The 136,736-nt window shown below is 49.6% G+C and overlaps 11 protein-coding genes and 4 long non-coding RNA genes across 27 annotated transcripts in view; 4 read left to right on the forward strand and 11 right to left on the reverse strand.

Moving 5' to 3' along the window:
* Positions 1-29,332: 29,332 nt before the first annotated feature.
* Positions 29,333-32,117, reverse strand: HOXA1 (homeobox A1). 2 transcript variants are annotated; one of them, XM_059171427.1, is made up of 3 exons: positions 31,598-32,117; positions 31,300-31,394; positions 30,699-30,830 (listed from the first exon to the last, which is right to left on the reverse strand). In XM_059171427.1, the coding sequence occupies exons 1-2, from the start codon at positions 31,940-31,942 to the stop codon at positions 31,335-31,337; spliced, it is 405 nt and encodes a 134-aa protein (XP_059027410.1). In that variant the 5' UTR covers positions 31,943-32,117; the 3' UTR covers positions 30,699-30,830; positions 31,300-31,334. The 2 variants fall into 2 exon arrangements, with proteins under 2 accessions (XP_059027409.1, XP_059027410.1); XM_059171426.1 differs by having other exon boundaries at positions 29,333-30,830; positions 31,300-32,117.
* Positions 32,118-32,180: 63 nt separating this feature from the next.
* Positions 32,181-35,873, forward strand: LOC131829542 (uncharacterized). Its single transcript, XR_009352902.1, has 2 exons — positions 32,181-32,409; positions 35,738-35,873. It is a non-coding gene; the product is annotated as an uncharacterized LOC131829542 (long non-coding RNA).
* Positions 35,417-42,968, reverse strand: HOXA2 (homeobox A2). Its single transcript, XM_059171423.1, has 2 exons — positions 38,080-42,968; positions 35,417-37,434 (listed from the first exon to the last, which is right to left on the reverse strand). The coding sequence occupies exons 1-2, from the start codon at positions 38,579-38,581 to the stop codon at positions 36,695-36,697; spliced, it is 1,242 nt and encodes a 413-aa protein (XP_059027406.1). The 5' UTR covers positions 38,582-42,968; the 3' UTR covers positions 35,417-36,694.
* Positions 42,969-43,103: 135 nt separating this feature from the next.
* Positions 43,104-88,879, reverse strand: HOXA3 (homeobox A3). Of its 10 annotated transcripts, none has more exons than XM_059171417.1 (5): positions 88,741-88,879; positions 76,321-76,424; positions 58,209-58,705; positions 46,536-47,181; positions 43,104-44,845 (listed from the first exon to the last, which is right to left on the reverse strand). In XM_059171417.1, exons 4-5 carry the CDS (start codon positions 47,059-47,061, stop codon positions 44,040-44,042), a joined length of 1,332 nt encoding a protein of 443 aa, XP_059027400.1. In that variant the 5' UTR covers positions 47,062-47,181; positions 58,209-58,705; positions 76,321-76,424; positions 88,741-88,879; the 3' UTR covers positions 43,104-44,039. The 10 variants fall into 10 exon arrangements, with proteins under 10 accessions (XP_059027400.1, XP_059027402.1, XP_059027399.1 ...); XM_059171419.1 differs by lacking the exon at positions 88,741-88,879 and adding an exon at positions 86,744-87,882 and having other exon boundaries at positions 58,623-58,705; XM_059171416.1 differs by lacking the exon at positions 88,741-88,879 and adding an exon at positions 86,744-87,882.
* Positions 56,950-58,944, forward strand: LOC131829543 (uncharacterized). The gene is made up of 2 exons (XR_009352903.1): positions 56,950-57,887; positions 57,988-58,944. It is a non-coding gene; the product is annotated as an uncharacterized LOC131829543 (long non-coding RNA).
* HOXA4 (homeobox A4) lies at positions 64,641-67,002 on the reverse strand. Its single transcript, XM_059171428.1, has 2 exons — positions 66,252-67,002; positions 64,641-65,699 (listed from the first exon to the last, which is right to left on the reverse strand). Exons 1-2 carry the CDS (start codon positions 66,877-66,879, stop codon positions 65,353-65,355), a joined length of 975 nt encoding a protein of 324 aa, XP_059027411.1. The 5' UTR covers positions 66,880-67,002; the 3' UTR covers positions 64,641-65,352.
* Positions 77,332-81,918, reverse strand: HOXA5 (homeobox A5). Its single transcript, XM_059171425.1, has 2 exons — positions 79,357-81,918; positions 77,332-78,371 (listed from the first exon to the last, which is right to left on the reverse strand). The coding sequence occupies exons 1-2, from the start codon at positions 80,249-80,251 to the stop codon at positions 78,121-78,123; spliced, it is 1,146 nt and encodes a 381-aa protein (XP_059027408.1). The 5' UTR covers positions 80,252-81,918; the 3' UTR covers positions 77,332-78,120.
* Positions 81,951-89,094, reverse strand: HOXA6 (homeobox A6). 3 transcript variants are annotated; one of them, XM_059171430.1, is made up of 3 exons: positions 88,741-89,094; positions 83,653-83,767; positions 81,951-82,210 (listed from the first exon to the last, which is right to left on the reverse strand). In XM_059171430.1, exons 1-3 carry the CDS (start codon positions 89,092-89,094, stop codon positions 81,951-81,953), a joined length of 729 nt encoding a protein of 242 aa, XP_059027413.1. The 3 variants fall into 3 exon arrangements, with proteins under 3 accessions (XP_059027413.1, XP_059027412.1, XP_059027414.1); XM_059171429.1 differs by having other exon boundaries at positions 83,653-83,914; XM_059171431.1 differs by lacking the exon at positions 88,741-89,094 and having other exon boundaries at positions 83,653-84,326.
* Positions 83,837-88,856, forward strand: LOC131829544 (uncharacterized). The gene is made up of 3 exons (XR_009352904.1): positions 83,837-83,931; positions 88,003-88,109; positions 88,747-88,856. It is a non-coding gene; the product is annotated as an uncharacterized LOC131829544 (long non-coding RNA).
* A 2,271-nt stretch (positions 89,095-91,365) lies between the features above and the next one.
* On the reverse strand, positions 91,366-93,634 carry HOXA7 (homeobox A7). Its single transcript, XM_059171432.1, has 2 exons — positions 92,766-93,634; positions 91,366-91,802 (listed from the first exon to the last, which is right to left on the reverse strand). The coding sequence occupies exons 1-2, from the start codon at positions 93,142-93,144 to the stop codon at positions 91,480-91,482; spliced, it is 702 nt and encodes a 233-aa protein (XP_059027415.1). The 5' UTR covers positions 93,145-93,634; the 3' UTR covers positions 91,366-91,479.
* Positions 93,635-99,095: 5,461 nt separating this feature from the next.
* On the reverse strand, positions 99,096-103,727 carry HOXA9 (homeobox A9). Its single transcript, XM_059171435.1, has 2 exons — positions 101,617-103,727; positions 99,096-100,537 (listed from the first exon to the last, which is right to left on the reverse strand). The coding sequence occupies exons 1-2, from the start codon at positions 102,191-102,193 to the stop codon at positions 100,299-100,301; spliced, it is 816 nt and encodes a 271-aa protein (XP_059027418.1). The 5' UTR covers positions 102,194-103,727; the 3' UTR covers positions 99,096-100,298.
* A 1,480-nt stretch (positions 103,728-105,207) lies between these two features.
* LOC131829547 (uncharacterized) lies at positions 105,208-107,764 on the forward strand. The gene is made up of 3 exons (XR_009352905.1): positions 105,208-105,875; positions 105,978-106,586; positions 107,674-107,764. It is a non-coding gene; the product is annotated as an uncharacterized LOC131829547 (long non-coding RNA).
* HOXA10 (homeobox A10) lies at positions 107,426-111,253 on the reverse strand. Its single transcript, XM_059171433.1, has 2 exons — positions 110,244-111,253; positions 107,426-109,024 (listed from the first exon to the last, which is right to left on the reverse strand). The coding sequence occupies exons 1-2, from the start codon at positions 111,208-111,210 to the stop codon at positions 108,750-108,752; spliced, it is 1,242 nt and encodes a 413-aa protein (XP_059027416.1). The 5' UTR covers positions 111,211-111,253; the 3' UTR covers positions 107,426-108,749.
* A 6,977-nt stretch (positions 111,254-118,230) lies between these two features.
* On the reverse strand, positions 118,231-122,284 carry HOXA11 (homeobox A11). The gene is made up of 2 exons (XM_059171436.1): positions 121,495-122,284; positions 118,231-120,051 (listed from the first exon to the last, which is right to left on the reverse strand). The coding sequence occupies exons 1-2, from the start codon at positions 122,228-122,230 to the stop codon at positions 119,819-119,821; spliced, it is 969 nt and encodes a 322-aa protein (XP_059027419.1). The 5' UTR covers positions 122,231-122,284; the 3' UTR covers positions 118,231-119,818.
* Positions 122,285-133,354: 11,070 nt separating this feature from the next.
* Positions 133,355-136,736, reverse strand: part of HOXA13 (homeobox A13) — a 4,032-nt gene continuing 650 nt past the window's right edge. Inside the window, exons 1-2 of the mRNA XM_059172663.1 lie at positions 136,377-136,736; positions 133,355-135,658 (exon numbers count right to left, since the gene is read on the reverse strand). The exon at positions 136,377-136,736 is cut by the window's right edge and continues 650 nt beyond it. Of these exons, the coding sequence (XP_059028646.1) occupies positions 135,414-135,658; positions 136,377-136,736 (605 nt within the window). The 3' untranslated portion in view covers positions 133,355-135,413. The remainder of the gene's footprint in view (positions 135,659-136,376) is intronic.

Raw genomic sequence — 136,736 nt, forward strand, 5'->3', positions numbered from 1 at the left:
GCGGCTTAACCCACTGAGCCACCCAGGCGCTCTCAAAAATTCCATTTAAAATGAAAACCCAGGGCGCCTGGGTGGCTCAGTGGGTTAAGCCACTGCCTTTGGCTCAGGTCATGATCTCAGGGTCCTGGGATCGAGTCCCGCATCGGGCTCTCTGCTCAGCAGGGAGCCTGCTTCCTCCTCTCTCTCTCTCTCTGCCTCTCTGCCTACTTGTGATTTCTCTCTGTCAAATAAATAAATAAAATCTTTAAAAATAAATTAATTAATTAATTAATTAAAATGAAAACCCAAACTCCTTACCCTGGCTTCAGTGACCTGGTATGATCTTTTCCCTGCCTGTCAACATTTCTCCTGATAAGTTCCTTGCAAACATGCCAGATTTATTACTACCTACAGGGCTTTCCATTAACTGTGCCTTCCACTAGATACACTCTTCTACCAGTCCTTTATTTCTCTGGTTCTTTCTCATCATAGAAATCTACTCTGTGTTCTTTTTTTTTTTTTTTTTTTCAAGATTTTATTTATTTATTTGAGAGAGAGAGCATGAGAGAACATGGGGTGGGGGGTGGTAAGGGCAGAGGGAGAAACAGGCTCCCCACCAAGCAGGGATCCCTACACAGGGCTTGATCCCAGGAACCCAGGATCATGACCTGAGTTGAAGGCAGATGCTTAACTGACTGAGTTACCCAGGTGCCCCTCTATTCTCTGTTCTTAGAAATTCTTTCCTGACCTACTATATAAAGTAACCACTCCCTCGACAATTTCTATCACCTCCCATTGTCTTATTTCCTTTATGGAATTTTCCTCTATCAAACGTTAATTTTCTTAATTTATTTTTATATTTTAAAGGTTTTATTTGTTTATTTATTTACTTGAGAGTGTGTGTGTGTGTGTGTGTGTGTGAGCAGAGAGAGAAGCAGAGGGAGAGAGACAAGCAGATTCCATGCTGAGCACAGAGCCCAACTTGAGCTCAGTCCCACAACCCTGAGATCATGCCCTGAACTGAAATCAAGAGTCAGAAGCTCAACCAACTGAGCCACCCAGATACCCCAAAAGTTAACTTTCTTGTTTATTATGTACTTATTTATTGTCTGTTTCCACCCAACCATTCCCCATACCTTCACACGAGATTGAAAATTCTTTTTTTTTTCTAAGATTTTATTTATCTGACACAGAGATCACAAGTAGGCAGAGAGGCAGGCAGAGAGAGAGGGAGGGGGAAGCAGGCTCACCGCCAAGCAGAGAACCTGGTGCGGGGTTCAATCCCAGGACCCTGGGATCATGACCTGAGCTGATGGCAGAGGCTTTAACCCACTGAGCCACCCAGGTGCCCCCACTGTCCCATTTTTTTAAAAATCTCTTTATTTTTTAGAGAGAGAGAGTGGTTGGAAGGGACAAAGGGAAAGGGAGAGAGAATCCCAAGCATACTCCATTCCAAGTGAACCCGGAGCCTGATGTGGGACTAGATCTCATGACCCCAAGATTACAACCCAAGCCAAAACCAAGAGGCAGATACTCAACAAACTGGGCCCACCTAGGCACCCCTTCACTGTCCCATTTTTTTTTTTAAAGATTTTATTTATTTATTTGACAGAGAGAGATCACAACTAGGCAGAGAGGCAGGCAGGGAGAGAGAGGAAGGGAAGCAGGCTCCCTGCTGAGCAGAGAGCCCCATGCGGGGCTCGATCCCAGGACCCTGAGACCATGACCTGAGCCGAAGGCAGAGGCTTAACCCACTGAGCCACCCAGGCACCCCATGCACTGTCCCATTTTTGAAGGCACTGGTTTTATTTTGTTTTTTGTTTTGTTTTGTTTTGTTTTGTTTTAAGATTTTCTTGATTAGAGAGAGAGAGAAAGAGATCAAGAGACAGCAAGAGCAGAGGGAGAGGGAGAAGCAGGCTCAGCGCCATGCGGGGCTCAATCCAAGGACACCGGGATTATGACCTGAGCCTAAGGCAAGCGCTTAACCAGCTGAGCCACCCAGTCAGCCCACTGTTGATTTTAAATCATTGCACTGGCTTTTTTCTGTAACTTACTCCTGCTTTTGTCCAGATCAGCTGTGTTTCCTAATGCCAGCAATTTTTGAATGTACCAAAAAACGGAATGTGAAAATCACACACTATCTTACTGTAGCTTATTGAGATTTGGGATTGATAAATTATGATTATTCATCCTGTTGTATTATATTCAATCATGGCATTGGCACTTTTCTAGAATGACTTTCATTTCATTGTCTTAAGACTAGAAAAAACCTTAACTGCTGTAAATTTATGTATTAAATATATACTATATATTATATATAACCATATATTTATAATTTTATAATTTATATATAATATATAACATATTTATTATGTAATATATTAAGTATACATAACCTTATATATTAAAACTTTGTTAATTTCATTTCCTTTCAACATAAGATGCTTGAAAGTTTAAATTTTTTTTAATTTTAAAGTCAGTATACCTTATGGAAGGTTCCATTTCTAATTAGGTAAAGAACTTTAGTGTGGAAAATACTTAAAATTCATAAATAAATTTTATAGAGAAAAGAATCTATTCCATAAAGTAAGGTTCAGCTAAATGGCTCATATAAGAAACAGAATAAGAAAAATATCAAACAAGATATATTCAAGAGCAAATGTATTATCATGTGATATCTATTACTGTTTACTACCCTATAACATAAGATTCAACTATTTTTTTTTTCAGTCGCTTATTACATTTAGATACTCTTAGAACACACACCTCAATCCTGTTAAAATGATTATGGAGGGCACTCCATATAAGTACCTGGCTGGTCTATGCACTGGAATTCACATTTTATCCTAGGAGCAATGCAGTGTCATTGAAAAGTACCTAAGCAAGAAGAAATGTTATCATATTGGAGCTGTGGAAATTTCACTCTGCAGGATGAAGACTGGAATGGAGGAGAAGAGAGCTAAAGGCAGTGAGAACTATCAGTGTGGAACTGGATAGTGAACATGAGGAAAAACAGATTCAAGAGAGACTTAAGGAGATAAAACAGAACATACTCGTTGCTATTTATATATCTTATTTACACTTTTTGTGCATTTTACATATGAGGATGGGGCTCAAGGTTTATGAATTAAAGCTATTTCATATTAAACACTGCTAGAAGCAACAGCTTGCTCCCTATTCATCCCCAAATCCTAGAGGGGTTATGGAAGCAAAGCGACAACACGTTCACAGAATACAGATAAGGTGAAGAATTAGAATATTTGAGAAGTACTTTCTTTTGTCCCTTTTACAATTAGTAATAAATAACTTGTACATATAGACATATAGTGACAAACAGCAATACTATTTGTCTGCATGCATGAAGGACGATGGCAGTAGCCTCTAAGGCTCTTCTGTACAAGATACAATGATTTGGAATAGTCTGAGAGCCTTTATTTTCTTTACTGACCATGTCTACATGTCCAGATTCAAATTATAATCTCCAGCTCATTTCATCTACCATCTCTCCATGCAGCTGTCTCAGATCCCAGAATTTAAAAGGAACAAATCTTTTCCTCTTCAGAAGCCCCATACTCATCTTATGATACTTCACGTTCTACTTTGTGTAAAGGTCTTACCTCCAGGAGACTATAAAAGCCTTGTAACCAAGGTCCTTGTCATTTCTTCTTTAATTTATCTACAGTACCTGGGCGCCTGGGTGGCTCAGTGGGTTAAGCCGCTGCCTTCGACTCAGGTCATGATCTCAGGGTCCTGGGATCGAGTCCCGCATCGGGCTCTCTGCTCAGCAGGGGGCCTACTTACCTTCCTTTCTCTCTGCCTGCCTCTCTGCCTTCTTGTGATCTCTCTCTGTCAAATAAATAAATAAAATCTTTTAAAAAAAATTGTATGTTTAAATTTATCTACAGTACCTAAAACAGTGCACAGCACATTAACAGAAACTCCATAAATATGTGTCAAATAAATAAATAAACCTCTATTTCCAGCTACTCTTTCCGCTCCTGCCTTGTTTCACCTAGATCAGTAAGAATGGCAAAGCTGCCAGAGATCAAAGGCTCAGGAGACCTTCTAGCTTATATATTCAAAAAACAAGGTTCACTGGAAACTTTGTAAAAACAATACCAAGTATTTTACTTAAATAGATACTGCTAAACCACATACCTAAACTTTGATTTATAATCTCCCTGGCAACAATCCAATCGAATTTTTTAACGTAAAAATCTTAACCACGAGTTTCTTTTAGAACTCAGTTATCCCTGCATATCAAGGTCTATTTTCTTATATAAGTGCCTGGCTGGCTCAGTCGGGTAAGCCTCTGCTTCGGGTCAGGTCATAATCCCAGGGTCCTGGAATCAAACCCCATATCAGACTCTCTGCTCAGTGGGGAACCTGCTTCTCCCTCTGTCTCTGCCTGCCATTCCCCCTGCTTGTGCTCTTTCTGTCAGACAAGTAAATAAAATCTTGGGGGAAAAAAAAATGTCCCGGAGCACCTGGGTGGCTCAGTGGGTTAAAGCCTCTGCCTTCGGCTCAGGTCATGATCCCAGGGTCCTAGAATCGAGCCCCACATCTCAGCAGGGAACATGCTTCCTCCTCTCTCTCCCTGCCTGCCTCTCTGACTACTTGTAATCTCTGTCTATCAAATAAATAAATAAAAATCTTAAAAAAAAAAAATGTCCCAAGGGACACCCAAACAGTTCAGTCATTTAGGCACCCACTCTTGGTTTCAGTTTAGGTCATGGTTTTGTGGTTGTGGGTTGAGCATCATGTTGGGCTCTGCACTCAAAATCTGCTTCAGATTCTCTTTTCCTCTACTTCTCAGTCTCTCTCTCTCTCTCTCTCTCTCTCTCTCAAATCAATAAATAAAATCTTAAAAAATGAAAGAAAGAAAAAGAAAATATCTCAAGCTAACCAGATTGGGGTGCTTGCATTGAAACCCAAGATAGTGTTAATAACCTTAAAATAAACATTGAGCTTCACACTCGTTTTTTAAGTAATTTTCTAGAGAGATCAATTTCCAGAAAAGAAAACAATCATGTTGAAATCTTGAAGAAGAAAATATTAACTCCCTAATAAAAGGACAACTCTTAAAAATGATCAGATCCACCCACTTGGCAGCCATGGACCTTACAAATATCTGAACTGCTTCAACAGAGAACCAGCCAACGTTCTGTCCACATAGGTACAGAACACACCTATCTTTTTAATTGCTTTCATATTGTCTGGAATGCTGCAATCTTTTCAGTATTGTGAATAGTCAGTAGGCCTCGTACTGAGTCAGTGGTATATTTAGCATCTATGGTTTTTTAGTTTAAGCTCCCAAATGCCCTCAGAATATTTGGGTTTCTGGCTGAATCATTCCCAATTATAGTAAACATAGTAAATATAGTAAATAAAGGCTATTTCTTACATTTCATTTTACATTTTACATCTCATACTGGGAAATGTAAGGGTAACATGGAATGATATCTGAGATACACTTTAGAATATTTCAGCAAAGTAGGAAAAAGATGATATATGAAGAAGATGACAAAATCTAGCAATTTAATTTGGGTAGCGAGTAGATGGGGGACCATCTGTCTATATTTGTGCACACTTGAGGGTTTTTTTTTTTTCTAAGTGTTACATTATTGCAAAAACAATTTCAAATTAAAAACAGAAATCCAGACAAATAGTTCCCAGAGTCCTAAATCATTCTTGAGAATTGCAGGGTGCCTCATAGTCCACCCTTCTCAGTTCTACTCTAGACTCACGTCCTTCAAGCTAGTTCTCAATTTTTATTTCATTTGTTTTATGGAAGGGGGGGAAATGCTTTAAGATTATCAAATGGACCTATGGCCCAGAAAACTGACAAAAAGCCAGAAATTTCAGGATGGTTCTTGATTTCATATCTCTTAAGCTTCTAGAAACATAGTATCTTCCTGGTACAGGCAACTTGCTTTCTGCTTGTGGTAGACATGTGTTGCTTTCTGCTGTCTGACATCTACCCTGCTTCCTGTAATAACAACACTTCCATTTTCATTGAGGGATCTGTTACAGCCCCATTTTGAAGAAGGAGACTCTAACTCTGGATTTGAGAATAGAGTTTAAGCCCAAAACTAAATCAATCAGATTATCCAATTCCCCCAGCCACTGATTGGTTCCTAAAAGGCACATGACCTAAATCAGGCCAATCCTGCTAAGAAGGTTCAGGTCTTAGATTTCTGTTTGTGCTTTGGAAAAGTGAACTCTTTTTGCCACTGAATTTGTAATTGGATTGATGTGTTCTTGCAGTTGCTTAAACCCATCTTACACAGCTTGACAATGAATTGAATATAGCAGAATGTAGCCATATATCCATTGGAGGTGAAAGGAAGACAGATTCAGGGCACCTGAGCAGCTCAGTTGCTTATCGTCCGCCTTTGGCCCAGGTCATGATCTGAGGGTCCTGAGATTGAGCCCCACATCCGGCTCCCCGCTCAGCGAGGAGTTTGCCTCTCCCTCTCCCTGTGCCTATCGCTGACACTGCTTGCACGTGTATGCTTGCTCTCTCCCTCTCAAATAAACGAATTAAATTCTAAAAAAATGTTTAAGACTTAAAAAAAAAAAAAAGGAAGACAGTTCTAATGACACCACGTGAGCTCTGACCAGGTGTCCCTGGCCTTTCAATTGTGAGTCAAGAAGTTACCTGAAGAGCTCTGACTAACACATAGCATAATCGCTCTCTTTTGTAATTAAACCACACTGTATAATCAGATGGCTTGACAGCATAGGACCTTGTAAACTCTATTCTCCAAAGGAAGATGCATAAACTTAAAGCATAATTCTTACTTACCAAAATACAGAAACGAGTTCCAAAAATATGACATCATGGCCATCAAATTCTATGATTAATTCAACCAACATTGCATAGTCTATCACTATGCTAGGAGTCAATTCCAGCAGGATCAGGGCAGCTCAGGAATAGGAAATAAGTGCAGTCCCTAAATGTTTCTATTTACTCAACGACATATTTAGTTCTGTTTGAGATTTTTATAACAAAAAAAATTAAGAGCATTTTAGTACAAAACTGTTCCTGGTCCAACTCCCTCCTGGATGATTGGGGGTCCAAATGACACATCCAAACTGGGGTTAGAAGAACAGAAATGGGTACTTGCTTAAGGCTTCCTCTGGCCCCTGAGCCTAGAACAAGGAAGAGCCTAACAACAGCTTCCAGAAAGAAAGTTGAGGCCAAAAAACTCATCCCACTAAAGCAATAATGTGAGGGAAATGGGCAGAGTGAGACAAAAACAAGTGGGTGCCAACACGGAGATCATGAGCAACTGGCTAGAACACAAGTAGAAGACAGAATCTCTGAGACCCAGATTACTACATATTCAATCAATACCTGGGAAAGGGTTATAAAGTTACAAAGCTATTTTAGACAAATTGTAAAAAAGTACAGTAGAACCATCATTATTCTCATTATTTTTTGTGGAAAAAATTCACTTGTCTAAATGAAAATCAAAGGTTATCAGGAAGAGAAAAAGAACCCATGAATTTTCCATCCTGTTACACATTTTTGCTTGTTTAGGCTACGAGATGGTAATGGTTCAACAATCAATAGTCATGCACCTTCCTGAGTGTGTCTTCCAGTACTGCAGAGTCTAGAAAGCCAAAAAAAAAAAAAAAAAAAAAAATTCCCTTCATTCCCTGGCAGCAAGTGTTTTGGAATCAGGACCCACTAAGTAGATGCTATCACATGAGATCTGGGAGGTAGAAAGGAGGTAGGAGGGTAGGAGGAGCAATTGCCCTGCTGTTCTTTCCCTTGCTGGGGGCAAGTCGGGCTGGTAAGGGGACATATCAGATTTTTCTGCAGTGAAGTTCCAGCATCCAGTCTCTAGTTTTGTGAGGCTATTGCGGTAAGCTTTTCAATTCCACTGTTCCATGACAGCGTCCTGATTACCCACCTTCCTGACTAAGTAACAGCTAAAATTTCAGACTAGTTCAGCAGTACAGTTCTGGGAATCCTTTCTGTAGACCCAACATTGAGCTCACAACTCCGACTGCACAAGGACAAAATTCTCTATATGTAAATCTCCTCTTAAAAGAGCTAGAATGGTCTCTGCTTCCTAAAACTGAACCATGAAACATTCTACTTCCTAAAGCATTAAAGATTTGTGACGATAAACAAGTCAAGCCAAAGATGAATCCCATTCACAGAGAAGTATCATCTGGACACAAAAGGTAGTCGTTACAAAATAAACAGCACGGGGTGTATACAAATGAGCAGAGCTGCTGAAACATATAAATCTCTGCAGCAGCCAATAGCAAGATGGTGTCTGACCATATTTGTCCTCAGGTAGAAGGGTTTCCATGGGGCAAACCTCTTTAATGCCAAGCCATCCGTTTAGCAGTATTAGCCAAGTTAATGAGGTCACCAGTACTCACTTGTTGTCATTTCCCCATTGTAGGCACTTAGGTCCAATGTGAAACATTTATAAATTGAATAGGTCACCAAGTACAGTGTTCTGGTCAAGATGGAGCTGTTTGTAAAAGGTTAAGAATCAGATTAAAATCCTCATTTGTCACAGAGCCAGGAAATAATACTCTTCCCTGAGCTGCAAATTCCTCTATACTTTTCACAGAACTATTATATAAACCCGGATTACAATATTATTAGAAAGCATTACCAGAGATGCCTGGGTGGCTGAATCATTAAGTGTCTGCCTTCAGCTCAGGTCATGATCCCAGGGTCCTGGGATGGAGCCCTGCATCAGGCTTCCTCCTCAGCAGGAAGCCTGCTTCTCCCTCTCCCACTCCCCCTGCTTGTGTTCCCTCTCTCCCTGTATCTCTCTCTGTCAAATAAATAAATAAAATCTTAAAAAGAAAGAAAGGAAGGAAGGAAGGAAAGAAGGAAGGAAGGAAGCATGCATTACCATTTAGAGTATGCACATCACTACCTGTTTCTCTCATTAAAAGCACAGCAAGGACTAATAACCATGAAATGTTATCCTGGGAAAAGGCAAGGGTTTGAGAGTAAATGCAGCAGTTGAATTTGGCATCCTGTATTGACCCTGGAGGGGAGGGGATTCAGCTAAAATTTAGCTGATGATTGTGTACAAGTATAGATTTAGCTGTACTTGTGAAGATCTGATTCAAAAATTCTATCTTTCAGCACTGCAATTAGGAGGCTGAGGGTCCGCACCTCAACCCTGCTCCCAGGCAAAAGAGTCAGGATAGGAGCTCCAGCTCTGCTCTTGTGTTTGGCACTGCCTCAGGGTCATGGACCCGCAAAGACCTGAGAGTGAAGCTGCTGCCGTGCTGCCTGAGGAACTTCCAAAGTGATTCTGGCAAATTCCAAATGCAGGATCTACTTATAAGCTGCAGTGGTCTTTGAAAAACTGAAAATTGGAAAAAGTTAAGGAAACAGAGGATTATGATGATTGTTTATTGTTTGTGAATAATTTTTCAAATGCATTTTACTGGTGGAGGAAAATATATATCTATCATCCCAGATGCATTTTCCCTGATTGATAGGTAAACATTTTAGTCATCATGTATATGCTAATAACACAAATAATTTAATTTCTTTCTTTTTTTTTAAGGTAAGTGTATCTACTTTCATTCATGAGAATTCTAGGAAAAGAAGTGTTATGGAAGAGAAACTCTCCACTGTAGTCACTGAAAGCTAATGAAGTAGTCTGCGTTCCTACTCCTTAGCTCCTCCAAATGTCTATCCCCTTATTAACAATTTGGCTTTATTACAATAACTGTTTCATGTAGCATTTCTGTAATATGGCAATTGAGCCTAAATCCATATTCTGCAGATCTCTATGTGTGTTTCCCCAAAAACTATCATTTCTGACCAAGTTATAAAGATTTAAGCAAGAAATTGAAAATGTAAGCAAAACAAAGGGTATATTTTATCATAAAATGCCATGGGTGATTTTAAGCACTTTAGGATATTTTGTTCCATTGCTATAAAATTGGTTCTCCATGAATGTATGTACGAAATGTATATACACACAGTACCATTATGTGCAGGCATACATGGTCTAATTAGAATATTTTAAATAATATAAAAACCCGATAATTGTTCTTTTATGAATCTTAAAAGTCAACAAAGTTGGAAGCAGCTATAACAAACATTAAACATGCATAATTCTGTGTATTTTGAAGAAAGAGCATGGAGTTGGCATCAGTTTGTCACCTATCTGTGTATCAGACCTTGCAAGTGATTCTGCAGTTGCCACACAGTGGGGGCCTCTAGGCCTGTTAGATATCTGATTCCTGTGCTCTGCAACATATCTAACTCCTGCACCCAGCAGAGCTCAGGGTCATTCTTAGGTCATGGTGGTTAAAGATGGCTGTCAATTCACTGCTTGGTCTAGGTTTCAAAACTCCTTTATCTCTGTTATATTGATGATTCCTAGTGATAGGTTAGGAAATTAGCCACACCATCAATATGCATCTTAATGGTGTGTTGTGTAGCACCAAAGTGACTGTATTAAAAGCTCAGTGTGTTGTATTTGAAAGAGTCTGTCACCCTTTGAAAGCTAAGAACTGGAACAAATATACTTTTATCTGAATAAACAGTTATGGCTCTATGTTGCCTTGCAAATTTTAAAAAGGGGGTTGTAATAAAACAAGTTGAAACTAGCGGATCCTGCCTTTTCTCAGTGCAAAAGTGATTATTATTCAGTCAAAAAATATGCAGTGAAAAAGTGTAATTGCTTAAGAAGATAATATAATCCTGAAACTATCCACCTGGTGTTTTTATTTTAATGAATACCCTTTTGGATCCCTATGCCTGTGCAACTTAATGTTTGTCACAATTCTTTGTGGCTAAGGAGAAAGACAAGCCTTAATTGTAAATTTGCACATGGTTTATTGCCAATGCAATGGCATGAACACATTTAACAGGACTGCCATTCCATTTAATTACTCTGATTTTGACATGGACCTACCACAGATAAAATTGATGGCATGAATTACGAGCACCATAAAAAATCACTGCTTTCTCTTTAAGTGGTGAGTGTTAAGGTACCCTTCCATATTTCCTATAGCTATCTGCATTAGGTGAAGAAAAAATAAAGCATGGTAATAGGAGAGCCATCCTCAAATCCCTTCCTTCTAAGCTGAGTTACGCTGGTGACATGACAATGATGCGTGATCATTTTTTTTTTTTAAGCTTACCTGGGTAAGATCTATGACATCTAAAGAAAAACAAACAAATAAATAACTAGGCAAGTGGACAAAAATAGAGAAAAACCCTCTGTCAAATTAATGTGTTTCATCTCTTACTACATTTGCTATTTCTTCACCCTTTCTCAGTGACATTTGATGGTACTCATTACACTTTTGCTTGAGATAAGTGAAAAAAAAAAAGCTCAGGAACAGAAGAGTAAGCTCAAGATCTGTACGGATGGACAGGGGGTATGGCAGGGCTATGGTAATATTCTTTGCCAGAAATCTAAAACTGGCAGTAAGAGGAAGTTGGCAGCTAGTTCCATTCAAGTGAAAGAGTGGTAATGTGCACCCAGTGTCCCCGCATGTGGAACCAAATGGAAAGGTGCCAGTTATTGGCTAGATGACCACAAGTATTGGCTTTCTTTTCCAGAAGTTGAGGGGAGAACTTGAGCAGCACAACATCAATGCTTTATGTAGTCACATTAAACTCTCTGCCACTTGAGTTCATTTTCTACATTCTTGTTTATGATTCACTAAAAAAAGAAGCTAGTATTTCCTTTAAAGGTTTCCAGAAGCCTCCCTCTCCTCTCCATGGAAAAAAATCTAGATTTCTAAATACATCTATAAATCGATTACCCACATAGATGATGAATCAAAGCATCTCATTTTTTGTCTTTTAAACTTGAAACTGTCACTGAAATAAGTTCATATCTATTTAGCTATTGATCAAGTAAAAATCTTCAATAAAAATATTCTGACATGTGGTTTCATCCAAGCTTCCTTTGTCTTTCAATTAAGAAATGGTTTTATGCTATACAAATAGGGTGAGATATTCAGAGGATTAAATCAATAGACTATAAATTATGAGTAAAAGAAAACATCAGGTCACTGCCCTGACACAACAGATTTATTATTAAAGTAGGTAACTCCAAGGCAATTCACTACATTAGTTTTTATAAAGTAAGAGACAGGGAGAGATCAATGATAACTTTGGCTCACTGTTGCTTTTAATGGTTCATTTATAATAGCTACTTATCTCCTATTATTTTAGCTTGCTATAATAATGTCAAGCCAAGAAAAAAAGATAATCACCATTATGGGAATATATATTTAATTCAGGTCTGACTGACTATTCTTTAATCTGATTCATGTATTTGTAGAGTGGCCAGAAATATTCTAAAATGCACAGTGATTCTTAGGTACATATAAAACTCCATTATACAGTCTACATTATAAGAATACAAAAAAAACTGACAGTTTTAGCTATACTTTCATAGGTTTATCAGATGAACAACCCCATTGCTAGGCCCACCCATAGCCCACCAACTCAAATCTGCCTGATGTTATCAATATCAAGAATAACAGCTGAATCCTAAATGAACCCGTTAGCCACACTGTGTTTCCCAGAAACTATCTTTGCAAATATGAAGCATATTCTTGTTCCAGACACACCCTATTCACGGATGCTCTGCAAGTAACTTGCCGTTCTAGAATATATATTACCCAGATTTCAGTGGAGGTTTGATACTGGCTTCCAAAGGCCATCTCTAACAAAAATTAAAAACTCACCTGTTTCTTTTGATAAGGCCAAAGTGGGGGTTCCTCACCAACTATCTCCCTACATATTTCCTTCCAGGGAAACTGGAATTACATTAATGTTAAAGGGGATGTGGGGTGATTGAATCAGGGGGGGAGTCTCCCCACCACCATCACCACTACTCTTAGTGATAAAGGCATGATATATCTTTTTTAAACTTGGGTCTTTTGGGTAACAAAAGGTGGCTCTATCACTGCTTGCCCCATTGGTTGTCTTATCAATAATCACTTCTGATTCCCCACACCTCTGAATTGCACTGTTGGTGTTGCATATGCAATTTTACTCCAGTTAAAAGTAGTGTTTATTAATATCCAGAATATAAAGAGAACTCTTAACACTCAAAAACAACAGCAAAACCAAAGAGCCCAGTTTAAAAATAGGCAAAGGACTTCAATAGACATTTCTCTAAAAAGATAAATAAATGGCCAATAAACACATGAAAAGATGCTCAATATCATTAATCATCAGGCAAATGCATATCAAAACTACAATGGGATACCACCTCATACCCATTAGGATGGCTACTATCGAAAACAAAAACAAAAAGCAAAACAAAAATAACAAACTTTCGCAGGATATGGAGAAACTGGAACTTTTGTGTGTTACTGGCAGGAATATAAAATGGTATAACAATCATTGAAAACAGTAAGGTGGTTCCTCAAAAAATTAAAAATATAAATACCATATAATCCAGCGAATCCATTTCTGATATATACCCAAAATAAGTGAAAATAGGGTCTCAAAGAGATAGTTGTATATCCATGTTCATAACAACATTATTCATAGTAGTTAAAACACAAAAGGAACCCAAGTGTCTGCTACTGAATGAGTGGATAAGCAAGATGTGAATATTATTTAGCCTTAAAAAGGAAGTAAAATATGCAACCATGCTACAACATGGATGAACCTTGAGAATATTATGCTAAGTGAAGTAAGCCAATCACAAAAAGACAACTACCATATGATTCCACTTACATGAGGTACTTACGGTAGTCAAATCCATAAAGACAGAAAGTAGAATGATGGTTGCCAGGGGCTGGAAAAAAGGGGAAAGGGGACTTACTTGTTTAATGAATATAGAGTTTCAGTTTAAAAGATGAAAAATTTTAGAGATGGATGTCTGCACAACATTATGAATGTATTTAATACCACTGAACTGTATACTTATAAGTGGTTATGATAATAAATTTCATGTGTGTGTATTTTACCACAATAAAAAAGTGGAAAAAATAGTGGTAATTCAACAACTATCCATAAAGGATAAAATATGACTGGCAATACCAAGTATTGACAAGGCTGTAGGGTAACTAGGACTCTCATGCATTGGTGGTGAGAGGATAAACTGATACAACCACTTCAAAAAACCATTTGGCGACTAAAGCTAAACATATACTTTGGTATTAAAGTATATGTTTGGTACATACTGCCTATGGTCCAGCAATTCCACTCTTGGTAATATATCCAAGAGATATGAACGCATATTCTTAAAAGCATATTGTCAGGGCGCCTGGGTGGTTCAGTGGGTTAGAGCCTCTACCTTCAGCTCAGGTCATGATCTCAGGGTTCTGGAATCAAGCCCCGCATCGGGCTCTCTGCTCAGTGGGGAGCCTGCTTCCTCCTCTCTGTCTGCTGGCCTCTCTGTCTACTTGTGATCTCTATCTCTATCAAATAAATAAATAAAATCTTTAGGGAAAAAAAAAACATATTATCTAAATATATCAACAAGAATGTTCATAAAAGCTTTACTCAAAAGAGTCAAATATTAGGAACAACCCAAATTCTATCAGTAGAATGGATAAATGAAATGTGGTGTATCCATACAATAGAATGTCTCATAGTGATTTTTTAAAAGAATAAACTTTTATTCCTAGCTATTACATGAAGGAATCTTAGGTGATATTCTAGATATTACATGAAGGGGAAAAGAGCCATATAGAACCTATGATTCTATTTATCTGAAACACAAAATAGATAAGACTAATGCAATCGTAGAAGTCAGAAGGGTGGGAGGAGCTTATTGACTAGAAAAGGACAGTAAAGAGTATTTTAGGTGCCAGAAAAGTACTACATCTTGATCTAGGTGGCAAGTATATGGGTATGTGATGAATCTTAGAAGACTATGGGGGAAAATTCAGACATATAAAACTATATATGGGGGCTCCTGGGTAGCTTAGTCGTTGGACGTCTGCCTTCGGCTCAGGTCATGATCCCAGAGGCCTGGGATCGAGCCCCACACTGGGCTCCCTGCTCAGCTTCTCCATCTCCCACTTGTCCTGCTTGTGTTCCCTCTCTTGCTATGTTTTTCTCTGTCAAATTAAATCTTAAAAAAAAATAAAAAATAAAAAGGTTGAATCTTATGATAGCTCAATTACAACTTAATACCTACTTTTAAACTACTCAGCAATCTGTATGCTTAAGATCAGTGTACTTTATACACTCACCATGTGTATGCTATATTTCGATAAAGAAGTTTAAAAAGTAAAATAAAACAAACGTAGAAGTTAAATGGGTTTTAAGACATGTGTTCCAGTCCAAACTCTGCTACTGGTTTGCTATGCCAAATGCTCTAATTATTATAATGCCATACTAAGGGAGAATGCCTTAGGTCTAGAATGAATTCTAAGGTTCAGAGAGTCTCACCTCCACCCAGAAAGAAGTGATCTGTGATATGTTACATAGCTACTCAGGGTGGAGCCAGAAACAAACCTAGGACATCTGACTCACAAACTAATACTCTAGCACTCTAGTTCATTTCCAGATCATGGAAGATTTAAAAAGGAGAAGGAAGAAAAGAAGAAGAAGGAGAAGGAGAAGGATAAAGAGATGGAGAGGGGGAGGAGGAGGAGTCAGACTAATAATCTAGCATTGCATCAACACCAAATTTTAAACCAATTGTGTAGCACTAGACCTCTGTTAGCACGTATTTGCTCTCTGCTTCCAAAGGTTCTGAGAGAACTAACTGGGAGTTTGCAAAATGCCTTGAGCTATTTAAGCAGCTCTATCTGTAAAATCTGAGGTATCAGAGATCCTGTGATAACATGAAACATAGATTCCGACAGTCCCCATTCCAGGCTCCAACTCAAAATTAAATCTTGGCAATAACTTCTAACCTTTCCTGTCCAGACCCATCTCCACTATCACCTAGTCAGTCATGCAATGTACCCAAACTGTTCAACTACCAGCAGAGATATCTTAGGGTACAATCTAGGTTATATAACCCTTAATTAACTCCTCTGAAAATGTAGTTCCTCTGCAACAAAGTCAAGGATTTTTAAGTGCATACATGCATAACACCAAATCATAATGAATCCTCTATAGTAGTGCTTGTGAACCATATAGTTCTCAACACTCCTCACAAAATTGCAAATATGGGCACATTGTGCCATACTTCTCCCTAAAATGGAGACATCGAGGAAGTGCTACATCAGTGGCCCCTAGTTCCCCTTTCTATTCTCTTTTTCTACCTCCATGACCCTTTGAACTCCCATCCTCTACTACCCCCACTAAGACCCAAGTGCCAACTTTTCTCTGACCTCCACCCCCCCTGTCAAAACAAAAAGGACTCTAAGTATCTGTTATTTACACTTTTTGATTGACTGCTTGGTTACCCTTTAAGTTTCACTGAGCTTTAGTCAGTATGATAATTCAAACAACATTTACATTTAAACCATTTTATTCCTCATTACATAATGAAAGGTCAATTCTCCTTAAAGAATTTTGAACTTTAACATCAGCAAGCAAGTAGAACAAAAAAACAAAAAACCCACAACATTTTGGAAGAACTTGGAATCACACTTTGTGTTCCTAAGCCTTGGGAATCATGAGCATATCAGAATAGCTGAGAAGCTACAGAAAGAACCCAAAGAATTGCTCCCTCACTCACTCACTCATGCATTCGACAAACATTTATCAACTGCCTATCATGTGCCAGGTATTGTACAAGGCAGAGGGAATCAATGATTAATAAGATGTGGTGTCTATCCTGTAGAAGTTTACAAAGAGGTACCAACAGAAGAATTTCAGCTCCAAAAGCAGAAGTACTCTGACAAGCAGAAAATGCTATGGGAGAACAGCAGAGCTGGGATTCACTTTTCTTGCAGCAGGTTTCACAGAGGACAGACCCATGGCTCAGCTCACGGAGTTTAAGAGGGCAAAAGCCAGAGAGAGGGACAAAATGAGTTTCCTCATCTTTTGGCCAAATATAAGAGGAAATGGGAGGGGAATGGTTAGCTTTTTCGTGCTGACGGAATTTAAGGAAGGTGGAGCTAATGCCCAGCTCAGTGTCTCTTGCAGCCACAGACATGAGGACAACTTCGGCTGTGGCAGCAGATGGGCCCCCTCCTCTCAGCTTCACTGATGTGGTAAGGCCAGCTGATGACAGATAAGCCTTGCCAAGATGTTCACAGCCCCTCAAAGGGGAGGGCAGGTGCCAGCATTGTCACAGAACTCTATACTCAGCCTACACTCATTAAAATGGTATTTTTGCACAGGGTATACCAGCAGAAAATAAATCTTATCCACAACCTTTAAAATAGCTACTATGTGGTTTGGCTCTGGTTTTGGCCTAAAATTTCAAAGTCTTTGTTAGTGTCAAATTTGGGATAATAAAGAAAAAAGGGCAGTAGTCAAGTAATATCTTTGTCTCAAAAGAGCTTCCTCCCTGCCACTGAAGGATTGGAGGGAAGATAGCCTTATTAGCTAAGGGCTTATTTCTGGAAGCTTGCTGAAGGCAGAGATTTTATACCCAAATTCTAACAAAGCCAGGTGTGTAGTCACAGTACCCAGAGCTGCCCTGTACCTGCTTTGCTCAATTTCTTGATCCTTAACCCTTCCTTGCCCCAAATTTGCAGGTGAACAGGTTGTATCATTGAGCATATTTGATGCTATCTTAGTCGGTGTCTAATATTTTTTATCACATCCTTATTTTCTGAAGTTCTGGAATAGAACCCTCAAACCCCTATATTATTCCAACCCCTGATAATACAAAGAATGAATATTCATTCTTTCAACAAGCATGGACCCAACAATAGGGCAGATGGTTAGTTAATACCCAGTTTCCATTGTCTCCTTTTTCCATTTTGGATGGCTCATGGCCACCCACACAGAGACTACATTTGCTGCTATTCGTTACAGGTAGGTGTGTCCATATGACTAAGTCTGTCACAACAAAATGGGTATGGAAGTGAGGTGTGTTATTTACGTGTCACTTGCTTTATAGGAAATTGCTTGCTTTCCACTTTCATTCTATACTCTTCCTATGAACAGAATGGGAATGTAGAGGTGGCCCAGATTTGCCCATGCAGACAAGACCTAAGGAATATTAGAGCAGCACAGTAGAAGAAACTCAGATTGTGAATGACGTCATGGTGCTAAGACACCCCACCAGTCTGGGCTCGCACCTTCATCTGAAATTTTACATACAAGAGAATTAAACTTCAGCCATATTTAAATCATTGTATTTATTTTAATTTTAGAAAGATAGAGAGAGAGGGTGAAGGGAACAGGGAGAGGGAGGGAGAGACTCTTAAGCAGGTTCTGTGCATAGTGTGGAGCCCCAGGGAGATCTCACTACCCTGAGATCATGACCTGAACCGAAATCAAGAGCTGGATGCTTAAGTGACTAAGCCACCCAGGCACCCCTAAGCAACTGCATTTTTAGATTTCTTTGTTATAGCAGCCTATCCAGAACCTCACTAATATAAACATTCGATGTCTATTTAACAATTTCCAACATAACTGTATGGGGGGGTGGGCAAAAAGTCTTGAATAGACAGAAAAGCTCTCAGGATATAGGTTGAGAAGGAGAGACAAAAAATAAAAAACTACATTTACAAACTGTGGTAAGTGTGTAAAGGAAACAAAGAAGGTACTAAGTTAAGGCCTGTCTGGAGGAAGCATCATGTAGCTAAGGCCTCAAGGGCTTAGGGAAAAAACAGAGAGGGGGGATTCGTGTGGGGTTGCAAACTCCCTGGGGAAAAAGAGTATGGTTCTTTGAAGGGACTTCAAGAAGGCGGGTGAACAATGTGAGCAGTGTGGCATCAGGAGGAAAGGCTCTTCCTAAAGAGACATATATGCATGTGCATGTAAAATTTCACAGACATATTAAATTATGAGCAAGTTATCTTTTCTTTTACAGTAGTTCCTAACTGTTTTCCTTTCTAAAACTAAGCCAAAGTTTGTTTGTCTGTTTGTTTGTTTTTTTGTTTTAATTTCTTCACCTCTCACATGTTCCAGCACTAGATCTAGAAAAACTGATCACTTGAAATCATAAGAACTCTTTCTGACTTGGTAGCATCCTTAGATTCCATCTACAGAATTTACCCCAAACTAGATTCCCTTTGTCCTAAACATACAATCTCCCCAGGGTCATTTCCATCTACCTTATCCTTCTTTTTCAGACACAAATACTTGAAAAGTCCCAAGTTTCTATAATTCTTATTCTCTTCTCTTTCCATTCCCTTGCCTTTCACACTCAAGCTGGGAGCATGTAATTTATGTTAACATTTACCAGACACCTTGTCTTCTCCCACAAATGTCATCATAAAACCTTAGCATTGGACCCAAATCACATATTGATCACTGCCCCAACCAGAACTAAAGGCTTATTCTCAAGTTACACATTTTGGAGAGAAAGGAATGTCCCCTCCAATTGTTCTATAGGACTTTTTAAAATTTTTTATCTATTTATTTTAAGTAATATCTCCACCCAATGCGGATCTCAAACTCATTACCCCGAGATCCAGAGTTACATGCTTTTCTGACTGAGCTAGCTAGGTGCCCCCATTCTATAGGATTTTCATAATAAAATCTTAAAAGCTTATAAATGCCTAACTAAATTCTAATAAAAATATTAATACATAATGTAGTATAACATAAATTAGGTAATAGGTCATTTGCTTCATAATGCTTTATAAACTCCTTGAAAGGGGGTAGTACCTTCTCTTTGTAAAATTTTACATCATCCCTGAATAAATGTCTTAATTAACGAAGGAGAAAAGTCATGAGACAGGATTCAAATAATAAGACACCAAGAAAAACTGCAATAGGAGATCAGAACAGAAGTTCCACGTGGCAGGGAGGGATAGTGGAGGTCAGGAAAAGGTGAAGCCAGAAGGAATTCGTAGGGCCAGAGGAGTAAACCTATAGATGTCTCTCAACTGCACCTGCTGCTGATAGATAGGGAACCAGTCACCTTGCAGAGTTAAAGATGCTCAGTTAGGGACTAGACTGGATGCTTTCAAGTCATTCTCAATTACGAAAGAAAAAACCAGGGAGAGAAAGAGAATGAGAAAGACAAAAGGTAAGAGAAAGAAAAGTTAGGGGCTCCTGGGTGGCTCAGTCAGTTAACTGTCTGCCTTAGGCTCCCGTCATGACCTGAAGGTCCTGGAATAGAGCCCTGCGCTGGGCTCCCTGCTGAGTCCCTCTCCCTCTCCCTCTACTTGCCACTCCCTTTGTGTGCTTTCTCAATCCCTCCCTCTCACTCTCTGTGTCAAATAAATAAATAAAATTTTAAAAAAGAAAAGTTGGATCAAACGACTTCAGAGGAAGAGTATATACAATGTTTTGAAGAATGAGTGCTGAGAAGCCAGACTACTAGGTTTAAGAGTGAGCTTTGCCACAGCTTTTCTACCTGTGTGACCCCTCTTCTTAGTTTCCTCTTCTTTAAAATAGGGGTTATAATAGTACCTACCTACACTTCACTGTGTAGAGAATTGAAAGGAGCCAAACTGTATAAAGTACTTAGCATAGTGCCTTGCACGATATACGTTACCAACAATTGTCAGCCGCTGTGATATATAAAGGGTCAGCTTCAGAAGAATAACTACTCAAGATGATAAGATAGGAAAGCTGTAAAAATAAAACAGAAAATAGGGGCACCGGGTGGCTCAGTGGGTTAAAGCCTCTGCCTTCATCTCAGGTCATGATCCCAGGGTTCTGGGATCGAGCCCCACATCGGGCTCTCTGCTCAGCAGGGAGCCTGCTTCCCCTTCTCTCTCTGCCTGCCTCTCTGCCTACTTGTGATCTCTGTCAAATAAATAAATTGAAAAAAAATAAAAATAAAACAGAAAATAACGTTCTACAACTCGATTAGATAAATTTGCATTTTCTTATTGCATATAGGGCCATCTTTGTTTTTTTATTTTTATTAAAGATTTTATTTATTTATTTGATAGAGAGAGACACAGCGAGAGAGGGAACACAATCAGGGGAGCAGCAGAAGAGGGAGAAGCAGGCCTCCCACTGAGCTGGGAACTCAATGTGGGGCTCTATTCCAGGACCCTGTGATCATGACCTGAGCAGAAGGCAGATGTTTAGTGGCTGAGCAACCCAGCCCCTCAATACAAACATTTTAACACTGAAGTTAAATTTAAGGTTAGTCTGAATTTCATTACTCTCACGTTTTATTTTTTAGCTTGAGATGGAAAATTATTTTATCTCACAGTTTTAACATACGCAGCTTCAACACGTGAGGTTTAACTGTAACAGGCTGCAAATTTAACTTTACTAACCACTCATTATGTAATGGTGGGAAACTTAGAGAACTTCCCTAAGCCTCAGTTTCTCCATCTCCATAGTGTAAATGGGGATAATAAAACCCACATCATAGGGCTACCATGAAAAAACACTGAGATAATACACTAAGACCCCTAGCTCAATATCTGATACAAAGAAAGCCATCAAAAAATGTTAACATAAAAAAGAAGTTGTCACAACTTACTAAAATCTGGATCTCTTTAATAGAGGTATTATTTTTAATATATCTATTGAATTGCAAATTAAGTCTTTATGGTCCATAGGGAACATATCAGTGTAGCTACAATGCCCTAACGTTTCAGGGTGCCTGAATTAGGCAGCCACCAGGGCACTGACATGCTATCTGAGTGGCTTAGGCAGGACAATTAAGAAACCTGATTTTCTTCTTGATTTTGTCTCTGTCTCATCTGTCAAAGCATACCAAGAATTTCTAAAATGGAAGAAATAAAATGGACCATCCGGTTTCTTTTTATCCACAGGATAAGAGGGATGTGCAGTCCCCCTTTCTGTAGGATTCATGTAGGTAAGTAAGAAGGAAGAAACCCTCTGGCCATATATCTAGTTATTCAAATCTGCTTATTCTTAATAACACTTAGATCTTCAGTATTTAATTATTAGTGTAATTAATTACTATATTTAATATAGTAATTAAATATTGATGCTATTAATATATCAATCCTGAGATTAATTTTGCCTACCATTTTTAATATCCACTTAAGTACATATTAAAGATATAAGCAAATATTTTTTCTTACCACCACTGCTGCTAGCACCTCTGGGCCTCAGTTTCTTCACCTATAAAATAGAAAGACCAAATTAGATGATCTGTGATTCTATAACTAAATATTATCAGTAACATTATACTGTTTGTAATAATGCCAAGTCCTTGTTCACTTATGAAAGTTAGAAAAGTAGGAAAGAGCAAATTATGTTCTTCTCCATACAACTAAATTTGACTTCCTGTAATTGAGTACTGGAAATAATTGACTTTTAAAAACTGGCTCTCTTTAGGCCTCATAATATATTCCTTCAAGTTCTTGTTGAACCTGGTTCCTCTAGTTATTTTCAGTCAAGAAATGCTAAGTTGTTGGGATTTTTTTTTTTAAGTTTTATTTATTTAAATAATCTCTACACCCAACATGGGGCTTGAACTCACCACCCCAAGATCAAGAGTCACATGCTTCTCCAACCCAGCCAGCCAGGTGCCCCAAGAGGTGCTAAGTTGTAAACTATGAAGACTAGTGCTTTTGAGTGCAGGTAAATTGTTCTCTTTTTCTTCAAATGTGAATTAGGATTGGATTTACAGTATATAAAATGACCTCATGAAAACTGAGAGATGGAATACCATGCATTCAAATGTTTCCAATCCTGTGGATGCTAATTTTCATAGAGACAAAACATCTGTATTTCATATTGAATATCTCCTCTTTTGTCCACATGTTAGGCATATCACAGACATAACTTTTGAATATAAAGGGTATCTTTCTTCTCCCTGCAAATTATTCTCTTAATCAATTAGTGTCAGATAGGAAAAAAAAGTCTCTTATTGTTAAATTAGTCCTCTCATTGACTTTATTGTTAAATTTGATCTCTCTCTTTAGCTTTGTTTTCATTCAAGTATTTTTCATTTGTTTATTTTCCCAAGAATGTCTAGCTACAGTTTGCATACATGTCTGATATTAAAATCAGATTCTCCAGCTCTCTAATTCTTTACCAATGAGCAATTACCCACTATACCCACTATAGTGCCTGTGTCAAACAGAGATACCCTGACAACTCTACTCCGTAAAGGATTTATGTGGCTGGTCCCATGGAGAAGCAGTACAGTTGAGTGGATAGGAGTCTGGGCTCTGGATTCAGTGGCCAAGTTACCTCACATCTTGGACCCCTCCGTTTTCTTAGCTATAAAATCAAAATAATAAAAATATCTCCTTCTTGGGGCTGAGTAAGAATTAAATGAGTTAGTGTATGTATAGTATTTGACACAGAGTAATCCTGAATAAATAACAGATTTTTAGGATGTTGAAAAATATAAATTTTAGAGAATTACTTAAAAATCAGTAAGAACTATCACCTTCTTTTATAACTTACGGATCTGAAAATAGAGAAAGGTTAAGAGTTGTGCTGAAGCCCATATAGTGAATGAGAAAAGACTGACTACAGGTGTCCTGAATCACGGTCAATAGCTCTTTCTAAAGGGATCCTCTCTTCAGGTTGCTGGAAGTCGAGGGCCTTGCCCTCAGGACGCTTAAGATCCATTTGGGGAGCCGAGAGGAACAGAAATGGATAGTCTAGCTTACAATCTCAGGTGCTGTGTAACAAAGCATCCTGTGTAAAAGGTGGGGTTTTGATGAGGGGATCAGCTGAAAGGATGGGAAGCAGTAGAGAAACCTTCTAGAGAGAAGTGAGACTTGAGGCAAGCGCCGTACTGCAACTGAATTGAGACGACCTTTGAGAAGCAAGGAGTTTCCCTGACGAGAGAAGCACTCGTCTCTCTAGGAACACCCAGTGTTCAGAAACTTCTCATCACCCCTGCAATCCCCACCTCGACCCTTCAAAACATCTACGTTGAACTAGGAGAATCAGTATGTTACTCAACTAAACATATTTTGGTAATAGCTGGGAGGAGGAAGCGAGCAGACCGTAAAATCGCCCTCCCCCTTTCACACCTTAAAAGATGAACTAGGCTTCCGACCTGAGTCTCTCCTCCCCGGGGAAGACGTGTTCTGCCCCTCATCCGGGGTTCTGGGAATGGAAGCCCCGAGCCCCCCACCAGGAGGAGTCAAGACGACGCCTGAAGCAGCTGAGGCCGTACCTCGCTGCTCCCGCCGCGTCCCGGAGCACCTGGAAGCAAGGCAGCGCGGGCGGGGAAGGAATGAGGGAACCCAAGGCCTAGTGGCCCCCTGAGACAAAACGGGGCTCTCCGCAGCCTCCGGGGAGGTGCCCCCCTCCACGTTCGGCTCGCAGTCAGCCCGCCCCCGGCCGCGGCGGGGAAGCGCCCAGGGCCCAGGCCCGTCCCGCCGCGCCGCGCCGCGCGCACACCCGCGAAGCGCCCGGATGCTGCCTCCGCCCCGCTCTGCGTGGGGCCCGCGCCGGACGGGAAAGGAGCGGCGGCGTTCGCGGAAAAATTCAGAGACGGAAGGCGGGGAAGCTAAGGAAGGCAAGCCGTCTTCACCTTGGTGGCGGGGCTCCACTCCACTGCTGCGGGGCTCCGAGGACCCGGAGGCCTCTCCCCGCGGCAGGAGCCTCCGCGGGCTGTGCGGACGACGCAGCGCTGCCCCGCGAGCGATCGGCCGAGCCGAGCCTCGGGCAGCTGCCCCGGCGCGTCCCGAAGGGAGGACCTCATTTGTTCCTCAGAATGGGCAGATTCCCGGAACCGCATTGCTGATATCTGGCGGGGAGAGAGGAGGGTCCCTACACGTTTAAGTCCTGGCTTTCTGCATTCTCGCTGTGATTCTGTAGCGATTTTTCTTCTAAAAGGAAGTGGGCTAAAATGTCCAGTGCGGCTAAAAAGTATCCCAGTTTAGAAGCAAAAAAAAAAAAAAAATTTTTTTTTCCAATAAATTTTTGTTTTATTTTCGGGTGCGAGCCGTCGCGTATTTTTTCCCTGAAGGCCCAAGCCTAAAATGAAAACGCAGAACAATCTGATTTCTATAAATTAGGTTTGTGACTGGACGTTTTCCTCCACATTTTTTAATAGGAAAAAAATTTAATGGGCTGTTTGAGAAAATGGAGACACATATTTTAGTCGTGTCTGAAAATGTTGAGAAAAAGAAACGTCGGTCTTTTCATTTGTTTCCAATAAACCCCAAATGCAATCTTTCCAGACTATTTTACAGGACGTAATTGGGGTTTGAGATTGGGTGGGGGGAGGTTCATAGGCTAGGCTCTACCAGCAGAATTGATTGATACTTGCTTTTTGCTGTTCTGCAATCAAAGTTTAGCTGTATTTGAAGGCTCTAAAACACTGGGGATTCCACTGACAGCCAGAAGTATCCTTTTGGGCAGCAGGTTCTGCTGAGATACTAGGACCCCCCCCAAAAAGGGAAAATGTGGAAAGTTGCAAGGAAATTTTATGTTAAACTGTATGTGTATTTGGTACATGAGTGAGTCATGAAGAAAACTAAGAAATATGGACCAGAACAGCTCCGAAGTCTATACTATCTCATAAACCAAACAGAAACAAACACAGGAAAAGATTAGGGGTAAGACACCTCCTGGAATGTTCCTTGCATCTCTAAGCCCTTTCTAGCTGATGCTGACAATTTAATGGAGCTTGAACTTGGGCACAGGCAACTCTTCTGTCCTTTATCCTTCCCTAGGCTAGTTTCAAAAACAACGACAACAAATACATGTGTGTGTTGAATTTTATCTGTTCTATTTTTATATTTTAAGAACATGTGTCTTTAACAGCAAGTAGCCCAATATTTTATTCCTCAAACAAGTTGGCAGAAACATTCAACTGGAAAGTTGTTTCAAAGATTCAAGTAATCTTGGTGGCTTCCAAATCAAGGACTTAGTGGATGGCTAGTAATCCAGAAGTGGAAAACTGTAGACCATAACCAGCCTGAAACAAATCACACAGAATAAAGGGGAAGGGGCAAAATCAAATCAGAAATTTCAAATCAAGAAGTGCACTCGCCTCAGATTCTAAGTTGGTTTTTATTTAGGAAGTAAGGGTGGTAATACAAAGTCAAATCAAACCACCTCTTGTGCCTTATCTTTCTAATTCAGAAAATGAGAGGTTGGATAAATGAGCCCCTTTCAGTTGTGATCGTCTAGGCACAAGAAGTCCTAAGGCAGAAATTTTGTGTTACACACAAAATTACACAAATTACACAGCAGAAGGTCACCAAAGTTAGCTATCTAGTAAGTAGCTTCTCTGATAAGGACGAGCTAACTTGTATTCTTGGTTGTACCGAAAAAAAAATCATAGCACTTCTAGGAGGGAGAGAATTTTATAGTCCCACCCAAAATAAAGATGGTGTCCATGCACTGCTTTCAAAATTTTAGAACAGAAGGGTATCCTGTCATTCAAAACAGTAAATTAAAGACCCAGACTCCTAGAGCTTCTACTACTAGAATGATTATTCTTTGAGAAGAAGCACAAACAGCAGTGACCGTTTCTGGGTGTTTTTGTTTTTTTTTTTCCACAGACGTGCTCAGCCATCAGAAAAGCTTAATAAATCCCTATTTAGTATGCATTTATTCAGTGATTACATGAACTTTGACCTCTGAAGAGCTGTAGCAATTAGCTTCAGTGGCCAACATCTTCTCTCACCATTCCCAACTGGCTTCCTTGGGTCTTCCTTTCTCATCTCAATAGTCCAGGAGAGTAAAAAATTTTAAAGTTGACTTTCTACCTGAGGTACTTGCTTTTGCACAAATGAATCACCCCTTCCTCCTCTCACCTCCTGTCTAAAAAGTCATCTCAGACAGATATTGGGGCTCTGATTGTCGATATTACTCAAATGCAAATGGATTTCAATTCAATCTTGCCCTGCACTCTCGCAAGGAAGATAAGCTCTAACGGCCCAAAGAGCCTCATTTCATAGCTCTTGGCATCCGAAATAAATCGGATCTCTTCTGTCAGGCTAATTTAACATTTTTAAAATATTCAATGTAATTTATTTTAAGTCAAATGAAACCTAGTGGATTGGCAGAAAGCTAGAGGAGGGAGGGGAAGGGCAGCTGGAAGCTTCTCTCCCCACCACCAAAAAAAAAAAAAAAAAAAAAAAAAAAGCCAGGAAGGGAGAGGAAAGTGTTTTAAGTTTCTAGTAAACACTGTTTAGCAAAAGAATAATAGGAAAGTTGCCCCTTTCCCAAAGAGGGATGGAACTATAATTGTTGCCTTTAGCAGAGAGCTCAGATAAACCGCTGGGACTCATTCTAAAGTGACCCATCACTGCATTCATCTCTTCTTGAACTTTCAGTGAACCTGAGATTAAACAGGGGTGAGCAGCTAAGCAGTTTGTTGTTAGCAGCCTTTTCAACAACCCTTTCAGACTGAGTAAATATTGATCGGTTTGAATCTGATTGCCCCAGAGGAAAACACCATGGCATCTGAATAGCCTCCAAAAGTAAACTTTCAAAGGTGAAGCCAAGAGCAGACTTCAGAGCAAGAACTCAACTCAGCCTTAGGTTGGGGACAACCTGAATTTCGGGAGTACTTTGAGTGTGAAGGAAGTGAGAAAATGTTTGAAAACTGGAATTTTGTATTGTAATTATTCCAAGTCTCTAATTGACACTCTTGTCCTTTTTAAATTTATCAATAAAATGTTATTTTCTGTTTTCCATCATTTGTTGTTTCGGTGACCATTGCTGTCATTTTTTAGGGAGCTAACCATGTTCCTCAGAGGCCAAAACAGAAAAAGAAAGATCTAGAAATAGGGTGTGATAAGGGCCTCTGATTTAATCAATTGGGACAACTAAAAAGATACAAATGTTTTCCTTGTTGAAAGGTATATTAATGTTTCCTAAATGCATTGCTTGTTAACTGATTTATTCCACAACCTAGAGAAGGCTTTGGATGTTAAGCCATAATTTATTGTTCTCCGCTTTCTCAGCTACATTAAAACCAGTACCTTGAAGACTAGAATCTCCAGGATTCCAGCGGGTCCGACCCTGCTTTTAGATATTGAAATCACGGCAATGGCATGCAAATGACACTTTAACACATTAAAGAATTTGGAAACCAGCCATCTGTTTTGCTGTGTGGCCTTACACTAATAAACAAAAGATACTGTATAAGGCCAGGGTGGGAAATGAAAGAAAGAGTTGGCCGACTTTGAAGTTCTCCTCCATCCACTTGAGTCTTTCAGAGGCAACCCCAGAGCCCAGGATCCCAGAGCCAAGGGGAGGGCAGCGGGTGCCCTTGATATGGCCGCAGCAACTGCGCTTGCAAAGTCCAGGCTTGCCCCCTTTGACAGAAGTACAGGAAATCTCCTGGGTGCTCTAGGAGGCCTGCAAGTTTTTGTAGGCTTTCTCCTCCCTCTGCCAGCCCATCCTTTGTAAAACCCGCTTTAGAGAGGAAGGAAGTCGTACGCCTGTATTTGTGATGTTGTATTTCTCCTCTACCCTTGGAGCTAAATTAAAGCCTCTGAAAATGTGTGATGGTAAAGGAAAAGTGGTAAGAGGTCTGGGAGAAGAGCCATTTTGAACTTTAATTTGCTGGCTTCCTCTGTTAAAGAGCAGACACTTGCCTCAGTTGGAAGCTACTTGAACATCGAAAGACTTCAGGGCAGCTTTCAGAAGTTCACCTGGAAGAATCTTTTGAGCCCGGAGAAGAAAATAAAAACTTTTTTCCTGGGTTAGGGGATTAGAACTGGGTTATGGGTTAGAGCAGACCCATTATGGCCATGCTGGCTATAACATCAAAGCTGAATCTGATGGGAGTGAGATGTGTAACCCAGAGTGGGTGGGCAGGAGGCAGGACATGTAGAGAGTGGCAGGAAGGGATGGACATTGACAGGAGGGATGGGAGGAGAGATGCAGCAGGCTTCTGAAAACAGACCATGCTCAGTTTAAAGGGTGGAATATACTGGAACACTGCCTGACAAGCCGAAAAAGAAAAGGGGTGAGGTGGAGGCCTCATCCTCAGCTTTATACTGGAGCTCATTAAATGTGAATCTCTTAGCTCTTGGTTCACTGATGTGAGGAAAGACGGACTGAAGAGTTTGGGCTTTTGAAGGGAGTTCTGTTTATATATATGTCAACATTCAGTTGGAGGTGAAAAGGTTAGCACTTGACCCAGGAAGTATCCATGTTTGTTTCAAAAATAGATCCGCTTCATAAATTTCTTCACCATTCATTTTTTTCCATTATGAACTTGGATTATTTAATAAAGGAACTATTGTTATTTTAAAGAAAATCAACCTATTAAATAGGCATTAGCTAGGTGCTATGACACGCATAGGGGAAATTTCAGCTTCACAATGGAAAGCATTTACGTTTTTTCAAGAAAAGGCTCACCTCTGAAAGTACACACCAGCCTCCCCCCCACCACCCATGTGAAATGAACCAACATTGTTGGAACCAACAAATTGTAGCCAAGCCAAATACAGGGATGCTTAAGCATATGTGAAACTTGAATATATTTATTACAGACATCTTAAGACCCGTAAACTCTGCTCTGGATCATATTACTCCAGGATCTCAGAGCTGTTCATGATTGTACAGGAAAGGGGGAATATCATAGGCTCACAAAGAATAACTGATATAACTCAGTGTGGGGCTTTAGGGACATCAAAACATTGTGCGACATGCAAAAGACTATTCACGAATCACACAAAATATACATTCATTGTGCCATCCATCACATTAACAGTTGAGCTGAAAATACATCATATCCAGCTAAGATAACTGTGGAAGGGAGAAGCTGCTTTGAATAATACCTCTAGGTTCTGAATAATCCAGCACAAATTTTAAATAGAGTGTGGGCAGAGAAACAATCAAGGGGTGGGGATGGGGAGAGACTTAGCACAGGAAGCAAGGTTTTTGAACCTTGTGTTCTGTAGGCCTTCTTAACTCACTGAAAGAACAAATGCAGGCTACCCTCTGAGGCATCTGACTGAGTTTAAGTGAGCAATTTTATTCTTTAACCCATAATCACATATAAAATTGTACCAGCTTTGAGTTACCCACCCTGTTTTAGTCACTTAATCTAAACATTTCTAGAAAATCTGTATAAAGATAAATCTCTCAGGACAAAGTATTTACAACCAGCAAACACACACATGAAATTGAATTAAATAAAAGGATGAATTAATTGTGTAAACACGCTCATAGTGCAGCTCTTCTTTATGAGCTCCTGGACTCTCCTTTCTCTCCTACTTTAAGGGCAAAGTAGGGGAGAACTGTAAATATACAGGCAGGTAAAAGGCCTTCTTCTGACATGTTTCTGCTGGCAAAGGAGACTATACTCCAAAGGACATCTGAAAGGAATGGATTCTTCTAAAAGTAGGGAAGGGTGTTGGGGCTGTCAAAAAATTAATTATGGCACCTACTCTTCATCAAGGAGTTAGCACACACACCCAATCAAGCCTCTAATCTAGAATTCTCTGGAAACACATTATCCTGGCCAGGAGCTTCCCAGATAGGATCAGAAAGGAAGAAAGAGACTGTAAATGGAAAGGAAGATAAGCTAAGAATGTGCTTTGGGTAAGAAGTCTCCAGCTCTCAGAGTAGCCTGGGCTGTGGAGTCTGGGGCTGGGTGGGCCTCAGTGGGAGGTAGTCAGAGTGTCTGAGGTAGAAGATCCCGGGGAAGGAATGCAGGGCGAAGAGCTGGACTTCTCTGAGGATTCCTCAGCCTTCTCCTCACTTCCTGGCGGGGTGGCAGGAGAGATGGGCAAGAGGCCCTCCTTCTCTCGTTTCTTCTGCTTCATCCGGCGGTTCTGGAACCAGATCTTCACCTGGGTCTCATTGAGCTGCAGGGATGCAGCAATCTCCACCCTACGGGCCCGCGTCAGGTACTTATTGAAGTGGAACTCCTTTTCCAGCTCAGTGAGCTGCTTGGTGGTGAAGTTGGTGCGCACTGCATTGGGTTGACCCACGAAGCCATACTCTCCAACTTTCCCTGCGGGCATGGTGGGGAGCGATGAGAGAGAAGGGTAAACATTTTTACAATGCATAGAAGATTTCCTACACGCTCCAGAGCAACATTCAGGTAAAGAGGGTAAAGAGGTAAAGAGAATTTCGCCACAGAAACTGGGCTGGGTGACTGATGAGGTGTAAAGTGTTAATCCAAAGTCAACCATTAATGGAGGCTGGAGATATTAACGGAACCACACACCACCACCACCCACACACCTCTACCCACTTCCTACTCCAGAACCTCTAAGAACTCAGCCCTTTGAGAAACACAACAATCCCAGATGCTCCTCTGCCCCACACACCTGGGCAATCTCTCCACACAGAACAACACCGGTGGGAAGCAAGAAGTTTTGTTTGTTGTTGTTGTTTTAAGTATTAATTTTCCTTGGCAACTAAGCAAACAGGGTCCTTCCAGAACCATTAAGGAACATGCAAGGAATGGCAAGACTGACCTGTTTTGGGAGGGTTTCTTTTGACTTTCATCCAGTCAAAGGTCTGCGCTGGAGAAGAGGTCTCTGATGTAGGGGAGCGACAGGCTTCTTGGTGGCTGGCGTGGAGAGGGGACAAGGAGTTATTATACGTGGCCAGGGCCAGGCTCTGGTGCTCTTGTCCATATGAGTGGTGAATGTACTGAGGCGAGCCCACCGCGCCCCCAGCATAACCCTGGTGGTGGTGGTGATGCTGGACCATGGGAGATGAGAGATTTCCAGAGTAAACTGCGGGAGCGCACGAGGGGTACCCACCACTTACTTCTGCTTCCTGATTTAACGCGTAAGAGCTGTAAGGCGCGCCGAAGTTCTGCGCGCTGTAGCTTGGACCACAACTCGAATGGGAGTAGGACACCCCCAGGTTCCCGGGAGTCTGGTAGGTGGCCGGTTGGGGGTGGTGATGGTGGTGGTGGTGGGGCGGGCTGATCTGCACCCCCCTGCCCACTAGGAAGCGGTCGTCGCCGCCACAGCTGTTAGCACTGACCGCGCACGACTGGAAAGTTGTAATTCCATGGTCGGAAGGGTAGGCTCGAGCTGAGCAGGTCCCTGAGTCGCCACCGCTGAGGATAGGGTATTCCAGGAAGGAGCTCATTCTTGCATTGTCCATCTGTCACTGAGGGACGGGGTCCTGCGAAGCCCTGGGTGACCGTGCCAACTTTCTCACTTCCTCCATGGGGCCGGAGAAGAAAAATGATATGAATGTACAGTGCACAAGAGGGGGGGCGCGAGGGCGGAGGGCGCAAGGGGAGGGGCACGTGACTAAGTCAGCCAATGGCGGAGCCTCCTGCGAAAGTTTGCTGGCTCCCGCGGTGATGGATCACCGTTTCAGTGGCATTTAAATCCCCGGCGCTCCTCAGTCTAGGTGACGCGCAGTCGCCCCCCCAGGCAGCCCAGGCGGCGGCAGCATCTGCGGCGGCTGCAAGGGCAGATTTCGGAGCTCTGGGCCGAAGGGGAGCAGAAGACACCCTCTGCGCGCGCCGACTCCGCTCTCCCCCCCTCCGGGAGGTGGGGGCTGGGAGCCATCCTCGTCTCCGCCCCCTCCCCACCGCGCAATGAGAGATGAACTGGCAAGAGGTGAGAAGGGAAGAGGGCTCCGTCTCTCTTGGGTCGGGAATCAGTGGGCCAGAGCTCGCTGGTCTGCCACTAGCTCAGGTTCCGAGCCCGCAGTGCGCGGAGCAGGAAGGGTAGCTCCCCGGGCGCTTTCACTACACAGTCCCTGCTGTGGTGCCGGGGCAGTAAGGCGCGCAGAGGACAGTGGAGTAGGACGAGGCCAGGCCACCAGCTCTCCAAGCTCCGCAGGGAGAGGGAAGTGCGCAGAGGATTGCCTGGAGAATCCCGGGTGGGCGTGCGGGGGACAAGGGGAAAACAAAACAAAACAAAAACTTCCCTTCTCCAAGGAGGGTCTCCGAAGCCTACTCCCCCCACCCCAACCGATTATTAGCAAGGCAATGTGGAGGTTCTGTAATTCGACGCTCGGGAGCGGGGGATTGGTAGTAGTTAAGCTTGCCGGAAAAGGCCGGGGGTGGCCGTGCTCTTCGCCCTCCCTCTCTCCTCGCTCTCCGCCCCTTTCTCCTCCCCACTCAGCTTTGCTCCGGGAACCAGCCCTACGGGATCCGGAGCTGCTCGGCGGCTGGATTTTGAAGGGTAGGAGGCGGGGGAGAAAGATGACGCTAGCGGACGTGGCCAGCGTGGGGGCCGGGCGGCGCGTTGCAGGCCATCTGCCGGCTCCCTGGGATCCAGGAGCCTGCGCGCTCCGGCTAGGGCCTCAAAGGGCGAGACCACAGCCCAACAAAATACACTGGACACCCCCCCCCCCCAGCAATGGTGCTCGCTTTCTGGAGGGGGAATGTTAGGAGTGGTAGGGTTTCCTTTATCCACTAGCCGCCGCCCCCCCCCCCATTCTACTCCACGTCTGAAGTGGGTAGGGGCTGGCAGGTGGGAGGGGCGGTGGACAGATGGCTGATGGTGGACGGGATATTTTCTTCTTCCCCAACAACACCTCCTCCCCTTTGTAACTGACTGTGTAGTTCCTTGTGCGAACCTTCAAGTCTTTCCCTAGAGAGACGCGTGCAAATCTGAGCGTCATCCCAGGCCAGGGGTCCTGTTCTCCATCACCTTCATCCTACCCTGATGCTGACGGGGTCGTTAATTGCTGTTTACTATTGGGTTTCGTGTCAACCCTTGGCTTGTAGAGAGAAAATGCCGAACTGAGACCGAGAATTGATGCATTCTTAGGTAAAAGAAATCCAGAGATCATACAAGAAGCTTTGCAGGCGATGCAGTATAGATTTTTCCCTGACCATGTTTACCACATCAGAATCGGACAGATAAAATTTATCTGAGGATGGGGTTCCCACTCCCCTCTAGCTTTCCCTCCCCAGTTAGAAGAAGGAAGTTTTGCTTGAGGCATGCACATTTCAAATGTTAGTCAACCTTTCTGCATTCTGTTTTCCACAAACAGAAGTCTCCCTCCCCCCAACCTGCCCCCACCCATAAGGGGAACTCTTGTCCCTCAGTAGCAAAGAAGCATTTACCCCCAAACATTTTCTTTCGAAACGGTATTTTTCTGTGACCTTTGACCCATCCCCAACCACGGTTAAGAGAGAGCAGGGATAGGAAAGGAATTCCTGCCCCAATTTCAGCACCTGGGGATGTTCATCTTCAGGAAGGGAAAAGGAAAGGCGGCCTTCCTGGAGGCGGCTTCCTTGGGTGCTCCAGACTTCCAACGGTGGGAGAGAAGGGGCTCCTGTAGAGGAGGAGGTAGGACGTGAGAGGGTCGGTGTAGGCATTGCGGACGATCAGCTTTCCGAACCAAAGGACGTTCTTTCCCCTGGCCTCATTCTTGTCCCTTTGTTGGCTTCTGAACAGCCTGGGTTCGCGCAACCCCCTTCGCCGCAGGACTTGAGCCACAAAGCCGCCAGGGGCCTCAACCGCTCTCCTTCCTCTGCTAGTTCTCGGCCTCGGCGCTCCACTCCTTCCACTTCTCTTCCTCCCTCCCGGCCTCATTCCCGCGCCAGCACGGGAGGGAGTGTGTTTCTTGGGACCACATGCATGCGCTTGCACGTAAGCCCGCAAGGACTCGGGCCGGCGACCGATCCACCTCCGCGCACTGCTCCCGGCTCCCGGCAGGCCAGACTCCTGAAGCCGAGCCTGCTCCGCCCCGGCTGGCCGCCCAGAGCGCTGCTCTCCCGGTGTTGCTTACAAAGGCAGTTTAGTCTGGCCTCGAGCCCGTGAGGCTTCCGTAGCTCCGTGCTTTCCCCACCCTCACGAAACCCCGGGGTTCATACCGCCTTGTACAAGACCCTGGTTTTTTGAGCGTGTAGGCCAGCGCCCCACGACTCGTGCAAAAGTCTCTATAAATGCCCTGGGAGAGTGGGCGAAAGGAGAGCTCGGTTACTATTTAAATGATGGCCCGCGAGCGGCTTGCTAGCCTCAAAGTGCCTCTTTCAGGGCTCTTCTACTAGAAAGGGAAGGAGCAAGGAGGAGACAAAACGCCGCCGAGGCCCGGAGCTGTTCATGGCATCCGCAGCTCAGCCAAGCTGTTGTTTTAAAAGAGCAATAAAAATGAATTATGACTAAACGCCTTCTAACTTAATGCTTTCGGACGGGGATCCCGGGCAAATACGTAAGAGGGTTTTTATTTGTGCATGTGTTCCTGCAATTGATCTCTTTGATGACATTCTCATTCATAGAAAGCGTTTGATTTATGAGCGTAGGACGAATCGCAAACAGCAGCGGCGCAGCCCTGGCTGCGGCCCGGGCCGCTCTGCTCAAATCCGCGCCTGGGGCTGGAGACCCGCCCGGGTCCTCACACGCCTCCGCCGCTGCCAGGATTTAGGGGGCAAGGGGCTGGAGAAAGGTAGGGTGCAAACCCATGGAGAAAGACCGCGATTTCAGCGTAACTTCCAAGCCTTAGCTTTTAAGAGCCGGGTTCCTAAATCAACCCGCCCCCCTGCACATGTTGCTTACAGGCTGCGTTTTCTCACGGTAAGTTAGTAGCGATCACAGCAGAGCTCAGGGAGGGAAAAAAAACAGCATGGGGATATGTAAGAAGGGGGAAAAAAAAAACAGAACAACCCAGTAACGTGCCCTAGATCACATTTTATTGATATTTCATTTAAAGTGCTTTTTCTCCTTCTCTCTCTAGAAACTGGGTTAATTTATAACCTGGGGCGCAGAAACTCTCCATTTTAAATCTCAACTTGGTAACCTGACTTCACAGCTTTAATGATCCATTATTTGTCATGTAAACAGATTTAAGAATGAAATATTGATTTTTCTATCCCTGAAAAAAGAATCCTAGAATGACTGAACCAGAGGATTGGAAAGAACCCTTTCTGAAGTGCATTTTCCAGCCAGTAACCATTGTTTTGTTTTGTTTTTGTTTTTCTCTACCTTTTAGGTCTGTTTGCCTGGACCCATCAGCAGCTGGGAGACTAATCAAACACACTGAAAATGTTTCCGGGATTGTGGGGGAGGGGTTGGAATGTAGATGTTTGAAACAAATGTGTATAAATAAATGAATTGTTGATAACTTAGTTATTGACCTGAAGACTGGTAGCTTGTTAAAGAAACTCCATGTTTCTCCTTCCTGGAGTTGGGGTTTCTGTAGGCACTTTATTTCTCCACTTTCAAAGGCTTGGGCTTGGCCCAACTCTGAGGCTGCCCAATCCCGCTTCTATTACCAATTTAAATCTATGGCTTGAACCTCTACACTAAAAAACCAAATCCATTCCCTTTAAAAAGAAAGAAAAAAAAAGAAAAAGAAAAATACTTCTTGGAAGTCCTAACCATTTTCTGGCTTTCTTTTCGTTGGTGTCTATTGAAGACTTTGAACATGCCCCCTTAATAAATATATTAAAATTGAAAAAAGAAGATGAATTGTGACCAGAATTTTATTTACCAAGTTAGACTAAAGGAGGAAAAAGAAACCGTTATGAGCCTTGAGAAAGAGGGGGGGGAGAAAAAAAATAAGAAAGCTACTTATAGCAAAGGAGAATTTATTCTACCAAAAATACTCATGACAATGCATCCTAAGGTAATACAAAAATAAAAAGAAAGTGAAGATACAATTATATGATCACTTTCTTGCAGGCCTCATATATTGCTTTCAGAAAATCACATAGAGGGTAGTTGGATTCAATTTAGAACAACTAAAACTCCAAAATAATCTGTAAAAGATGGCTCTGAAACTGGACCAGGAGACTCACTAAACAGAAAATCTTCCACATTTAGAGGACAGAGAGGGTAGGTCAAGAAGAAAAGAAAATAAAAATCAACTCTCTCGGAATAAAAGAAGGCCAAACCACCTGGTCAAAGGGGTTTTTGTTTTGTGATGCTTTGTTTTGCTTTAATGTTTTTAGTAATTCAGATGCTGCAAGTCGATTGTGGTGAGTGTGTCTGTAAAAAAGTCAAAGCTGTCAGCTGAAATATCTACGGGACTGTCCAGGGAACCTGGCAAACTGGGCGAGACAGCATCTGAAAGCTGCAGGCAGGAATCTGTGGAAAAAACGTTAAAGTCCTGCAAAGAGGGGACCTCGAGGGCCTCGGGACTGTCATTGTTTAGGCCAGAGCCACAGTTCTGGCCCATTGTTGACAAGCAGTTAGAAACAGTGGGTGACTGGTGCTGAAAATGTTTCAGATTTTTCTCATTGCTGGTTAGAGGCGAAACTGGGAAACTTTGGGAGTCGCCATTGTGTCCATTGGGAGCCTGCTGCTGAGAGAGGGCATTTTGCTGAAAAGTGTAACCTTCCCTCTCCAGAAGGGCCCCGGAGACGCTGAGGGCTTGCTCAAAGAGCGACTTCTCCTCCTCGTCCTCCTCCACTTTCTCAGAGTCTTCCAGGCTTTTAAATTTCCCTTCGCTGTTTTGGTTCTCCTTGCACTGGGTCTGCCTCTTGTGCTTCATCCTCCGGTTCTGAAACCACACTTTCACTTGTCTCTCAGTCAAATCCAGCAGTGCTGCAATTTCCACCCTTCGGGGTCTGCAAAGGTACTTGTTGAAATGAAATTCTTTTTCCAGCTCTAAAAGCTGCGTGTTGGTGTAAGCAGTTCTCAGGCGCCTCGAGCCCCCGCCGCTGCCATCGGCGATTTCCAGGGATTCTGCGGAAAGGGAAACCAACAAGAGACACACGCACAGTTGGAGGTGGAGGGGTCTGAGCGGGGTTATTCCACTGGAGAATAAATATAGCAGAAAAGATCAACTGCAACAAAATGGCCGCCCCTGGATGCAGTAGAGCTATTGTGCTGCCTTTCCTGGGAGCCCAACCGAGGGAGACCCCATCTCTTCCACCTCCATCAGATTCCTGCCTGTGGCTCCCCCCAACCTCTCCATCCGGGAGCAAACTTTATATTAGCCACACCACAATTTATAATTAATGCATCAGCTGCTTAGCTGAGCAAGAGCGATCTATCACTCTTCATTACTGTCAAAAAGCCAAACTCTAGGACAACTAGACAAGAGGAGGTCAGTTCCAACTCAAATAAATCATCCCACGTTACACAAGTTAGGGAAAGTTTCCCCCCCTTTCTTAAAAATATATATATGTCTCATTGTGCAGCGCAGGATCCCTTTTCTCTCCATCAAACCCACTCCTGAGCCCACAGGGGAAGGGAAGGCAGCCAAGCATCTCTCCCTCTCTCTCCCCCTTCTCTCCCAGCCCACGCTCCCCTCCCCCATAACCGCTCCCCGGGCAGCCCAGAAGGGGAAAAGGGTCCCGGGACCTGGGGCCAAGTCTCTGGACTGACCTTTGTGGCTGAGGCAGGCAGGGCCGGTGGCGGCGGCGGCGGCGGCGGCGGCAGAGGCGGGCGGCAGCGCGGTTTTCTTGGCCGCCTTCTTCTCCTTCATCCAGGGGTACTCGGGCGGCTGCAGGGCGCCGGCGGGCACTGGGCTGCCGCGGCTGCCCGCGGGGCTCGGCTTGGGGCGGCCGCCAGCGCCGTGGCGAGGGTGACTGCCCGGGTTCAGGCTGGGAATGGTCTGCTCAAAAGGAGGAGGAATCAGTGTCGAGTGTGAAAGCGTCGAGGTCTTGATTGATGAACTTTGAAATGTATCAGCGACAGGGGGAAAAGATGTCAGGCACTCAGCGAGCGACGGCTGGCTATTGATAAAACCAATCTCTCGCTCAAATTCGTAATTCATGGCCTTCTCCTTGGAGCCCCCTCGGAGAAAAAGTTCCCTCTTCTGGAGGGGCTTTGGGGGGGCAAGGCCCAGGAAAAAGGCGAGAGCAGAGGGAAAAAAAAAATCTATCATAGAAGATCGCTGCTGGGGTGTTTTTTTTCTAATTCACTGATTACAGCCGTATGGGGACCGCGCTACTATTAAACTATTGAATTCATGGAGACAAGGTTGAAATTGGACCGAATTGGCTGTCACATGATTGCTTCTGCCCAATGACAATTTGGGCTTTAATCAAAAGAAGCCACTGTCTGTTTGATTGATCCAAAAAAGTCGGGAAGGAACGCCTCATTGGGGGCCAGCGAGGCTTTATTTACACTTTTTTCAGGGCAAAAATACATATATGTGGGTGTGGGTGGGGATGCCCGGGAGTGCGTGGGGGCGAGGGTGCCTTCCTGCCTCCTGATTAGCACAGATCTGGTGTGTGCGTCTGGTAGTGTGTGGAGTGTGAGTGTGTGCGAGTGTGAGCCCTGCTGCCGGGCCCGCCGGCGGCCGCCCTCTGCCTCCCCCGCACACTCCGCGCATTGTTTGGGACTGTCGGGAAGACGCCTCGCACCTCACAAATCATTTAAGCACCTCAGTCTGACGCCTGCAGTCATTAACAAAGTAATCCATTAATCTTCAAAGTTTTGACACCCGAGAGCCCCGCATCCCAGCCACATAAGTTCTGCTAAGGCAGGAGGAAGGAGCAGAGGGAGAGGGGAGATGAGACCGGGAGAAGAAAGAGAGAGGGAAGAGGGAAGGAGGGAGGGAGGGAGGGAGAGAAGGAGAGGGAAGAGAGAGAGAGAGAGAGAAGAGAGAGGAGACACAGAAAAGAGAGGGTTCATTTTGGGGGTCTCCCCTCTTTTATTTCCTTTTCCTCCTCCGCCTTTTCTAAAACCAGTTTCTGGATCTCGGAAGTGATCTGTTTTCCTTCCTCTCCGTCTTTCCCTCTTTTCTTCTTTTTCCCTCTTCTCCCCTCTCCTCTTCCCTCTCACTTCTATCCATCTCTCCTTCCCCAAACCCCTCCCGCATGCCCTCACCACCCCCCCTCCAAAGCCCAGCTCGGAGTCCGCGCCCTCGGACCCGGACCCTGGCCCATTGTTAGCCGGCTTTTCCACGGCAGCTATGCATCTGGCTCCAGAGGGAAGCGGAAGACGGGAGGCGGCTCTCGAAGCTTCCCAGCCTTCCTGTGCCATCAACTTTTCAAGAGTGGCTCGAGAAAGATAGATGCATGTGCCAAGCAAGACAACAACCCCAGGTCCATGTGTCCAAATCCCTGTAGCCAGGGCGGCGGCCACCCAAAGCAGTGCCACCTGGAGCAGGCTCCTGCGGCTCCTGGCATTCTGGGTTTCATACCCGTAGGGCTCGGGTGCGGTGAGTATTTCTGATTTCCAGGAAGTCTGTTGGAAGTTAGCAGCAGGGAGGGAGAAGGCGCTTGTTCCTTTCTCTCTCTCTCTCTCTCTTTTTCTTTTTCTCTCCTTCTTCTCCTGGTCCTTGTAGCTCTGATTGTGGGCTTCTGGGTTCAGATGCAAAACGTGCTCCCTGGCATCCCAGATTGTCTCCTGCACCTTTCTGCTCCTTGGCCACCTGGGATGTTTGCACTCAGGTTCTGCTGCGGGAAACAGTACCGCAGGTGAGAGAGGGCAACCTCAGGAGGAATTATAAAGGTTCTCTATTCTCTATTCACGCTTTCTTTTTTTCCAATTCGGAGACTTGAGACTGAGGGCATCTTGGACTGTGCTGGAGGTTTCAAAAGATAACACCTTTGGGTACCAAACAATAACTTTTTAAAAATCCACCGAGCCAGAAAGAGGGGAAGAGGCTGAGAGAGAAATCTGAAGGTATCTCTTTTCCCTCAGACCCTGAGGATGAAGATTCGCTTTTGCTTCCTTTGAAATGGACCAAGTGATCAGACTCCCCCAGGCCGGCAGGCATCCGTGGCAGGAAAATAAATCATTCTGATGGCCAGGGAGAGAGAGGTTGGTGGGGGAAAGAAATCTACGCGGAAAACAAGAAAGGCCAACCGCGGCACAAGGCTAGGACTCCATTTCTGAGGCCGGCATCAAAGGGGGCTTGGGTAGAAATTAGATATAAAGTGGCCTCCATCATTGACTAGCCCAGAGCATCGCCTTACAGATAGAGATGCTATTTTGGAAAATGTGAGGTTTTTCAGTTTTCTTGCTTTTATTCCAAACAAAGCTCTGAAGGAAGTCTGGGTGCGATCAATCTTGCTCACCAAAAGCCTTGACAGCTTCTGGCCCTTAAGAACACATTTCAGCTTCGAGCTCTTTCCAAGATCAAATGTGGCCGAGCAAAGAGGAGAGCAGGAAACGCAAGTAAACAAGGAAAACTAGTCTTTTTAAAGATCTTTTTGGCAGCAGGAAGAGTTATAAGGCGGCTTTTAGGAAAGGTGCTTTTGCACATTCTGGGATAGTGGCTTTGGCATTTGTTGTTACAGAAATAATATTGAGGGGTTGAGGGGAGGGGGAGTTAAGGAGAGGGAACAGCGCTGCCCCCATATCGCTGAGGCTTTGTCAGGGGCTGCGTGGGTGAGAGCTTTCTGCTCGCCTCAGCGGCCTTAATTCAAATACCATCTGGAAGCAAACCCTTTTCTTTGACCATTCAACACTGAAATCTTCCCCAAATCTATTACTTTAACTCAGGAATATTTCAATAAGGACTTATTTTTAATATCTTAGAAGCTGAAGGTGAGATCAATATTTTTTTTCTTTGAAACCTAAAATGAATGTTTTGACTGCTAAGATATGGGAAATCATACTGGAATCTCATTTAAAAATCCGTGCCCTGAGGGAAGGAGGATGCCTCCAAACCAGTCGCCTCTCAGCTAAACGGTAGATTTTAGAAATGGGTTCAAACAGTGGTGTCTCCGAAAGATTTTCCTCTGTGAACGGATAGCGCTGGCTAGCTCGTTCTCTCTCTCTCTCTCTCTCTCTCTCCCTCACACTCTATCTCCGCTGTTCCTTATTTTGCCAGGTAATTTTATATATGTCTGTAAAATTATTACTCATAGAAAGACTTCTGTGGTTGCTTAGCCTGTTCAGTTCAGATCTGAACAACCCAAAACAGCGGAAGCTCCAGTCCTCACAAAGACTGGATTTCCAGCCTCTGCATTTCTGAGGTGCGCCATATTTTGGCAGGGAGGTTGGGGTGGGGTGGGGAGCAAATCTATTCCTTCCATAACCCAAGCTCTTTAAAAATCCAGAAAAACATGTATGTGTCTCAAGAGCTCCAGACAGATGTGGGAGAAGCATCTCTGGCTGTGAGAGAAACACCCAGATCTCTACAGCTCCCTGGCTTTGCATCTTCCGAGCATTTTTCTTTTTCTTAAAATGTGAGTAGGTCCCCTTAAAGCAGCTTCTGTGGACCCAGGAGATACCCCAAAATGGCTCCAGGGCCTATTTCTAAAGATCATCTGAGGGAGCTTCTCAGGGGAAAGATAGAGGCCATGATGATGGATATTTTGGATTGCAAACAAAATGGCGACATTTTTCATCTCCGTCTCTGAAAGATACAATCCAGGGAGAAGGAGGATTTATTTCTCACATCAGATGCTTCTGATCCGAGACGCAGGTGGTTTCTCACTTCCAATTTAGAAAGGGAATGTTGATGGGGATACAGTCCTGAGGTTTTCACTTTCTGAATTTGGTTCCTTCTCCAAGCAATTCTTTAATATAAAAATAAAAATATTTCCCTTTCCTGTGCCTGCTTTTGGTCTGCCAGCCAGTGAGCTGGCAGCCCTATCTCCAATCCAGGAGTAGAAATGTAATGTTTAGCTCCTGCAGCATCAAATGAAAGAAGTACTTATAAAATTGCATTTTTATTAGAAAGATACCAATCTCCTTTCTTTCTCCTCCTCCCCGGGGCCATAAAAGGAGAGTGAGGAGGGATGAAGGAGAGGAAATAAATCCAGGGGATGCCAAATCCTAAATTCCGGGATGAAGAAGAAGCTGGGACGCCAGCAGTCCAGGAAGGGCTTGGGGAGGCTCCTGGGAGTTCAGCCTTTCTTCTGCTGGATACCTGGGTGAAGCTCTGTCTCCTTCGAGCCTCCTAGCTCCAGTGGCGATTTTAAGAGTCATTCTCTCCTCTTGGAGCGATAAGAGACTGAAGAGCATCCACAGAGAGTCCGTTTGCTCCAGAAAATGCTCTGCATCCTCTGCATGGCTCATGATTCCCAGGGTTCAAGCATTGGCTGGTCCGCTTTGACCTGGAGGAAGATCTTGGAGAAGACATCCCTGCCTTACTCCCCAGCGGGGCCGCTCAGGCACCTGTGCGTCCCCGCCCCGCTTCAGGCCGGCTGCCTTTTGTTTGTCCCGCAATCAGCAGCTCGCAGCCCCTGCGGGGCCGCGCAGGCCCCTCCGCGGCAGCTGGGAATCAGGCAGCCCAGCGGGCTGGCGCTCGGCCTTTCCAGAACTGCCCGCCTCCGGGAGCTCCTGCAGCCTTCCCAAGAATTCGCCATGCTCCCAGGCGAGCTGCCTGGCCAGGCCGCACTCCCGGAGCTGGAAGGCTTGCCGCGGCCTGTTCAGCCACTTCGCCTCTGTCTTAATTCCACGCAGACCCCCATCTTCGGCCAAAGAACCCCTTCTGAACACGGATATTATTCAGAATAAAAACTTTATTTATTTATTTTTTGTTTAGTTTCTCAGAATGTGAGCAGCAAGGAATGTAGAACTCTCAAAACAAATCTAGCATTTTTCACGTTTACAGATTTTTTTTTTTTTCAGTTTCGCCGGATGTTACAATCCTAAATCACTGTTTTCAAAAGCTGGATCCTCTCTGGTATTATTGCATCATTACCGTTTTTATAAAGGAATTATATTTTCCTTTCAAATAAAAATTTTTTTTTCTATGTACGCCAATACACTATTGAACAAAAGGCCCAAGAAACCTTCTGAACAATCAGGGTACAGAATTTCTTTAATATAAATACGAACGGATGGGGATAAATAATATTTAAAACTTAGATTATTCAATGCTTGCAAAAAAAATATAAATAAATCTGACTGTTCACCAGCATACACACACGGAAAGACGTACACTTAGTCATCCTTGCACAGGGAGCCCCTGTTTCAAAGCGCCTTTGATTTTTTTCTCGCTCTTTACAAGAAGTGCAATTAAAAAAAAAAAAACTAAAAATTAAAAAAAAAAAAGTATCTGCTTCCCCTCGGGAGCCATAATGTACGAACAAATTCACATTGAAGAACTCGGCTAGAAAATTTGTTCATATACCCTGTTTCTGTTCAAAGAATAGAGAAGGTAAAGGGTGCAGGGCTCGCGGCCGAGCGAGGGGTGGGAGGAGATAAACATCGCTACTGATACTGACAGCCATTCCAGCAACCAAGATTGCTACGTCACATAAACTATAAAAACGCGTTACCAAAGAAAACAAAAAGGGGTGGGGGTGGGGGGTAGACGGGGCGGAGGAGAAAAAAGGGAGGGCAAGAAGAACTTTAAAACCAAACCAAAAAAAAGTAAACGTAGAAGAAAGGTGGGGGCAGAGGGACTCTCCTGGCGCGCAGCCCCGAGCCCACCATCACAGGTGGGTGAGCTTGGGGGCTTCCTGAATTCTTCCCTGAGAAGGATGGTGGGCGGTAAGGTCCGTATAGGTGGGGTGCGGCTCCCCTGGCCCGGGCCCGTGATGGTGGCCGCTGCCCAGCGGCCCAGCTCCCCCGTAGTCCATGGCTGCAGAGGCGGCGTGGGGGAGGTGAGTTAGGCCAAAAAGGGCAGGCCCAGAGTTGCTCATGGGCTCCACATAGCTGCCCCCCACGAAGACGGGGCTTCCCTGTAAGTGTGGGGTCCCATAGCTGCCGTTGCCCTGCAGGCCATGCGCGTGTGGGTCATAGTCGGGTGTACCCCCCGCTCCTGCCCCCGCCGCGGTGTAGCGCTTCTGTGGGGGCGGTGGGGGCGCGCAGCTTGGCAGGGGTGCGGGGTAGGAGGCGGGGGGCAGCCCATAGGAGCCCTGGGGAGGCTTGGAGAAAGGCGGGGGCGACTGGGGCTCATACGGGACGCTGTTGACCAGCGAATGCATAGAGTTCAGATAGCCGCCTGCGCCAGGGGGGACGGGGCTGCGACTTGGGGACTGGCCCCCTGATGACGTCAGCATGCCCTTGCCCTTCTGATCCTTCTTGTACTTCATGCGCCGATTCTGGAACCAGATCTTGATCTGGCGCTCAGTGAGGTTCAGCAGGTTGGCCATCTCCACCCGGCGCGGCCGGCACAGGTAGCGGTTGAAGTGGAACTCCTTCTCCAGCTCTACCAGCTGCGCGCTCGTGTAGGCGGTGCGCGCCCGTTTGGACGACGCCTGCCCAGGCGGGCTCTTGTCGCCAGCGCAGCTCTCCCCTGCGAGGACAGAGGAGACAGCAAAGGAGAATGGAAGAGAGCCATCAGGGGCTGCCTCAAGCCCCGCCTAGCCCCTGACTCCTCCAGGCCCCTCAGTTGCTCCAGGCACCAAGATCCCTCTGTCAGGGCCCAGAAAAGGGGATGAGGAACTAGGTCCCCTCCTCTGTCCTGGTGGGGAAACAGTGCCAGTAGCTGGGTAGCTAGCCCCTCCTTCGGTCAAGTTGCAAGTCACAAGCTTCCCTAAGGGAGGAGAGGTAAGGAAAGAAAAGCAGAACCCCCAGTTTGCCTTCCTGGAGCTATTATCTTTGTGAATCATTTACTGATCCTTCAGGCCTATCAGACTTTAGGCTCCCTGTGGGCGGGTCTCCCATGTTCAATCCCTTCACAGTAACCGGAATGTGGGGCACCTAATACACTGAATAAACCTTTCCCTAATTCACTGTCTGACTGAAGGATTGGACAACTTATTTAGTCTATCCACTGGAGATGGGTGGAGTGGAAGCCCTATTCTGAAAGGCTTTCTGTGTGCAAAGAAAGAGATCCCACTGAAAGTACCAATTTCTGGTGGGGTGACCCAGCCCCTGACTCTGGGTCTTATAAATTAGGGCTCTTGGTGTCATCAAGCAGCCTCCCCATTTTCACACACTAATCTTGTGCCCTCCTATCTTCCCCCTCACTCCCAAATCTCAGACTCTGGTGTGTGTGTGTGGGGGGGGGGGGGTGGCCCCAGATGCTGAGGCCTAGAGCAGAGTACTGGCAACTGGAGAAGGCAAGGGAAAAGGTAACCAAGATGCTGGGAAGCCCAAGACCCAGGACCTGTCCTTCAGTCTAGTTCCTGGAGGCCCATGTGGTTCCTATTAGCATGACAAGTCCAAATCCCCTCCCCCAGGAGATCTTTGGCTGCCTTCATTGTACTAAGTCTGAGTAAGGCCTTCCCAGAGGTAAGGCAGCCACTCCATCTACTGGAGCAAAAATTTAAAAATAGGCTCTGTTTATAACCAAAGCTTGAATTCTCACTTAGATGGTGACTAGGTGTGCTTTTATCCTGCCACATTTCAGTGTGGAGTAGATGTCACTGTTTCATTAGAAATGAGGACTTGTGGAGCACCTGGGTGGCTCAGTGGGTTAAGCCTCTGCCTTCTGCTCAGGTCATGGTCTCAAGGTCCTGGGACTGAGCCCCTCATCGGGCTCTCTGCTCAGCAGGGAGCCCGCTTCCCCCTCTCCCTCTGCCTGCTTCTCTGCCTACTTGTGATGTCTCTCTCTGTCAAATAAATAAACAAAACCTCAAAAAAGAAGAAGAAGAAGAAGAAGAAGAAGAAGAAGAAGAAGAAGAAGAAGAAAGAAAGAAAGAAAGAAATGAGGACTTGTGCTAAAAAGAGAGAGTGGAGCTCAGGTTTGTTGTGCCGAAAGGTCCTAACTCCAAAAGTGGAATAAGAAGGGATTCCAAGCTCCCTAGGCCCCACTTGCTCTTGCATAAGTCAAGAGAGACTCCCATCGGGTCTTTCTCTGGGGTTTCCTGGTCAGAGTCCTGTCACCCCCCCTAGTTGAAGGAGAAGGAGCAGTTTACTCTTGAAGGTGTTCCAGTGCTCCCAGACTGTACTGGCTGTGGCTGGAGATGGCTGGGGGGGACGGAGGGGATGGGAAGCGGGAGCCAGGCCAGAGGACCCTCCTCCAGAAGGCACCCGTTTACCTGAGCTGGAGCCGCTTGTTTTCTGCTTTGTGTTTTGCCGAGACTCTTTCATCCAGGGGAAGATTTGTTTGGCCACGGTGGGTGAGTTGAGTAGGGGGCTCTTGGCTGCGCTGGCAGGGGTGGGGTTGCTGCTGGCATTCTGAGGTGGGGAAACTGAAGAGGGGGGAGGAGGCGCAGCAGGAGCCGGTGCTGGGGGCTGCGGCGGGGGTTGCGGCTGCTGTGGAGCTGGGGGCGCGGCCTGGGGCGGCGGCGGGGCCAGAGGTGGCTCGCCCAGGCCTGGGGGCTGACTGGGCGGGCCGCTCAGGGTGCGCAGACACGCCTCGCTCAGCTCGTGCGCCTTGGGGTGGCCCCCGCCGCTGGTGGGCGACTGGAGGGAACAGGCGGGTCGGTGGTACTCGCCATCAGCGCCCAGTGCCGCGGACGCCGGGTACGGCTGCTGACTGGCATTATAAGCGAACCCGTTGGCTGCCTGGTAGGGGTAGCCACCGTAGATCGCGGAGCTGTCGTAGTAGGTCGCTTTTTGCATCGCGTTGTTTCACAATCTTGATCGCACACTCTGACAGGGGCTTGACACCCGTGAGGGCGCACATTGGCACGCCCCCGCGGTCACGTGACGCTCCGCCGCCAATGGCCGCCCCGCGCAGACCTGGGGGGGCGAGAATCGCAGCGCGGTGAGGGCTCCGCGCAAATCCATCTTACTCTCAATAGCTAAGTGACATGAAAGCCATAAAAGAAAAAGTGGTCAGCAATATTTAGCAGCACGACTTGGCCCCGGGCGCAGAGAGCCGCGCTATAAAAAGCCGCTGGAATTTACTGGCAGCTACAAATATTTGCTTAACTTGCGTCTGGAGTTGGGGGGTTTTCCGGGGAGAGAGGAGCAGAGTAACCGAGGGCTCGAAGCCCGGTCTCCAGAGCTGGAGTCCAAAAGAAGAAAGGCTGATGGGCTAGAAAGGAGCAGGGCTGAGATCCTTCCTTTCCAGGGAAGGAGAAACTTGGGGTGTCCCTTCATCTCCGCTCCTTGGCCTCGTCCAGTGAGACCCGGGGCTCCTTGCCTCTCAGGATCTTGGGGAAGGGGCCAGGGGGCAAAGGGGAGAGTAGGTTGCCAATTTGTTCTCCAGTCGCTTTAGGACTAATATTTGTCAAAAAGAGCCCTGACGCGGGGGGACTTCCCATCCAGCCCCTTCTTGGATCTTCCAGCACCCAACAGAGGTATGCACAAAAAACTCTGAAGCAATTGCCCTACTCTACCCCCGATGGATTTCAGAAGCTGAGCTTGTTAGGCAGTTAATCTACCCCTGTGCGGGGATATGACCTACCTCTTCCAAATGAGCCCCTTGTGGCCAAGAGAGGGGAGAAAAAAACTTTAGAAAGAACATCCTGTATGGGAGGGACCAATAACAACACTGGCTTCAGCAAGTTAAACTCAAATCCTGGACAGTTCTTTACTCCTTTCCTCTCCTTATTTTCTCAGGCAGGACCCAGCAAGCCACTCCCACTTCTTTCCCCCTGTTACAGAAGGTCCCCAGACCCTCCTGCCTTGGGCTTTCTGAGGTGCTGTTATTCAGGGCAACTATCAAATTCTACCTGTTAAAACATGATGGATTAGAGAAAAAAACCAACCCACCAGGAACCTGAAAAACCAGCGTTCATCTCCATGACCACGGCTTGAACTCTCCCTCCAACTTAACGATAATAGGTTCTGTCTTAGAAACTGCTATGTAATTTGATGTATGGGGGTCATTTGGCTCCGGACGAGGGATGGAAGCGCAAGCCATAAAATCCTGCCAGAGTTCCCTGATCTTTGTGTGCTGTTGTTGTTGATATTTGTTACTTAGCCGATTTACCTGCTTCAGAAACACCAAGCAAAGGTCAACCCTGAAAAACTTAAAAGCAACTGAAAGCCTCCTCAACCCTTTTTAAAAATTTACTATTTAGAAAGCAGTTTGCAGAAGTGAAATCTATGTTTTATTTTTGTTTTCAGCCGTTGCATGGTCAGTCTCTGGTTCTCAGCTGAGAGAAGTTCCATGTGAGTTCATATACACACACATACACACACATAGGATGATAGTTTCTCTAACTATTTAAGAAAACATAATGACAAATTCATAAAGAAAATGACTTAGTTCACACCCTAACTATGTATATTTCAGTCCTGGAGTCATTCAAGTTCTCTAGAAATTGCAGACACTTTGTTAACTAGAAAACACCATCCACCAAGAGATGATTACAATTCTGTTTTTAATAATGGGCTTCTCTGGATTTTATTATTAAACCAACAATCTGACCAACATCTGGAAAACAAGCACAATTAATTTTCCAAACCTCAATTAAAAATTAAGCTTCCCTTATCTGAACTTACTGTGTGTGATCTTGAACCCTGGAGTATTGTTTCTATTTTGGAATAGATAGGAAGCTACAGATACCATGATCGAAAATAATAAAGAATAAAATAAAATTTAAAACTGAATAGCAATCCAATGTCTCAGTTTCCTGTTCTTTCACTGAAAACAGTTCTTATTATATTTGGCAATGTTAATGTCTGCCATTATAAATTCTTAAGATACTAGGCCTGTGTAAAATAAAATGTCAGGTTAAGAAAATTACTCCAGACACTTGAGCAGCAAGATATTAGATAAAACAAAATGAAGGTGATTTTGAACGTGTAACATTTCAAGTGACTTGCTAATCCATTATCACAAGCTATATTGGCCTGCTGCTTACTTAAGTCTTTTCATCAGGTTGTGCATTGTCTTGTAAATAACAAAAATACCATGAAAAACCAAAGAGCATACAACAGTCCCTATAATATGAATTCACCTCAGAGATCCCACCAAAGTCCTCCCTATTGTTTGAGGTCAGCAGACACCTACCGTAGGGCCCACACATTTCCCCCCTCCTGCCCTCACCCCAGCCCCCAAAGTTTGCAACCTAGTAAAGAAGTTGGATATCTGCCAGTCTGGAAACTTGCTTTGCACCCGCAACCCGCCCCCCCCTCCCCCGCCCAAGCAAGGGCTGGGATGGGAGGAGATTCCTCCGAAAAGATCTGTTTCTGGACAATAACCCCCAGGTGCAAGAACTGAGAGTTGAGAAGGCTAAATTGAGTGCAGAAAGCAAACCCTATTGTCTTTCTGGAAGATCTGCCCAAATTCAACCTCCTTCCTTCAGATACCGCTCCCTGTTTCCACTCTTGCCCCTTCCTCAGCCTGCCCTCACCCCGAGTTTAAGCGGGAATATCGGGTAAGAGCCCCCCTGTCTCCTTTCCACCCTCCCTCCCTCCCCAACCCAGAAAAGTTGGGGCAGGGCTAGGGGAGAGGGAAGAGGTGGGGGCGGGGATGGGAAAGCGGCCTGAACTCGAAGTGTAAGGGTATCAGTCACTGCCGGGAAGGAAGCTCCGGCTTGTGAACTCTTCTTGAACCGAGATTTAAGTCTGCAGCCATAAATCACCGAGACGTAAACTCCGCCATTCAGCGCTGAGAGCGGCCGGTTGTGGCCCTGCTTACCTTAACTTCTGAGGAGCGCCGCGAGCGCAGGATCGGGCTCGGGCTGGGGCTCCGGCCCCCGGCCCGGCTCGGCCGCCCGGCCGGGTCCCCTAGGCGCGGGATGGGCACCGACCCTCAGCATCAGCCGAGACGGCAGGCGGGAGGGAGACCCCAAGGCCCGGACGCCGAGGCGCAGAGCGTGGCGGCTTCGCTGCTCCGGCAAGGCTCGCCCAGGGCGGACTGGGGCGGCTTGGACCCCCCCCTCCCACCCACCCCACCCACCCACCCCTCCCCCACACCCCCGCCCCCTGCCCTTCCCGAGGGCAGCAGCCGCGGCCCGGAGATAAGCGCTAGCGCGGCGCAGGGCTCTGCCTGGGCTAGTGGCACCGACTTGGGTATGTTTCTTATGAATATTACACGCGGAGCAGCGTCTGGTCGGGGGGGGGGGTGCGGTGGGGGGTGCTGGGGGCGGGCGGGAGGGGAGGCCGAGGCGGCTGGGGAAGCGCGGGGCGGCGTGGGGGATGGGGCTAAGGCGAGGGGAGGGACAGGAGCGAGAGGGGGAACTCGGCGGCTGCGGCGGCGGCGGGAGGAGGGTAGCTTCCCCCCCAACCCCCATCGCCCTCCCTCTCCTCGCTTCTAGGCGTCACTAAAGTCCAGGAAAATTATGCTAATGAGGACAAAGGGCTCTCACAAAGGGGCTCTCTAGCCGGTCTCTATTTCTTAGGAATCCATTTGAGAAACCACATAACGCCTGCCCAGTTGGGGTGCAAGGAGAAAGAGAACCAGGAGGCGAGTTCCCCAGACTTTGGGCACTTTACCACATCTGTCACCCCCAATCTGAGAACCTCAAAGGCACTCTTTGGGGGGCAGAGGTAGGGCTTCCTTTCTCAAGAGACCTCCCCAAGAGCCAACTGGGCTGTCTTTGGTTATATTTTTAGGCAAAAACCCTTAAAATTCTGGCAGCCAGGAGGGAAGTAGCTTGGGGGAGATGTCCATAAGCCCAGGCAGTGAAAGGGGATGCTCTGGGCTCAGGTACACACTAGAATACCTAGAAAACTGGATCTCCAGCTTTTAGGTGCCCATTTCCCCAGTACAGACAGGCAGCTCAATGGCAGGGGAAGACATAAAACTCTCACCCCAACGCCAACGGTGTCTATGATGTTTCCCCCTCAATTAGTGGTATACAGGGACCCTAAGCAGAGGAAGGGCCAGAGTGTGCCCAGCAATATTGCCACAACTTTAAGGAGGATGGGCTTCCTGCCTTCTAATGCCCCCCTCAACTCTTCAGAGTCCGAAGTGAACTCTGCAAGTCCGATGTGTGTGGCAAAAAGAGAAATGGAGCTTTCGTGCAATTCCAAGGTGTCAACGGCCAGTCCTTCTCAAAGGAAGGTGTTAAAAATATAAGTAGTATGTTTAAACTGTCGGGGAGCCAAAGTGTCACCTTAGAGCAAAAACAAAGCCAAGGGAAAAGGGAGAAATCAAAAAGCACTCCTGGCCAGGGTGGCCTCATGCATACCAATGGTTTTTGTCATTTATGGCTGGGCAAGATTTATGACTCGGCGCCCCAAAGCTGTAAACAGAGCACAAAACAGCAAACACTTGCTCCTCATGGCATATTGCGGCGTAACTTGAAAGGGGGAGCCGGGCAGCGTAGGAGGTGAGAGCCGCCGCAAAAATCCGCTCGGCTGCATTTTCTCTTCAAACCGGCCGGGTCGGATGTGGCATTTGAAGAAAGAAGGCGTGGGTCAATAATCAACCCGCACTTTCTCCTCCAAACTGCTGACACGACTCTCACCGCCTTCTCAGCTAAGCCAGCTGCAGGGAAGGCCAGCTTTCCGTGAGAACCTGCCAGGGGAGGGGAACTCCTGGGCCAAGATGGCCGAGGGCGCCGAGGTGAGGGCTGGGGCAGCTGGGGAGCATACCTTTTCAAAGGCGCCAAGACCGTGCCCGGCAAAATGCTGGGACTGGACTGGAGGAGCCACGGGACTATAGGGAAAGCTGGGGCGGGAGGTCGGGACAGGGTCCCCACCAGTCCCAGACTAGGTGGCTTTTGGGTGGCTCGCTGCCGCAGGCAGAAATAGGTCTCTGACCTCAAGTCTAGGGTCTGCCGTCCTGGCACGGAGACCTCAGGGGTTTGGGCCTCTCTGCTGAAATCCACAGGACTAACTTTTGGGGGCATGGCAGGCGAGGTGATTAAAAATAACAATTTATGATTGCTGAAGTTTTTTTATTTGTTATTGTTTTTTAAGAGAAAAATACCGCCTGTCGATATCCACTGTCAGAAATTACCCACCGCTGCCTCTGCGGTGCCTTTCTAGGCAGATCGCGCAGCCATTCACCCTGCTCGGCCAAAACCGCTGAGGTTTTCTTTGTGGAGAGGACCCCTTGGCTCCTCCAAACCACCCGCTCCAGTCCCTGTGCTCCCTGATGTCTTACCCGTGGGGACTAGAAGAAAACATTTTCTCAGGACTACAAAAATATCTGGAATAGCGAAGGTGTGTTAGTGCCTCTCTACCCTTTACAGGGGCCTCCCTGAGAACATGTCTGGGAGGGCCTGGGGCCGATTCAAGGCTGTCTGTGCAGCCCCGGGAGAAAGGTGAGGCAAAAAGAGGCATCGGAATCCGGGAATGGGGAGGAAAATTAATGAGGAAATACACTTGCCTGTGAGGGTGCGGCTGGCATTTTAAGGGTAACAGGGGACTCGCCTGTTTTGTATTGCTACAGTTCAGCTATAACGGAGTGCCTTTAGCTCTTTCCATGAATGAAAAACCAACGGGTGCTCTGTAAACTGGCCTGTTGGTTTCTTCTCACTGTGCACACTTTTATGCAGAACCAGTGTGAGAGTCCATCCCTAGATATTTATTCCGCTTGCTGGCACTGAAGTGACAATAAAAAGATGCTTTTAACAAACCTCTATTCCCTCTCTCGTTCTTTCTAGCGAAACTATATTATTTATGAGTCTTTAACTGGGTCAAAAATGCGCCAGAACTGGGTCATAAATCATACGAAATGCTGACAAGTAATTGAACAGCAATTAAAGCTTACATTTTATTTCCAAGGGGTGTTTTAGAGCACTTGAAACGGCCTCAGTTAAACACGGTTAGCGCGGAGGCCGGCAGCGGGGGAGGGTAGAAGCGGCCCTTCCGTTCTGGGGATGTAAATCCCACTCAAGTAGGGGAAGCTTGATTTGATTTTTTTTGTTTTCCCCAAGTACAGAAAGAAATAAGATTTTTTTTTTTTTTAAGTCATGGGCAGATCTGATTCCTGACTCCTTGTAGACACCCCTTTCCTCTACTCCAAGCTCTCCAAGTGCAGAGGAAAGTGAAGTTTCCTTCACCTTTTCAGGGAGTTTTTATCCTTCCCAGGAGCACTGGGTCTCCAAAGTGCAATTACCACGGGCTTTCCCAGTAATTTGGAAGCACAGTTTAACTCTCATCTGCCTCTGTCCTGGCTGTAACACTGTTCCTGGGGTCTGAAGCCCGAGACCTGTCTGCCTCTGCTTTCTGTGGACTCTGCCTCTGGAATTCTCCTTAGCCCAGGTCGCAATAACCAGTCCTTAAAACTCTGCAAGCCAGCTGGGTGTGTTACAATGGGGTGTCCAGGCCATGCACAATATGAAGCCCAAACCCAGGTCTAGCTCCCTCCTCTCCAAAATTCAGCCTAATAGAGCTTCCGGGCGTTCCTCAGACTTACCCGCCACCCTAAGCTAAGCGTCTCCTAGGTCTGAGCCTACCCGGGTAGAGAGGGTGCTGGGGAAACAATGGTGCATCCTCTGGGGTCTGGCACCTTTGGTCCCGCGTGTGGGAAAGCGCGTCCTACAACCCAGCACTGAACAAAGTGGCCCAAAGCATCATCAATAAAATGGCAGCGCATCTGCACACTCATTGATTTCCCTCTTCCAACTGCTCCGGCTGCCCAAATCAGCCTTACCTCTTCAACCCCGGCCGCCCCACAAACGTCTCCGACCCGGAGCAATTCCTCTACCCATCCACGCAGCCCCCACCCCCTCCTGGCAGTCTAGCCCCGCTAGCGCGGCGCGGGCCACCTCGGCGTGATCGGCGCTTCGGGACCCTCCCTCCGCCTGGGGCTCAGCTCCTGGGACTCCAGCCCGCTGCAGTGGACAAAGCCACCTAAGCGCTGGAAGCCACCGGGCTTACCTAGTAGCCGCCAAGTGCCCTTTCCTTTATACCCCCAACACTTCCCAGGGAATTAAACTCAGTCTGAGGCGCTACTGGGGATCTTTCAAGCGGTTTCGGTTCTACGAGAGAAACAAAGGAAGAGGGGCTGAGGGTCCTGTTGGTGAACCAGGGTCTCCTCGCCTGACCTTTGTCTCTCACAGCCATAACTCACTCTAGATATGAACAATCAGCGGAAATACCTTAAAATAAATTCCATCCTCCTGGTGTGGCCTCGAGTCCCATCGGCTAGCTCGCCCAGAACCGCTCCATGAGCGCTGAAAACTGCAACCCGCTAGGAGAGTGCTCTCCGGAGAAGGGAAAGAAGGAGGAGGTGGGTGCGTGGGGGTGGGGGAAAAAGCTCTCGCTGGGTAGAGAATCTAGAAAACGTAATCACAGGCGAAGCCCGCCCGGGTCTCCGCTCCAAATGCCACAATAATGCGCTGTATTATGTGCTCACGTGGTCATACGTCAACTTAAATCCTTTTATTTGAAATAGGGAATCACTGAAGGGACTAGGTTTCCAAGCAGAACATTCAGCTTTGGGGGAGGGGAAGTGGAGAAGCTTGGCCAGTAGTGGGGAAGAGTTTTGTCTAGGGCAGTGGGACAATGGGGGCATAACCCCCTCAACATGTGCCATACTAGGCCACTTATCTCCACTTACAGTTCTTTACAAATGATCCAAACAGAAGGGAACAGAACGGCAATGCTGTCCTCATTCTTAGAGTCCATGTAACTGTAGTTTTCCACTCACGGACAAGCTGAAGCCTGCACGTCCAGGCACTCGAGTCTCCTCTGGCCCTCCAGCCAGTGCATCAAAAGGCAAAGCCCAGGCCTTGTTTCCAGAAGAAAACCCAGTAATGACTGGCTTAGTTGGTGGACTCCCTCATGGCCTGCCATTGTATAGAGTTTGCTAACACCCACGCTGTACACCACACCACTGGAGAAACCCAAAAGGCCCCAAATTACCTGACAAAAGGCTAAAGCACCTCCTCCAAGTCCAGTTGATTTTGTTCAGTGGGACCCCTCTAGGAAAGAGGTGCTTAGCTGGAAAGTGGTGGGTCAGGGTTTTGCAAAATACAGAAGGACTCAGTGCCCTGGTTATACCTACCCTTAGACATGTCCTCAGTGCATAGCAGGAGTGATACAGGAAATTGTAGGCTTCTAACAATGGAAAATGTAAGGGGGGGTTATCTAATTGACTCTGTAAGATAAATACATACACACACACACCCTTTATTGGCATCCCTTGGAATTACCTACAAGATAACCTGGGACCTTCTTTGCACATGGGTCTGTCTACCCTCCCCTAAGACAATTCTGTCCACCAGCAGAAAGCTAACTGGATCAACTCTGCTCCAACAAACAACCCCCCTGTTCTACTCCTGACTTCTGCTTGGTGACATTGTCCACTGATTTTAACACTTCACCCTCCAGAAAGTTCCTCTTTTCCCGTCTGAGTTTCCAAACTTCGGGAGTGCTCTCAGAAGTAGTGAGATCCTCATGCCTTATTCTTTTCTTTCCCTAGAGTGGATCTTCAGCTGCCTGGGCCTTCTAAGTGTGAGGACTCGCTTATAGTAGCCACAGAAGGCTGTGCATGATCCTGCCCCTCCCCTCCTCCCCTGCAGGGACCTGGTGAGAACGTAAGGCCCTCAGTTAGGGGGCCTGGTCATTGGGGGTGTCCAAATCAGAAGGGCAATAAAAGAGGAGGAGACATAATCCCTTGGAAGTGAGCCGTGGCCTATGCTAGGGGCAATATTCCAACAAAGTTCTGTTTGTGGTAGAGCTGGGAAAGAACCTCTCTGTCAACTGTCCCAACTCTGACCTAAGCCACAAGCTGGAAAGTGAGAACCCAAAGTGAAAAAACCTGCTTCTCTTAGGTATGGGGGTGGGGGATAGGACCAAAGGCTGGTACCCAAAAAGCACTCTCCATTCCCCCCAAAATTCAGACCGCTAATACATTGTCTTCCGCTCCCCTTATGCACCCTTTCCCATCCCAGCAGTGCCAAATATTTCACACTGAACCCTCCTGATAACCTAGAAAGGACCTGGAAGTTTTGCCAAACCGCTGCCAAACTACCCTCTGCCCCAACCAAAGTTTCTGCAGAGACTTTGACTCAAAGATGAGTCAGGGGCCCCCTTCAGAACTCTCTGAACAGTCTGGAGCAAATCGAAACTCCGAGGCCATAAATCAATGGGAGAAGTATTTGGTGCTGCTTCAGAGAAATGCCTTAACGCCAGCAAGGCCCCAGCAGCGGCATCTCAGTTCTAGCCAGGAGCCTCCATGCCGCTATTAACAGCCCAGTTAATGCTCCAACTGCTGCTTAACAATTAACATTAACGACTTGGGTTGGAATGGGGTGATTTGGTGGGATGTGAAGGGAAAAATCTGAGGGAGTCACAGGAAATGTAACTTTTGAGGTGAAAATAGCTTCCCTAAGAGAGACCTGGGTCTGGGCAGGCCACCAGGGAACAGGCAGCTGAGAGTCCTCCCTCACCACTCTGAAATCCACTCTCCTTGAGTGAGGCTATGGGCTTTTTTTTTTTTTTTTTTAAGATTTTATTTATTTGACAGAGAGAGATCACAAGTAGGCATAGAGGCAGGCAGAGAGAGAGGGGAGGGGGAAGCAGGCTCCCTGCTGAGCAGAGAGCCCAATGCGGGTCTCGAACCCAGGACCCTGAGATCATGACCTGAGCCGAAGGCAGCGGCTCAACCCACTGAGCCACCCAGGCGCCCCGAGGCTATGGGCCTTTTAAAGTTCCCTTCCAGAAAACAAGAATCGATGCCAAGCATGTAGGCCCAGGCTGGGAAACCTAGCTGCCAGTCCCCTTCTTTCCACTTACTCCTCCAGGCCCCAATCTGACCAGTGCTGGGGACACATGCCCTGAATCCATTTCACAAGAGCCAAAATAGGTGAAAAGTTGCCTTGGAAGGAGTAGGTGAGCAAGGATACAGAGCTTTGGTCAATATTTGCAAGGCTGTTGGCAGATTAGATATATCTGTATTCAAACACTGCAATCTGATTTCTCTGTCAAAAATACACTTCACATTTTTTCCCCTTTAGTTAACTGTAGTGGTTTTGTTACTTAGCATCAGGTAAGGCCTGCTTAGCACCCCCACTTTTTGGTGGAGGTTAGAGATCATTATTTAACGTGAGATATTTTCTGTGGGTTCAGCTGCAGTACAAATGGGCTCCAAATTCTCTGGATACATACGGATCTGTATATCATTTTATACACATGGTCTAAAACTCCTGCAACTGTGTATCCGTGCCATGTTCTGTTGTGCACAGAGATGCAAATCATAGGCACACCCTGAGTTGCAAATTCCTGAAACACTCCACCTACCTACACTTGATATAAATGGTCATACAGTAGCTGAGACAGTAACCCAGCTTTACTATTACCCTGTTTACTTTCCATCTGATAAAATAATAATTGTATCCAGAACACCAGATAAGCCTTCAGTATTGCTGAATAGCATGTTGCAATTAATGAACAACCTGCTGTCTATTGGGGGAGCAAATTTTAGGGAAGACAGAGGCCTAGGGGAATAGAAAACAGGAACTCAGAAAACTTTTTAAAATAAATAATTCCTGAAAGAACAAAGCAAACCCATTCCTTCATACCAAGCTTCTGAAAGCTATTCCGGCAGCCCCTCCCCCAAATAGGCACGAAATTTATGGATCTTTTACAAGGTAATAAACCACAGTAATTACCTCCCTGCATTCCCAAACTAAGAGAACAAATTAAGCCAGAACTTGAAAAGAATTTTAAAGAGTTTTCTCTTGTTTCCAGTAGGAAAAGAAAACGCAGAGACCTGGAAGACCCGTGCTTTTCCCGTTGGAAGAACAGAGGATTAGCCCGGCCAAAGGAACAGAGAAGACCCCGTTGCCTGCATTGGAAAGGTAGTAAGTTTCCTCTCGCCAAGGAAAGGCAGAAGAGTAAGACAAACTGCATAGCGGCGAGACAAGTTTCCTCCACGCAGATCTGTGCCTGACGGCCATTCTCGAACTCACAGTCTCCGCAGGCGCCGCAAACAGTGTACGGAGGAGAACGCCCACGCAGGGGCCGTCGCGCCCGTGGCCTCTACTTGCTTTTGCCCCGCTGCTCCGTGCAGCGGTTGGTTTGGAGTTTACCCGAAGAAAGAAACAAACCCCGTTGACACCCCCTACCCCCACGCATACACATCTTCGGTCCCGGCAACTGCCCCTTCTGCACAACGCGGGCGGGCTTCCGGAGCAGACTCTTTGTCTGCCTGAAGCCCCGCATTCGCGGGGAGTGCAGCTGAAGGGGACCCAGCTCCAAAATGCCTCCGAAGTTAAATATTGACCAGAAGCTCTTTCAGAGGCTGCTGCTCTCCCTGGAAGGGTAAACCCCTTCCAAAGGCCCGTGCGAAGCCCCGCGGAGTGAAGAGTTAGCGCAGCGCTTACCTCGAAAGATGTTTAAGACTGTGGCAGTGATTGTCTCCAACCCCGGGCACTCGGGGAATCGCCTTTTCCGGTGTCCGGGCGCTCTGCGGACAGATAAACAGCAGAGGGTAAACCGTGGCTGCGAAGGAAGGGAGTTGGAGAACCGGAGTTGGAAGTGCTGCCGGCACGGGCGCCAGGCTGGCCCCCCGGGTGACGCGGACACGGAGGAGTCGCCAGGGCACTCGTCCATGAGGCGCACTCCTTGCTTGTAAGGGTCTAGTCTAAGAATGGCCTGAAGATGGTGATTTATTTTTGTAAAATAAATACATACTCCATCTCCGCACCCGCATTCTCCCCGTTCTTTCTTGGGGGGGGGGGCGGTGAGGGAAGGGGGTAGGGGAAGGAAATGGACAGGCGGAAGAAGATGGGAAGGTGGAAGAAGCTTTGCGTTGGTGCCAGCTCTGCTCGGAGAGCTCCTCACGCACCTCAACTTGGGGGAATGTGAATGCACGCTTTATTTTCTTTCGCTAACAAAGGGAAGCCCTGTCTGGGAGCATTCAATCACGGACTCTCTTGAAACCTCACTAATAGTGTTCATTTCTGTTTGGCGCGAAATTAGACCCCAGCTCAGTCCTTGGGCCGGAGGCAGTTTTGAGAGGTTTTGTCTTCTGGTTCATTCAAGCCCTGGGTGCGTCACTTCTCGGTCCCAGTGGGCTGGCGGGACTACGGCAGCGCCTATTCCCTCAGAGCAGGGCAACCATGGCTGTTGGAAATAGGGGTAAATGGCAAGGACAGAGACCGTACAATACCAGGTCCGGGGGCCCTATCCAGCCCGGCCTTACACAGCAGCAACAAGCCAACTGATGCCCTATATCTGCTGCCAACTCATCCCTCAAGCTATCTGCAACTCTCTCTTGCTCACTAGCAGTCAGTCAACTTTTCCGGGATGGAGAAGACGCTGAGCAAGGGAGGAAAGAATCCTCCTCCTTGCTAAACCTGGGTTTGGAGAAGTTCTCCGCTGGCTGGGACTCTGTTGGGTGGGCTGCTTCACAATCACATCCTCCACTACCATTTTACCCAGGCAGGGGTAGCCTCCCCACACTCCAGCCTGCCCCAAACCACTCCTCGATGCCTATCTCCAGCCCCTGCAATCTTGCTGAGAGCCTGAGAGGCTACCAAAGACCTGGCAAGCCACCCCCCACCACCCTCAGGCTTCAGGACCCCCCAGCACATTGAACAAGTGGCCACAAATGAGCAACTAGTTGCCCTCTGCCACCACCTCGACCTGCAGCTCCCACCCTCCATCAGGCACTTAGGACTCTGAGGCCACCCTGGGCCCCCCTTTCTCTTGTTCAAACTAGCCCTCTGTATCCCCAAAGGGAGTGCCCGGGCCTTGGAGCTCCTGGAGTGACTCCGAGCAAGGTGAGGCTTAGCTACTCTTCTCCGTGCCATTCAACTTTGCTCCAGAAAGATCTGCTCTGCCACCATCCAGCACCCCTCCCCCACCCAACGACGCTGAGGAGTATTGTAATTATTATGGTTATTATTGTTGTTGCTATTTCCTTATCCCCAAGTCATATATTCATGGCTGCTGTTCCCCATAAATCGTTCAGACTAATGAGTCACAAAGAGATGCTGCCCAGGTCTCTCCCTCTGCAATGGCCACCGCCGCCGCCGCTGCCGCGTGGCCTCTCTCTCCGCGTTTTTGGCGCTCGCTTGCTCCCTCGCTCGCCCGGCGCAGCGCGGGTGATTTATGAACACCGGGAAAATTGAACAAAGCCGCGCGCCGGTCCTGTGGTATCTCTGCAGCCTTCCCCAGTGTGAATCAGAACATTACCAACTGTCTACGCATCCGTCCCACTCCATCACTAAAGCCAGGCTGTGACCGCAGAAAACCCAGCCCAAACTCACGTTTCCCAGGACACGGCGCGCTCCCTGGACTTGCAGACACCCTGAAGAAAAAGCCCCAAGACCCAGCGTGGGCCCGCCAGCTCCGGTCCTCCCCGCCGAAGGGCTCTCTTCAGCCCTCCTGAAGGAGTTAAAAGCCTTTGGAGATAAATCTGAGGATGTGTGTTTTCTTAAAAATCAAATAGGAAGTTGGGGGTCTCACTTCTGAGAGATTCATTCCTAGTGAGGCCCTGACGACTCCGATCCATTCCTGAAGATCCGCATTAATTATTTAATGAGTCACGTGACCTCAAAAGATTACAATTTCAATATCTCCCTCGAACTGGTGCTACACCTTTATCTGCAGCAACCACCATCCTTGTTTGGCTCTTTTAGTTTCCAGGCCTCCGGAAGCTGACACCCTTGCTCCTTGCTCGGCTCCGGGACCAGCGACTGCCATGAAAATCCCAGGGCCAGCAGAGTAGAATTAGTCAATCTGGAAATATAAGCCTTGTGGACTGTGTGGTGCCCACCCCTCTCCCAGGCACTCTGGCGTCTATTCCCTCCTGAGCCCAGAGAAGAGCCCACTTGTTTCAGTGTCTTGGCTAAGGCATTTTGGTGCCTCCTGGGGTGCTTTGACCGCGGATCAGGCAAGAACCCAGCCTTCTTCCCCGGCTGCAGCACACCTGTGGCCACCCATGTCAAGTGTAAGCCCAGATGCCCACGTCCATTCCAGGCAGAATAGGCTTCCAACAGAGCAAAGATGGCTGTGCACTTACCCCTCTCCAAGGTGAGACCCAGTTTCTATCCAACCTACACATTCACTGACATGCACATAGGGGGACTTTCAGCTGCCTTAGCTTCCTCGTGGGTAAACTTAGAAGACTGAACCAAAATTGTCACCAAGTCTCTTTCATATCAGACATTCTTTCAAAGAGGGATCTCTTTTGGCCCCAGCAATCAAGTCCAGAGAGAGGGGAGCTCCCCTGAAGGGGTGAGGGGAGTTACTCCATGAGTTTGGGGCCTTGAGAAGAAGAGATGCCAAAATTCCAAGACAGAAGGATCAGACTAGAATGTTCCATAACAGCCCGAGCAGCCTCCCTGATGCTATCAAGAAGTTAGAACCCACATCCTTTCCTCCTCCTATTTTTCCCAGCCCATAGTCTTTTGAGAGAGGAAGCAGAGTTGTTCTTGGCCCCATGCTGTACAATATAGAGAAGGAGCAACTGGAGCAACCCTTGGGAACGGTGAGCCTATGCTCTTCAATACAGGACCCAGGCTAGGGATGAAGACCAAGGGAGTGCAAAGAACAGTCCCACTACTTGCACAGAAGCCCCACCCATTCAGATGGGAAGCCCCAGGTTTCTGTTTGCTACATTGATTCTTTGGGGTCTTTCTTTCCTTTCATTCTAAAGAGAACCTGATTAGTTTCTATGTTGAAACTGCTGGAGGGAACCCAGCAGTGAGAAGAGCAGCACAGTTTGGATGCTTAGGAGAACAGGGAGACAGAGTAGAGATGGTGATCCCCAACCCATGGCGAGGAAGCTGAGAGGTGGGGGGATTGTGGGCACCCTGGGTTAGCTGGGTATAGAGTCAGAGATGCTGTGCAGAGGGCCCTCTCCCCATATATCTAGGTAATCTTCCCATGAGCTCCATCCTGGGTATTAAGTACTCTACTATGCCTGTCACAGTTGAACTCCTGCTGTAATAAAACACCGGGTATATCGTAGATTTCAGCAAAACTAGGAAAGAGAGCCTGCAAAGTGCCATTTTTCTTCAGGGGGGAGAGTGTTAAGTACTTAATTCAAACTGTGACCATTAAAGTGTCTCCTATCCGATTTAGGTTGATTTCAGATGTTGACAAAACTTTTATCTCCAGAGTCATGCACAGCTTGCTTGGCTCTGTGACTAAAGCAAAGGAGTATGTGTTAAAGGGAAGGAGGGAGAAAGAGAAAAAGAAGAGAAGCGCATGTGTAAGGGTCATTTTGGTAGGAGAATTATAGAGCTTACACAAAATACTGTCTTTAAAGGTCAAGGGTTTGAGGGGCCACTAGGGTTCGCTTTAAAAAAAAAAAAAAACAATTAATGAGATAGAAAATTTGTCCTCTGGGTGAACTCTTATGGTTGCCCTAGCAAAGGGAAGACAATGCATGATTTTAAAGCCCAAAGTGGGATTTTCTAAGCTGCTATAACAAGCTCCCTTAAAGAGGGAATCTAAAACAGGCAAAACACTGTAAAGAAAGGACACAATTGCTTGGGTCATCTTGGATAATTTTGGCTTTGCAAAACTTACCAATACCTTAATAATCAAGACAGTTTGGACAAAAATGCCATTTTGTCCTGGTATATTAGAAAAACAATCTTTCGATCCTTCTCTTCCTTTCTTGGATAGGCTATAAGAGCAAGTGAAAGAAAGTTATCCCTTTCATCCCCATACAACTGCCTCCAGTATGAAGCTAATGAATGCCCTTATACCCCTCCTTCCCTACAAAGGAGAAATATAAGAATTTACCTTAAATGATGATAATCTGCCATTTGAGGTTTTGCAGCTTGACACTCAATTTCCACCAAAAGTCTAGGCATTTTTGAGCAGACAGCCAAGATGCTGCGTCTTTGCCCGAGACCATATTATTTGCAAGAAGATCCCTCGCTTCTCCACAGACTTTTCCCAGAGAATGCCTTTCAGAATTGCTGTTGAATTACAAAGAAGTATTTATTGTATGAGGTGATTAATGATTCCTGGGAAAATTGCTATTTTCAGCGTGATTTAATTTCGTTTTACAAGTGCGTGTTGTAGGGGGAGGGTTAATAAGTTTCAGCAGCAGTCGCAGTCCCTCCAGAAATCCCTGGCACCCGTTCACACCGGATAAAATGCACTTTATGCCAGTTTTGGCCTGACTTGGGAAGGCGTGTACGTTTGCCCCTGAATTTTCTTGGGGAGAGCTGGAGGCCCCTCAGAGACTGGTGTCCACCACCCTCCTCCTAGATATGATTCGTTCATAGGTAGGGAACTGATCACCCTTGCCTGTATCACACACAGGGCAACAGCGGCAAGAGGAGGAATAGCACTGACCGCTGGCTAAGGGTTTGACACTCATGGGAAAACGTGATTAAAATTCCTCTGGTATAGTAAAGGCAGGTGAGCGCCCCCTCCCATCTCTGCTAAAATTATAACATGAATTAAATACTGCACCCATTCACTTGGCCAGGTGACAGTTACAGTCTGGGACTGCCCATGTGTTGGTTTTCTGAATCGTGTTGCAGAATCCTCCCTTTAGTGACAACCAAGTCTGAATCCTCTTTACTGATTTGTAAATCAGTAAATAAATACTAGAGTTAGAGATTGAGACGTAGGTTTTGATTTTCACCCTTTGAATCTAGCTCTTTAGTTTGGGCAGAAAGATCCAGGAGCATTTGGGGAAAGTTACCCTAGCTCAAAGTTTGGCTTTTTTCCAGCACTGAATATTCCTAGGTCTACCTTGCTTGGGGTACATTTTGGGAGTGTCATTATGCTTTTTCTTTCCTCAAAAACTTTGGAGGGTTTACCTGAAAAATTCAGTTTATTTTGAAAGCTCTTGCTTCTGAAAGAAAGAGAGAAAGAAAAGAAAAACAAAAACCCCCAAGCTGTAGTTAGCAAAGAGAACCTTAAAAATATCCAAGAAACAAAAAGCAATCTCAACTCTCTACGCAAACTATTTTTTTTTTAAATCTCCAGGGAAACAGGCAGATTAAGTGTGAAGGTGCAATAAATACCAAAGGGACCACTTCTTTCCAAGTGTGCTCAGAGTTCAGCGTGTAGAACAGCTGCAGAAACCCCTGGGCCCTCAGCATTGCGCGGTTTCACCTTTCATTGCAGGGAAGGACACGTTTCTATGCCTTACACAGACTTGAAGCCTGAAAGCCTGGCCAAGTTTGGGAAGAAGAGGAGCCCTCTCAGAGCTCAAGAGCCTCCCTGCTCTTTGGAACTTTTCCCACAGTGGGTCAAACTTGACAAGAGTTCAGCTCGAGTTGAACACACTCACACAAATTATGTGAGCAGTCAGAATTCAAGTGAACATAACTCGAGCTATCTATAGGATTTTTACATGCAAGGTCAAACATCTCAATCCAGAGAACTTTTTTTTTTTTAATTAAAAGTAGGAAACACACAAATGTGTCTTAGAACTTTAATGGTTTTTTTAAACAGAGTTTATTCTTAGCACATGGCTTTTCTATATAGCCACACCACAATTTGTACAGTTGCACATGGGTCTAAATGCACTCCCCGAACCCCCAAGATTGTGCCTCAGAGTAAGACAACAACAACTCTACAACAATATTTTAAATAAATGCAAGGAAGGAAAACTAACATGTGTCACATCTACCATCAAGGTCTATACATTTTGAGAATTAAATAATCTTGTGAGGTCCACAATGTCTACTCATTTATTCAGTTCAATACAAGCTTGTATGAGCTGCCTTAATGTGGAAGGGGGAGGTAGGGAAGGTGGGAAAAGGGTCTGTTTTCTTCTGCTTGCAACAAATATACATATATGTGTGCCTAGTCAGTATGGGCTGTCCAGCTGGGTTTAGCCATCTCAAAAGTATCTGTTGCCAAGTGGTCCTTCTCAGGTACCCAAACCTGCAGCCTTATTTACGCCAGCAGGTTGATGCTGACATCAGCCAGCATCCTGGCTATTGTCTTCTCTTAGGTGGCAACCAGCACATACTCTTACCGACATAATGTCTTCTATTATCCTTTTCACCAAGTTGGGTTTTGTTTGGGGGTCTGTTATGGTCCAGACAGGTAGGAGTATGGGGAAAAGGGCAGAAGAGGGGGGGAAAAGCAGGTGGGGGAATGAAACTGGTCTAGATCTCTAGAAGATTATATGGAGGAGGGAATGGGTGTGGAGGCACCCTGGTGGGAGTGGGGAGGCAGGTGAGGGCTCTGAGTTTGTGCTTTCCCTGGCGGGCCTGCTGAGGCCGAGGCCGAGTTGGAGGACCGCATCTTAGTGTTGGGCAATTTGTGATCTTTCTTCCACTTCATCCTCCGGTTCTGAAACCAGATCTTGACCTGGCGCTCGGACAAGCAGAGCGTGTGGGCGATCTCGATGCGGCGCCGCCGGGTCAGGTAGCGGTTAAAGTGGAACTCCTTCTCCAGCTCCAAGACCTGCTGTCGGGTGTATGCGGTTCGAGAGCGCTTGGGCTCCCCTCCGTTATAACTGGGGTTGACTGAACGCCCATAACCCCGAAGGAGAAGGCCAAGGAGGAGGGAGTGGAAGAGAGGGAAAGGAGGAGGAGAGAGAAGGTGGGGTGGGGAAGAGCAATTGGACATCATCATTATATAATAACCTGACACCAAGTTCACGCAAGATACATAAAACGGCAAAGAAAATGTTTCACAGGCTATTGACAACGGGAAACACCCGAGAGCCATAAAGAATGGTGCTGGGCATTGGGGCTGAAGAAAAGCTTCAAAGACACATGGCCTGAAGCCTCTGCCAGGGCAATTAAATTTATGGGGGCTATAATTACTGCCCTAACAGTTTGGCATCTCGTAAATCTCTCGATAAAGGGACCCCGGGTACAAAAGGGTTCTCACGTTAGGATCAGGCGGCTGGCTGGCGCGCACACACCCACATCCCACTGTAGCTCCGGCCAGATGGGGGCTCCCCTCCAGAGGCCCCCTTCCCCTCAGTCTCCTCTTCTGACCCTCGCCCCGACCCCCGAACCCCAGCCCGGCCCCAGCCCACCCTCCCGCGCCTCCCCAGCGGCGCCACGTACCGGCGCTGACATGGATCTTCTTCATCCAGGGGTACACCACAGGCTCTTTGCCCTTCAGGCCGGGCGGGTTCTTGTCGGCCAGGAGCAGCGGGCACGCGGGGGCGCTGCCCCCTGCCGGGACGCCCGGGGTGGCTGGAGCCGCCTCGCAACGCCGCGGGGGTGCAGGGGGCGCCGGGCGATGCTGAGGGGGAGGCGGCGGCGGGGGCTGCCGCCCCGGCGGCAGGACGTGGCTCGCGTGCAGGCCGTGCGCAGGACCCTTGGCTCGCGCCGGGGGCTGCTCGGGCTGTGGCTGCCGCCCCGGGCTGGCGCCACCGCGGTAGCCATAGGGGTAGGCGGTGTCGGCGGCACCATGCGCGGGGTAGAGCGCGGCCGCAGGGTAGGAGGGCTCGCGGGCGGCCCGTGGCGCGTAGTAGGAGGCGGGGGGCTCGCGGCTGTTGCCCGCGTGGGGGAGCTGGGGCTGTTGCGCCGGCAGGTGCTGGGCCGCGGGCGCTGGGGGCTGCTGGTAGCTGGGGCCCCCGCCTGGGCCGCCGTCTCCGCCGCCCGGGCCGCTGTGCTGCGCGTACTCCTCAAAGGGAGGGAACTTGGGCTCGATGTAGTTGGAGTTTATCAAAAACGAGCTCATGGTCATTAATTTGTGAAGTGCAAAAATACTAATTTTTCTCGCGTTGTCGTTTTTCTGGGCTCGCCGAGGCCCCTCCCCCTCCTGCCTCGCTTCCCATCCCCCCTTTCCTCTGCTCCCTTCCCCTCCCCCGCTGTCAAGCGCCCACCCCTCCCCCTCCCCCTCCCGCTGCAGCCAACGCCACCAAAGTTCGCGCCGCTCCTCCCCCCACCCCCCTCGCGCGCGCGCTCGTCTCGGTCCCGCGCGCGCCCCCGCCCTGTACCTACCACGTGACTAGCCCCCGCCAATAGGCGCGCCGCGCGCGCGGACCCGGATCAGGAAGCGCGCGGGCGGGTGATGGATGCGGCTGTCCGGCCTCCGGCGGAGGGAGGGAGCTGGAGCTTTGGTCCCCCCCAATTCCCCAACTTCGAGTCCTGCTGGGAATTCGGGGTCCGCCAGTGCTTCTGGTCCTTTGGACGCCCAGGCCGGGCCCTTTTCGTGCCGTACTTCTAGCATAGGCCTCGGGGCAGCCGGGTGACAGCGGCCCAGCGCTGACCTCGGGCCCAGCCTAGACTGGCCTGGCGTCTTCCAGGGTTCGAGGCCGGTGTGGGGAGGAAATGGCGTCGAGACCTTGGAGGTGGCCTGGTTTTAATCCTGGCCCCTGAATAAAACGAATAAGGCCAACAGACCAATTTTTTTCACCAGCTGATCCTCTTCCTCACATCGTGCGCTAGAGATCCCCTGCTTCGAGAAGCCCGGCAGGAGCCGCAAGGGTGGGTGGGTGAATAGCTGAGAGAAGTGGGCCCGTGGTTGTAAAGCAAGGCCGTTCCAATATAACCAGATGGGCACTTTTCATTTTTCTTCCTTTTAGAGACAGAATCTATTTTATTTTTTTCCTAAGAAAAATCAAAACTTTTCTAATAGCATCTCATTTGATGGAGGTGTCGATTTGAGAGTTAAACACACTTGCATTTACTAGGCGCAACTGTGAGAGAAAACATAGCCCAAGGGGGGGATAGGTAGCAGCGACGCCTCCACAAAAATCGAGTTTTGAAACCAACAACTTCCTATTTCAGAACAATCCCCAAACAAAAAAGCTAAGGACGGAATAGGCACTGTGCCCAGTCTGATCGCTGACGGTCTCTTTTCCCGCTAAGAATTCTATGTTTTGTCTTCAGGATGCTGCTTTCTCGGGCTGTATTTGAGGCTAAAGTTATATTTACAGGATAATCTATAATTTCTGAATTGCTGAAAATTAGCATATTAACGATAGCAGCAGTTCTGGAAAGGAAGGAGAGAGGACTGTTGCCTGCCATTTGGTAATTGAAATTTGATGGGTAAACTAATTACGCCATTATTAACAAATAAATTACATATTAATTCCACCTAATGTTGATCTTTGAAGTAAATACTGATACCTTACTCCTAGTGTGTACTTTCCCTTTCATTTTCTGAGTAACAGACACACCTGGATCCTCTACTTGTCAGCCTAGATGAAAGCAGTGCAAACTAGCATAGTCACCATGCTAAAAATAATTTCATATTGGCATGCAAAGCAAGAATTTTTCAGCTGGTGCACCTTAGTTGAATTTTCAAAGAGCAGTATAAACAGCTTTCTCACAACTGAGTCTGGACTGCAGACAAGGAAAGTTAAAGCCTAAGCCTGGAGACACTTCAAAAGGAATGTCAATTCTATCTTCATTTATATCGCTTACTCATATAAGTTACTAAATGCTGGAATATATCCATTTGATGGATAGCCATTTAATGCTTAGCCACATAAAGCCTATTATATGGGACTAATCTTTAAACTAATTTAGGAAAAGAGGTTAAAAAAGGGATCATGTTAGCTTTCCAACTGGAATCACCCTGAAGTGGTACAAAGAGGTTTTCCACATTGGATGTGTGTCTCTGAAAAGTGCTGTGCATCGACAAGGGGCACCCTGAAATTTTTTTTTAAATGAAATCTGAGCCACAGACAGAAATCAACACTGAGCGTAATCTTTAGACATCCTCTCTAGAGTTGGGGGGAAATCTAGCTTGTGATAGAGCTAACTAAATCAGTTATTTCTCTACAACAAGAAAAAAATATGTGCATCATATTTTATATATTATTTTATATGAACAATATATACATACATAATGTAATTTACAAAACGTGGCTTCCTAAGCTTCAGGGAAAGAAAAAAAAAAAACATGACAAGGAAATTTTGCCATCCTCATGTCATCAGCCTTGAGTACTAGGGTCTTAACTACATCTGTTTAATATTATTTACAGACACTAAAACACAAAATTCATGTTGTTTAGCCTCAGAACCTTCTACTGAGTTTCTATTTTAAAGTATTAACGAGACACAGGCACTGTTTTGTATATGGTTAACCTAAACGAGTTAACTGTGCCTGTGTTTCATGTGGTTCTATTACTTTTGGAAGATGGGCTTACACAGAATCCCCCAAGGCCTGTAACTTGTCTTTGTGGTTCCTATCATAAACACAAACGGAGCCAGGACCACCAAGTGTTATCTCACACACCGACATTTTGACATTTTACTGCAAGATTTATGGCTGTAATAAACAATCTCAGTACCGTTTCTGATCCTTCCACAATCTCTCTTTGCAAGCCATAGCATCATTCCATGGAATCAAATAATCTTCTGAAAAACACTTTAAAAAAACCAAAACCTCTTGCCTTTACATAAGATCCAACACACCAAAGCAAAGCCAGGAAGAGACTAACTCGATTAATAAATAAACTGAAGTTTACCAGCAGCGTCTCGCCGGAGAAAAGATGGGATGCCCTGAAATCGAGCAGAGAGGGAGCGTGCTAATCTTCGCACACCAACTGGCTCCAGTCCCTAGCAGGGTGAAAGCGTTATCCTTTTCTTGGGAAACTGGTGAGCGCATTTGCTCATTTCCACGTGCAGAGATAACATATATTCCCAACAAAAGCTTTCTTAAAATCCCATTAAGTGAAATAACTTTTCATCATGTCCTCGAATCCCAGATGGAAAAGGAGAGCGAAGGGAGTCTAAGGGAGAGGGAGGGCAAGAGGGAGGCAGTGTCTGCAGCCTCGTTTGAATCTGATTTGAATCATTTTGAATATATTTGGACCAGCCTTCCCTCTTGAATGCAACCCTGTCCCAAGTTTCAAAGTGACCGAACAGTGACACCGTGCGCATTTTGTTTCTTATTAATCTTACACATTGACAGTCTTTGTTAAATCACAAGGCGCGCCCTTCACTAGCCGACATTTTCATATTTGTTAGACGCGCTGACCTGAAGTTCACCTCGGCCTTGGACTTTGCGCTTCTAAAAGGTCTATACAGTGTCTTTTAGAGAGCAGGGTGCTTTGCCCAGGTCACTCCTTCTCAGGGAAAACCAAGGGGAAAAGCAAAGGAAATGTAAACGTTATGGAATGTATTGACTGTATTTGTCCTTTGTTCTTTAGAGCGAGTGTTCTCCAGACTGTTCTCTGTCTGAAGCAAGTCTCTGGAGCGCACACGGTAATAGCTGAATTTCAAAATGCCTGATGGTGGCATTTGAGGACTTCCTGAGATCTACAGTAGGCATATGATTTTAGAGAAGCAACACTCTATCAGCCATTCCACCAAGGGACACTTTCCTTGTAGTAGTTTACAATAGTGCACTCAACCCACACATAAGGATTGAAATATGTATCTGGATTAAACATGAATTTTAACCTGAATTGTGTGAGGGGCCTAAAGATAAAACTCCTCCAAATAAAAAAGGTGGGTACTCCAAAAGCAATAACTTCTGCAGGTACTTTAAAATAAAACAAAACAACTTTAAAGCTGGCGAAGGGGTGTCTATGCTTATTGAAGTTGACATGTTTCTAAGGTGTGGCACGCTTTTAACCAATACCACAATAACAAGGTCTTCTTGAAGAGACACATAATTGTCTTGGTGAGTAATAGAGGGGGTTTCAGTTTTCTTCATTTCCCTAGCCCAGATGTGGTGAAGTGTTCATTGCTATAACAGTAACCACCACGGTTGTTTCCTTTTTTCTGTTTTCATCTGGCACACCCCCATCTGGCTTCAAGCTCTTGGCCGGAGTGAAAACTTTACACATTGCACAGTGGAAGCAATCTGATGGCTTCCTTGAAGGCGGTGCTTAGGAAATATTTACATTACCATTAAACGTACCTGGCACCAGCAAATCCAATCAACCAGAATATATTGGGATGATCTTAAATATCCCTGCAAGAGTCCACATTCTGAGTAGTTGAATTAACTCATCTCTAAAGTTAAAAGGGAAAACGTAGAAAAAATTTTCATTTTTCTCTCCTGTTTTCCTACTCTGATTACTTGAAGATCAATACATAGAAAAGGACAATATGTCCCTCCGGAAAACAGATTCTAAAAGCACCAACATTTACAGCTAATATAGGTGCATGAAAAATAAAATATTGTTTAGTTCTCCAGTTGCAATTTACACATGAGGCATGGTTCCAGTTGGCTTCCTTAACACACTACCCCTTTCTTTTCTACACTCCCACCCTTCCTCCTGAACTTGCTTCCCCTCTCCTTAGTTTTTATTCCAAATGTATTTTTAAAGAGTATTTTCAGAAGAAGAGAAGTCCCTCACGGTGGTCTTAAGAACGTGGCCTGGCATTTGTGGATTCCATTTTCCTGTTCAAATGGCATATTCTTTTCAGTTTAGTTATCCCTTATAGATTGTAGCGTTTCTCTTATATACGGTATAGGGGTAACAAGAAACATAATGAAAAATTTCCAACAACAGGAACATTTTCATCATACCAATAAGCATTTTCTCCCTGGTGGAGGGGGGAAGAATCCTGCTCTTTCGGGAGCATTTCCACTTCCTTCCTTCCCTTCCCAGTTCTGAGAACTCTTGCATTTAGTGGATGGAGGTTTCAGAAAAACCATTCTGTGTTTGAAAATTGCAAAGAAGACATTTTGCGAGAAGTGCCTTTGCCTGCCCTTGTTCTCACGCACTTGAGGGATCATTATATGTATGAAAAAGAAAAAGAAACTGTCCAATCAAAATAACAATTTTCAAATAAAGGAAGTGTCCTGCCTAGTTCTCTTGCCTCTGAAGATATGATGAGACCCTGAAAACTTGCTATATTAGTTTTTAAAGGTCCACTGATGAGTTTTGTTTTGAGCTTTTTAATTTTGTGGCAAACTCACAGACTTCTGGTTCTCCAGCATCTAAGGTGTTGGTGTTTCAGTAATCCATGCCTATTTACCTGCTGCTATTCCCTCAGAATGGGAGCGATAATTCAAGATGAAATACAGCATGTATTACTCTTGAAAAGAGGAATTTTCTATCCTTTCCTCCGTAATTGAGGTCATTCAACCACTAGGGTTCACCTGGAGTCCATACCATGATACACGCGTCACTCCGAGCCATTTTATCTTTTGTGCTGATAGTCAAGATCGCAGCTCTAACATTGACATCAAACTCTGTCTGGGCAGATGACTAAGAGTGCTGCACAACATAAACTTTTGACCCTCAACTTTTTGACCCGCAGATGCAACGCACTAGCCGCAAAGATACACAAAGCTGTGCCTCTTCCTTCAGGAGGAAGGGGCCCCCCAGGATCTCAGGGACACCCTGCTTCTGTCACTGCCCTTGGGAGTAAGGGGATGAATTGGATATTTTGGGGTGTTTGTGACTGGGTTTCCTGTCAAATCAGCCTCCTACTTCTTTTTGTCAGCACTTAAATATGAGGGAGATTATTTTCAAAATCACTCATCATCACATTTACAAGGAGAATTTGGAATAGGAGGGTGAAACCTCAAAAAAAAAAAAGTGAAAGAAAAAAGAAAACAGGGAGAAAGCAGGCAGTAGGAGTTGGAGACATTTTTTTCTTTATTTAAAAATAAAGATGCAGCCTTAATTGTTGGGAGAGCTGGCCCAGGCAGGCGAGTTGACTGTGAACTTGTACTAAAGCGTGCTCTGCTGGCGATTCCTAGGGTGTGCAGATTTATCTTCTCTGCATTTACTTAACCCGGCAGTGAACTGCACGGGCGTCATTTGTTAGGCGATGACAGACTTCACCTCCAGCAAGGGCTGCTTCACAAAATCGCAATAATTACCCAATAACCTTCATAACAAATATTATTATTGAAAAGACTGGTTTGTGGGGAGGGGACCTGGTGGAAGAAGGACCGCTTTCTTTGTGAAAAACACCAAACAAAACAGACCTAGGCAGATCTAGGAGTTCTGGGGTTTAGAATGGCCAGGACTGTGGTTCCCCTCTCCTCTGTGGGTGGGAACCTCAGCTGACCCCCTCAGCCTTGTCTGGAAGCCCCGTTTATAGTTTTGTCATTGACTAGAAAGAAATTCTGCCTTAGAAGCCAAGGGGATGGAGCCCACAACGTTCTGCACTCTCCATGGTGGGCAAACCTCAGACTCCGAGCTAAAGCAGGGGAGAGGCTTTGAAGGGCATCTTTTAAGCTAAAAGGATTGTTTTCCTCTTTAATATCCCATCTTTCAGGATATAATTTGCTCTCCCCCTCACTAATTGTTTGGATATAATACTCTTCACATCTCAACAAATAAACATGACTCTATTTCTGGTAGAAAATTCTGTCCCGCTCTCCCAAAGCCGCCAACAATGAAGCAGGCGAAAGAGCTGGAGAAAAGGAATCTCGGCATAATGTTGTGAAATTAGACCATGGAAACCCTAACAAACCCCTAAGTAAGTGTGACCAGAAGCTTCCTATTATATTTATAGTTCAGGAAATATTGCCTCTGCGGCTTGTAGAAACAAACAAGGCCCTGCACATACAGGACACCTTCTCCTTTTACAAGATGAGGAGCACAGACAGACACTTCTGCCACCGGCTGAGGCTGGATGTCTTCATAAAGCCCTTAATGACAGAGATTTTTTTCCTAAGTAAGTTCCTCTGCAAAACAACACCAAAGAAGGCACAAGAAGAAATAACTTATCTACAAAATGAGCAGATAACCAGCCATCCTCCCTATTATGCTTCCTATGAAAATAAGAAGAAAAAAATTTCTCCAATAACGCTCACATAGGTCTGACTGAATGCTGTATTTTTAAAAAGTCATTTAACTCCTTGTGACTTAATCTGCCCTCTTAAGAACTCTGAACTTTTATGAAGATTACAACAGACAGAAATAAGCAAGTTGACAGTATATATAGCCTGCATTTTTTTTTTTCAATTCACAGGAAAGATTCCCTACAGTAGGGAATACTGGATATCAGTCTAACAGCCTTTCTGCCCATTCCCCACCCAGGGTGGGATGTGGCCACGGAGGTGGAGGTGATGTGGACGCTTCCTTTTGGGCAAGTTACTCAAATGAACCTGCCAGAGCCCTATGGCTCTTTTTTTCTGCTACTAATTTTAGTCACCAAGAAATCACTCAAGCAAGATCACCAAATGAGTGACTAAAAGAAAAACTTAACCCAATATTTTCCAGTAAAGAACTCAAAAGTCAGAGCAGCAAAACAAAAACTCCAGAATTCTCACAGACACCAAAATGACAAAAGAGAACCCAAAGAGAGTTTATATTCTGGTTCCCACTAAGATGCGGACATATCTTCCTGAGTGCTGAAATACCAGTACTTTAACAGGTCACGCAGGGTGACTTCAGGGATTTGCCTTGCCACTATGTCAGAGAACTGGGACTTGTGGGAGGGTTTTGATTTTTTAAAAAAACTTCCCAGTTTTGTTTTTTGGACCTCTGACTTTGGGGACCAACTGTGGGACTTATGCTGAGTTTAAGTGGCCTCTGCACAATAAAGTTTGTTGAAATTCCCAAACTATACCTTAATTTTTTTTTCACTTTAAGCCATTAGCAAATATCATTACCAATTAGCACTTGCAGAAAACTATCTGGCTCCTAAGGAGAAAAGCATTTGGAGACAGAAGTTTCTATTTTTAAATTTCACTTCTGAGCTGGAGAATTTGGCTTAATTCTTCAGGCTGAGTGGGGGGAATCTGCTAAGTCTCTGGTGGGTACCCATCCAGAGAAAGACCCCTGCACAGGCCACAGCATCCCCAGTCACTTTGCCACTGAAGAATATGAGGCTTTGGGCCAGAGGGGGTGGTGGCTGAGGCCAAGTTGGAACTGGACCCAGGAAAAAAATTATTTCACCTTACTTCACTGTTGGTGCAATATTGGGAACTGTTTTGGAAATCATAGATTATGTAAATTTCCTGGGATCAAACAGAAAGAGCAGCTAACAAAAGAAAGGCGGAAATCTCCTACTGACAAACGACCAATTTCTTCCCTAAACTATCCTTTATGAGGTGTCAGGAAAAACAACCTAATGGCTCTGGGGACTTTTAAGTTGGGCATTGAAGACACCTAGACTTCCCCCAAAACTTTAGGGCGCATTTTGGAAGACAGAATTTGTCTGTATGTTGAGGGGAAGTAAATTTCTCTAATCTTTAGTGTTACCTAGGGGGACCCCTAAGTTGCCTTTTGAGCGCCCTGTGCCTGCAGGTCTTAATTCTACAAAGGAGGAGAGGAAAAGGAAAGAAGAGAGGGAGAAGAAAGGGAAGGCGGAAGAAAAGAAAGCCTTTAACTCCTTTCATTTAGCCTGGGGATTCAAAGACTAAAGTTAAATCCGGCCATAAAGTTTATTGCTTCAGACTCACAGGCGGGTGAGAACAGTCCCACCGAAATAAAAAGAACGTGCAGGCAAACAAGGTTCAGGGCCTGGTCCCGGGTTGGGGGGGGTGGCGGGGGCGGGGAGGGGGTCGAGCTCTCCCCCTCCCCCCCCCAGGTGGGGACCCGCAGTCCCCACAGTCCTGGGCTCGGCCTGGCCACCCAGGGGCCCAGCCTGAAGGTGCTGCCCGCGCCTCGCCGGCCTCTGCCACCCTCCGGCTCTCTGAGAGCCGGCCTGAAACTCGGCCCCGAAGGCAGCCGCCTCAATTCAGGGCTGCCAAATGACCTCGGCCCGCGAAGACATATTGCCACAGCCCCGTAAGGAATCCCGCCAGAGTCCGCCTCGGCCCTGCCTGGGCCTTTCTTTCAAACTCCGAGCACTCCTCAGCGCAGCGCGGCCCTCGGCGCCCGTGGCCGGCGCCCCACTGTCTCCCAGCCCCCACCCTAGGGCCCCGCTGCCCCCCGACGAGCCAGCCCCGCCAGCCCCCGGAATGGGGGTCTTGGCCTTGCCAAGGCTCCGCACACAGGCCCATTCGCACACAAAAATCATCTTTTGCACGCCGGCTAGAGCAGCGGAAGTCATTAACATTCGCGGTTGTGCAGCAATTAAAGTTAGGCCTGGGGACGCGGCGGCCACAGGCGCTTTTCACCGGGGTGCCTCCGCAGAGCTGGCTCCCGGCGCTGCTAATGTGGGCAGAGGAGAAGTGGGCTCTGCCCTTTTGAATTCAGAGGCAACCTCAGAGTTATTGAACCAGAGAGAGAGAGAGAGAGAGAGAGAGAGATGGAGGAAGAAAGTTTCCAGAGTACAAATAAACTTGAAAGCGCTCAGGAGGCGAGCTTACCTTAACTCGGAGGGAGCCATGTTTCAGAGAGTTTTGAGAACTTGTGGTTTGGACACTTCTGGACCTAAAATTGACAATTTGAATGACCAGGCGGCACACGTAGCCTGCAAAAGAGTCAAATGGAGTCCAGCGTCAGTGAGATTATATGTTATGTGGTATATAATGTTGGATGTCAACTCCCCAAAACCATAAAACTTACTTTAATGGCCCCACGTGACGTTTTATAGCCAGTGAGCCGATCTGTCTGTGCTATGGATGATTTTACGATCTAATTCATAGACAAAACCCTATTCATTTGGCACCCAAATGTCATATAGCCGGAACTGGGGCTTATAAAGTTTACTGTTTTATAACTTTTAAAAGGAAAGACGGCATCAGTGTAAGCAGTCGGTAAATGTGCAAATCTCTAGTTGCACTTTAGCTGCTCTGAGGAGTTTCCCATTCGAGCTAGGATGGGGTAAGTACCTTCCATTTGTAGCAAATTAATTGTAGCAAAAGAAGCCAACTGAGCTCAGGGTGAGGAAGGGGAAGGGGTGCCTGGGTGGGTTAGGGGCAGAGGGTCTGGGAGCCACAGCCCGGCGCAGCCTCTTCAGCAAGTGGAGGCCTAGGATGACCTTAGGAAAGAGTCATCCTCTGTGTGGGCCCTGAGGGCAACTAACAAAGCCCTGTGCTTGTGCTCCTTTCTCTCTCTTCCTCTTTTCTTTCCTTTTTTTTTTTTTTTCTTTTCTTTCTTTCTTTTTTTTTTTCTTTCCTGGTACCCAGCAAGTTAGCTTGGTTTCCTCAGAGATGGGTAGGTTGGACTCAGGCTTTGGAACCACCTACAGCTTTTCCACCTTCTGCCCTGAACTCTGATGGGTCAGAGTTAGTAAGGTCGCGGGTCAGGGTGTTGGTCTGAGGCCTCCTTGCACAGGCAGGCTGCTCAGGTAGCCTCAGACTCACTGCCTTCCAGCACTAGACAGACACAAGAGCAGAAAGAGCCGCTTGCTGTTTTGGCACAAACCAGACCAAGAGAACTTACAATAGAAAGTTTATTTTTTTGTTTTTGTTTCCAGTCAGTATTTTTTCCTTAAAAACAAATACAAAAAAAAAAAAAAAAAAAAGCTGATCACAGTTTGCTTAAACAGCCAGACTCGGACAATATTTGTAACTTTGTTCACAAAAACATACATCACTGAAGCTGCGCTTATGAGAGCCACTTCCAGAGTTCGTGCAAAGGGTCCTACAAAGGCACGCAGGGACACACCGCTCGGAGTCACAGTTTTCGTCACAGAGCCACTAGTCACTACACGTCAAACAAGTTAAGTTGTGTCTCATCAAGTCACCTCTACAACAGCATTAATTACACAAGGAATATAGGTAGTTTGAATAAAAATATCTTTAACAGCTTGGAGCTGTTGAGACAGGAACACTTCCACTCACATGCACAGTTAAACAACTGGAGTGCAACACACAACATTGGCACTAAACGAGGTTGAAGGGGGACTTTTTTGTGTGTTTTTTTTTCTCTTTTTTGTTTTAGTTACTTCAAGTAACACAGCTTGCTTCATATAAATAAGTTAAAACATCTATTTTTTTTTTTTCAAGACAAAGCCATTCAGGACAAAGAGATGAACAGAAAGCAGATCTACTTATACAAGCGCTATAATGGCAATAAACAGGCTCATGATTAAAAGATGAATTAGGGCAACGAGAACAGGGCTTCTTCACAGAAGGAACACAAGGGAGTTTCAGAAAGTCACCTTAGTACTGACACTACGCGGGATCCGCTAATACTGCTCAGTACTTTAAACGCTCAAATACTCAGGGGCGGAAGGCCCCTCCCGCCGCCGCCATGCTCATGCTTTTCAGCTTATTATCTTTTTTCCACTTCATTCTCCGGTTTTGGAACCAGATTTTAATTTGTCTCTCAGAGAGGCAAAGAGCATGTGCTATTTCAATCCTTCTTCGGCGGGTCAGGTAGCGGTTGAAGTGGAACTCCTTCTCCAGCTCCAGGGTCTGGTAGCGCGTGTAGGCCGTCCGGGCCCTTTTGCCTTCCGGGCCGCCTATGTTGTCTGCAACAGAAAAGTCAGCGATTTAGCCACGAACTCCTCAGCCCCCGGTTACCCAAGTCGAGCCAGGGTCCTGAGCAGGAACAGGGGGGAAAGCTCAACAAGTCCTCTCTCCTAGCACGCCCACCCCTCCCGAATTTCCTTCCCTCTTCCTTTCTAGAGAGAAAACAATACAATTTGGACTCTGGGAACAATCGGCCCATCTGAGGCTGGAGCCGCGTCCCGGAGGATCGCCCGGCTTTCCTTCACCCCTCTCCTGCCCTCTGGCCCTGCCCCTGGAGTCCCGAGGCCGGGCACAGCCCTCCCAGGCAGCCCACCTCTCAGAAACCCACAGAAGCAAGGCCCTTCCCTAAGCGCCCAAGTGGCCTCCAGGTCACCCTCCCTTAAAGTTCCAGCCCCGCGAGCCGCCTTCTGTTCCAGCCTGCACGCTTGGGGCGCCTCTTTCTTTTTCTTCCCCTTTCCTGCTGTCCCTTCTGCTCCCAAACTTCAGAATCCCGCCGGCTCTCGCCTCGATTATTCACCCCCCCAAGCCCCTTTTCGGGGACTCTAATTAGTAACGCTGTTTCCCCAGCGTAGCCCTCCTCATAAATTATCCACCCTGACAAGCCCGATTCACGGCCCCTACTGCCATCCTCTACCTCTCTGCGCCCTGCTCCGCTGGCCTGACCCGGGAGCGCGTTCCAAGGCGCTGGGGTTCGATATGGGATTTCTCCTCCCCCCCCCCCGCCCGGTTCCAACATCTAGATTTGCCTGGCCAACGGCCCTTCTCCTCCCCACCCCCCCGCCCCCACTTGCGAGCGTTGGGCACTGCAGAGAAGAGAAGGTGGAAGGAGGAAGGCAGGGGAAGGAGAACGGCGGGGAGAGACTCCACAGGGCTGGGAGAGGCAAGACCAGGGGAGAGATGGGGAGAGAAGGCGGTAAAGGAGAGACGGGGGACCGAGAGCCGCGCCCCCGCGGCCGCGTGGATTTAGAAAAAGGCTGGCTTTACCATGACTTATGTGCAGCTTGCGCATCCAGGGGTAGATCTGGGGTTGGGCGGGCGGCGCCGGGCTCGGCTCGCTCTGCGCGCCCGCCTGCTCGCTGCTGGCGGGGGCGTCCTCCTCGGCTCCGGACGCCGTGCCAACCCCCTCTCTGCTGCTGATGTGGGTGCTGCCGGCGTTGGCCGAGGCGCCGCTGGAGTTGCCCAGGGAGTTTTTCCCGCCGTGGTGGCTGTCGCTGCCGGGCGAGGGGGCCACGGCGGAGCAGGGCAGCGGGTCGGGCGGAGGCGAGTGCGTGGACGTGGCCGGCTGGCTGTACCTGGGCTCGGCAGGCGCCGCGCTGGCGCCGGCCGCGTAGCTGCGGGCGCGCTCCCCGGAGCCAAAGTGGCCGGAGCCTGAGCGGCCGACGCTGAGATCCATGCCATTGTAGCCGTAGCCGTACCTGCCGGAGTGCATGCTCGCCGAGTCCCTGAATTGCTCGCTCACGGAACTATGATCTCCATAATTATGCAACTGGTAGTCCGGGCCATTTGGATAGCGACCGCAAAATGAGTTTACAAAATAAGAGCTCATTTGTTTTTTGATATGTGTGCTTGATTTGTGGCTCGCGGTCGTTTGTGCGTCTATAGCACCCTTGCACAATTTATGATGAATTATGGAAATGACTGGGACATGTACTTGGTTCCCTCCTACGTAGGCACCCAAATATGGGGTACGACTTCGAATCACGTGCTTTTGTTGTCCAGTCGTAAATCCTGCCTGATGACCTCTAGAGGTAAACTCGTGCACTAATGGGGGAGTTGGGTGGAGGCGAGAGGGGTGGCGCGCGCGCCCCAGGCGCGTGCCCGCCACCCGCCGCCGCCGTTCAGTCGGACTCGAGCGCCACCCGCTGGAGGCAGGGCGCATCGCTCCGCTTCCGACCCAGGGCTGCAAGGGCCGGGGTCGAATTGAGGTTACAGCCCATTATGGCAAAATTATTGCATTTCCCTCGCAGTTCCATTAGGATGTACCAATTGTGAGGCTGTCAGCTGCCGATCGCACGTCCGGCGAGGATGCAGAGGATTGGGGGGGAGATGGTGACTTGGATTTTATTTACAACAACTTTATTTCCCCGCTGTGCAGCCCCTCTTATTTTTGTGTCGAGGTTGGGGTCGGTTCTGCCCGTCGTGCCGGCAGCTCTGAAATTTGAAAATACAGATATCACCTTCGGGGATGGGGGGAGGCCATTTAGCCAATTGGAGAAATAAATCCTGCCCGCAGCAGCAGCTACAATTACGGCTCTGTTTTTCTGTGAGTGCATGAGGGACAGCGTCCCTGCCGCTCTTAAATGACAGGCGTCTATTAAAGATAGCTTTTGTGTAGTGTTTCTCCGAGGCGAGGTCAAATTCCATACACTTTTATAACCGGAGTCGATTTTTCTTTCGTGTAAATATGGTTTTCGTGTCATTAGTTCGCTATTTGATTTGCTTTAAGTATCCAATCTGGAGAATCTTCCCCACCAGGTCCCTTTCCTCGAGGCAGCCGGGCCCCAAGTCGGAGGGTTCTCGCTGAACCCACCGAGTGGGCCCAGACTCCCCGCAGCCACAGGAGCTGCTGGGAGGCTGGGGATCCTTGGGCCGAATTATTAGGGTCTGGCTTACACCTCCAGGAGTAAGATGAGGGTGCTAATGGAAACATTTCGTGGCAGTGCCTAGTATCTGCGTAGATATTTTCCCCGGTCCTGAAAGACGAAAGTAAATCACAAACACAGCCGAAAGGCCTGGGGAGTACTTCCCGCTGGAGGCTGAGCGTCGCGGGCACCCCTGGCACATTTGGAAACCAGGACTTTTGCCGTTCCCAGGGTCCTGAGCCGCCTCCTTAGGTCCTGAAAGCCACTGTGGTAGAAGCGCAGGCACTATCGGAGGCGGGGATCCGGGATCCGGAGCTGGAGCCTTCGGGAGCCCAGTCTCTCCGGGGGCTGTAAAGTTCCGCTCGCGCCCAGGTTAGGTCCGCTCGGCTGAGGCTGCTTCTCTTCCACGGACCGTTGCGCGCGCGGGGCCGAGAAGGAGGCTGTCTCAGGGTCCCCTTTGTTCCTCACGCTTCTTCCTGTCTAGGAGCGGCCTGGGATGCCACGGTAGTGCTGGGGCCCCAGCCTTTAGGCCCCCTCTTTCCAGTGGCCTGAGTCGATTCGGTGGTGACCTCCGCGACTTGGTGGCGAGGGACCGAGGCGGAAACGCCCAGACACCAAAATGGGCTCGACCCAGGTTCTTTCCTCTCCAGCAACCCCGCGTCCCGAGCTCAGGGGCACGCAAAGGCGCTGGCACAAGAGCCGGGGACGAAATCGGGGAGCGCCCTGGGATCCGGAGCCGACTAGGGCAGCCTTGGAGAGCGGGACTGTATGTGCAGTGCGCCCCGCTCCACTGCTGGGATTGGCTGTGTGTAGATTTTTTTTTTTTTTTTTTTGGTAAGAAATAAATGCTCAGGCGTTTGAAAAGCTCCTGCTCCCCTGCAGCTGCAGAAGCCCCCCGGATGGGAGCAGGCAGGGGAGAAAAGTTGGGGAGCAGGCGAAGGCAAAGGGGCAAAGCCGAGGGAGGTTGCGGCGCTGGCCTGGTCCCTGCCCAGGCGTTTACTCGCCCGCCTTTGCCTCAGCGTCCTCCCCGCTGGGCTGTGTGGAATTGATGAGTTTATTTTCCTTTTTCCACTTCATGCGGCGGTTCTGGAACCAGATCTTGATCTGGCGCTCGGTGAGGCAGAGCGCGTTGGCGATCTCGATGCGGCGGCGCCGCGTCAGGTAGCGGTTGAAGTGGAACTCCTTCTCCAGCTCCAGCGTCTGGTAGCGTGTATAGGTCTGGCGGCCTCGGCGCCCGTGACTCCCATACACAGCACCTGCGGGCAGAAAAGGCCGGGCGCCGGTGAGCCAGGATCCCGGCAGCCGAACCAGGCAGACCCGCGCCCCGCGCCCCCGGCCTCTAAACTGGAAACCACCGCCTCCACTCCAGCCTCTTTTCGCTATGTCTAAGGCCAAAAGCCGGTAGGATGGGAGATTATTTCATACCAAGAGAGATGTTTTCCACCTAAAACAGTCTGGAGTGAGAAGTTATTGTTTTGGGGGAAATCTGCTCTGTAAGAAAATCATTACAAGCAGAAGAAAGAATGAGCATTCTTAATTCAGGGTACCTGAGTTGTGTTTTTGTGGGAGTGTAGGGTGTGTGTCTTGAAGTGATGGGTGTGGAACCCTGTGAATAGGATGGGCACTTGGAATTCACACACCGATCCCTGTGAAGGTGTTACTGTGGCCAGACGTGTCAGGACTCGACATGGGTTTTGGTGGTGTTTTTTTTTTTTCTTTTTTTTTAAATGATGAAAAATGGTCAGCCCTCTCAAATCTTTGCAAACTCCCCCCAAATTATATGGCCCTTCTGAAAAATGCAGAGCTCCCTTGGAAAAACAACAACAACAACAACAAACAAGTGGATCTTAAAGCAAAACACTATCAGTTAAAAATTCTGCATTAGGTTCTGCCCTGCTCCAAGGATTCTCTGTCGAATTTTTGGAAAACAGAGGCAAAGGGATGGAGATATGGGCCATCTGGGGTTTCTGGAAATGTAGGACTGTGATGGGCTATCTGTTCTGAAGCCAAAGGAGCCCATGGGTGGGGGGGCTCCCCCAAGCTGGGTGTATGAGACTCAGGCAGGTCCTCAAAAGGAGGCAGAAGTTGGCTAAGAGTGAGCAGTTGAGTGGAAGGGGGAGGAGGGGAGGGAGGAGAAAGAAAAAATCCTGAGGCTGGAGATGTGGCCCTCCAAGGCTTTAGGGAGACACTAGAAGAAGCCAAGTGAGAGCCTCTATCTATATGGGTTTCTGAAAAGCAGAAAGGAGAAGGGTTGGGGGGTGAAGGGGAGTTATTAGTGCTGGGTGCAGAAGGCCATCTCTGCTTGGGGATCTGAGCAGGGTGTTACCAGGGGGAAGTGTGGGCAGGCACTCCCACCCATCCAGCCTAGCTCTCTGTTCAGGTTGCCCCTGTCACAGAGTCTCACCTAGAGTGGCAGTGACCCCTCTCCATCCCCTAAGGTGTCACCTTACATGGCTACTAGTGCGGTGCCCTCACTCTGCCACAGCTTGATTGCCTCACTGGGAATGGGTTGGGTTTTGTTGCTGTTGTTGTTGTTTTAATCTCTTTTTTAAAAAGCCAGGAAACTTTGTTCATTCTTTCCTCCTTTCTTTCTATTTCCTTTTTCTGCTTTCCCTGTCTCCTCCTTCCTTCCTCCTTTCCCTGCCCTTTTCCCCCTCTCCCTCCACGCTCTTGGGGGGGCTGCAGGGAAATGCCTTACCCGCGCAGGAGTTCATCCGCTGCATCCAGGGGTAAACAGGACTCGTGTACTTCCGGTCGGTGCCTTCGTCATGGAGGGCTTTGCCCGGCACGCTGCTGCTGTCGGGTTTGTACTGCTGCTCGGGAGAAAAGTGCAGGTAGTCCCCGGGGCCCCTCTGCTTGCCACTGCCCGAGGGCGAGGCGCCACTGAGGTCCTTATCAGAATAGAAGCACGAGGCCCCGTACTCGTAGGACGCCCGGTTGCAGGCCAGGACCGAGTTGGACTGTTGGTAGAAACAAGGTGAGGTGTACGTCTTGTCCGGGAGGCTCGACGCCCCGTACGAGGCCGGGAAGGGCCTCAGCGCGTCATAGCCGGCCGGGTAGAGGGGCAGCTGGCCCAAGAAGGAGTCCTGGCCGCTGGGCAGGCTCCCGGGGAAAGTGGGATTCACAAAATAGGAACTCATTTGCGCGCCCCTCTGCAGGACTGTGATTTGTTGTGTATTAGTACATCTGGCTATAACTATTAGTAGTCATCGAACTGGTTTGTTTCTGGATGGCCGAACGCCAAAAGCGACAGCAGCAAATCGCACCAGCTGACGCGGCGGCGGCCAATGGGAGCGAGCGCTGGAGCCCGCTCCCCGGGGACCGCGGCGACCGAGGCAGCAAAGTTACAAACAGCCCCCAGCCCGCCCGCCCGCCGCCCGCCGCCCGCCGCCCGCCCGGCAGATTAATGGGCGCGCACAGCCAGCCGGCCCGGCTCTCCTCCCGAACGCCAGCGGCGGGCACAGCCCGGATAGGGACGTGCGAATCAGGCCGGGGTAGGGGCACGAGAGTCCGGGCCGCAGCAAAGCCCCCCGCCAGGCCCGCTCCTTCCTCCTCCCCTTCTTGCCTACTTCGATTTTGCCGGTTTTTCTTTCCAAACAGGAAACCTGACAGCCCCGCGCCCGGAGGGGCGGTGACAACGAAGGCTTTGCTCCCCGTCGGCCTGCCCTTGCGCCGGGGCCCAGAGTTTGCCCCTCCCTCTGCACCCCCCTACCGGTGGGTGCGCGTTCCGGAGTTGAATAAGGGGGTCTGAGAAACCAGGCCTTCACGCCCTGCTCCTCACTCCTGCACCTTAGGAATCGGTGCATCCCTTCTTGCTCTCCTTCCCCACACCCACCAAGGGCCTGGGCCTCGCTGCCGCTGGGTGCGGAAGGCTCACCTCCAGCTGACCAGGATGGGCCTAACGTCTTCCCCCACTGGCCCCATCCTCCCACAGACAACACGTGTCCTTTGAGTTCCCACGGGCTCCCCTCCAATGGCCAGCGATTGCGTGGCCTCAAAGCACCCCACAAGCTGTGCGTCCGGGTCCCATCTTTGAACCCAGGAACTGAGAGGCCAGAAACCACTGGTTTCAACAAGAAAGGGACCTACAGAGGAGTGACCTTGAGACTAAGCTCCAAAGCCAGCCATGGGACCTGCTCCCCTCTCCCAGCACTTGGGACTCTCCCTCCCGACACCCGGACTGCTCAGAGCTGAGACAGATCCAGATGCGGAATCTCTGTCCTCATTTAAGAGGCACAGCGACCCAAGGTCCCTGCCCAGCCAGGCATAGAGGGCACCTGGGATGTCCCAAGGCTGTGAGATCACTGATGTGCTTGTTTGGGGGGCCTCCCCACAGCGTGCACTTTGCTGGAGTGTACCCTTTTCCATGCCTTTCCTGGGACTGTTGGGGGCCTGCCGCCTGCAGTTGCTCTAATACTAGGAATAGCTGTTTCAACGGCTCCAGGAACCGCCTGCATTGGTTTTTACCGTGGTCCCAGGCCTGGCCTTCCCCAGACAGGACGTGAAAAGCTTGTCCTGGGTTGCTTTTCCTTGCTTGATAGGTGTGCCTTCGAGATAGTTGACTTTTACAGCACATTGATCAATCTCATTTTGTAAAATGTGATATCTTTCCAATGGCATTTTTACAACTGTATTTGTTGGGCTTGTAAAACCCTTGAATTAGGTTTAAAATCCTCAATTCTGTGGAGGCTGAAAAAAGACTATTTATACAATTTGGTTGAATTTCCAGAGGATGTTTGTAAGATCTGTAAAACTCTGGTCTGCAGGCTCATGGGGTTCAGGACTTGGGGGAGGGGGGTAGAAATGCCCTCCTAGGAATCTGCCAACGACTTCCTTAATCTCTTCCCTGCTTTTTGATTTTTTCCCCTGCCCTCACTTCCCTCAAAAGGAGAAAACTGGGAAAGGACTGGGTTATTGGTGGCTTCCACAGAACCTAGCAAGCACCCCTGAAAATGGCTTCTGCCCACCCGATGGGGGCTGGACCCAGAAACCTTCTGCCTGTGCCCCAACCAATCCAAGCTAGGGAAGTTTCCCCTTTGCATATATATATATATAAAGAAGGGCCTGGAAGGAGAGGATAGAATGTAACATTCCCCTGGAATTTCCTCAGAGAATGGACAGGATAGCTGAAAATAAAAACTCAGTTAAAAATTCTAAAGGGAACTATATTTTGAAAGCTATGTCCAAAGAAAATCATGTTTGAGTTATTGTTTCTTAAACAAGACCATTAGATGACAGTGATTTCAAACAAATGATTGTTGTTCAAGACAAAAATAACTGTTCGGAGATGTTGATAAATGCTTACATTTATAATTTCTGTGTTATACCTCCAGGTCTCACACAGTACTGGGACTGATGGCAGTTTATTCCATATACCACGGTTATTATTTGTTATGGTTTGACTTGGATTTTTTATCTAATAATTACCCCAGACAATGACAGAATTTGATTTCTCAGCTAAGAGCCAAAAAACATTATATTTCTAGCTTCTACAGGCTCTGAGATTAAAAAAAATAAATAAATAGAAATTTCTATGTGTTAGCCAAGGCTGGTACATCTTATGTTGGCGATGACCCAATTTATTTCTCCAACCAGCATTAGGTGCCTATATATATATATATATATAGAGAGAGAGAGAGAGAGAGAGAGAGAGAAACAGCGAGCGAGAGACATAGACACACTCAGGCAAGAATAGGAGCCCCAGACGCTGGAGGGAGCCTCTCCTGGGATAGTGAGAATGGCTACTAGGACTCTCTTCTAGGTCAAAGCCACAGAGAAAGTCCACTTACCTTTCAGCTGCTCTTCAAAGGGGACTGGATAGCGTGCAGGGCCCCACAGTCTGCCCTTTCCCTGGGCTGCCCACTCGACCTCCGCCAGCCTGGGGGGCGGCCTGCCGGTGTGTTGGGGGGACCTTGAGGGCCTCTGGATCTGTAGCCCAGGACAGAGCCCACAGCGCACAGGTGCGGCCTCTGCCTGTCACAGGCCCTCGCCTGACGCCAAAGCCCGCCTTTCTTGCCATAGTCAGTCCTCCTCAGGGCCAGCCAGGCCTGCAGGCCTCAGGACCAGGAGTGGTCTTTCCGATTTCAAAATCCCGAAGCGGGCGCCTTCCCCGCACCAGCGTGCGCCCCGGGGGGCGCCTTGGGACGCGCAGTTTGGACAGAAGCAGCCATGACGTGCCAGGCCGCCTGTGCAACCAGTCTCCATGGCGCTGGGGGTGGGGGAAGACCCGAGTCTAGTCGGGCGTCCAGCTCTTGTCAGAGGTGGCCAAGGCGGGGGAGGTTCCCGACAGGCCCTGGGAGGCCGCCCCTCGAGTCCTCCCTTGCCCCCCTCTCCTCGGCCTGCTTGGGAATCTCCGAGGGGCCCGCGCAGCAGTCGCGCCAGGCTGCACGACGCGGGGCTGCGGCTGGCGTCGGTCCCGGCGACGGCCACAGCGTGGCAGCAGCGAGCGCCCGGCGCGGTCGCAATAAATAATCTGCCGGCGGCAGCCGCAGTCAGGCAGCCCGCGGCCCTGCGACGCAAATGCGCCGCTTTATCCGCCCCGAGCGCACCCACAGCGCGCGCGGCCGTCCCAAACGTCCACAGCCCCTTCCGAATTTTCTAATGCATAGCAAGGTACTCTCTTAAGGTGAGAAAACAGCAACCGAAGCCACAAAACAAACAAAAAGAACTCGAGCCCAGAGCCTCTGGATTGTTTCTGGTCGCAGTCCCGGGAAGCTCCTGGGGCAAATCTGGCCGAGGGGCACCCAGGCCAACCCGCGATCTGTGCCACCGCACCACAGAAAGCCAACGCCCACGGCACCCTCCGTGCCTCCAACCCCGCGGCTCCACTGTCCCTCTTCCGGCTCGCGGAAAGTGGGGCTTGCGGTCGCCAGCCAGCTGCGCCGAGGTGGGTGGGGGGGTCCCCCTATCGCCCAGACTCGGTTTGCGTCCTTCCTTCAACCTTAGCTGCGGCCCCTGCCACACTCAATAACACTACTACGTTCTCTGAACCGAAACTTCCCGCCAAGCAACACCCAGCCAATTAACCCCATCCTCTCCTCCAACACAGAGTTCCACCCACGTACCTAGTCCCTCTCCCCGCGCTTCAGACACCCCTGTCATCGGAAAACCGCGTGAAGGCAAGCAGACAATCAGCAGAGGAACCTGGCTGAATTAGTAAGTTTTTGTTTGCTTTTTTCCCTCATTCTTTCTCTCCAGAAACCGATTCCCTTGGAACAGAAGGTGTTGTGTTGATACCAGTAAAACGCATGTCAGTTAATTAATTCACTTTGCCCTCACCTCTTCCCACCTCCCCAGATCGGGAGCTGTCTCCAGTTGTTGGGGAATTCAGTCGAGCCAACTGGGTCATGAATTAAAAAAAAAAAAAAAAAAAAGAAAGAAAGAAAGAAAAGAAAATCCAAACCAGAGAGGCTGGTAGGGAACGCCGAGTGCAGGGCCACTTCTTTTGGGGGGCCAGGCAAGGTCGCTGGGGAAGAGGAGAGAGAGACCATAGTGCTCCCACCCCATGCCAGGACGCTGTGCCACGGAAGGAAGGCTGGCATTTACTGCCATGGTGAACCAGGGAGAGGAGAGAGAAAGGGAGTGTGTGTGTGTGTGTGTGTGTGTGTGTGTGTGTGCGCGCGCGCGCGTGTTCGTGTGTGTGTGCATGCGCGCGTGATGGAGGGGGCAAGTGTGAACGGTGAGTGTGGGAGAGGGTCTTCAAAGCCGCCCTGGGTGCCCTCTCCCACCGCCGCCGGCGCCGGCTGCCATCTCACCACCTTTGCTCCTGTCTCCCCACATGTCTCACCTTCAGATGGCGGCTCCCAGAAGCTCCTACCCCTCTGACAGCTGTCGCTTGGGCAGCCGGGGAGACGAATCGTCCTCCTTCCTGGTGCCAGAGGACGCGGAAATTAGCCAGGTTGCGAGTTGCAAAGCGGCGGCGGCGGCGCCTGGAACTGGACGCGCCCCACCTCCAGCGGGAGCGGCCGGGCCAGGCCGGGCCAGGGCCTCGTCTCGCTCGCCATCGCCGGACAAAGCGCAGCCAAGCCCGGCTGGAAGGCAGAGCTCCGAAGCAGGCAGGACGGAGCGGAGCAAAAGAATGCGGCTCTATTCTCGCAAGGGAAATTATAAAAAAGTTCATGTTCACGGTTCCCATCCACATGACCGACAGCGGCCAATGGAAGGGCCGAACAACTCATAAAGTTGTATTGCAAAGTTGTAAATTTTCATAAACAACAACGGATTTATGACCCTTTCCCCATCACTAAGAGGAGGCAGCTCTTACACCGGCGCCATCTTACCACCGAGGCCGCCCGGACTTGGGGCCGCAGGTTTTACAAACCCAGTTGGGCCAGGTTTTATTAAAAGAGCAGTAAGAAGCGGGCCCAACCTAGGCAGGAGACGGGAGTCCAGGTCTTCGCCTGCAGAGCTCAGGCTACTCTGCGCTGTCCCTATTGTCCCTCTCCCTTACCCAGACTCTCCACCTTCCCCGCACCCGGACACCCCCGCCAAGGCTCGGCAGCCCGGGTGTGCGGACCCCTGCCCTTCCCATACCCCTCAGTTGCAGTGCTGCGTCCAGAGGCCCTCGCTTTGCCTGAATGCGGGTGGGAGGGGGGCTGCGTCAGAGGCCCTGAATCCCCCCTCCTAGCATGGGGCCGTTTTCAGGACTCATGGAATATTCGGGATCACTGGCAAGGGTAATACCCCTTTCCAAGCCCACCCCACAGCCTTAGAGGGAAGGGTGGATTTGGGGTTCACTCATGGAATTTGTAGAGGTGTTTTGTTTTGTTTTGTTTTTTGTTTTTTAAGGGAGATTCTTGGAATATAATGTATCCATTGAAGATTCCGTTTTCAAGAGATGTGGAAGATGTTTTGCGCGCACACACACACACACACACACACACAAAACCAAGATGAAAATGTCCTGAGAAATGCACATATGCAATCATGGACACACAGAAATGCACACACCCAGTTAGGGGCACAAATGAGTGCATCTATTTACACCAGAAACACATGCACTCAATTTTGGACACAGAATTGCATAAAATCACTGACTTGTGCAGTAATACACACATACATAAAATACACATATTAAAAAAAGAGGTACACACAAACCTATACAAATCTACACCTTAGAATCCACACAAAAAGGGATTTGACACACATTTACACCAATATATCGACACTCGACACTTGGACCCTATTTGTCCTTCCAGTTTTGCTTCCCCCAAACCTCTGTGGGCTTCCAGACATAGCAAACCCTGGCTAGGCTAACCCCAACCAGGCTTACCTCTCTTTCCCAGCTCCTCCTCGCACCCCTTCGCACCCTGTATAAAGCAGTCCACATTTTTTTGTCACCAAGCATCTTTATTTTTCTGTTACATAAAACACGGTTAGCTGGGCAAGACAGGAAGTGTGCCTTCCCATTCCTGGAACCCCAAGCTAGAGCCTACAGGGACAAGGGGGACGCAGGACAACACAAGAGATGAAGGGCATTGGGAGGGGCATCAGTCCTCTCCACCAGCTATAAAGTTAGCTCAAGACAACACACCATGCTACAAAGTCACCCCATTAACACATCCTTCCCAAGTCAAGACATTGCCTTACAAATGAGCTCCAAGACTATATAAATGACAAAAAAAAAAAAAAAATCTTGTTCAAATATACAATATTTGCTATTGTAGGAAAAGTCAGGGTGTACATATTCAACATGGCTAGACAGTAGGACACAGGGACCAGGGAAGGTGCAGGAAGGCTGGGAGCATCTCTGTAGTCCTACTAAGCAGAAGCTAACCCAGAGATCTGCAGCTAGCTTGGGAATGCTCCCCTCCAGAAGTAGGGGTAATGGGCCTGAACTTGGGGTGCCCAGGCCAGAGAAGGAGGGATTCTAGGTTGCAGCACTTAGAATGCTTTGGAATAAATATATTATTTTTCAATTTAAATAGAAGCCAATACCCTGGTCCCCGGACCCCAGCCCTTCTCCACGCAGCCTCAGGGACCCCAAAGGCTGCCAGGCAGAAGCAGGAGGGGCCTGGCGGAGGAAGGGGCCGGGACTAGGTAGCAGGCAAGCCAGTGAGCACAAAATAGGTAGTTTGGGAGAGTAGGTAGTACTGAGAGAATCAGGTCTTTTGCCGTATGGGGGAGGTGCTGGGTGTCTGCCAGTGTTGGGACATGTCTGGGCTTCCTGGGAGAGGAGGCCTACTGGGGATGGGCCCATAGGTAGTTTGGGGTGCCTCTGGCCGAGGCCTGTGCTAGGTAGTATTTTAGCCGTGCCAGCGCAGAGCTGGTCGGACTGGGGTTAGGGAGGGTGTCTGCTGGGGATCCTTGGGGGCAGAGAGAGCCCCAAGGGGACCCAGTCTAGGCGGCTGCTCGGTCCAGAAAAGATGGGAGCTGGAGTGGGTCGTGGGGCAGATGGGTGCAGGTTGGGGACTGTTTTTGTTTTACGTTTTCTTTTTATTTTTTCCACTTTTGTAAATAAAATCAATGAGTCTCTAAAGACGCTTTTCCCGACTGTCTGGTGCAGCCAGGGCCCCGACTTGGCCCCTCATTCCTCCTCCTCTTCGTCGTCATCTTCTTCGTCTTCGTCCTCATCGTCAGCCTTGTCGGCGGCGGCGGCGGTGGCGGCGGCGGCGGCGGGCACGGCGCCCTCGGGGGCTGCGGTGGCCGGACCCTCATCTTTATGCTCTTTCTTCCATTTCATGCGGCGGTTCTGGAACCAGATCTTGATCTGGCGCTCGGTGAGGCAGAGCGCGTGGGCGATCTCGATGCGGCGGCGCCGCGTCAGGTAGCGGTTGAAGTGGAACTCCTTCTCCAGCTCCAGCGTCTGGTAGCGCGTATAGGTCTGGCGGCCCCGCTTCCTGTCGGGCCCTGGGAGCAGACAGGACACATGGACACATGGACAGATAAACCAACAGAGACACAGACAGGACAGCGCATTAGCCAGGCCGCCGTCCCAGAGCCCGCACCTTTCTCCCAGCGCTGACCCGGGCGCGCGCCCCCCCCCCAACCCGCGCCCCCCGAAAGGGGCTGGGGGAGGAGCGGGAGTGTTAGGGGAAGACCCCAACTGCGGTGCCAGAGCGCAGGCAGCTCTGTGAGGAGGAAAGGCGCAGAATCCCAACTTTACAACCGTCCTTTCCAGCCGGCTAGGCTTCCACAATGTCCGGCTTCCCCCTGACAAAGGGAAATTGTAAATATAGAGTGTGGGCAAGTGGGAGACGCTGCGCTTTTGCCATTCAAAGGCGAGTTGGGCCGCTTCCCCCGCCCCTTGCTAGGCAAGTGGGTGACCTTCGGGCGGTCCGCACTCCAGGGGCGCCTTTCCTTCCTAGCAGACCGCGCCCCCATAGCCGGACCTTCCAGGGGCACTCCGACCCCCTGTCCCCGCTCTCGTTCCCCACCCCTCCTTTAACTGGCCCCTGGCACAGGGGCGTAAGAGGGGCCCTGATGAAGGGTTTGGCTCTTCCTGCTTTTGAAAAAGAAAAGCCAGGCCGAAAGGAAAAGGAGGAGGGAGCGAGAGAAGAAAGGGAGAGAGAAAGAGGGAGAAAGTCAGAATAGCGAACAAAATGTTAAAATTCCAAGGCAAATGGAGTTAAATAAATTTACGAGGATCGAACCCATTAATTGGGTCATAAAAAGTTTTATGAGCCTCATTTACATACAATGCTACGGGCTCTCCACGCTATGGCGCCTTGACTCTAATTAAAACCAGAAAGGCAGCGCCGCCAGGAGTCACGGGGCCGTCGGCTCGCAGTCGCCTCTCTCCGCGCTCCGCGCTCCCCGCTGCCCGTCCGCCCGCTCGCCTACCCACCCGGTCAGCCTAGCTGCCTCGCCTACCTGAAGACCGCATCCAGGGGTAGATGCGGAAATTGGCCTCCGCCGGGCCGTGCAGCGCGCCTTCGTCCGCCTTGTCGCAAGCGCCTTTGGCGAGGTCACCGCAGAGCCCGGGGATGTTTTGGTCGTAGGAGGCGCAGGGCAGGTTGCCGTAGGCGTCGGCACCCAGGCCGTACCCGGACGCGAAGGGGCTCTGATAGAGGGGGCTGTTGACATTGTACAAGCCCGGTACGGTGGAAGCGAAGGCGCCGGCGCCCGCCCCGTAGCCGCTTCTCTGCGAGTTGGGCGCAAAGGAGCAAGAAGTCGGCTCGGCATTTTGGAACAGAGAAGCCCCCGCCGTATATTTGCTAAAAAGCGCATTCACATAATACGAAGAACTCATAATTTTGACCTGTGATTTGTTGTCCGGCAGCTTTCAGTGTCGGTTTTACGAGGTAGCGTGATATATGATAACATTACACCCCCAGATTTACACCAAACCCCATTTTCTTTTGGACGGAGCTCGCCGCAGCACGTGACCGCCCACATGACCGCCTCCGCCAATCTCAGCAGCCCTCACAGGTGGTCTTGCTCCGCGGGGCCCGCGGCAGCCTAGAATGGAAGGGGAAGAGGCTCAAATATGTGGCCAACGAATCTGCCCGCGCCGGGCTGGCCTGACGCGTCCCGCGGGAAAAGGACCCCGAGGCTCCGCGCGAGCGCTCAGCTCACCGCAGCGTGGACGCCTGGCCTGCAGAGACTGCGCGGGGCGGCCGGGCACAGCCTCCTTTAGCCTATTACCGAACTCTGGAGCAAGCCTGCAGGCCTCCCGAACCCTGTCCTGTCTACTGACCCAGCCTAGGGAGGGTCTCTACACTCGGCGCACCCGCCCGACCCACGGCAGTCCATGGGCAAGTCTCAGCTTTGGGCAAATCGGTTCTTTGCCCGCTTGTACCCCCCGCACGCCCCACCCTCCGCCACGTCCACTGGGCGATAGGCCCAGTTGGACTATGATCCAGATGGGGCCGGCGCAGCGTCACTTCCAGCTGCAGCGAGAACGCCACCGCAAACTGGAACCATGTGGTTGGAATAAAGTCAACGTCTCCCGGCTTCCTTTCCTTAATCGGAGGCACACTGTTTATCCGCCTTAAAGGAAGCAGTGAAATATTTATCTATTAATGAGCCTCATTTGCCAACAGATTTATTAACGTGGGGTTCCCCTCCTGCCTCCTGGACACCGCTGTCCTGGCAGGCTCTATGCATTCGCTCCTGGGCACCTGGCTGGCCTCTGGCAGCCTAAGAAATAGCTGGACACTCTTTTGTTCCTCCCGGCAACCTCTGGTTTCCCCTCGCTCAAGGGGAACCAAGTCTCTTTCCTCCAAGGCTGGAGGAACCTCAGGCCCTACACTCTTCCAGGTACCCCTAGTGCTGGGACTTTTCTGGAAGCCTTTACCGGGGCCACCCATGGGCCTCTGCCAGCTCCTCATGGTCTTGAGTGCTTGGGAGCAAGCAATACATATGGTAGAGCCAGTTTGAGAGGAGAGAAGCCCCAGGTGCCTGGCGGCTTCAGCCCACTATGAATCTCCATTTCTTTTTGGAGACCCCCAAAACAAATAGGGGGACCCCCTCTAGTAAGACCACCCAGTTCTAGCGGCTTCACATATCCAAGGCTGGCTCACAGCAGAACACAATAATTTCCCTCCTTCCCATTCAGGCCCCCAGCGCCTGGACCTTACCTTTCCAAGCCTCCAACCCCTACACAGGGTTGGACCAGCCGGAGCCCATGCTGCCCACCGCTCGTTGGAGTGTGGTGGGGCGAACCCTTCCCCTAAAGGCCTCATAAACTGCTCAGGCCTCGCTGGAAGCCCATCCGCCAGGTCAGTATGCCTTTTACTGCTCAGCTCGATTGCACACCATAAACCCGACCTCACAATGGAATTGCCCCGGAAATTCTCCTCTAAATTATAGAGTTTGGTTCCCTGTGTACAAAGCACTTCCCATCACTTTCAGAAAGTCCAGGCCGCCCCCTGCTCACTGCACCCTCTCAGGGGGTCTCAGGAGCACAAAAGGCAGCAAGAGGGTTCAGACCCGGATGCAACGGAGCCCCAGTTCCTGCCTAGTGGACTGCCCATGGGTGTGGGTGGAGAGATGGGGGGCTGTCCAGGCAGGTGGGCGCCTGCTGGTTTCCCCTGGGGACACAGGGGCTGGGGGGGGGGGCAATAACCTGGGATGCTCTTTATGCAGGATCAAGATGATAGGGGGGGGGGGCAATAACCTGGGATGCTCTTTATGCAGGATCAAGATGATAGCGTGTCTCAGTTGGGGAATGGAGGCTGTAACACCGGTAGGGAAGAAAAACTAAATGTTCCAAATAGCATCGCTTTCGGGCAGGATATAAAAACCTAAAAAAGTTAAAGGAAGACGAAGCAAGCAAGAAAGCCAGGAGATCAAAGAGGCGGAATTAGACAGCTTTAGACCAATAAATTGTTCCCCGGGTGACACAGAGCAAGATGCAAAGAGAAAGACCCGGCCCCGCCGCCGCCGCCGCCGTCTGTCTAGACTCCGGCGGCTGGAGCGGCCAACGGCGATGGCGCTTTAAGTAAAACCTGCCCTGAAGTGAGATGACCCAGACCAAGTGGGAGACAGGGTTCCGGGAGCGCGGGAAGGAACACTGAGGCTGGGACCCCAAGCCACAGGCTCATCCCTGCTTGGGTTTTGTCCGGCGCAGGTCCAAACGGTTCTAGCGGGGCGCACTGCCCCTTCGCTTGTGCCAGAGAGAGTCCGGATACTGCCGGCAAGGCCTCAGCCTTTCTAGGCCCAAGACAGACAACTGGGCCGAGTCCCGCGGGTGCCGAATCCTTTCGTTCGTTTCTGGGCTTCTGTGTTTCCTACTGCCTTCGGTGTCTGGGTTTTAAAACGAAAAGGCCAGACAGAGCCAGGCTTTCAGTAAGGCCTCCCTAATCCCGTGTTCTCAAGCCATTGGTTTCCTACCTGTTTGGCTGAAAAGACACAAATGCACTGGGTTATATGTGATAATATTCATAGAAATGCTCATTGATGATCAGCCTGGAGCAAGCATGTGCAGGAGGGTTTCTAACCAGCCGAGCTGTCTTTACATAAAGACGTTTTTCTCACCGCTCTCCCGGAGCGGGATTCCTACCTACCAAGCACAATGTGTTTCCCTTGCTTCTTGTTACCAAATAGGGTTCAATATTTAAACCCAGATAAGAATACAAGCCTAGCCCTGGGAAAGCGTAGGGAGCCTGTTTCCAGTCTGGCCGCTGGCGATTAGCTTCTCTAAACGTTTCCAGCCGCGCCCCTCGCACGGGCTGCGCTCGGTTCTTCAGTCACTGAGCGGTCCCCGGTCGCGACACAGGGACACATCCGTGCCCGACGAGTGCAAAGGAGCTAGGGCTGAGGCGGGGCGGGGGTTGTCTGCCCAGCTAACGGGGAAGCGCTTCCCAGGCAGCCGAGTCAGGAGAACCACCTCCCCAGCCATCCACCGGCCAAGGGCAAGGGAGGCCCGGTGTGGCAGTCCGTAGTCCCAGCCAGCCGGCACCTACCTGAAGCCTCCGAAATCGGTGGAGAGAAGCGGCCGCCACCGATCCGCTCCTTCGCCATTTACTCATATTTACATAAATTGAGCTTTCTATCTGCAGCTTGGATGCATGACCAGGGTGGCTCTAGGGGAAGCTCTAAAACCTTTCTTACAATCAGACGCTGTGAAATATTGTGTTATATAGGGATATATAATGAAGACGTGTGTCTGCAACACCAACCTGTGTATATAAACGGAGAAAGAGGGAGGAAAGGAAAGGAAAGGGAAGGGGGAGGAAGAGAGAGGGGGGGGAGAGAAGGGAAAACACTCAGGAGATCTGTCAACCAAAATCCAGTCCCCAGTTTTACAGCGTGTACAGCGCGGAGACGCAGGTTGTAAACATTTTGTGGGCTTGGCAGAGACTATTACAACCCAAATAAATACACCGCATGGCGTGTTCACAGGGCTCCGGGGTGCTTCGATGGGTTCTGTTTGTTTTGCGTTTTCCCTGTGAAACCATTCTGCACGAGGGGTTGATCCTCGCACCCGCACTCGTGGCCGCCTCCTAGAAGGTTCCGGGGCGTGTTCCCGGCCCAGGGTCCAGGATAGGCTGGGCCTAGATTGGGGTCCCCTCCCTCCTCCTGGCCTCCTGAACACGGGAAACCAGAGCAGCCTGAGCAGCTCCACTGCCAAGGAAATTCGGTGGCGAGAGAAAGCAAGGAAAGCGTTCACGACGTGAATTCCTGTCCTGGAGCTAGGATGTTATCATAATTATTTTAAACGTTGTATTTCTTTTAGAACAATCAAAGCAGCCCCTGGTGAGCCCCCAGGGATTTCCCCATCCCGGGCAATTCAGCCGCCAAACCCACACTAGAAAGTCACCAAGAATGCCTTTGCCCCCGATTTTCCACCACCTTGTTTTATTGCCGCTTATTCGAGGCGGCCGGGTCCCGGGGTCCTGGCTCCCCTGCGGGTGCTGGCTCACCGGCCTCGTACCGGGGCGCAGCGTTAGGGAGCACCCCCTCCCCCGTCTGCCGCAGGACCCTTGATCAACGTAGGCGCCCTCTGCACCCCCTCCGGGAGGTCACCAAGTCCCGGGGCTGTAGGCCTTAGTCCTTGTTTGTCCGCTGGTCAGCCGAGTTTTCCGAGCGTCGCGCTGCCCCAAGGCTTGTCGCGGCCTGGGAACGGTGACCTAGAGTCACGCCCGCGCCGGGAGCTACAGCCCCGCAGCCGCCGGACAGCTGCAACCACGCAGCGCTAGGCCTCCGGAACCGGGGAGAGGAAAGCGGGCGGGAGCGGTGCAGGTCGGGCGAGCACCACCGCTTGCTTGTTTCCCAGCGAGGTTTCCGGCCCGGCCTGAGCAGCAAAGAAAATATACGACCGCAGTTCATTCAAATCTGGGGCTCCCATTCGAGAAAGGCTAGCGTCAAGTCGACATCTTAGGAACTTCCCAGGGTTGCGGCGGCGGGAGATGGCGGCCTGGGCGCCACTTGCGTGGAGCCATACTGCCATCTGCTGGCAGAATCTCTGCACTGCAGCCCCCCGCTCCCTGAACTTCGTCAGCCGCCCGGGCTGGCCCCGCGCCCCACTCCCAAAGCTGGGCCAGAGTCGCGTCCCTGGGGGGTGTGCGTGGAGCCCGGAATCTACGCTGCCGAGAGCGCAGTGCCCATAAAAGAGTTGTTTCCGCAGCCGCTTTATCGGTGCAGACAGAGCAAACAAATGAAAGGGCTTTGGTGGAAAATCTTAATTGGGGCTGGACAGTTGTAAACTCATTAAGGGCCGAATTCCAGACAGTTCGCAGACCCGGCCTTTATGGCACACCCTTACTGCCCATTCTTTGAAGTTCCTTCTGTCTGCAACAACAGAGGGCGTCCCAACCTGGCGGCGGGATGGGGGTGGGGGTGGGGGTAAGGGGAAGACCCATCCCCGGGCGTCCTGGTTCCCCCTTTAGGCATCGGAACTCAGATAACTTTCCAGCAGTCTCGGGGTGGTGGGGGGAGGGCGTGGCGAGCGAGAAAAGAAAAAGGGGGAGATTAGGCTGAACCCTCTGGCCACATCTATAAGGCGCTTGGGCCTCCGAAGTTGTGGCCGTTCCCCCCGCAGCCCTTTACACCCCATAAACGGCAACAGCCCTCATTTGCTTTTATGGCGCTTCCAGCTCGCCGGCTGCCTAGGCCCTGCCTCTGCCAGGAGGGGTGTTCGGGAGGGGAGTGCGGTACAGAACCCAGAATCTCCTGGGTCCTGTCAGGACGCTGAGGTGCGGGGGCGCAAGACTTCAGTCCCCTGAGAGTCCCCAGATGTCCTTCCTGGCGGCCGCGTCGGGGTAGCAGGGCTCGTTTCCCTCCTTGGAGACTCCTCGGGAAGCTGGTCCTTCGACTCCCCGTCGCTCCTGCCCTCACACTCCCCGCCCGATGCCAGGGGAAGGCCTCGAGGATCTCAGTGGACCCGGCTTCGGGAAATATCTCTGGGCGCCAAGATGAAAGGGTGGCCTTTAGCTGCTATTGGCCAGCGGGACCTGAGACCCCGCGCGGCTCCTCGGAGGCCTCTCGGCCTCCCCGCAAATGGGACAGGTCAAAGCCGGGAGCGAGGCCTCGCCGCACCTCGTTGCCCAGCCTGGCTCCGTTGCTTGCGCCGCCAAGCAGCCGGCGGGAGTGGGAGCGCGGCTGGCTGCCGCTGGTCCGCGATCCGAGAGCCCGCCGGCGGTGAAATGGAGAAATCGAGATTCTGCCTCCTCCCCCCAGGCCCGGCCCCCACCCAGAGACACTACCCACGCTCCCCTATCCCAGAGAAAAAGGTGCAAAGAGCTGACCCGCAATAAATAGAAAAGAATCAATATATTTTATTTGCCAAAAAGTTAAATATCATCTCAACACAACATTTGGTCAGTAGGCCTTGAGGTAACTATTGCAAAATATACAGTGTATGTCCAGCCGGATGGAAACCCCAGATTCATCAAGGATACAAATCTACAGTAGCCCAGTGGCGGTTTCATAGTGTATAATTTATTATCAATAAAATTAACTCCATTACAATAAGCATTCATTTTTCCCCCGATTAAAATTAAATGTAAACCATAGGTAGTAACCTTCTGCACATATGTATAGCTCCAAATTTCCTCAATGTTCATCCGGTGCAAAAACAATATTCAAGCTTGTCTGATTACTTTTTTCTTTAATATATGGATTATATATACAATGAACAAGACAGGTTTATAGAACGGGTAGAGACGAAAATGCCCACATTTCCAAAGAGGAGGAAACCATGAATTTATGCATCCTGGAGAACACTTTCTTTCTTTTAAAATTTTATTTCACTGGGAAATCCTTACAGCTCGTTTACAATCCAAGGTGAACAGCCTAGGCATACAGAAGACATGTTCCATACAGAGCTATACTCTACGCAACTATTTTTCTCCCCTAGCAACAACCTGAGTTGAAATTGAATTCTAAGCGCTCACAATCACAACGGGTGCATCACCCAGCACAGAAGTTTGAGTCACAAAACATAATTACCACAATAAAACACAGTGTTCAAGTATCTGGGCAGATCGCTCTGCCGCACAAAGAGCAAATTAAATTAACTACACAGACTAAAAACTATACAGCCCGCCATCAACAGTTGTGCATTATAAAAAGGTAGTATTTTTTTTTGTTGTTGTTGTTGTTGTTTGTTTCTTTGAAGTCAGGAACAGGTAGATTTTTTCTAAAAAATATATACAAGCTAGCACACACAGGCATCAGCGAAAATGTCCCCCCCCCACACCATTTTTTTGTTTGTTTCCGTCTTATAGAAAATGGAAAGCTTACAATACCTCCTCCATCAAAGCGGCAGGCTGGGGGGCGGGGGGAAGCCAGCCTTAGCCGGGCTTGCCAGGGGGAGATGAGGCCTGGAGTTTAGAGCCGCTTTGTGCGGGATGGTTGGGGTGGTGGACGCTGGGGTCGAATAGGGGCGGGAGAGGGATCAGGCAGTCCTTTCTCTTTCTCCCTAGCTCGCTCTCTCTTTTCTAAATGAACTCAGTTGAATCACTCATCTTTTGCCCGGTCCTTGTTGATTTTCTTCATTTTCATCCTGCGGTTCTGGAACCAGATCTTGACCTGCCGCTCGGTGAGGTTGAGCAACCGGGCCACCTCGTACCTGCGGTCCCTGGTGAGGTACATGTTGAACAGAAACTCCTTCTCCAGCTCCAGGGTTTGATGCTTGGTGTAGGGGCAGCGCTTCTTCCTCGTGGAGCGCGCGTGGAGCCAGTTGGCTGCCGGGTTGCCTGTGAAGGAGACAGACAGGGGATTTAGAAAGAGGAGAAGCACCTACGTCCCCCCTCCACTGGGGGCTGGGGAACCTCCTAGGGTCTTCGGCCAAAGTGCAGGACGCTGCTGAATCGGTGAGGGAAAGGCTGTAGAACCCGTACACAATGGAATCGTGGCAGACAGACGGAGGAACGGTCACTTACAATTGCACGCAGTAAAACCTCGGCTTTCCCCTCCCTTTACGAGACCCTCCTCTCTCCTCTGTCCTCCTGTCCTTTTCCTCTCTTTCTTTCCACTCTCTGTACACTATACAAGGATGGAAATTTAGAAATAGATCCTCTTCTTGCCAGGCAGGGGGACAGCACGCTGCCCTGTGTTCCTGTAACGTTAATGCCCTCTTCTCCCCCGCACTAACACACACACTCTCTCTCTCTGTATCCTCCCTTCCCCACCTTTCCTTCTACTTTCCCCTTTCCTTCATTGACTCCCTGGAAGGCCATCAGAGCCGGGTAGCCGGCATGGCGCCCCTAGGCGCCCCAAGGATGTTGATCACTTCTCCAGTTTATGTGAATAATCTGGCATGGGGACCGCCGTGGCCCGGTCGCCTACAGCCTCATCTTGGGCAGGATATACGCCGCCACTGGCTGAAGGCAAGAAGTGGAGGGGATCGGCCGTCTTCTTCAATGTCTAGGCTGCAGTTGCTGCCGCCGCTCCAGGCTCCAGGACAGTCTAGCCGCACAAAAGATTCTCTCTGCCGAGCTGCTTTCGAAGAACGGCCCAAAGTACTGCTGTCCTGGTACCGGACAGCCAGGGAGAGGGGCGGCTGGTCTTGGCTTGGCCGGCAGCGCCTGCCCCGCCCCCTCTCTCTCTCGGCAGCAGCCGCCTCCCCTCCCCCTGAACCCGGCAGCCAGCTTGTCACTGCTCTCTGGAATTGGGGCCCCATCCGAGGCATCCTAAACAGCAACTTCTGGTTCCCGGCCCCTGCTCAAGAGGCTCGCAGCGCAGGCGAAGCAGGCTCAAGAGAAAGCTGAAGGGCTGGCAGATCCTGGTGGCCGGCGTGGAGGCGGCGGCCGGTCTGAAGGGAGGAGACACTTACTGGGATCGATGGGGGGCTTGTCTCCGCCGCTCTCATTCTCAGCATTGTTTTCGGAGAAGGCGCCTTCACTGGGCTGTTTTTCTCTATCAACTGGAGGAGAACCACAAGCATAGTCAGTCAGGGACAAAGTGTGAGTGTCAAGCGTGGGACAGTCACCCCTTCTGGCGGACAGTGGTTCAGGTTTAATGCCGTAAGGCCGGCTGGAGGGCAAGCCCGCGAAGGAGAGCGCGCCGGGCGTGGGCTCCAGCCAGGAGCGCATGTACCTGCCGTCCGGGGCCGCCGCCGCCACGGGCGCCTGGGGGTGCACGTAAGGGTGGTGATGGTGGTGATACACCGCGGCGGGCACCGCGTTGGCGCCCGCCGCGTGCACCGAGTTCCACGAGGCGCCGAACATCGCCGCCTTGGACTGGAAGCTGCACGGGCTGAAGTCGGGGTGTTCCGCCAGCGCGGTGGCCTGCCGGGGAGGCTGACCCAGGGCCCCCGGCGCGTAGCGGCCCGCACCCAGCTCGTCCGCGGCCTCGGCGCCCAGCAGGAACGAGTCCACGTAGTAGTTGCCCAGGGCCCCGGTGGTGGCCATCGCTGTGCCCGGTGCCTGGCCGGTCGGCCCGACCCGCGGAAATTATGAAACTGCAGATTTCATGTAACAACTTGGTGGCACCAGGGGGGGGGGAAGTACAGTCACCTAATAAGTTGCCGGCGCCCGCGCCCCCATTGGCCGCGCGCGTCACGTGCCCGCCCGGCAGAACAATAACGCGTAAATCACTCCGCACGCTATTAATGGCCCGGTGTTTTGCAGTCATAATTTTTATAGCAAAAGCCATATGTTTTTATGCAAAGGGATCGCGGCGCTCCACGATCGGGTTTGTTTTAATTGTGGCCAACGAAGATTAAAAGATCAAATCTGGCCTTGCCTCTGGACTCCCTCCCCTCCCACCGCCGCCACCAGACACACACTTCTTAAGCGGACTATTTTATATCACAATTAATCACGCCATCAGCGAGGCGCGGGTCCCGCGTGCGAGTGCGGCCGGTGGAGCCCCTCACATAAAATTAGACAATAATTGAAGCCATAAAAAAGCAGCCAAATCGCATTCTCGCTCTACTGTATTTAAATCTATATTTATGATATTTCATAAGGAGTGATTGTTTCAGAAGCCACACAGGCTGGTGGGAAGTCGGGAACGACCAACAGATTCGTTTGCTTCGCCGTGGTTCCCGGCTGTAAAAATTTACGAGGACTGGGAAAGGTTAAATTAGACTGTTGGGTTGGGTTGGCGAGCTCCCTGTAAATAATTCCTGCCGTCCCCGGAGATGCGAGTTTACCCCCGGGCCGGCCGCGAAAAAGTCAAATTCAACGCAGCATCCGTCCCAAAGGGAGCCACCACCGGCCCCTGTCCGAGCGCGCTGGGCACGGACAGGCTTCCCAGAGGGCACCGCCTATTGTGGGGCCCCGAGATCTGCCCGCTTTGGATCCCAGGGAGCCCGGGAAGCTGGCTCCCAGCGTTGCCGCTGCACCTCCAGCGAGCGCCCCACCGAGGAGCAGCCGGCTGTCCCTGAGTCGAGAGGCTTGAGGGCCTGGTTGTGCCGCGGGTTCGGTTCCGACCCCGCGCACACGCGCCCCCTCCGCCCCAGCCCTACAGCCCTACGGTCCTCAGCCAGGAATCGCGACACACAGGAGAATGCAGCAGGCCACCCAGCGCCGTGCCCCGACCTCGGAGGCCCTCACGCTGAGCTCGGTGAGCTTTGTCGCACTCCCCAAACCCGAGCTGCGAAAAAAACCCAAAAAAAAAACCAAAAAACACGAGGCAGCCTCCGTGGAAGGCGAGATCGGCTCGGGAGAAGGCAGTCCCGCGGAAGAGACCGCGCGCGGCTCCAGGGGCTGGGAGGCCCGCGCAAGACCCTCTGGCCTCGGGGCCTAGTATGAGTTCTTCAGGGCTCCTTCCTTCCTTTCTTTCCGGCCACCGCCCCGGGCCCCGCCTCGGTTTTCACCAGGCCGATGGCTCAACAAGGTTACAAGGCCCAAAGCTCGCGACCGCCGCTCAAGTCCAGGGCTAGAAATTAAAACCGGGAGGGGCACAGGGCACGGGGCTTTGACTTTAATCCTATTCCTTGGCTTGGCCACATGGAGGAAGGTATTTCTTACCCCTTTTCGAGTCTTCCAGGGTTAAATGAAAAGGCCTCGCGGCCACTGTTGGAAGAAAAAAACCCACCCCAAATCCGAACGGAAAGCAGCGACTCCTAAAAACGGGGTAATTAAATTCACGTGTGAACACTGTGCCTGCAAGAGTGTGTTTCTCATTAGCCCACTTCCCTGGCGGCGAGGGCGGGCGGCGAGGAAGCTTCCATCTCTTTTTCTGGCTTCATCCTACCCAACAGTTCCAGAAATCCTCCCCCAAACCCTGATACATCCCTATCCCTGACGGGGACCCTCAAGTGCCGGGCTCTCCCCAAGAGCGAGGCTGCGAAGCCTGGCGGAGACCAGCCGGGTTCCCCTTTATCCGCTCTCGCCGGAAGAGGGAAGTGGCCGACACAGTGAACTCCCGACGTGGCTGGTCCTGGTCGCCTTAGCCTCCTCCCCCATAATATTTTCCTTTCCCAGTAAATTCCTCTGCCTTATCCCCACCCCCATCGCATCCCGGCTGTGTCCCAAATATTGGGCAGTTCGCGGTGCCTCTGAGATTTTCATTAAGAAGTACTAACTCAGGAGGAGACCTGGCTCTTCATTGTAATTGTCTGAGAACAGGCTGGACTGGCTTATTTGCAATTCAACTTTTTTGCTCAGAGAAGCCTTGAATTAGTATTAGTATTTTTTTTTTTAATGAAAAGGCTGTTTAAATAACCTTAGCTCTCCAGAATAGGACAGACACCACATAATTAGCAGGCCCTGAATGTTAAGCAGGCCTTACTGGTGCCTAAGAGCAGAGAAAAATCAGAAAAACCTAACTGGACCCCTTTTCTGCCCAAAGATTTGGGGAGAAAGGAGTCAAGCTTTTGAATCAGATTTTATTTTGGAAATGAAAGGGACTGTGTGTGTATATTAAAAAAAAAATAGATGTAATTACAAACTGCCCCTTTTGCCTGAGAGTTCTAAAACCTTGGCCTCCAAAATAAATCCAGTTCTCTGGTCTGGAAAATGGCCCAGAGGAGTTGAGGGGAGAGCCGTGTGCTGGCCTTTCAGATAACAGGACCGCAGGCAGAGCGATGGAAACAGTTCCAGGGCTGGAGACAGAGCTGGGAAGGGAAGCCCAGCTTGGTGGGCATGAGTCTGAAGGCTCTGCGTGTGTGTGTGTGTGTGTGTGTGTGTGTGTGTGTGTTTGGGAGGCAGGGAGGGATGAAAGTTGTTTTCAGTTTGGTAGCAAGAATGGTTCTTCTGGCTTCCAACAGCGGACTACAACTTGGAATGAGGGCTCAAGTTTGTAATACAATGGTTGTGGAATTTAAGATTCTTTTCCCCTATTATATTTGAAACAGACTGGAGCTGGAAGGGTCCCTTTCTCCAGTACCCAATGGCACAAGGATAACATTTCTAACAGACTCTGAACCTGATAGAGGCTACGGGCAAACAAGCAACCGTTCTTTGCCCTAGCGCTGCTCCCCTGCCCCGCGGTTAAAGCCAGAGTTGGGACCAGCAGGCCGGAGGAAAGCGGAGGAAGCTTCTAGGCGGGATTCCCTGCGTGGCCAGGCTCTATATAGAGCCTGGCTGGGCCTCAGCCCAGGTCCCAGCCTCAGGTGCCCAGTGAGGCCAGCAAAGGCCTCCTTGCCCTCTGTGTGGGCACACAGAAACGGCGCGAAGGCCCCCTAATCGGATCTCATAAGCTCTGGTTGCCGACCCGCGGAGTAAGAACGCAAGGCCGCCGCCATCCGGTCGTGATCATAACCGAGGCCTTGTCTGCAGCGGCACACCAGGCCCAGATCCACAGCCCCCGACAGCTGTGCCACGCGAGCCCTTCCTTGGCAGATTCCGACCACAACTTGAGCACGCAGAAAAATAAATAAATAAATAAGAACCCCGTCCCAGGCTCTCCCAAGCCAGCCCTGGGTCCCTCCCGGAGGAAGAGATAGGAGGACAGGAAGTGGAGATAGAAAACTGGGCACAGAGAGACCCAAGATGAAAGACAAATGAACGGAAGGAAAGAAAGAAGGAAGAAGTAAAGGTAAGGATAAAGAAAAAGAAGAAAGAGGAAGAACGGAGGGTAGAAAAGAAGGAAGCAGAGTCAAAGGCGACTCCTGAGAGCAGAAGGCGGCTTACAGAGAGAAGGGTAAGTGACAAGGCCAGGATCCCAGCCCCTTTCCAGCCTGTCCCTCCTAGTTTATCCTGAGTCTCTCAAGGGGATCTTCCCTGATCTTCTACCCTGGATTAGGGCTGGTTGTGTCCCAGCCTTGCAGGAGAATGGCCTGGAGTCGGGGGAGGCCCAGAATGGGAACGCGTGCCCCTGACCTTGAATGGCTCCGGGACCAGAATTCCTACCACGCCCCTGGCGTCCGCCGAGGAGCAGCTAACCTGATCGTACCTGCTCGAGGCCAGGTGGGGATGGGGATTGCGGCCAACAGCTTGGCAAAGCGCTGAGAAGGAGGCAGGGACGAGGCTCCTGCGCGGGAAAAGCCGAGGTTGCCACCGCAGGCCTGGCACGACCAGGGCCCGGATGCCCCGCCCGGCCCAGCCCCCGCGCGCACAGGTACCTGGAGACGATTTCAACTGAAGTAATGAAGGCAGTGTCGTGCTGTCGAGAGAAAGGTGGATCCCAACAACAGGAAACTACCTAAATCACCGACCAGTTCTGGTGCTGCCAGCGCGGGGCTGTCTCGCCCGCCGCCGCCGCCGCCGCCGCCGCCGCCGCCGCCACCGCCGCAGCCAAGGGAGAACCCTGCGATCGCGCCCGGCGCGGCCCCTTGCCAACCTGCGCCCGCGCTGCCAGTGTGTGTCCCCCGCTGCCGCTAAGGCATCGCGGCGGGAGAAGCCACCGACCCCGGTAAGGTAAACCTGGGAGAGAGGGGGAAAGAAGGTAAAGGAGAGAGAGGAAAATGGAAGGAGAGGGAAAAGCGAGAAGAAAGGAGAGAAAGCAGTGTGCGTGCTGGTTTCCCAAATCCCGCTTCTCGGCGAGCCGGCGCCAACCGGCGGCGACCCTGAGCGACTCGAAAGCGCCAGGGACGGCCCCGAGCCCGGCTCCCAGTCTGGTCTCGGCCTCCGGCGCTCACTCCCCGCGGCTCGCTCTCCCCCTCTCTCCCTCCTAGCCAGCCAGCCAGCCGGGGCGCGCGCTCCCGCGCCCCCTCCCCCTGCCGTCGCCCTCCCCCCCACCTCCCGCGAGCAGGAAACGCGTGGCCCCGCGGAGGGTGACCAGGTGGGGGAGGCCGTGCTGGGGGAGGGGGGCTTGCAGCCCGCAGCAGTCTACCTAGCTGCTGCCGCGGACGCTAGTGACGCGCTCTGGGCCCAGCCTGCTCCCCGGATTCCTAGGCTGGGGGTCATCTAAGACCAGGGGACCCGAAAAACGACCGGCGTCTGCGAGCCTCCCTGGGGCTCCCGAAAGAAATCCTGTTTGGCTTCCTCTGTCTATGCAGCTCCCCTCTCAACTGAAACCACTGGTCCAAGACAGCCACAATCCAGATATACTAGCAAGTCATAAAACTGAACAAAAGCCGACAAACCTTACGGCACCAGGGCTATAGGGCCCAGACAAATTACGACCGTCTAGGTAATATTTAAATAGATGCCTAAAGTAATTGCAGGGGGCGCGGGCTAGTCCTCCTGTTGTAAAAGTGGTGAACGGGATAAAGTGGAAGGTGAAGATAAGAAGTAAAAAAAAAAAAGAAGTAAAATTTAAAAAGCTTCATTCCACAGCTTTTATTCTTCTATAAGAACATAAACATCGTCTTTTTTCCACGCACAGCAGCATTACAATATTAATTTATTCTGATTTAAGATTAGAAGTAAATAGAGCTAGAACTAACATTTATAATAACGATAGAATGCATTTGCATAAAACAAGATTGGCAATTTTTCATAATAATAGACATTTATACAGATTTGTATTTATAATTTTTCTTTTTCTGCACCTACAGGTTTGACCCTTTTATGCATGTAACTTCACAGTATAAAGGAAACCCAAACAATGTCTCCCTTCTCTAGTCTATTCCGCTTGCCCAGCGCTCCTCGGATTCTGTGAATTTTAGGAAGGAAAATATAAAAGAGGAAGAAGAAAAAAGAAAATGAGAAAGAAAACTCTCCACAAAATAGGGAGAATTGTGGTGTGCTTGTCATGTTACCAGTGGTAACAATTATTTAATGACCAAAAAAAAAAAACCCCACTAAATCTGCACGCATAAACAAAACTATATTAGATTATTTATCTACAGCCAGAAGGATATGAAAATTCCGAGGTAAGTGAAATAATTTAGTCCCACAATGCAAGACCTTGCACAAACTGGAAGAGAAGTTTCCTTCTCTTGGTTATTCTTTTTTTTTTTTTTTCCCCTCCCTTTTAAAGCTGGGATATCTTACAGAGGAAGGAAAGATTACTCCTTATGACTCTCAATTTTCTAATCAGCCAAAGCCAAGCCCTTTTGCCAGCCTGCATGTCCATGCTTGCAAGCCCTTCTTTTTGCCAAGGAAGAGAGAAAGAAAGAAAAAAGAAACCCAGGGGCCTATGTCCCCTGATTAAACACAGCCCAGCACTCCAGGCAGGGGAGCCCGGTGGCGGCTCCTTGCACCATTGACCTCAGGCCAGACACCTCAGCGCCTACAATGGGACCTCGGCCTTCCGGCTAGGTTTGCCCGCCCCCGCAGGAAACCAGCTCCACCGGGGAGGACAGGAGCCATTTCCAGTAGAGGAACCCCGAGACAGCAAACCAGCCCAGTCACCACTCAACACTTGAGGATAATATTTCTCTCTATAGAAATGCAGCACGATATGGCTTTTTCCCCCAGAAAACAAGTAAACCAGCACAAGCAAACAGACAAAGAAACAAAAAGTCAGAACAAACCAGCCCTGCACAGATGTGACGGCCATCGAGATGGCGAGTGTGGGAGGGAGGAGTGGGACTCCGGCACAGGTGCGAGTTCCTGGGCAGAGGCCGAAGACAGAGGGAGGAAAACGGCTCTCTGGCAGCGGGAAAAATCGGCGTTGCCTGGAGCTTCATCAGGAAAAATTAAAATTGGCTGTGAGCTCTCGGATCCGGTTTTCTCGGTTCATTTTCTTCAGTTTCATCCTGCGATTCTGAAACCAGATTTTAACTTGTCTGTCCGTGAGGTGGACGCTGCGGCTGATCTCTAGGCGCCGCTCTCGAGTAAGGTACATGTTGAACAGAAACTCCTTCTCCAGCTCCAGCGTCTGGTGCTTGGTATAGGGGCAGCGCTTCTTCCTGCCGCTCTTTGCCGTGAGCCAGTTGGCTGCGTTTTCGCCTTTGGAATTGCCTAGCGTTTAAGAGAATAACGAAGGGAAGGTTACATCGGGGTCTCGCCAGGCTGTGCTCAGGGGTGAATCTGGGACTTCTCTGTGATAAGAGGGATGCCCTAAGTCACACAGAGAGAGTTTTGCACACATACATGCACACACACACACACACACACACCCCTCTTTTAGCTTGCTCGGGAAGAGCAGTGCCTCCAAAGGGTGTGTGCAAAGTGGAGAGGGCCTCCAATCTGCACCTACCCTCCCAGTTTACATTTTCTTCCACTTTTTCTCAAACACCTGTTTTAGCACAAAGCTATCCGGTGCTCGCAGACTGAACGGCCTGGGAGAGCAGGCTTTATATCTTGAACTTAACGCCTTTCTGTGCTTCTCGCCCCAAAGCAGACTAGCATTTCCTGCAGCCCCCAGCCTGGGGGCATGGGTGCTTACTTGGAAGGGAGGCGGGCAGCGTGGCGCTGTCCCATTCCCGTACCCTGATTGCCGAAGGCCCAATGAAGAGAGGAACAAGGACAGAGTTGGGACACGGGGAAGGGACGAAAAACTGATTCGAGGTCAAGGGCCGTCCGTCACGTCTTTCCAGGAGTCAGAGACGTGCAGTCTGGACGATTCGGAGTTCCAGGGGAAGCGAAATGGCCCCTCTCTGACTCTAAGCTCAGGGCCCCGGCGACCAGGCCGGATTTGCCTTTTCTTCTCCCCGCAAGGAGGATTCCCGCCCCTCCAGCAACTTTGAAAAAAGCATGGGGGATCGTAAACTCGAACTTCGCCGGTTAATGGGCTTATTTATTGGTGCTGGCGGCTGCTTATTTTGGATGCCTTACAAACATCCGCGCTATCTGCGGGCGAGCCACTTTCCTCCCTCCCCCTCCCCCCGCGTGGGCCGCGCCTCGCAGGCTGGGCCCAGACCACGGCTTAGGGTGCTCTGGGCCACGGAGAAGGGCAAGCGCAAGAGAGGGGCTGCTCGTCCATGCCCTCGCCCCCAATGGGGGTGAGCTGAGGCCAGAGTGGCGGACGTCTTGGTGTGGGGCGCTAAGCCGGACATGAATTTTTACTGCGTCCCCACGCCCAAATATTAAAAAGCAAGTTCACAAGGTCAGCCTGCCTGCAGCTTGGGCCAAGGCCGGCCGGCCGGCGCTGCGCGGACTCCTGGCTCTCTGCTCTTTCCCTTCTTTGGGTCTGCCTGTCTGCCCGCCTGACTGCGGCCCTTCGGCGCGCCCTGCTTACCCAGGGAGTCCTTCTCGGGCGAGGCTTTGCTGCTCTCGGAAGGGGCTGGGGAGAGCTCCTCTGCGGCCGAGGACGACGCGTGCGCCTCCTCGTCGCCTTGTGAGCCCCCGCCGCCGCCGCCGCAAGTCAGCGTAGGGGGCGGCGGCGAATCGAGGGCTCGCTCTTTCCGGGCTGCATCCGCTGAGCGGGAGGCGAGCGCGGGTGGCGGGTCGAAGCCGCGCCCGGGGGGTTGAGCGGGGAACGGGCCGGCGCCGAGCTGTTGCGCGCCGCCGCTGCTGCCGTAACCCTTGGCCGTGCCATAGGCCTGGGAGAGGCGGAAGTAGCCCGGCACTGGCACCCCGCTGGAGGTGCTCAGGGCGCAGCCGTCGGGCGGCGGGCCCCGCGGGAAAGGGGCCAGCTCAGCCGTGGCGGTGGAGCCTTTGGGGCATTTGTCCGCCGAGTCGTAGAGGCAGTAGGAGCTCTCCTCTTTGATGTTCTGCGCGAAAGAGCACGAGGTGGCCTGCGGCGGGGGTTGGGGTGGTTGCGGCGGGGGCGGTGGCTGCTGCTGGGGAGGTGGTGGCGGCGGCGGCGGCCCCTCGGGTGGCTCCATCCGGCAGGACCGGGGCGCATCCAGCCACAGGTCTATAGGCGCGGGCGCGTAGCCGTGCGCCCCGGGACCCAGGCCCCCGCTACCGCCGCCGCCGCCCGGCGACGCCGCCTCATTGCGTTTGCCTCCCAGAGCCGGGAAGAGCCCGCAGCTCTGCAGCCCGTAGGGCAGGTCGGTGGCTGGCGGCAGGTAGACCCCGCCGTGGGAGTAGTAGCCGCCGCCGCCACCGCCCCCCGCGCCGCTGCCACCACCGCCAGCCTCGCCTCTGCCCGAGCTGATGAGCGAGTCGACCAAAAAAGAGTTCGCGGCGGGGCTCTCCGAGCATGACATTGTTGTGGGATAATTTGGCGAAGGGAGCAGATAGCCCTTTCTGGCTGACATTTCTTGTGCAAAACATGCTGAATACGATTAGCAATCCCCCCGCACCGCGGCGGGTGCCCACAGCCAATCCTGAGCCAGAGTTTCCGCGCGACCACTCCCAGTTTGGTTTCGTAGTCGCGGGGCTGCTCTCCGAGGGCGCCCTCTGAGCCCACGATTGATATAAATATGTAATCTGTATTGATGGGCCGGGAGACGCACACCCGATACCTCGGCCCAAAGGCCAGGAGCTGTGGGGGCTGCCCCAACGTGGCTAGTGGGGGGCCTGGCCCCTGGGCTAGCCCCGCCCACGCTCGGACGTGAGCTCTCCTGCGGGGTCTGTTTGAAGGGCCCTAGGGCCCCGCGCAGTTAACAAGTGCGGTGTTTATGGTGTGCACCCCGGTCTGCCTTGGGTGCTCCCCATTCTTGTTTCAGAATCACCACTAGCCCCCCAGGCACTCTAACCACTAAGAGGACCTGCTGGGACCTCAGGCTCTTCCCTTTCAGCTCGGGACCTGGAACTGTCTCCCAAAAGTGACAGACCAGGCCCTAAGGCCACCAAGACCTTTTAGAGTGTCTGAGATCCAGCGCGCAGTGGAAACTGGCTATTGCCACTTCTTTCTTACACCCCACATAGAAATTTCCCCAAAATGTAACGCCCTGGCTTCACAGCCCTCTACACTCTTCCTCAGCCAGTCATTGATCCATTTGGGATCTTGGCTTCTGGTGTGCTCACCTGGCTTGCTTTTTCTGCAGCTCCTGTCGGTGGACCCTGATGAGCTGAAAGGGATTGGGGGGGTGGTGGTGGAAGCAACCGGTAACCTTAGCTAAAGACTCCCCCCACTCTATTCAGAGGTCAGAGTCAGATCCAGGCACCCCACAGCCCCATCCCCAGGTTGCTTCCAAGCTACCCCATTTCAGGGAAGTGAAGGACACATCGCTCTTCAGGGTCTTTGGTTTGACCAGAGACCTGAAGACCTGGAGGGGGAAACTTGGAGAAGGGGGCCATGGATGGACACCTCTGCCTCAAGCTCTCCCTTTAACCTTGGCATTCGCATGCACTAGGAGGTTATGACAAGAACCAGTGTCACCACACTCCTGCCTCTCGGTCCCCTCCCCTCTTCCCCCCTCCCCTCCAAACCCGTGTCTAGGGCAGCCCTCTCTCCTGCGGTGTGCGCATTTTAACGAGGCCGGCGGTGAGGAAATCCATTCCCGGCAAGGCCGGGCTGGGCTCGTGGCCCAGTTATAGCAGCGTTCCGAGGCCAGGCCCTTTGCGCAGCAAACACCAGAGCCTCCTTCTACCCTGGCCGTAGGGACATGCTCTTAGTCAACTGGAAACTGCTGGCTCAGGGCGCTAGCCCCCGTGTGGGCCTCAGACCTATCTCAGGAAATGCGACCTTTTCCGGCCGGATCCAGTGGAGCCCAGGAGGTCGCTGCCTTGCCCCAGGGCTGTGCGCCACAGCTCTCCAGGATGCCCCAGGCCTGCCTGCCACTGCACCAGCTCCAGCCCCTGCAGAGGCCTTGACTGGGGCTGCTGAATGCCCGGGATCCCAGGAAGCAGACTGCTCAGGCCTCTGCCTACAGTGGGGAAACACCCTCGCATCCCGGGTGATTTGCCGGGCACCTGGCCTTGTTCCTCCCATGGTGAACCCAGTCTGAGAAGGAAGCCAAGCCTGAGAAGACCCAGAGAGAGTACTCGGGAGAGCTGGCGGAAGAGCCCTGACGCTGGCTTCTGAAGATGCAAGCGGTTGCGGTTTCTGCCTGCTGTGGCTGCTCCTCCCGGCGCCCCTCGGCAAGGCTTGCGCTGCACTCCCCACTTCCACCCAGCTGGTCTGTGCCTCACTGCGACAGGCTCCATGGGACAGGACGGGGCATGGAGGTAGAGAGGAGGGAGATGGAGAGAGACAGAAGGAGAGAAGGGCTGAGGGAGAGGGGAAAAAGGGGGGGGGGGAGAAGGGCAGAGACTCTGAGAACCAGTTCTCTCCAATCCTACAAGATCTTGAGGCTGCAGAAGCAGCGGCAGCCGATCAAGTCTGTACGGAGAGATGGAGAGATGCGGAACCTCCTTCTAGTGAATCCCCACTAGAAGTGGGGACCTTTTCAATCCCCATCTCCTTCTAGTGAACAAGGCCAAGGCAAATTCTAACCTGGCTAGGCCCAGAGGCCAACAAACTTGAATAGGCAAAAGCTTCAGAGCAGGGAAACCTCGGACCCCTGTCTGGATAGACTTGGTCCTTGTCCAGCTCTCCTGGAGGGTGAAACGCATTGGGACTGTTGCACTCAGCAGTGCTACTGGGAAATGCCACAGAACCGAGGGCTGCCTGAGAAGGGGGGCTTTGCCCCCAAAGCACTTGTCCATGTCAATCATGAAAGCTCTGCAGAGGGTGAAGTAAGTCCCAAACATGGGAGGGGGGTCCTTGAGAAGAATGAGTCCCGGCAGACTCTTTGAGACAGGATTTGGTTTCTCTCCACACTAAAAACAGAAACGGCTTCCCAAGGCTGTAGGTTGGGAGAGGAAGGGACAGTGGCCATAGGAGAGAATGCTTGAGATGGCAGAGGCTAAGAAAATAAAATGAAAGTCAGTGATCTAAACCTATCTTTCTTATTGAAAGTTAAGGCCCCACTTGGAAAAGCTAAGGCCAAGCTCTGATTCTTACCCTGTGAAAAATGCACATCTGGGCATTCCCCCAATTTGACCCGTCATTTTCAAGGAGTTCACAGACCCCTCACAGCCTTCTCCTTGGGCCCTCCAGAATGTTCCAGGACTCTCAGGAATTCAGCAACCCTGTCAGTTTGACTGGTAAGACAAGCCGGGCGCCGGGCTGTAGGCAGCTCAGGCTCAGCTGGGTCAAGGCCCTGTAGGGAGACCAAATGGGCTTCTAGGGGGGTGGGATCCAAAGGCATGCAGGTACCAACCAAGGTGACAAAAGCCAGTTTGGTACTGTATCTGCTTTAAGAAGGCCCTGTTGGCTGAGGACTTAGAGGAGGTGGAAGTCCGCTGCTGCCTCTCAGACCATGGCATTGGCACTTGGGTCTTCACTGACCTTTGGGAAAGCTGAATGTTTTTCTCCAACCTCTTTTTTCCCCTTGTAATAAACCAAATGGGATGTTGAGTTTGTGTTGTTTCTTGATTTAAAAAAAAAAAAAAAAAAAGAGGAAGATGATGAGGAGTGTGTAGGCCTGTGTGAGAATTCCTCTCTGGCCCACGACCGCCGCCCCCCCCCCCCCACCAGGGCTGGCGAACCCTCCGCCTGCGGTCGGCCTGGGACGCAGACTGGCCGGCTGGTTGGGTGGAGAAGATATCCGCGCAGCCGAAGCTGGAGTTAGATTCCGCTGCCTTTTCAACGAGTCTTGGAGCTCCCAGCATCCCCGACCGCTCCCCAAGGCTCCGTACTCCTCAGACTGTAACACCGAGGTGTTAACTTCCTCAATAGAATATTCGGTTTATCGATCGCCAGGGCTTTCCTGAGGTTCCCTATCCCCAGAGATTAAGAAAAGCGATTCAGTTGCAGCATGGATCGGCTCCTGCATACTGTCTTCCCTTCAACCCATTTGCCTTCTTTCCTTCTCTCCCTTTCGCCCTGCCTCCCAGCTGCTGAATTTCTCTGTCCTCCTCAGGATGCTTTTGACCTAAAACTCTCTCGGTGCCTTCTTCCTTCAGCCAGGCCTGTATAGCCATTATGTGCAGCCCCCATGTTTTATTTAGGAGTAAGTATGTCGATTTCTACCTGGGTTAATAACGGTTCCCCCTCCCTGTGGCTATGAGCCGAAGTAAACACCAGGCCAGTGGAATGAGCCCTTTGACGAGGCTCACCGTTGCATTTCCCCGGATAGTGGATTCCTCCTTCAGAGTAGGCCCTTGCAAATGACCCAGAATAACAAACTGTTACTACCCCAAACCCCCACCTCTTTTTAAAAATACTAGGTACTGAGATGGGGATAGCCAGTAAATGGTTTGTATTTGGAAGTCGTTCTCAGGACTTTCCAGGCTCAGAATTTTCCCACCGGGTGTAGAGTTGGGCTGTGGCCCCACAGAAGAAAAATAAACGCTATTTTCACATATCCCCTTTAACAAGAATTCTGGACTTCTCTGATTCTCACATTTACTGTATGGCGAGACACTTTTTTGAAAGCCATGACATTCTTTTCTTATTCATCTTTAAGAATGTCCATATTTCCAAGGAAATCTGATGTGTCTGTTTTGAATTAATCAGGTGCAATCTATCCCTAACAACCCGCTTTAAATTTTTCTCTAAATCCAACCACTAAACTGGCCCTTTTCTCCTGATGGGGGAGTGTTGGGGCCTTTTCACACACTCCCTAAATTACAATATCCTTAATTTTCTCTATAATAAACTGCCTCTGGCCTTGAAACTAGAAGAGGTTCTGGGATTTTAGGGAAGGCTCAGGCTGCAGAAAGCACGGTGCCGGTGCGCACTCGGTGGGGTTCCTGTGGTTCTCTTATTTTGGCAGAGTTTGGGAGCCCATGCTCAACAAAGACTAGCGACTTTTGATAGCAAGATTTACACACACACACACTCAAGCAGCACCTATTTTCTCTGCAATTCCCTCCCCCCAGTCACCCACACACTATACATTTATGAAAACAGCAATTTCAAGAAGCTAATGAAAACATTGGAATAAAAAGTTAAATATAAGAAAAGAGGAAATTTGGATCTAGCCTCTGAAATGTTAAGTCAAATGAGTATTTAAAACTTATTTTGTGACAACCCTGATGGAGAAATTGTGATCAGAGTTTATCCTCAGTGCTAGCTTTTGAAAATGTATAGGTATACACCAATACAGTTTTTTGCATATTTGCAAAATATCTCATATTTACATCTAAGAAATCGCTGTAAAACCCCAGCCAGGTTTATAGCCATAAATTCCAAATAAGCAAGTGGATTTTCCCTGGAAGCCTCTGAAATCATATGAGACTTTCTTGAATTGGCCTTTTTCAGAACAAAGGTTTTCCCCAGGCTGCTGGGCAGACCTAGTGACCGCACCTAGTAAAAAACTAGAGACCTCCCGGATGTCTGCCCCAGGGAATATGCCGGCCTCCGGGACCACGGTTGCTGACCACCTCATTGTTTAGAGTAGAAACTTTGTTTTCCCCAGTGCCGCCATCGCTCTCACTGTCTCCCCTTCTCTCTCTCTCTCTCTCTTTTTGTTGCCACCACAACCCCCATCCCAACACAGCCAGAACCCTTTCGCTTGAATGCCCCCCATGCCTGACTCATCCCATTCTGAATATTTCTACAAAACTGAAAGATCGCTCTGGGTGAATTGCTGGCGCATGGGTCTAAAATCCTCAACTTTTCCACTTAGGCCTCCCCCTGTTTTCCAACCTTAGGGAGCTACGGCAGGAAGGGGGGGGGGGTCGGCTGAGCGCCTGTAGCATCACCCGGAGCACACAAGCCCAGCCACTTTGCCCAGTCCTGCTCTGACATCGGCCACCTCCCCACTCCCGACTCAGCCAGACTGAAATTGCTAAACTTGTGGCCTCTTACCTTGACACATTTCCGAAATCACTGCCAAGGGACAGCGGGCTTCTCCGCGGCGCGATGCCTGCGAGGCCTACAGAAGGCACGTTGCTTTAAATTACAACACCAATTACTTCTTGAAGGTGAGCCTCCCCCCCCCCTTATTTTGATACTAAGGGAAACGGGACAAGTGAAATAATGTAACGTGCTGCTCTTAGTATCAGAAACGAACAAAGGCCAAGAATCGCGCAGGGGTTCCCGGCTCCCTGGCGGCTTTGACATTGATCGGACGTGCGCCATCTCGTGGCGGCTGAGCGACTAGGCCCGGCCCGAACTTCGGCCCTGAGCCGGGAGAGGGAAGCAGGCTCTAGGCATAGACGGAGGGAAAGAATGTGCCCAGCCCGCTGCTAAAGAGATCTCATTTTTACATCTAAGAAATTGCTGCAAAACCCCAGCCGGGTTTATAGCGGCGCATTCCAAATATGCAAATTGGCCGGCCCGGACGGGTTTACGACCACTTTGTCACAGCCATCGGAGGATGGGCTTTTATAGGGCTCAGAAATCAAACCCGCGCCCGCTCGCCGCCCGCCGGCGAACAGTCCCCTGGCTAGACTCTCTCTAGCAACATGCAAGACTTTGGTTAATCTTTAACCGTCCCAAAGGAAGTCTTTTGCTTAAATCCTGGGTTTCCCTGCCCACCCCTCCCTGCCCCCCAGGAGAGTCGTTGTTCACCTCGGTGTGTCTGTTCATCAACCTAGACATTCATCTAGGGGGTCTGTCCCATTCCCCTTTGAGCTCAATTTCCCCAGTCGCGCCAGTTAGACAAACACACAAACAAATAAACAAAGCAGGTCTGGGGTCTGGGGCCTCTCTCCAAATTCGATCTTCTCTGCAGCTCTGGCCCTGCCTGGGTGGCTAGGGAGAGGGTGGGAGTGGAGGTGGGGGGTGAGCAACAAAAGGCTTTGGCCTTTCCGCCCTGCCCCTCAAGGTTATGGGTGATGTCCAAATTTAAGGCAGAAGTTCAAAGGCAGGAAACAAAGAGTAAACCGGCATCTTTCTTTCCCTAAAGGGAAAAGACAGCCTCAGCTGGGAGCTTGGGACAAAGTGTCCATAGAGGCTCCTGAGAGTCTGCTCTTTGTACCCAGACTGGTCTCTGTCTTCCTACAGGGATCCCCAGGGCACCCTAGAGTGGTTCCACTTTAGACCTCCTAAACCTGAGGTGAGTAAGCCCAGCCTGGGATCAAGCTCATTGACCACCCCAAGCCCCAGGGCTTTCTCCCAGGCCTCTGTCCAGCCTGAAGAATGAAACCCCCAATTCCAGGTCCTGAGATACCCCATTCATGGGACCCCCACTTCCCCAAAGGACCTGGCCAGTCATCTTGTCTTCCCAAACTTGGCTTCTAGTGGAGTTAAAACCCTAAGTTATCTCCCCACCTCCTCAGAGGCCTGGTAAGTTGCCCCTTTTGCGGGGTGGGAGAGGGTAGGGGGGCAGACATTTGGCAGTAAAAGGCAAACAGGAAGAGGAATGTCACACCAGAACCCAGTACTCAAGTTTCCAGTCTTTATTTTCCTTGTGCCCTGTTGTCTGATACATGCTGCGACGTACGTGGTGGGTGAGAACGGAGGACAGGCCAACAGTCCTGTTACAAACAGAGCCACCAGACACTTCTTAAAACAGGGAGGCAGAGGAGATTGAATGGGAGGGTGCCTGGCTTTCTCGGCTGAGGTCCCCAGACCCTGGAGGGCCAACCTACTTCAGAGCATCCTCCTAATGCTTTCCAAACATTGCAAGAAATTAAAAAGATCATTCCTAACACCCTTCCCACCCCTCCAATACCCCAAGGAAATCAACTAATGGCAAAATTTAAAAAGTATTCAAACAAAATAGGTTATGGTTCTTTTATTTACAAGTCTTTTGAACACCATCCCTGTATGAAGCGTACATTCAAATATTTTTTTTTTTTTTTTAGCAGTGAGTGAGTTTAACCGTGGAACACTGTAAACAGAGCCTTTAAATATTCTCTTCATCATCTTTTTCCCTCTCTACGTTGCATCTTTTAAAATTCGCTTTGGTTCCTGCAGGGAAATATATATAATATAATATAATATTTATTTTTTAAAATAATTCCAAACGCTCTTGAGCTCTTGGAAGGTTGCTGGAAGCTTCCAAGCTCAGTTCTGGGGCGCGAAGGGCAGAGTGCGGTGCCAGACTGGGTGTTTGGGGGACTCACACCCCTCGTAGCTGGGGACCGCTGGCCATGCCCACTGTTCCGCTGAGCAAATCCAAGCTTCAGTTAAGTGTGGCAGAGGCTTTCCCAGGCTGCCGCACTCCACAGGCATTTCCTGCAGAGATCTTGGGGCCAGCGGCCTGGGTGCAACCTCTTAGCTTTTTGATGTCTTTCACCTCGGGAAAGGTCTGCTCTGCGGCCAGGCTTTAGGCCTGAGTGGCAATCCAGGAAGAAGACCCTCAGTGGTAGGAAAAACTAGGTGGGCTGCAGGAGGCAACTTCTAGAAGCTCAGGCCTCAGACAGTGCGGTGAGTGGCTACGAGGGGTGGAGAGCTGCTAATACCACCTGGAATCGATTTCCCCCCCCCTCCAGGATCAGCAGACCTCTCCCCTCATAGCCACCTCTTAGTCCAGCCATCTTTCACACTGGCTTTGGAAAGCAGCCCCACTCCAGACATCTAGGAATCCTCCCCCCTTCCTCCTGCTCCTGTCCCCAAGCTGAACGGGGTTTCAAGATTGAATAGCTTCTTGACACAGGAGTCCTGGGGGTGGGCAGGCTCCATGTGGAGGGTCCTGGGCCCAGGTCGATCTCCAGGGCGCTTGGCAGGAGGCCCAGTCCTGATGGAGACCACACCCAGTCCAAAGCTCCACAGTATCCAAAAATGAACCGCCAGGGGTCCCAAACCATTCATTCTAGTTGATGAACAACTCTCCAAATCCAATTTCTTTTAGGAATCTTAACCACAGATGCCCAAGAGAGTCCCGGGGCCGGCTTCTTAGAGGCTGTCTCCATGCAGCCTCCCCTCTTTTGCATATCTCTCTTCTTCAAAAGTCACCACGTGCCTTGACCTTGTCAAGGGCAAAATCTGCATATAATCTCCCATGTATGAAGCCCCCCACCCAATTCCAGCTGGCTGGAGCCTTAGAGGAGTGGGTTGGCCGAATAGTACTGTAAACGGTCTCTGTTAATTTTTTTTTCCTTCATTCTCCTGTTCTGAAACCAGATTTTGACTTGACGGTCGGTGAGGTTGAGCATACGGGACAGCTGCAGGCGCTTCTCTTTGTTGATGTAGACGCTGAAGAAGAACTCCCGCTCCAGCTCCCGGATCTGGTACTTGGTGTAGGGGCAGCGCTTTTTCCTGGTGCGTTGGCCACCTGTGGAGGGAGAAAGAAGTGGGGAGTGAGCCAGGTGTGGGGGCTGCAATCCATCCTATAACCCCGAGTGGAGGAAAAGGGCTGGCCCCTGGGACTGGAGGCCCTGTCCTAGCTCCATCAAGTTCTCCTCAGTCCCCTGCCTTCAGGTTCCTACTGCCAGCTGGGGACTGGCTGCAGGCGGAGACTCAGCCCCAGATAAAAGCCAGCTCCCTAGATAGGCCTCCAGGGAAGCTGCTCACGCTGCCCCCAGAGCAGAAAGGAGGGCTTCTTACAGCAACAGGCGGATTGGTGCCCCAGAAGCCGCTTTCAAAGCCGCCCAGAGGGGGTCGCCGGCTGCCTCCAGCCCGGCCAGACTAAACAAACAGCCGCCAGCGGACATTTCACCTTCCAGCACCTGGGCGGCCGGTCCCGAGGCAGTAAAGTCGACCCCAGCCCAAGTCTTTCCTGGCTGCGACGGGGACTCGGCCCTCTCTAGCATCCTAGGCCGCTCCTGGGTCTTTGTCAGCCTGAGTCCTGGCCACCAGCTCCTGCCTCCTTGACCAGCCTCCTGGCTTCTGCGAGGTGAGGAGGTGGCAACGGAAGCCCCCTACCATGGGCCTTCCCTGAGCACCAAGGCCACACAACCATCCTGGTCCCGGGCAGGGCAGGGGTGCTATTTTAGATACCGTGGAGGGAAGAGGGGTTTCCTAAAGCTGCGGGCAGGCTCGACTTGCTCCCCTTTTCAATAAAACATCACAGGACGGAGAGGAAAAAAAAAAAAAAAAACCCGCTTTTGACAGATTGAATAACAACTGTGAGTAACATGCAGTGGGACAGAAGGCGGCACGTAATTGCCACCGCGCCAGAGGAAAATGGCTTCCTTTGGATAAAAAGGCCAACTTTGGCTTAATTTGTTTCTTTTAATATATTGCTCGAGCTAAGCGGGCTATTTTATCTGTTAAACACGCTCCTAGCGCCATCGTTAAACAGCGATGCCTTTGAATCCCGGCCGGGACTGGCGTCCCGGCGCAACACATGGCTTTTATAAAAATCTCCGGATTACCTCGCTATCAAAGGCTCCCGGAGCCCTTGCAGGGGGAATTTACAGGCGCCCACCTCCGGCTCCCCAGCCCGAGCTGGCCCCGAGCGGGGTCGAGCTGCTGGGCTTGGGACCCAGAAAGGAAAAAAGGGAAAAAGGGAGTTGTGTGTGAGGTTTTTTTTTTTTTTTTTTTTTTTTTTGGATTTTTTTTTTCAGGCATGCCTTGGCCGGTGGGTATTTCACGGCCAATTTCAGCACTCGCCACGTGATCCCGCCTTTTATAACAAAGTTTTGTTGGGGGAAACCTAAAGGCCCTTCATAAACCTTATATGCTTATAAAACAGCATATAAAAATTTAACAGCGGTGCTGCGCTAGATTTCCAACTCCCCTTTCATAAAGCGCGGGGCGCTGCCTTTATACGTACTGGAGCCGCCGGCCTTGTCCTCAGTGTGGCCGGAAGACGACTCGGGGCTGCTGCTGCTCTCGGGGCGCCGCCGCCGCTCCTTCTCCTCCTCCTCCGCCGCCGCCGCCGCCTCCCGGCAGCCGCCGCCGCCGCCGTCCGAACTTGAAGTTGCCGGCGTGCCCGTGCCCGTGGCCGCTGCCGCTGCCGCCGCCGCCGCCGCCGCCGCGGAGGTCGCTGCGGCCGCTGGGGGTCCCTTCTCGGCGCTCTTGTCCCCGGGGTAGTCGGAGGAGGCGAGGTTTTCCGGGGTGCCGTAGGCCGTCTCGAAAAACTGGTCGAAAGCCTGCGGCAGGACGCCGTTCCTGCCCACGGTGCTATAGAAATTGGACGAGACGGCGGGGGTGGGGTGGTGGTAGACGTTGGCGGAGCTCTTGGCCAGCACGTCGCCAGGCACGCCGGCCGCGCTGGGCGCCTGCAGGCAGTCTCTGTGCACCAGCTCCTCCGCGGAGTAGCAGTGAGCCAGATTGCCGCGGGGGTGCCATTTAGTGGCGGGCTCAATGGCGTACTCTCTGAAGGTCACTTCGCGCACGGGTTGGACCTGGGGCAGGTTGGAAGAGTAGGAGTATGTCATTGGGCGCGAAGACGGGGTCTGGGGCAGAAAAGAAGGGAGGCTGGAGAAATCTGGACCCGAGACGTAGTAAGTACAACTTGGCAAATACATGTTAGAGGAGCAGGGACCACGCTCATCAAAATCCATCATTGGGCTACCTTGGGCTCTCCGCAGTAGCCGAGCTTAACATGATTCTCCACTGCAGCTGCCTCTTTGAAGCGGATCCGTGAAGTAGAAATTTGGAGACGTAAGCTGACGTGGAAATCTATCCCCATCCTTAGCAGGGAGGTGCTGGTCATGTGACCCGATGTTGAAATTGACAAGCTGCGAGCTGGTCCGGGCCTTTTTTTTTTTTTCCCCCTTTCCTTTTTCCACCCCCCTCCCTCCCCGGCTTCCTTTCTTTGTAGCCACCTCAGGGGAAGCAACAGATCGTCACTCGGTGTTCTCACCGAAAGCACGTAATCGCCGGTGTAACTCATGTTGGCTGGGGGGCCTCCCGGCGCGCGGCGGCGAGGCTGAGGTGCGCCCCATGCCGCTCGCCTGTGCTCAGCTGCACGGCGCTGGCCCTCGAGTGCGCCGAGGGCGGTGAGAGAGCTCAACTCCTGCCACCCATCACTCCCCGGGTGAGGGATGCCCCAGGCTGGGGGTGGCCGGGTGGGAGCTCGTCGCTGCGTGGCCCGTGCGCGGTCCTGGAATCTATTCTCCTGGAGGCTCGCGTGCGCACCTCCTTCGCTCTCCCCCTCCCACAAGCTCGCTCTGGGAACCACCTCTGTCTCGGACTCCGGCCGGACCCCTCCGGGGCCAGGGTTCGCAGCCGTGGATGTGCCTGCCTCGTGGCTTGCCCGATTTGCACGGTGACTTGATTACACGCTCGCATTCATGGTCACTTCCGAAGCGCTTTAGTGCCTTCCGTCCCTAAACCGCCAACCACCAGGGCGACTTCCCCCCGCGGTTTGTCAGGCATCTGCAGGTCCCGGAAGGGCCTTCGTCTTACCCGGGATCCACCTCCACTTCATCCTCCCTGCCGACCTCCTCACTTCACCCCTTGCCCTTGAAGAAACCTCTTCCTCCTCGCTGCCTGCCGGGGGTTCGGAGTCGCTCGGCGGAGCCAGAGGCCTAGGGGCTGCGCCACTGTGCACGGTCCGCCCGCCTGCCTGGTCTTCTGGAGCTGAGGAAACCGTGCAGTGGAGGCGAGCCTTGGGCTGCTTAGAGGCGCTGATATCCGAGGAGATTTTTCCTGGGTATGCTGCACCTTCCGGGGGCCCACCAGGCTGCCGGCGGAGCTGCAGAGCTGAGGGAGAGTGGGGGCAGTGAGGAGGAAGGAGGCTAGGGCCAGGGAGCTGTGGCTGAGAAAGGGGTAACACGCCTCCTCTCCTTCCTTGCAAAGCATGAGGGCCAGAGATGTGCAAGCAGAAACTGAGAAGGCTTGGCGCCTTTTCTGCCTCTCATCCCACAGAAGGAACACAATGCTAAAGAAAAGAACCATGCTTCCCAAACTCCCGGCAAGGTGGGTGACAAGAACACCCTGAAAAGGCTAGGTTTGAGCCAAAGACAGAGACAGGGGTCATGACTGCTAGTAGGAGTCTAGCTTTCTTGGGAAAAAGAAGAAAAAAAAACCATTAAGATGGTGAAAAATGCTTGCCATCCTGCAGGATTGAATGATCGTCGTTTGGGAGAAGTGAAAGAAGAGGGCATAGAGCAACCAAGCAGGACTGGGGACTGGGAGGGGCCCAGAAGCCTTCCCACACCTATCTTCTTGGAAGGAGCTGGATGTCACTGAAGGAAAGTCGAAAAATGAAAAAGGATAACCTTTTCCCTTTCCCCATCCAGGAAATAGCCGAAGGTATTTATATATCTTGGGGAGATTTAGAGTATAAACTCTAAGATCTTTGGTATTTAAGTGTCAACATTGATTTATTTATTTATTGCTGAGCTGACTGTAACTGACTCAATAACAAATCTAATCATGTATTGCACTGGAAAAGAACTATTCTCATTATGTATTTTCTCCAAATGATGGCCCACCGTTGCATGTGAATACCCGCTGTAAATATAAATAATATCAAGTAATTACTCTGCAGTGGAGTAAACTAATTTATTAGCATTAATGTTTATGTGGCTTCTACCCCCTTCCTTTACAAGGGTTGCTTATCACAAATCAAACTACTCGGGCACATTGGTTTAATGAACTCTTTATTCAGGATTTGCTGCAAGAACTTTCATCCCCTTGAATCCCCGAGAGTTGAATTTGAAATTATTTGTGCATCTTCAGCTGGACATATTTGTCCACTGTGGCTTCTACAGAGGGCAGCAGCAGTGTGAGTGAGAAGGTCTGGTGGGAAGGAAGGTTGCTGGGGAAGGGCAGCCTGCGACCTCCTAAAGCTGGGAATCACAGTTACGGGATTGCCCTGCAGCGAAAAAACTTCGATTTCCAGCAGTGACCAACAAGGCAAAATATTTATTTCTCCACAGCATCTCTTTCTTGGAGACAGAATATACAAGGGAGAAGGAGAGGTTTGTGTACAGTACTATCTGAGCTGTTCCCTGGCTTGATTTTGGCTTTCCCAAACTATCTCCCAGCAGCCCACCCAGTCCCGGCCACCCCGACCCTCGAACAAAAGGAATGCTTGAGGGGTTTCAGTGACTTTGCCATAACAAAGGCGCCACCATTTCGGGGCTTGCCCCGCCCCTGGGTGAAGGCAAACAAATTCTTGCACTTGTATTAGGGCTTTTAAGACTATAATTGAACCCGGGGGCGTCTAGGAGAACCGAAAACAGTTCTAGACAGACCTGGGGTTTTATAGCAGTTTTGGCAGTCAACTTCAGCTTGTGGCTGAGCAGACGGGCTGCGGTGGCCCGCCAGCGGGGGACGCCAGGCCGCCTCCCCCGGCGGCACGCAGCCACTCTCCTAATTAGATCGTTTCCCCCCTTGGTCCCAGGAAGAGGGGTTCCTGGCAGAAAGGTCAGTATGGGGATATATGCTGTTCTGCATGATCAATGCCTCCCAGGTCCTTGAGAGCTACGTGGAGAGGGTGCCAGCAGATCTGGATCCCATGGGTGTCTGCAGGAGACAAAGGCAAATTTCCGAGGAAAGGCTAGGGTGGAGGAAGGCTCTCTCAATGCGGTCCGCCGGGCAGTTCAGAAGGCTGTACCAAAGCGGGGTGCCAGGGGGACACGCAGCCTGGTAGAAGGCATGTGGGGGTGCTGCAGTGAGGATGGAAGAAGGGAAAGGCTTTTTTGATGCCAGGAGAAGAGAAATGCCCGGAGTGTCGAATGCTTTTACTTCCCCAGCAAAGACAGGAGTGGGGGCTCGGATCCCCAAGTCTTTGCACTGTTCCCAGCTTTGCCCGCTCCTGCCCCTCTTGCCTGGAACATCCTGGCAGAGTGAATGTTTGCATGGGGTAGTGGGTGGGTAGTTGGGGGGGGTGGTCGCAGATCCGAGAATCAGACCAAATCTGGCGAAGCCGGGGACATAGAGGTGCAGCTCCTCACTTTTGACTTTGCTCTGAGCCTAACCGACTCTTCCACTTTGCAGGAGACCCAACAGCCGGAGGGAGCCCACCCGGCTCAGGGGAAGACCTGACGGGTGCTAAGCCCACCCTGGAAAGCCAAGTCCGAGTTGCATTTCTTGAGGAGATCGGGTGGGCAAGGCTATGACATTGGCCCTGGCGGCTGGTTGTCCATGAACTGTTCTTTCTCAGGAGCTCCACAGCGCGAGGCCATCTCCAGAAAACAGTCTTCAGCATGTATTTCCTTTTATCCTCAACCCAAAACCCCACGGCAGCTAATGCAAAAGGCCAAAAATGTTTTGGAGGAAGAAAAACAAAGGCAGGAAGTGGCGGCGGCCTGACGGTGCGTGTGTGTCTGCGGAGAAGGGAGGGAGCCTTTTCAATCTCTTCTTGTTGTTTTTCCAAACTTCAAGGTCTAGGCAGCCCTCGCAGGGCCGGGCCCTTTCGCTCCCCAAGCAGCATTTGGAGATGGCCACCCGGAGAGGAGAAGGCTCGCGCCCGCGCCAGCCTAGTCAAGCGGAAACAGCTAACGAGGCGATTTGCTCAGCAAAGCAGACCAAGCCTTTGCAAGGCTCCGTTTGATTTGGCCCGAAATGGGAGGAGGGGGGGTTTGAGGGGTTCGGCAGTACCTCCTGGATTCTCCTTGCTGGGGCTGAGTGCGCCCTGGTGGGGATGATTCCTGTGTCCTGCGCTCCACCCACCTTCCCAGGCAAGATACTGGAATAAATTGTGTCCAGGTGCCTCTGCCCAGCACTGCTGCCTCCACTTATTTTTGTAGCCGAAGGGTGCCTGCTGGCAGAGCCCAGGCTGGGTAGCCGTGGTGTGGTCAGTGCACACCAAGGCACCGTAAGCCTTTTTCACTGGGGGGTTGTCATGCTGGGGGCGTTTCCAGCCCAGTCATTCGAGGGGCCGGAGCTGAAAGGACTGTCACTTGATAGGCAGCTTAACACCTGCTCACTCCAAGAGGGAACAGAGCAGTGAGCAGGGAGCAACTCCAGACTCTGGGGTTCCCAACCCCAAGTGGCACCGCTGCTGGGTTGCCCTCTTTTCTCCTAGGTGCCAGCTTGGGTGCTGGGACTGGCCCGTTAACCCCCAAATCTGAGAACCCGAGGTCCCCAATACCTGCCCTTGCAGCCCCTTGACTGGTCTGCTTGTAGTCAATAGTGTGAGGGCCAACCCCGGGTTGCCAGCTCACCGCATTCCCTCCTTAGCTGATTCTGTCTCCCGGCAGCTCCTGCTCACCTGTCTCCCCCTCCTCCTCTTTCCAGCAGAGTCCCCCCTTCTGCAGCATCCTGCCTTTTCTGATACCCCTCCTAGGCTGAGCAAGAATGGAGGTGCCACTGGATGGCACCCAGTACTCAAGCACAGATAAAGAGGACTGTTAGGGTCCTGACCCACCCACTCCATCCCACCCCTGCCCCTGGCCAGTTTAGACCTCCTCCAGGGATCTGAACTAGATCTCTTACCTCACTCTTCTGAACACTCCATTCCAAGGCTCTACCATGTCCTTTTTCTCATTCTCCAGTACGCCCTCCTTCTCTTCTTGGGACCTAGCTTCTGGATGGCAGCCAGCCTCGGAGGGATCAGGCTCACTGGACAAACCAAAACTCACTTGGAAAGATCTACAGTCATTTATCTGTGGATCACTTAGGGCCCCATTTTTTTTTTCTTTTGCCTTTTCTTGTTGGAGCCCCTAGCTACCTTGGTCCCTAAATGTCACACCTATTTCTAGAAAGCGCCGCAGAAGACTGTTTCAACCCCAGTGACCATATTGCACACAGGTGCAAAAGGCAACTGGTGGCCCAGGGTAAAACAGCCACTGAGTCTTTTGTAGGGATGGAGGCCAGGCTTCTGTTTGGGAGCTGTCTCTGTCCAGATGGGCGGTGTCTGGAGGTGTGTCTTCCTCCATGGTGGTTCTGGGTAATGGGCTGCTCGTGAAAGTCCAAGACATCTCCCAGTATTTGTTCTCAGGAAACAGTCTACTGGCAGATCATGGCCGATCTATCACATTTCCAGGCACTGTCCAGAGATGGCACAGAGGCTACGATGAGATATGAGAAGACCCTCTCTTTAATACTAGGTGGAGGCAGTGGTTAACTTATTGTCCCCTTGGCTTGGTGAAGCACCCTCCTGTCTACCAGCTCCTTTATCCTTCCCTATAGCACAGGAACAGGTAATGCCTTGAACTTGACCTTATGGTTGGTTCTCATCTGATTCACAGATTCAATTCTCCAAGGCCCCTAAACATCTGAAGAAGTCCATGTCCTCCCCCTGACCACGGAAGAGTGGGGCATAGGGCTCAGTTGAGGGTTTCAGACATGCAAGCGATCTGGTTATATTTAGTTTAGTAGGTCCCAAACTGATGGGAGAGAGTTACTTCCTTTGAGAAGAGCTATTTTTATTTCTAGTAGATTCATTATATATATATATAAAAAACGCCCCAACCTTATCAAATGGGAACAAACGAAGTAGGGGAAACTTTGAAGGACAAAGCACTGGTTCTCAGTGTCTGCTTTCCATTCTCCTTGAAATTTCGGCCCAAACGGGTTTCTGCAGCCAAGGGTATCTGTAATAAAGAGGACAAAAGAGGGCGGCCCAACCAGAAGGCAGCCCTGGCCCTCAGCTGTGCCTCACAGGAAGCCTCCATGCCCCAAGCTCCAGCTGTCTCCTCGGGCAGCTCCCCAGGCTCCTCTGTTTCTACCCCGAGGGAGGCAATCCCTGGCTCACATTACAGACTTGAAGAGTGAGCCCAAGCCGGGTGCATCCCTGCCCTAGGGGTCTCCCCTACATGCTTTTCCAGACAGTTCTGTGATGGTACATATCCATGCACAATTCCTCCAGCTAGTGTCCCCTCAAGGCCCTGCTCCATCTGTGCGGCTGGGTTAAAGCCCAGTTTTTCTGTCTTCTGTGAAAAAAAGATGAAATCCTTTGCAGGGTTTGAGTCACCTGGAACAATAAGCTCAGGGCAGATCCCGCATAAGCTATCTGTTTATCACTGGGCCTGATGTGGGACCTGCTACAGGCAAGCTGTGGGCAGAGGGCAGGGGCTCCCACCCGGCCAGAACACAGCCAGTGGGTTTAAGGGGACCCTGGAGTCAGGGATTTTTACCTTTAGCAGAATGCACCTCACTTCTTGGCCCAGATTTTAGGCAGGAGAAGAGCATCAAAGTGCACAAAGTATCAGCCTGCACTTGAAGGAGCGACCTGGACTCAAGGACCTTAAGAGAGGTTCCTAGCAGGGTCCTTGCACCGCTATCCTATTCCTGGCCCTGCTGGCCCACAGGCCCTGCGGGTCCCGCGTTTCTGCCGGAGCCCAGAACTCGGATCCAGCCACATCCGCTCTCCAGAGCTTGCAGGCGCTGCCTCTCGCTGGGGTTACGCCTCCACCGGCTCCGAAGTCTCCTGGACTCGCTCTTCCAGGCCTCGACGGGGACATAGCCTGGGCCAACCCTGGCTTCGGGAACTCCTTTTCAGTCGGCCTGGGAGCGACGGAGTGGGAAGCCAGGAAAAGAACCCAGCCTCCAGTCCAAGAGCCCGGGCTGTCAGAACCTGCTTGCAGCCGGCCAAGTGTGGGTCCTGCGCCTTTCCGCGTCTGCCGCGGCCCTGACCGTGGAGGCGGCCATGGTGCCGAGGACTTGACCTTTGTGGTGCGAGGGGAGGGCCCTCTCTGAGCTGCGGGGAGGGGGTATTCTGCTGTCTCCAGCTTCTCCCACCCAATAGCAGCCCGAACAACCCACGCATGCTGCGCCGTTCACCCCCACGGCCCTCCATTTCGTGCAGTACCTGCAGCCGAAACAAAGCCCCCAGCAGCGCGCTCACCACCTCCTTTTGCGAGCTCTGGTTCCCAACTCCCCTGGGCTAAAAGGCTCAGAGCTAAAGCCAAGCGGTCCGAGGCCCTCCCCAGCGCCTCCTTCTCTCTTTTGACCCCAGCCGCCCTTAACCCATGCCAGGGTACTACTTTGGGTGCCAGCCGGGCCCCCGCCGGTGCCAGCTTCCCGGGAGCGGGGTCTTGGGGGCGGGTTGCTGGCAGCGCCGGGCCTACGGCAGGGCCGAGCCGCAGAGGCGCTGGGCGCAGCGAGGCCCGAGGCTGCTTCCCGGCCCAGGCCCAGGCGGAGACTCGGGGCTGCCCGGAGCGCCCGGATTCGGGTCCACCGCGTGGTCCTGCGCGCCCAGCTCGCTCTCGGCTCCCTCGGATGTCACCCCACCCCTCAGCCCGGGGTTTAGGAAGCGGAAGTATTTGGTAGAGAAAAACACGGTTTCTTTTCAGCCCGTCTCAGAACCCCTTTTAGAGAAAATGCTCCTGTCAAGTTTTATTTCCCGTGCAAACCACCTTCCACGCTGCCAAGAATTAAGACCGGGAGAGATTAAATACCCGATTATTCTCTCGGGGAGGGCGGGGCGGGGCGGAGAAGCGGGCACCCGCACAAAACACTCGCTTGAATCGGCTTGTTCTCATCAAATAACGCCTCGAGAGGCCCGCGAAGGCCCGCTCTCGGGCGCCCGTGACGTCAGCCTGCAGCTGCGGGACGACTCCCCGGCGCGGGTGCCCGGCCGGGCCCTCCGGGGTCCGCCTGGCGCGGGCCTGCGGGTCGGGCGCCTTGACCTCGGCCCGACGCGCCCCTGCGCGCCTCCTCGCACACACGAGCCTGCGGCGCAAGGCCGGCTCTGTTCGGGTTTGAGCCTCCATTTTGAGGAGAGGGTTCATTTAGAAGCCGGGAGGATTATGAGCGTCGCCTCTGCCCCGGGGCGCGACTTGCGGCGGCGCCTCTCCGGCGGCTCCACCGTCCCGCACGCGCGCGAGCCCCGCGCCGCGCCCCGCCGCCCGCGAAGGCTCGAGCGTCCCGGAGAGGCGGCCGGAATGCGTTCTGCCGGCTGGGTCGGGCCTTCCGCGGCGCGACGGAGCCGGGGAGAAGGGACATCGGCCGTGACAAGGCCTTAGCGGCTTCCGTGGAGGGATTTTCCCGTGCCAGCGTCTTGTCTCTTCCCTTCAAAAATCAGATTAAAAAGAGCGAACACCTCGCAGGCATTCGGCGGCGCGGGGTAGACGTGCGACGGTTGCAGCAGCCCCTCAGAAAGTGGGTGTTTTCATCAAGAACGAGGCCGGCTCTTATTTGCCCGGCGGCCTAGCAGCTGAAAACTTCATTATTGCCGGCGGGTCCTAAAACCTAGGCATAAATCTCCCCAGGCCGCTTGGAGAACGCTAGTTACATCACTGCTTATGAAAAATGGGATGTGGGCTACTCGCTGCACATTTCTCTGATTCTCCAGGTCTTGGGCTGCTGACACGCATTCGATCAACTTTAAAGGAATGCGCATAAATCAGGGAGCCCCTAGCGTCTCTCGCTTAGAGGTCCGCAAATCCGGAAGGGCGCCTCTGAACCCACCAGGTCTGGGCTTTAGCAGTCCGGGACAGCGTTCGCGTCCGCTTCAAAACTCGGGAATTCGTAGAGAGGGAGCGAGAGGCCCCATCTTCACCGAACCCTCCAAACACACGCAGCAGGGTGTGATCTGCACGCACATTATACGGTGAAATCTGTGTCATTCACTACCCGCACACATACGTATCACCCCAGCTGAATTTCACTGCCTCGTGAATTTTTAAGAAAACACTTCAATTAGGTTGAATTTTTAAAAAAAGAATAATTTTCCTTCCCCCTTCTTTAAAAAATTACTGCTTCTCTGTTTTTTTGTTTTTTTTTAAACAATTTAAACGGATGGCTTCAGTTCTGCATCAGGTATAAATAGTAGTTAAATGCAAAGTGACATTTTACAATCATCCACTTCAAATACCTTAATAAATTTGACAGAATTAAGAGCATATGGGAAAGGTGGTTTTTTTTTTTTTTAAGTCTCACGTTTACAATTTTTCAAATGGTAGGCCATTACAGGATTAAAAATCTTTGCAAATTTAATAGATGAAAATGCTATTTCCATATTTACAATGTGTCATTCAGAAAAGGTTTCCCTTTTAGGAAAAAATAAATTTTGAATCAGCTATTCCACAACACTATCCTGGTGTCCCATGTCATTATTCTTATGTGGAATCCTCCTGGATGTCTTCTTCTCTAAAGGTTTAGGCTAATTGCTATTTGGGCATTAGGGAGCCACCATAATCCATGTTTGTTTCAGGTTATAGGGTACATCCATGGGAATTTTAAAGAAGAGGGGAGTGAGGTAAGACGGACATCATTAACAACCCTTTCAGAACAAGGAAAGACAAAAACACAAACCCTGACATATCTTCTGTCATTAGATTCAAAAACCGAAGAGATTAAAAAAAAAAAAAGAAAAAAGAAAACTACTACTTTACCCAGAGTTCCTGCGATGGATTGTGGAAGGGGCGGTATTCCGGCTGCAGAGCTGCTGTTGGCCTCCTTCCTAGGCCTGAGGCTCAGAACATTTCTTACATCTAAAGAAAAATATCCCCCGTCAACAAAAGAGTCCCCTTTGGAGCTGTTCCGCAAACACACAGTATGATCCAGTTTTCAGGGAGATTTTCCACCACTTTAAACATTTGGGGGAGAAAGCGGTTACTTTGGCTCGATGGCAACTCATTTAGAAAGGGAGTGAGTGCTGGGGCACATGATGTGGGGAGCTTGATCTGAAGAATTATTTTCATTTGTTTCCACAAGTAGAGTGAAAATCCACTTTCAGGACAGCAAACCTGGATTGCACTTCACAATCCCATTCCATATGTACGTTTGCAAGACCATGCTGATTCTGAGACAGCTTTAGAGATTCTATAATTCTCCACCTATAAAGAAGCTCTAAGTCTTCAGGTTGGGGAGGTTTCCATCAGCCAGGTTTCTAACCAACCGATATTTTTTCCCATAAAATGCTAAATGCGGTTTTTTGACTCACAATTACTTTCCTCTGACATAAACATAAAATTCACCTCATCTCAAAATGTCTGCGTCCTAAGGTTCTTGGTTCCACCAACACACACACACATATATATAGTCTATATACATATATAAATAGACTGTATATATATAGATATATCTATAGATATATCTATATATATACATATAGCATGAATTTAACAAAACACATCACCCATTGTGTATATTAACTATGAAACATACATATGTATTATTCATGACTCTAAATGCAGCACCCGATGTGTTGTTGTTGGGGGACAGTAAGTAGTAGATACAGTATTTACTATAGTTTTGATGGTGATTGTTAATATTAAATGCATCTATTTATTCCACAAATCGAACAGCAGCTTCACAAGCTCCGGTATAAGACTGCACACACCACCCAGCTCTAAGCTATCCAGGATAACTCTCCTGCATCCATATTATGGTCATGTTGTAGATATGAGATCTTTAAGCTCTCCATACTGACCTCTTAAGAGGTGAGTTTCTTTGAATTTCTGAAATGTAACTCTAGAACTCTAGAGTTAGTAAGGCATCTGAAACTTTTTATTTGCCGTATAGTATAGACTCCCCTATAGCTCTAATTAGGATGGTAGACCACCTTGGAGGGTGAGGGCCAGGAAAGAATGGTTATTTAAGAACACCTTTTAGACTGTAACAAAAATGTACAGCTTTAAAGCAGATCTGCAGAAATCTGATGCAGAGCAAGCATTGTGAAGACAAATCATACTTGGCCATTAAAGAAAAGGAGCAAAACTTCATCATGGAAAGTACATTTTGTACCTCAACTCTAGAAATCACCTTAAATTACAACATCTTGGATCATCGGTAATTAGTGATACTGTATCTGTACAGATTCTACAAATATATATACAAGCACACACGAGCACCGATATGCAAATGTATACATGTATACACATATATAATATATATTCACATATATACAGGCACATGTATAACTTACATATATTCAAATTTGTTCCATCTGGAGCCAAAGAAATGAGTACTAAATCTCTAAAACAAGGAGTCAAGGAGGTAAGACCTTTTGAGTCCCTTGAAGCTGAAGAATTACAAGGAAGCTTGTCAACGCGAGGTGGCGCCCTTGATCTACTAATCCAGCCGAGGCCAATTCATGAGCTGTCAAAAGTCAAGGTCACAAATTGTCTTTTTTCGTCAAGGTCAAGGTTTAAGGCCTTTCCTAGTCCTGTCATTTCAACAAATATCAAAACCTGCCCTTTCAGACACATGCAGACCCAACAACAGATTTTAAAATACTACAGCCTGGGCATCACTGATACTCAACAACTGGTTTTCATTTTCCACAGTGAGCCTGGAAATTTATACTATCTCTTCCTCCTTTCTTCTTTCTCCTTTTCAGAATGCTTAACACTTTAACTCTCCTGAAGCACTTATCCAAATTTTTAGGATTTAAGTTATGAGGGATTTCTCCTTTTGCTTAAAAAATTTGTAGTAACAACAACCAAAAAAAGGCTGAATAGTAACAGAAAAGAATGGTCCTTGGTTTGTACAGGACAAACGCCGCTCCTTTTCTTTCTGTGCAGTGCACGTTTAGCTTGGAAAATAACGAGTATTTCCTTCAGATTTTAATGGCAGTGACTATTTAATTACCATAATTAATACTTCTATATCACTATCTACAGGTCTAAGGTTCTTTTTCATTATTATTTTTAGTAAAAATGTTTGAAAAGCAGGTGCACAAATACATTTTCACAGTGTGCTGAATGTCTTTATTTACAAGATAGCATTTTATAGTGAATGTGAACAAAATGAATGTGCTGGTTGAAATAACTGCTTGATTAAAAATGTGCTGTAAAGATGAATCCCTAAACTTCCTAACGTAGTCTTATAACACAATAAACAAGGAAAAAATACTAATCCCTTAATAGTTCAAAATATAGAATGTAAACATCTAAATGTTTAAGGGGAATGGATTTCCGTTCTGAGTTTTCTAAAAAATAAAAAAAGCAAAATTACTCTCCAGCAAAACATTTAGTAAATATTTGGAAATACCAATTTAAATGAAACATGAATTCTCTTGAAACCAAGGTTCACCATGTCGGGGCGGACCTCTCAGGAGATTGGATAAAGTGAATTCTACGAAACATTTGAGGCTTTCAGTATTTTTTTTTCAATGTTATTAAACTCTTTGGAAAGCAAATTCTATCAAGCAAAAAATATAATCCAAAATGCCACAAAATATGGCTGTTCTAAGCAATTTAATATTATTGTCAGAAGGGCATTCCCAACCTGGGGTTTCCTTGTAGCCTCAAAGGCTCAGCTGGTTGTATTTACTACCAAGACAAATGATCCTCAGAAAAGCCTTGTCTCCCTTTTTTCATTGTAAATAGCCCAAGATCATTATTGCAGTACCTTCTTCTCTCTCCCCTTCTAAATCTATACATAAGATGTTTTGCAGAATATGTAATGGTGGTAGGAATTTCACTAAGATTTACCTGAGCAGTCACTTAACATGCAGAGGATGGCAATGGCGACCCAAGGACAAACAGATGTTTACAACAGCCTCTTGCTTTTGTAACCAGCTTTTGGATTATTACCATATAACACAGTATCTTGAAATATTATGGTCACATAAATACTTACAAGTTTCAGTAAATGCGTAACTTATCTGAAATTGCATATTTGGGGGTTGACATTTGACTCTAGAGTTTGTCATTTAACGGTCTGGTGGGGCTGGCGGGAGAACTGGAAGTCTCTACCTTTTCTTAGAGCAAAGTTTCAAAAGAGTTGTAGATTCCACCAAGGAGAAAGAGATCCCCCTTAGGAAAGCAAAATGCCAGTGTCTTTCTCTTTCTCTTTCCCATTCTTCAATTATTATTATTAAGAATTACGTTCATTCTCTGGGCAAAGCAACCAGTTCTGAAGCATTTCTTCAAGTTGCCCTCTTGCTCCACTTTTAATCCATTAACTAGTGGTCTTCAGTTTGTTGATGACTTTTTTCTCTTTGACCCTCCGGTTCTGGAACCAGATTGTAACCTGCCGCTCAGAGAGATTTGTTGTGGCTGATATCCGCCTCCGTTTGTCCTTGGTAATGAATTTGTTTGTAGCATATTCCCGTTCCAGTTCTTTTAATTGCACCTTGGTGTAGGGGACACGCTTCTTTCTCCCCCGCCTGTAGGAGCTGGCATCTGAGGGATGAGAGACCACGTCTGGAAGATAGGGAAGAAGGCAAGTTACACAGGGATCATACCCAGGCCAGGACACAGGCGACAGCTCAATCTGAGCCACCCCCCTTGCCGCGCCCAGCTGCCCTTTGCCATGCATTGCACAATCCAGCTTTCCACTACAACCTGGAGGGTCGGTGGGGAGGGTGTTTAGTTCTGCACTGAAACGAAATCGCCTAGGACTCCAATGACCACCCCAACCGGGCCATCCTGTCCGCACAGCGCGCTGGGTTCGCTTGATCTCCTGGCCCAGCGGCCCACACCTTAGCGCCAGGGGACAACACTTCTATGCCTGACTCCTCTCTGCACACCCCAAGCCCCAACACTTGATGCTTCTACAGTGAAGCCATTTCGAGAGAACGAATACGGGCAATTTGGGAAACAGTTTCCAGGTCAATTTTCCATCCTTAAGTCGATGTCAAGGGCTGGGGAGGGCGGGGCACAGAGAGAAAAGGGAGCCCGCTAGGGTCCCACAAGCTTCTTCCCAGCCATCCCTCACCCAGGGAGAGCCAGGAGCCAGCCTAACTCAAGGGCAGGGCGGGCCGCGCCAGCCAGCCAGGGTCGGGCGCCCAGGGGTGCAGCGCCCCCCAGGATAGGCCGGGAGAGGGGGAGAGCAGAGGGGCAGGAGGGTGACCAGGGAGCGAGGGGCAGAGAAGCTGGAGCAGAGCCGGAGAACCGGGGTTGAGAAGGGGGCGCCATTTACCGGGCAGAGTGGACTTCCAGAGATGGGGAGGCTGCGCCTGCTCTTTGGGGCAGTACATTTGGCCGTTCCAGCCGTTGGGCAGCGCCCAGGGCTGGTAGCTTTCCATGGGAAGACCCAAGGGCTCGTGGCGCGACTCGCCGGGGCCCCCCAGGCCGGGCACCACCGGCATATCCAGGTAGCCAGGCACGGGCTGATGGTGGTGGTAAGGCCCGGGCGCGTAGCCTTGGTGGTAGAAGGCGAACTCCTTAGCGCGGGAGCTGAACTCATCGGCCGCGGGGCCGGCGGTATCCATGTACTTGTCAGCGAAGGCGGCCGCAGCAGCGGCGGCCGAGGCGGGCTGCGCGCACGACTTGATGGCGT

The sequence above is a fragment of the Mustela lutreola genome, chromosome 4 (genome assembly GCF_030435805.1).
Source record: "Mustela lutreola isolate mMusLut2 chromosome 4, mMusLut2.pri, whole genome shotgun sequence".
NCBI lineage: Eukaryota > Metazoa > Chordata > Mammalia > Carnivora > Mustelidae > Mustela > Mustela lutreola.

Excerpts from the sequence above, each read along its gene's own strand:
- HOXA4 (XM_059171428.1), bottom strand. The coding sequence starts at position 66,879 with ATGACCATGAGCTCGTTTTTGATAAACTCCAACTACATCGAGCCCAAG. Across the intron at positions 65,700-66,251 it reads GAAGATCCATGTCAGCGCCG|TCAACCCCAGTTATAACGGA; the intron begins GTACGTGGCGCC and ends ATGGGCGTTCAG.
- HOXA10 (XM_059171433.1), bottom strand. The coding sequence starts at position 111,210 with ATGTCAGCCAGAAAGGGCTATCTGCTCCCTTCGCCAAATTATCCCACA. Across the intron at positions 109,025-110,243 it reads GCCCGAGAAGGACTCCCTGG|GCAATTCCAAAGGCGAAAAC; the intron begins GTAAGCAGGGCG and ends CTTAAACGCTAG.
- HOXA5 (XM_059171425.1), bottom strand. The coding sequence starts at position 80,251 with ATGCGCCCTGCCTCCAGCGGGTGGCGCTCGAGTCCGACTGAACGGCGG. Across the intron at positions 78,372-79,356 it reads CAAGCTGCACATAAGTCATG|ACAACATAGGCGGCCCGGAA; the intron begins GTAAAGCCAGCC and ends TTTCTGTTGCAG.
- HOXA2 (XM_059171423.1), bottom strand. The coding sequence starts at position 38,581 with ATGATAGATTTTTTTTTTCCCTCTGCTCTCGCCTTTTTCCTGGGCCTT. Across the intron at positions 37,435-38,079 it reads TGCCTGCCTCAGCCACAAAG|AATCCCTGGAAATCGCCGAT; the intron begins GTCAGTCCAGAG and ends CCCTTTCCGCAG.
- HOXA11 (XM_059171436.1), bottom strand. The coding sequence starts at position 122,230 with ATGATGGATTTTGATGAGCGTGGTCCCTGCTCCTCTAACATGTATTTG. Across the intron at positions 120,052-121,494 it reads GGACAAGGCCGGCGGCTCCA|GTGGCCAACGCACCAGGAAA; the intron begins GTACGTATAAAG and ends CTCCCTCCACAG.
- HOXA1 (XM_059171426.1), bottom strand. The coding sequence starts at position 31,942 with ATGGACAATGCAAGAATGAGCTCCTTCCTGGAATACCCTATCCTCAGC. Across the intron at positions 30,831-31,299 it reads AAGAAACCCTCCCAAAACAG|GGAAAGTTGGAGAGTATGGC; the intron begins GTCAGTCTTGCC and ends CCATGCCCGCAG.
- HOXA3 (XM_059171417.1), bottom strand. The coding sequence starts at position 47,061 with ATGCAAAAAGCGACCTACTACGACAGCTCCGCGATCTACGGTGGCTAC. Across the intron at positions 44,846-46,535 it reads AACAAGCGGCTCCAGCTCAG|GGGAGAGCTGCGCTGGCGAC; the intron begins GTAAACGGGTGC and ends CTGTCCTCGCAG.
- HOXA7 (XM_059171432.1), bottom strand. The coding sequence starts at position 93,144 with ATGAGTTCTTCGTATTATGTGAATGCGCTTTTTAGCAAATATACGGCG. Across the intron at positions 91,803-92,765 it reads CCCCTGGATGCGGTCTTCAG|GGCCCGACAGGAAGCGGGGC; the intron begins GTAGGCGAGGCA and ends GTCTGCTCCCAG.
- HOXA6 (XM_059171429.1), bottom strand. The coding sequence starts at position 89,094 with ATGTGGATGGGAACCGTGAACATGAACTTTTTTATAATTTCCCTTGCG. Across the intron at positions 83,915-88,740 it reads CTGGGAGCCGCCATCTGAAG|TCCAACTCGGTCCTGGCCTG; the intron begins GTGAGACATGTG and ends TTCTACCAACAG. Across the intron at positions 82,211-83,652 it reads GCGGATGAACTCCTGCGCGG|GTGCTGTGTATGGGAGTCAC; the intron begins GTAAGGCATTTC and ends TTCTGCCCGCAG.
- HOXA9 (XM_059171435.1), bottom strand. The coding sequence starts at position 102,193 with ATGGCCACCACCGGGGCCCTGGGCAACTACTACGTGGACTCGTTCCTG. Across the intron at positions 100,538-101,616 it reads CAAGCCCCCCATCGATCCCA|GCAACCCGGCAGCCAACTGG; the intron begins GTAAGTGTCTCC and ends TCTCCTTCACAG.